The 143405-nt window shown below is 43.9% G+C and overlaps 4 protein-coding genes across 14 annotated transcripts; 2 read left to right on the forward strand and 2 right to left on the reverse strand.

Annotated features, from left to right (window-relative positions):
* Positions 1 to 5933: 5933 nt before the first annotated feature.
* Positions 5934 to 15836, forward strand: TSEN2 (tRNA splicing endonuclease subunit 2; the record flags this gene model as incomplete). The annotated part of the gene is made up of 11 exons (XM_080625747.1): positions 5934 to 6107; positions 6913 to 6994; positions 7754 to 7790; positions 9613 to 10138; positions 10267 to 10344; positions 10916 to 10966; positions 11617 to 11755; positions 13476 to 13512; positions 14139 to 14250; positions 15191 to 15280; positions 15755 to 15836. 11 exons carry the CDS (start codon positions 5934 to 5936, stop codon positions 15812 to 15814), a joined length of 1386 nt encoding a protein of 461 aa, XP_080481873.1. The 3' UTR covers positions 15815 to 15836.
* A 3252-nt stretch (positions 15837 to 19088) lies between these two features.
* Positions 19089 to 23298, reverse strand: MKRN2OS (MKRN2 opposite strand). The gene is made up of 4 exons (XM_080625911.1): positions 22956 to 23298; positions 22377 to 22426; positions 21637 to 21799; positions 19089 to 19770 (listed from the first exon to the last, which is right to left on the reverse strand). The coding sequence occupies exons 1-4, from the start codon at positions 23159 to 23161 to the stop codon at positions 19545 to 19547; spliced, it is 645 nt and encodes a 214-aa protein (XP_080482037.1). The 5' UTR covers positions 23162 to 23298; the 3' UTR covers positions 19089 to 19544.
* Positions 23246 to 54454, forward strand: MKRN2 (makorin ring finger protein 2; the record flags this gene model as incomplete). 4 transcript variants are annotated; one of them, XM_080625906.1, is made up of 8 exons in its annotated part: positions 23246 to 23400; positions 23735 to 23863; positions 47997 to 48172; positions 48960 to 49264; positions 50718 to 50932; positions 52454 to 52564; positions 53644 to 53788; positions 54311 to 54454. In XM_080625906.1, exons 1-8 carry the CDS (start codon positions 23375 to 23377, stop codon positions 54452 to 54454), a joined length of 1251 nt encoding a protein of 416 aa, XP_080482032.1. In that variant the 5' UTR covers positions 23246 to 23374. The 4 variants fall into 4 exon arrangements, with proteins under 4 accessions (XP_080482032.1, XP_080482035.1, XP_080482034.1 ...); XM_080625909.1 differs by lacking the exons at positions 53644 to 53788; positions 54311 to 54454 and adding an exon at positions 53507 to 53624; XM_080625908.1 differs by lacking the exon at positions 23246 to 23400 and having other exon boundaries at positions 23859 to 23991.
* Positions 54455 to 58120: 3666 nt separating this feature from the next.
* RAF1 (Raf-1 proto-oncogene, serine/threonine kinase) lies at positions 58121 to 102454 on the reverse strand. Of its 8 annotated transcripts, none has more exons than XM_080625900.1 (18): positions 101887 to 102030; positions 91390 to 91445; positions 83565 to 83780; positions 82566 to 82678; positions 81415 to 81517; positions 79754 to 79911; positions 78751 to 78849; positions 77151 to 77304; positions 73798 to 73825; positions 73579 to 73706; positions 72138 to 72255; positions 68292 to 68376; positions 67184 to 67360; positions 66176 to 66222; positions 62963 to 63081; positions 61086 to 61217; positions 59439 to 59573; positions 58121 to 58263 (listed from the first exon to the last, which is right to left on the reverse strand). In XM_080625900.1, the coding sequence occupies exons 3-18, from the start codon at positions 83769 to 83771 to the stop codon at positions 58123 to 58125; spliced, it is 1944 nt and encodes a 647-aa protein (XP_080482026.1). In that variant the 5' UTR covers positions 83772 to 83780; positions 91390 to 91445; positions 101887 to 102030; the 3' UTR covers positions 58121 to 58122. The 8 variants fall into 8 exon arrangements, 7 of the variants coding, with proteins under 7 accessions (XP_080482026.1, XP_080482027.1, XP_080482031.1 ...); XM_080625901.1 differs by lacking the exon at positions 91390 to 91445 and adding an exon at positions 101519 to 101783; XM_080625905.1 differs by lacking the exon at positions 101887 to 102030 and adding an exon at positions 101519 to 101696.
* Between the last annotated feature and the right edge of the window lie 40951 nt (positions 102455 to 143405).

Here is a 143405-nt window from a genome sequence, read left to right on the forward strand (position 1 = left end):
AAAAGTGTCAGAGAAAGATTCAGTTTTAGAAGTTATACTCGCATCTATGGGAATTATAAATCACTAGTGCCTAGTTTGCATCTGGTGCTGGAAGCTGTCTGGTACATAGCATTCTCTAAAATCTATTCCATCCTTACATTTAATGAAACTGAAAATGCCTGGGAAACCAGAAGAAAAACAGTGAAAAAAAGACTCTCTTCTGGGTTATTCCTAGAATGGAATTCAGTAATCTTAAATAAGGCCTTCATTTCAAGCCCTTGGAATTGCCTAGCATTTGACCTCATCCCTGGTCTCTGACCTCTTGTTAATGAACTGGTACGCCAATCACAAAAACATCACAGGGATATTAAGCATAAAGTAGCATCTCAGTTTGCAGTGTTACAGGTCATCAAGGAAAGCAGTAAGAATGGCACCAATTTGGCATGATAATGATGATGCTCCAGATTTGCTGAGCAGCATCTTCAGTAAATGAACAGCAGGGCCAAAAAGCTGTCTGCATCCAGTTTGTTTAAAACTGTGTGCTCAGTTACTCTACCTACATGCATGAGTGTAACTGTGCTCTCCAACACCCATTAGATACCCAGAAAAAGCAGGTAAATATCAGACATCAATATTTGGAGAGAAATATAATAAGCAAAGAAATTATTTAACGATTATGCAGGTGTATCTAAAAATCTGAGCCAGCGGTTTAGGATTCTGCACACAACTGAACGCAAAAAGGAACTATGCAGTGAAAAACAGGAAGCCAAACAGAAAACAAAACTAAAAATCTTGAAAGCTTTTTCCAACTATTTATTCCTACAAGTTAATACAAAGCACATAATAATTTGAAAAGAATAAGAAAAGCAAGGTTGTAAACAACCAGGGAGACTGTATCTGAAAAGTCTGCCAGCCGCCTTCTGAGAGTAGGAGATGTACCACGTGAAAGGCTGGGTTTGAGTGTCTGGCACTAGGTTCAGTGCCTTTCTGGACAAAGAACCAGGTGCACAGCTTCTCTAACATGCAAATCTATCGTATAGTCACATCTTCCAATGGAGCACAGCAGTTTGCAGTCAGTTTGCACAGAGCTGCTGTGTTCACTGAAGTTGTAATTGAAAATTGATGAAATATGGACATCTAGTGGAGATCTCTCATTATTACAGTTTTCCACTGAAATAAAAGAAAAAAAAAAAAAAAAAGAAATGGCCTTTTGCTGATTATCTTGCTGGAGTTTTGTCCTTGCTTTTCACTGCCTGGCCCATTGCTTAAGTTGCACAAGGTGAAGGTGACAGTGTCAGAATTTTGCAAAACAGAAGCTGTGCGTCATTTAACAATTTACCCAGGTGATTAATGAAGCATAAAAAACTAATGACCCATGAAGGAACAAATGTTTCTTCAACAAAAGGTAAATAAATCTGATACTGGAGCTCAAGTGATGGGCAAAACCCAGAGGTTGTAAGTGCCCTTAATTTCCCCTGAAATTGCAAGCTCAGATCTTTCGCCTTCGTTTCCAAGGGTAGAACTGTGGGGATGCTGAAAGGCTAGATGCAGAGAAAATTTATGTTCACGTAATTTGCAAGTGCATATAGTTTGTAACACACACTGAGTGCCAGTGATGAGGGCAGAAAAGGGACACTGTGCACTGCGACACCTGCAGAGTCCTTGCTCACCTAGTGCGGAGAAGTGGTGAGATGTCACCTGGATCAGATGGTTCCCTAAGAATTCCTCACCAAAGTGTATTTAATCTCCAAAAACACAAAGTCACTTTCCATATCTGAAGTAAGTCTGCTCACTAGATACTCATTTTCAATGTTCTCTTTTCTCATGCTATTCAATTTATTGCCATCCACCTCGGGATTTCAGCTCTTATGGGATTTCTTACTGAGTTGATACTTGGCCAATATTTGTCTGACTTCTCTTTTTTTGTCTCCTGTGGAAACCATCTGAAACTAAGCAGAAACTAACTTTGATTTATTTCTTTAATAAACAAAATTAAGATACATCATATTAATAAAAATGAAAAGTATTCCCTAGTTGTTTTTTTAAAAAAAGTTTCCCCAAACAGTCCCATATCTCTGTCAAAGTTAATGGAACCAGAATTTCCATGGGAATTTCTGTCAGTCTGTGGAAGCTGGAACTGGCTAATGTAAATAACTATAGCCCATCCTCCAGCAGCTGTGTGTCACATCACCTTGCGAGAAGGGAACGGGCTTCAAGTAAAAGGAAGTGTCACAATGCTCCTTTCTGTGGACTACCACCAGTTTCGGACAAGAACACTTTACAGGAAAATTCCATGGAAAACGAGACAGAAATGAATCTCGTGAAGAGCCAGGACTTTCTTTTTTTTTTTTTTTTTTTTTTTTTTGGCATGCAATCCGAAATTACCTAAAGACATTACAAGAATAGGTCATTCTTTCATGATTTTATGACTAACTTCCTTGAGAGTGCTACATAGGCAAATAGTTTTACAGGCTGACATTTCTGTTTCTTTTAATAAGCTTAAGAATGTAAAATATGTACTTAAGGAGTACCTGGCCTGTATGTTTTGGCTGGGATAGGACTGGGAATTAACTTCCCAACTCCCTATAAAAGTCCCCAAACATCCAAAAAACAACCACCCTGGATAACCAAACTCCCTAGCACTTTCCTGCACATGGCAACTTCATTTTACTGGCAGCAGAATCTTCATAGCATGAAAATTAGTTATTATTAGATTTTAAATATTCATTAATATAATATTAAATGAGCTCTTTATAAACAGAATGTTTCATTGAAATGATTCCAGATGTACTCTGTAATGTAATAGTCATTGTGGAAGGACACCGTAAACCACAGAAAGACTGAGACTACATGGCTGCAAATGCTTATGCAAATTTTAAAGGATATTACCAGTTATGTGGGCACAGAAAGAGTTTAATAAGCCTGACAGTTTCCACTGTTACTATTTTTCAATTCTACTCCTTCACCACCAACGGAGAAATGCCGTAACAACACAGAGCAGAAGCTACTTCCCCCTGGCAAGGCATATTGCTGGTACATGCACTACTGGGCATGCAGCAGTGTCCCCAAGCAGAAGCGTGCTATAGGGAATTCTGGGGATGGCAGTGAAAACAACACGGCATGGAGGGTCAGGATACAGACAGCTGGAAACTGGGCAGCAAAGGCAACTGTGTCAAAGTTTGAGACAATGCATTTCTAGAACTGAGGGGTTGCAACCAAGTTGTTCTCATCATGGTTTAGAAAATAGGGTCTTTTCAGAAAGCTGACATTTGTCTGACATTGGTGTATAAAAGAGAGTGGAATAACCCCGCTGAGTATCAAGAAATAGTGTGCAATCAAGTACTCTGAGCTAGAAGCAATGAATCAGCCAGAGAAAACATGAAGCACTTTATTCTCAAAGTGACATTCCTGAGCCGAAAGGCTGTAACACAGAAATGGAAAGCTGAGAAATGACTTAACAAAAGCCTTTCACGGGCAGTACTACATTTTCTGCTGTGCTGCAGAGACCTGAAAACTTCCATGAAAGGGATCATCAGGGCTTGCAATGCAGTCCTCACCTCACAGGCACAACATTACTCTTCAATACAGTGTATGCCTCCCTCTTCACAATGGTCTGTTTCACCCATTTTACCTTTTCTAGACTGAGCTACTGCCGCCTTTCCTCACAGGTCACTCTTGTCACATCTCTTCTCAACTCTGGACAGCAGTATGACATTTCTGACTCATTCCCAGTTTGTGATTTACTAAAACCTGGAGGGTTTGCTTTTCAGAGCTGTGGTTTAGTCATTTAGCTGCTGCCTTGCCGTTTGCTGTCTCATCACAAAAAGGGAAATGCAGGTATCTGTGAAAGTGTCAGTACAATGACTGGTAGTCTGAGAAACACCTCATCACAGAGCAAGCTTGTCCTTCAGACAGCAGCATTTCTGGCTGAAGCACAGACTGGGTTTACAGTCAGCAATGAGAGCAGATACGTGGTTGAAGAAATCTCAGTGCGACTCAGGGCAGTGGCTGAGTGGCGTATGCTGTGGTTTCCCCCTCATGGCTGTATGAAGATAATGAGATGTGAAGGAAAGCAACTGACCTATAGGTTTTGTGTGTTGTGTCTACTTCTTGCTGTAACATTAAGCCTAATGGTAATGTGTCTGCACAATAACAAAACATAGATATATCTAGCATAAATAAATGCCATTTAAATTCCATTTAAATGGGACTTGGTTTGACAAATTTAGAAGAAATTTTGAAACACGGTGACATCTTTGATGCTGGTTTGCTTTCACGGTGTGACCTGGAGCACTTTAAGTATTTTAGCAGCAAAGCTCCAAGAATGAACCATATCAGAGCATTGCTGTGTGCTTTGGTGACAGGAGCACAGCAGGGTCCTCTGTGGTTTAACTTTCAGCACTTTGTGTGTGAGTTATGTCCAAACTCAATTAATACTCATTAGACGGAATATGAAGTGACCTCTATAGGAAAGAACTGCAGGAACACCAGCTCAGCATTCTTATGTGTTGTGCTACATTTCCTGTGTGGCCTTGTAACACTTACTGATCCCCATGACTCATGAGCCTGTCTGTAAAATGGGAATGACATAAAATACCTCATAAAAATGATATGGTTTTACAGGTTTTCATCAGTGAATTCACTGACCTCTGGACTAGACATGAGGTGAGGGTGCTGAGGCGCTGGCACAGGGTGCCCAGAGAAGCTGTGGCTGCCCCATCCCTGGCAGTGTTCAAGGCCAGGTTGGACACAGGGGCTTGGAGCAAGCTGCTCCAGTGGAAGGTGTCCCTGCCCGTGGTAGGGGGTTGGAACTGGATGAGCTTTAAGGTCCCTGCAACACAAACCAGGCCGGGGTTCCGTGAATTCTCTACGGAGTCAGCCTCCCTGAAGCCAAAACATCTCGATACCTCAATAGTATTACCTCAAAACAAGAGTAAAAGAGTAGTTGCATCATATCTGCACGTATGATTATGACTCAGATGAGCAATGCTCAAACCGGTAACAAGTTCACAGTGTATCAAACCAGAAGTGATGTTTGCTCCTCACTAACTCGTGAGAAGTCTTCTCATTTATCACGTTATTTGCGTACCTTTCCCTCAGTGCCCGCTCGGGTCGCGGTGAGGAGCCCGCGGTTACCCGGCGCTGTGACCGAAGCCGGCCGGCAGGGCCCATGCCGCCACGCCGCTGAGGCACCGACCGCCCACTCCCGCCACGGCCGCCAGCGGGGCGGGGCCCGCGCTGCGCACGCGCGGGGAGGGCTCTCGCGGCTGTGCCCGCCGGCGCGTGGCTTTGTCGCGCGGCGCGGACGGGTGCGTGAGGTGGTGGGGAGGTGTCGTGCGGTCACTATGGCGACGGGCGCGCGGCGGGTGCGCGGCCTGCGGGGCCCAGCTCCCGGTCTCCCTGCACCTCGCCGCGGGCTGGGCTCTGTGTGGCCGTGAGGCGCCGCGCTGCCGGCCCCGGGGTCCGGCCTTCTGGGGCGGGTGCTGCTCATCCGGGCGCTGTTCCCCTCCATGGCGGCCGCGGTGGTGATGGTGGCGCTCGGATCCGCGGCGTGCGGTGATCCCGGGCCTGATCTGGCTTCCCCGGCGAAACGGGTTCCCTGTGGAAAGAAAAGAAACTGGCAAGCCACGGCTCCTTCCTTGGGATTCGTTGCCGTAATTACTCAAAGCAGATTATTTTGGCGCACGCGTGTGCTGTGGTTTTTACATTTCTGCGCATTCGTCTGCTTTTCTGAAGCGTTTCTGGCAGTTTCAGTGCTCGCCTTTCATCTTCAGTGTGCTCTTGGCTGAGAACTGGGATACTGCAGGGGATACTGCAGTGCCCAGGAGGAAAAACACAACATATATATATTTTTATCAGGGAATATTGCTGAAACATAAAAATGGGTGAATTTTAACTCCTGGACATTAACTGTTTTGTTTCCTCTTCTTAGGAGGAAGCATTCATATTAGGCAATGGCAGCAGCAGCTTTTCATCCCCCAAGAAGGAAAAGAAGGGTTTTTGAGTCCTATGAATCTCCGTTTCCTGTGGAAGTAGGTGGGAAGGATTTCAGAATGTGTCAGGCTGAAATCCTTCATAACAATGTTATTGTGAGGAACCCTGAAGATATCAGACAGCTTTATAACAAGGTCCGTACCCTGCTTGCACAGTATTCGTAGTGTTTTAAACATAGGTAAAGCATAATGCTTGTTAAAATCTGCCTGCCTTTATGCCTTCAATCCCCTTCAGCCTCCAATAACTCTCCCTATCTCCCTCCTCTCCTGAAATCACTATAAAATACACATTCTGTATCAAATGTGAAGAGTATTCGTTCTGATCCCAGCAAATACATTTGGGAATGAAGTGACATTGTGAGCTAAAAATCACCTGCAGGACTTTGTGCTTGTTATGTTTAATTCTCTTTTCCAACATTTTATTCAACCTTGGAAAAGCATTTTCTTGTTTTTAAAGCCCAGGAGGTTGGAATATTAATGTTTTATAAATGCTTGTAGAATTCTTTTAACTTCAGAGTGATTTCTTCCTGAGTAAATCACTTTTTGTGATCACTACGTTGTGAGTACCCTTTTACCAGTGTTCTTAGGCAGTAGCTTTGTCCAGTTCTTTGTTTTCTATCATGCATTGTCAGCATGTTGATACATGGCTGTTTTCTTCTGTATGTGCTTTCAGAAGTCTACTTGGAGGTGTTGATTGACAAATATTTAGGATGGAGAAAAAAGTCTCACCACTGTCCACTGGTTAAGTCTTTGAGTGCAGGTGTTTAATACTGAACTAGGTACCAGAGGCTAAGCAACAAGTATTAAGCAAATCTTAAATGCTGCAGAATTTCAGGGTTGGTTTTTTTTTCAGCTGATCTTGGCATGCAATGTCTTATAATTTGGAAGGAAGTTAGGTTTTGTGTCATGACATAATCAGGATTTTTCCTTTTCTTTCAAGGGCTATTTTGGAAAAGGCATTCTTTCAAGAAGTCGGCCAATGTACAGCATTTCTGATCCTTCACTGGTTACCAAGTGGAAAGGTAAATTGTGCCCATTTGTACTTCCATCACTGTTCCAATAGTACTTTCCATTTTTCTCCACTCATTGAAGATATATGTTTAAGTTACACGTAGAAAAGTAATACCTCTACTGGGTCAGATTAAGGATCTCTCTCCTCATACCTGATAGCCAGTACAAGATGCCTAGGAACAATACAGGAGCAGGAAACCTATGTCACTAGCCCCTTAGTGCATTCTCCTAGTGTTCACTGATTTGTTGCTTAGGAAGTAATGTAAGTGAACTTACCATCCTTTGACTTTTCTTCCTGTAGCTGTCCATTTTTTCTTAGTTTTACTGTAGATTTTAGTGTCATGGAGTCATGAGGCAAGGGTATGTGAAATTTTAATCTGCTTATAGCCAATTGCATCTAGTCTGCTTTTGGATTTTTACAAACTTTATTCTGTAGTCGTTTACTTTATTACATTACTCTGTAATCAATGTCTTCATTCATCTTTTCCATGACGGTTATGCCTCAGTAGACATATCTGGATGTTATAATATCCCTCCATAATTGTCTTTTATGGGCAGGACAAAGATAGTGCATTTAATTGTTCCTCTTGTGCAAGCTGCTGCCTCTCTGCTTTTTCTATTTCTGCTGTGTCCTTCAGTACAAGTGGGACCAAAATGGCATCAAGAATTGAGAATGGAAGTAGTTATTAGGCTACAGATTACCTCGGTGATCAAAATCACATGGAAACCTTCTATATTGATGAAATAATGTATGATTTTTCTTTATACAGGTGCTAACATAAACATGCCTATAATTACAGCTAAAAAGTAAGTTAATTTATATTAATTCTAGGTGGTTTGAGGTTGGTTGTTTTAGAAAAGATTATTCTGGTTTATATTTCATCTTACTGGTTTTCAGATTATGGGATGTATAAATGATGATGACTTCTATTTATTTTTATTTCATTTATAATCACATTATTAAAACTAGAAATAGAGTAGGTGATACTCAGCATGGCTTTTCATGTAAGCTTGCAGGTATTAATTGCTGAATAGAAGCCAAGACTGAGTGCACACATAGTAGTATGGGTAATTAATTCATAATAATATCAAGCATAATAAACTTGTTTCTCAGCTGAGGAGGTGAAAGTTTCTGGGGCACGTTATTTAAAGTAACTCTCATTTCCTTACTGAATTACTATAGTGTGAGCCGAAGTAGTTCTTGAACATTTATGATATGCAAATGTTTTACCTTGTTTTAAAAAGAAGTCTCTATTAACACTTATCAAAGCACTGTTTGAGCACATATTTATTTTATTCCATTTAAGTAGCATATGAACTGTTAAAGAGTGTGCAGGTCAGTTACTCTGCTTTAATCTTACGAGAACTCTAGAAATCTTGCTTTATTTAAATGTAAAAGTTATTCTCCTTCAGTCTTCAACTTTATGTAAGACAAAGAGTAGCAATATTACTGCTACTGCAGTTACTGCTGCTTGCAGAAACACTTGTCATTAGTCTACTCTGTGACTGTTTTATGTGCCTGCAAATGCAGCTGAGCATCAATGGCAGTGTAATTAAATCAGTGCAGAAAATGCAACATGATCCGTCTTGGTAAAGATCTGTAAGCGCAAATTATACAGTAATTAAATCACATGAGAAAGAGGAGTCTAATTACTTTTTGTAACGCAGAGTACAGCACTGAATCATATAGCTTTGTTATGAGACTTCAGAGGGACTTACATTTTATATTGACACATGAAATTTGCATTTAATTGTCATTTGTAGTTCTTCATTACATGGTCTGTCATTGCTGTGTTAGGGTTTTGTTTTGGGAAGTAAAGAATATCATACTAAAGTTCTCCAGGTTTGGATAAGGACAGCTTCATTCATCTGCCTGCAGCTTTCACAGGATGAAGATTAATGCCTTCAGCTGGATATTGATGTTGACTTCCAAGGGAGAAATAAAACTAAAAGCTGTATCATAACTGAAAAATATTAGAAATATTTACAGCTTTCAGTCACTATCTCACCAATAGGATTTTTGTTGTTTCTCAGGGATGAGGGGGGTTTGGTTAAAACTGAAGGTAGTTTGTGTTGAAGATTTTTTACACTGGTGCTTTTGCTATGCCATTGCTGTTGCAAAGGTAGCTAAAACAGAGCTTTGAAGATACTGTTCTTAGTAGTTAACTGTATGATAGATGAAGTGTGCAAGAGCTCTATATGCGAAGTCTTGTCTGTTTTAGTCACGCAAGCTCTGATAACAAGATGCTTTTGCAGGGAATTAAGGCTTAATGCTTCCATGGGAGAAAGGAGTTTTTTGCCTGGTGAAAGTATTGCTTTATGAAACTCAGTGTGTGGTTCTTGTGCAGCGGTGGGCTCAGTAACTGTGTGTGTTACTGCAGGAACTTAAAAGGCAAAATAAAGCCAAAGAAGGTAGCAGAGTCCTGATGTTCAGTAATGCTGTCTGCAGCTTCCTGAAGACTGGATTCCTTTTCCATTGTGCATGCCTGTGTTTTGCATAGCAGTTACTGGGGTGTGTGTTTAGATTTGGTTTGTGAACAGTGCTGAATCTTGGGTTTTTTTTAAGATGCTTGGTTTTAAGATGTTAATTAAAGGATGCAATTCCTCAGTTATGTTACTTGTTTGCTAGGTACCAGTATCATGTTCAGTGGGCTAAAAGCGTTTTGCGAGAGCAAGGACTTGATGGCTGCTCAGTTACCAGAATTCTTGAAAATTACACTAAGCCTCTTGAGCTGCCACTGTTGGAAGAGGATGGAGCTAAACAAACCGGTGCTAGTTCCAGCAGAACGGGCCCAGGTACAGAAAATACAGAACTCTCCAGGCAGCCTTCTGCAGATACTGGAAATGTAGGAGACCCAAGTCCTGAGGATGAGAACAAAGGCTGCAAGAAAGCATGTTTGGAAGGAGATCCAGCATTTGATCCTGTATGTGGCTCTAAAGAACAGGAACAAAGTGACTTGAAAGAGAAAGCTCAAGTGTCTTGCCAGGAGCATGGTTTTCTTGCACACTGTGGCTGCAAGGCAGAGGAGAGCACTGAGCAAAGGTCTTGTGAAATGATGAAGTCAAAAGAATGTGCTCCAGAATATGTATTGGTGCAAGAAGAAGAAGAATGCAGCGTATGTCCTGAAGATGAGACTGCTCATGGGCAAGAAAGCGTAAGGATAAAGAGTATCCTAATCTTTTAGAAGAGTAATATCAGCACCACTTTCAGAATTCAGTATTTTTTCCAGGTTAAAGTAATACTGATTGATTTTTTGGGTTTTTCTGTTTTGTTTTCTTGTAGCTTGTCAAGAAGGAAAAACTAGTGTGCCGAAGAAATCCATTTAGGATTTTTGAATACTTACAACTCAGCTTGGAAGAGGTATGTTTCAATGATTCAAGTACAGTACAACTTGTTTCCCTTTTAATCTGAAAATGAAACATTAATCTATGTTACAATGTAATTTAATACCTGTTTCTAAGGTACAGGGTTCTTCTGTGTCTCCTAAGTATTTGGATTGTCTTAGTCATTAAACTTATTTTAAATAACGTGATAATTACATGATCTGGTTAAAAAAAAGTCGGGTGCAATCCCATTTGCTTTACATGAATAATCCCATGTGTCAGACACCAGGGGTAGGACTTAAATAGAGAAACACCAGGAATATACCATTTTATGAATCACGTTTCAGTTGTGCTGTCTCTATAAATATACCCACGTGTGCTAGTTTATACACTGTGCCTTCAGGAGTCTGCAGCCTATGCATCTGTTGAAATGGTCATGAAATAAAGGTCATGGAGACAAATCTCAAAGTAAACTTTTAGGCAATTTGTTTGTCTTGATGTCATTAGGATTCTTGTATAAAATTAATTTGAGACTTTGTTCTTGCATGGAATATAAGTTACAGGAAGAGTCCAGCTGTCAGTTAAACTTACTATGTTTATTTTTTCAGGCTTTTTTCTTGGTGTATGCTCTGGGATGTTTAAGTATTTATTATGGTGAGGTAAGAGATTGGGTTAATTTTGGGTTACCAGTGATACCATTAGTTTAAGTGTGTTTTAGTCTGAAATTTTTACCCACTATGACAGTATTTTATGCTGTTAATTCTGAAGGAGGAAATACCCAACAGAGTAATTAGGAACTTCCTATAATGATATTTCTGTGTATGAATTACTGGTCTGAAAGCTTTATGTTTACCAGAACAAACTTAAGCACAGCTTTTATAGAGAAGGGGTTTGATTGTACCTTAGGCAGAGAATAAGGGAAAAGCAAGTTTGGGAGGAGTAATGTGGTGAATAGTCTCAGTTTCCTGAAACAGAAAGATTCTTTGGCATTTTAAGTATTAATCTATATCAAGCTACTGTAAATGTAATGACAAATAATTGAAACCTATGCTTCTAGTTTAAGATTTATCAGATTTTCATTTAAACAAAGGCATTATGGGACTGATAGTGAAATGCTAAAGAAACCCTAAACCACTTACTAAATGCAGCAACAGGTTTCTGTCTTGTATCTGAGGATTTCATGTTTTATTGCTTGAAGCTCATGCTCTTTGCAGTTGACTGTGATATTTGATATTTGGCTATTTGCCTCTACTACACACAGTATTCTCTATCTGTTTAATATTAATACAATCATATTAATGCCTTTTAGGAGCCCCTCACTATTTTGAAGCTATGGGAAGTTTTCAGTGAGGTGAAGCCTGATTTTAAAACAACCTACATGGCCTATCACTACTTCCGCAGCAAGGGCTGGGTCCCCAAAGTCGGCCTGAAGTATGGAACTGATCTCTGTGAGTAGCTTCCTTAGAAAACATGGAATCATTTGCAGGTGTCTTCTCTTCAGGCAGTGCAAGACTCCAGTGCCAAAGCTGAATTCAACAGTAAGGAGCTGTCTTTGCTACTTGCAGTTGGCAAAATGCATTTTTGGCTGGACTGTGTTTCAGCAGGAGTTGGGATGTAAGTGGAAAATAACATCATGTATCCAGTAGCTGACAAGGTAGCTTGAAAGGTTGTTTTGCCTCATGAAGTTAATAATTAATACAGGGTTATACTGAAATTCTCAAGTTCTTCTGTCCTCTTCTGAACACATCTGCATTGTTAACATACAGTCTGTGGAAGAGCAGGTTTGCATCTAGATCCCAATTCGTATCAAAGTCCATGCATCTCAGTACTGATCGTGTTTAATGGAAGCTGGACTTCTGCGGAACTTGGTGTTAAGGCTGTTTCTCTATGGTATGGTTGGTTTTTGGGGGAGAGGATTTGGAAGTTACTTGCTTGTTTGTTAATGGTAGAGTTTTTAATCTTACATAAATAATTAGTGATGTCCTTAATCCCTTGCTAAGTAATTCAAGAGCTGCATTAAGCTCACATCAAAAAAAAACCCTGGTACAGTAATGCCTGTTGTTACAGGAAAATGTGCATAAAGGGGGATAGTTTTTATGTATGCATGCAAACCAGTGGGTGTTTTAATACTGCTGACACAGTTCTGTCATTCGGGGGTTTGTGTATTTGAGAATGTCTTCATTGTGCTGAGTTGGTCCTTCAGATCAATGTGTAGATTTGCCTGAATTCATCACAACTGTACTTAGTACCATGGGTTGTAGATGGGATTTTGCTGTTGAATGATGAAATGATACTAGTTTGCTCGCCATTCATTTGTGTTCTGGCATGAATTTGTTGTTTAGTGTATCACTGCCTTTCAGATTTGTGCCAGGCAAAGGAAGTGGATTAGTTTAAGGCAAACAGAAGTTCTGCCTTACCTCAAGCTCCTCTAGCTTCTCGTGCTTTGGTAGTACCTTCTTAGAGTCGATGTTACCGCAGTTGTTTATAATGGATACTTCACAAATCATGGTTGTCACTGGAACAAAAAGCTGCTTGTTCTCTTCCTGACAGGTCTGTGCTAGCCAGCTGTGTAAGAAAAGCCGTGATAGTTAAAGAAAATCCCCTCTTACAAGCTCATGACAAAGGGAAGATGGCAAAAGTAACCATTTAGCTCAGTTACAGCAGTCCAGCTGCAATGACTCTTGTGTATCCATGTATAAGAAGGAACTTCTAGTGGTTCTGGGGTGCACTATATGAGAACTTTTGCCCTGTGCCTCTCCTAAAACTTGTGGAAAATGCTCGCTTGGAACAGAAATTCAGTGGCTTGTTGTGATATTTTACTTGTACTCCAGTGGCTCAACTTCTGTTGCAAATACAGTATTAAAAGTATGAATCTCTTGAAGAAAAAATCCATCCTAAACTTCTTCCTGTGGCAGTTGCTGACTGTCCTTTGGCTCTTCTACTTTATCTTTTGCCTGCTACTCCCCTGTGCTGAGCCACCCTGCTTCTCCCAGGGGTTTTTTGTCATCTCCATGCACTCCCTCCCCACCTTGCTGGTGGGGGCAGAATTCAAATGTTGAAGTTTGTGTGCAGTTAAAACTTGCAAAACGTTTGAAACTATTTATGGAGCATTAAACTCAGATGGGAACTCTCTAATTATCTAACTAAGGTGTTTCTCTTTCATTTCAGTGCTGTATCGAAAGGGCCCCCCCTTCTATCATGCAAGGTTTGAAGCTTATGTTTCTGTATAATTTCTTAATTTCAAATTAATAAATGGCTTTCACACAAACTTAGTATCTTGCCTGGCTAAACACATATTCTTCACTGACAATACTTTGCCAGATGCATTCATACTGGAAATGCAAAAGTCCTTTTAGCAGAGGTACTAAATAATGCAATTTTGTTGAATTCACATAACAGTAGTAAGACGTTAAAAATGAAAAGTTGCAATGAATATATTTAGCACTGATATGATGAATGCACTCAGGAAAGTGCTTTAGTAATACCTTTGAAAATATATGGCAGGGATAATTTAAAAAAAAAACCTTTTAAGGGATGACATTTGTCTTTGTTAGCTAGTCAAGTTGAACTAGATAATGAACTGGATATAAACCTCAGAATGGCCTTTGTAAGAGAATGCTACGAACATCAGCAGAAGGGTGGGAAGGGAAAGTTCCAGTGAGCGTATTCACAGCTTTATCTCTTCTCTTTTCCTAGTAGAAAGATACTTAAGTTTCATGCATGCTGCATATTGTTTAACATCAGGTTTTAGGCTTTAATTCTTAAGTTTTGTGATCTTCCTAAAATGGTAATTTTAATTCAATGAATTTTCCTATCTGCTTTGTTTTCCAGTTATTCTGTCATTGCTGAATTAGTTGATGATAATTTTGAAGGCTCTCTTCGCAGACCGCTCAGCTGGAAGACCTTGTCTGGGTTGAACAGAACAACTGCTAATGCTTCTAAGGTCAGTGTAAGATGCTAGTTTTAAAATAGCTTTAGAATGATAAAAGTTCAGTTTAGTTCTGAAGAGCAGGGAGTTGGAGTGGGGCTGAATAGCCCCTAGTCTTCTGTTTCTGGTCTGCTGAAGAACATGTGGAGTTACCAGTAGGCAAACAAGCTTCCTTTTGACAATATCCAGATGAATTCTGGAGGAAGCTTATTAAAGTTCTGTCATGTCCAGGAAAGTTAAAAGCTGTGTCAGGAACAGGAGAAGGATTAAGGGGCATTTGTTTCTTGTTTGCCACTGAAGTTTTTAAAGCCTTCTCCATCCATAACGACTTTCTTTTGAACAGTGAAGCTGAAAGCCTCCAAAAGAGTTTCTTTATGATAGAACCTCACATATAGTGCTTCCATACTTTTAGCCATGGTGCTCAGGTGTTGTAATTCTAGTTTATGCTTTGCTAAGGAAAAGTAGATACAATTATTATACAGGTCTTGCAGAAGACATCTTATAGGAAATTTGGAATCTGCATTTCTATTTAACCTAAAACTGCATAGAATCCCAGACTGGTTTGGGTTGCAAGGGCCCTTAAAGCTCACCCAGCTCCAACCCCCTGCCACGGGCAGGGACACCTTCCACTAGAGCCATTTGCTCCAAGCCCCTGTGTCCAACCTGGCCTTGAACACTGCCAGGGATGGGGCAGCCACAGCTTCTCTGGGCACCCTGTGCCAGCTCCTCAGCACCCTCACAGGGGAAAAACTGCCTAAGAGCTCATCTCAGTCTCCCCTCTGGCAGGTTAAAGCCATTCCCCCTTGTCCAAAGCCCCTCTCCAGGTTTCTTGTAGACCCTTTAGGCACTGGAGCTGCTCTAATGTCTCCCCCAAGCCCAGCTCTCATCCTGTGGAAACTTGTATAGAAAGAAATCAGTTGAAATTCATGTATTCATGTTTTCTGTTTACCAACAGGAACTGATGTTGTGCTATTTGATTAAACCTTCTGACATGACTGAAAAAGACATGTCAACACCAGAATGTATGAAAAGAATTAAGGTTCAGGTGAGCAATTACTTCTTTCCTTTGGCTGTGTAGCTTTGCTTGGGGGCAGCTGGACAGTCAACTATATGAGCCCCCTGGAACTGTTCCTTGCTTTTTAGCATGCTTTGATTTTTGCATACAGCTGCAGTGAAATAACTAAGTTGCTTTGTGCCCCAAGGCATGAGAAGTGCCTTGCAGGCTTTTAAGAGATTGAAGATGATCTCATTTAAGTTAGAATGTTGCTGCTTCTGTGAACGTAAGCGTTTGCATGGGGATACAGGGATATTTATGGAGACTGTAAAGTTAATGTATGTTTAAAAATGGAGAAAAATGTGTGAGAGACCAGCTCACTTAGAAACAAGTTAGTCATCTACTGAAGTGTCTCAGTGCTCACATAATACACATCAGTTTGCTGAAGGCTTCATCGCCATCCCTCACTGAATAGCTGTAGCTTTTTCTTTTTACCCCCATAATAATTGCTGGGTTTTATTTTAGGAACTGATTGTAACTCGTTGGGTTTCTTCCCGTGAGCGCTGTGAGAAAGAGGAACTTTAACTGCCAGGATAGGAAAAACTTCTTCTCTTAAAGCCACTTCTTATTTTTTTACCTGATCTTCTCATGATGAACCATTGCCTCAGAAGAGTTTCTGTAAATAGGCAGTTGGTATGTATAAATACTATTTAAAATGGGGTATATTCTGTTTACTGGAGAGGATGTTGTATTGAATACCTGAACATGTGAAGGGGAAAATATTAAAGCTGTGTCCCAACTCAAACAACTTGTTTGTTTCCTTAAAAGTTCCTGAGTGTGTGTTTGAGTGCTGGCTACGCTGCACTGATTAGTAGTGGTATTCGAAATACTCTGATTAATGCTGAACAGGCACTACAGCCTGCAGAGCCACTGAAGTCCAAAATCCAAATGTCTGCCTCAAAGCCTAAGCAATGAGGGGTCAAACAGTTTTCTGGGAATACCTCAGATTCTTCAACTTGGGAATTGTAAGGCTAACTTCATTCTGCAGCATTCAGCACGGGGTCCGGCATGTCTTCAGAAATGAGAGCTTCAACTTGAGTCTTCAAGTTTAATGCTGGTTTTTAATTCATAATTACAGTGAGCCACATAACCTTTTGGGATACCTCTGGTTCTCAAACCAGAATGTGACTTCACAGCCTTGATGAAGTTACAAACTTAGATGTGGGGAGAGGCATGGTTGTCACAGTACTGAACATTGTCACATGTTGTTCTTACATGCCTAGGTGCTGGGATTTAGTGGCTTCTTTTCACAAACACTGCTCAGAATTAAGGAACTCTTCCCAGAATGTGCAAGGATTTAAACTAATTCTGGGGCAAAAGTTAGGTGTGAGGCACCTTTCCCCATGTGGTAAGATATTTGTCTCCCCTTGGGATTTGCAGGGTAAGATTCCTCCATGAAAGTAAGGGCCTAACCTTGCCCATGGCAGGAAGATGCCCCAACCACAAGTTCATGCTCTTTTCTTTTGAGGCTATGCAGAAAACAATGCAGGTTTGCAGAGTGAGTGAGAGGAAGTCAGTCTCTCTAGCTTGGCAGTTTCATCACTGCTTTTTTCTCTTTCATCCAGCAACTGCAGCAGTCTGTACATTTATTCTCATAGTACACTTGTAGCAATTTGTGCCCTGGCCTGTCATTTGTTGTAGCACATACTAGGAGGCACAGCTGTGTTTTGTACCAAGAGAGGAATGGAACAGCATTGAGATCTTTCCTACCTTTTTTGTAAGACTTAAATCATCTGGAGTGCAGGTTCTTAAATATGGTATTTACTATTGCTAAGCTACCTCTGTCAAACCAACCAACCAACCCACCCAGCAGGTATTCGGCTGTCTTTCAAGAAAAGCCAGGAAGTAAGCATCAACTACACTGCATTGTAAGTATTGCTGCTTTAGATTCAGGCATTTGAATTCCCTCTTGGCTTCCTTGCTTCACCATGCTGTTAGGATTTTTATTGCACACACCGTGTTTTGAAAGAACACATTTGCTACAGCAGTAAGGATAAATGATAGCTGCTGAGAGTGACACAGTTCTGGATTCTGTGCTCTTTTCATTCACTGTAAAAGGGGGGTTGCCTCCTGGGTACAGGAAACTTTCCAGAGATGGTGAAAGTTCTGTCAACTCAGGCTGTTTCTACCAAACCACAATCTCATTTACTTGGGCAGTTTAAATTGTAAAGCCACATCATGAATTCGGGTAATGATGTACAACTCAAAGTGGAGGATCTTCTAGTCTTTGCTTTCATTTAATGCTTTGACTGGAAGTATCTGAGGGGGGCCTACAAGGATGCTGGGGATGGAGTATTCATCAGGGACTGTAGTGACAGGACAAGGGGAAAGGGGTTAAAACTTAAACAGGGGAAGTTTAGATTGGATATAAGTTTAGATTGGATATAAGGAAGAAATGCTTTACTTTTAGGGTGGTGAGGCACTGGAATGGGTTGCCCAGGGAGGTTGTGAATGCTCCATCCCTGGTGGTGTTTAAGGCCAGGCTGCATGAGGCCTTGGGTGGCATGGTTTAGTGTGAGGTGTCCCTGCCCATGGCAGGGGGCTTGGAACTGTAAGATCTTAAGGTCCTTTCCAACCCTAACTATTCTATGATTCTATGATGTGGAGTGAAAATGTTAATTGCATAATAACTTTTTCAAGCTGAACAGGTATGTATGTGTTGACTGTATATGGCAAGGTGTTTTATTTCTAGCTGCAGATGATGGTACTTCATATTTCAGTTCTGTTTTACCAAGTACCTTACATTAATAGTTGCACCATAGTACTTACCATTGTATTTGTATTCTGCCAGTTCAAATGCAGTACTTCGATGAAGTGGGGATTATGAGTCACTCAAATAGTACACCATCATTTCTTTCTGTAAGCCAAATCCTAGCTGAAGAATTCTGATTTGTTCATGGAGTAAGTGAATGGGAGGTCTCCAACAGCAGAATTGCACATCTCAGGCTGATTGTCCTGGCTGATAGTGTTGTGCTTTTTAAATATCCTTTTAAAGGAACTACCACTTAGAATTTAGCAAGAAGTGGAAGAACACGGAGGGGGAAAGTGTGTTAAATGTGTATGCAGCTAGGGAGTACTGGAGGGGCAAGGCTAATGCAGTTTGGGTATAAAAAAGTACAAACTGCATGTGGAGAAAACCCGCATCATTTATGATTACTCCTCCGTCTTTGAGAAACTAGGACTTGCACCTAGACTAACACCAGCTTGCTTTGCAGAAACTAGTAGAAGGGGAAGAAAAGATGGAATTATTTTCTTAAACTAGAATATAAGGAAATAAAGTAAAATTGTACAACCTGCCATATGAAGACAGGCTAAGAAACTTGGGGCTGCCTGGAGAAGAGAAGGCTGCATGGTAAATGCCCCATTCCTGGCAGTGTTCAAGGTCAGGTTAGGCAGAGCCTTGGGTGACCTGCTCTAGTGGAAGGTGTCCCTGACCATGGCAGGGGGTTGGAACTGGATGATCTTAGGGTCCTTTCCAACCCAAACCATTCCATGGTTCTGAACTGCACAATTTTGACCTCATCATACATTTGTGTGTGATGTACAATAGGTGAAAGTGCTGCTGGAGCATCTTTAATTTGTTATGTTTCTTTTTGTTACGTCACAGAGTTTTAACTCTGAGCTAAATCCTGAGCAGTCTGTTGCTTGTTACAGACACAGATACAGGCACTAAATTATCTTTTATACTAAGCATCTGCCTTGGTTTGAGCAATAAATGTGCAAAATGTAAAGAATTGGAAAAGAAATTTATCTGGCAAAGAGGGTGGATTTATTTGTTATATTTATTAGTGATTAAGGGAAAATAACTTTGCAGGTAGTGAATCTGCATTAAATCATGGACTTTGATTCCAGCAGCAGTGTTTTCACTCACCAGTAATCAACTGTGACAGGAAAAAACCAACATTTTGGTTTGCTACATCTTAAATTACTACAGTTCATTTGTCAAACCCCTTGATTACACACACAGCAGTTGTGATCTCTGGTATTAAGTGTCTTGGCAGAAGACAGCATATAGTGACTGCAGACAGGAAAATGTTTTTCTATATGGATAGTTCCTATAGGAATGTTCTATAGCATTTATATTGTGTGAGTGTGTGTATTTCATTCAAATGCACCAGTTGTTTCCCAGTCCTTCCATGATGTGCAGCTTACCATGTAAACACATTCAATCCACCATCCATCTGAAACCCTGAGTTTTGGAGTTTTAAGACATCTTTTCCTATTGCATGTTGCAAAGTTTGAATAGAGCAGCATGTCATTCTGAGCACTGTTTTTCTTGCTCAGGAAGGGGTACAATGTAGAACTCCTTAGCTGTCAGCTCCTGATGCAGAGTGATGTATTTGGAAGCTCTCTTTGTGTGGGGAATCACAAATTTCTCTGTGAATTCACTCTTGCTCATTTGCTGTTTCCCAAGGGTGGTCAGGATGCTGTTAATGAATGCCAGTGCATATGTGTAGCAGTTGTGGGCTTCTTCATCATACCTAGGGAAAAAACCTCATTAGTAACTTAGCACTATCCATTAATTGCTGCACATGGAGGGATGTTTTACTGAGTGAAATAAGGAAGCACATGCTCTTCCAAGAACTGCTGCCACTTCCTTTTAATGCTGGTGCTTATATTCTCTTTGTTGCAAGTTGTAGGTTGTACTTCCCAGCTAGGGATACTAGAAACTGTAAGCATAAAAAAACCCTCTAACAGAGAGAGCTGCAGACTGTGCAGTAATGAGTTGTTATTTTTTATACTTACTTGGCTTTTACCTTGTTAACCTTTGCTCTCCCATCTATTGTTACTGTTATCTTGAACACATCTTCCTGCAGTAGTCATGTTGATTGTGTGCCACCATGTGCGCTTCCGTTAGCATGGCATTAACTTGGAAGCTTACTGAAAATCAAGTGAATTCTATCACTAATACGCCGATACAGTGTGCCAGTTACACAGGGACAGAAATATTAACTGAATAGGAGGAGTAGCCAGTTAAAATGTTCTTGCCTTGTTTTCCCTCCTGCTACCCTAACCTTGGAGCATATGTCATCCAGTAAATGAAAAGCAATCCGGAACATCAGAATTAGGCTTGGCCTGAACCTAAAGGAATTACAGGATTAGTTTAGTGTAGTTCCTGTGCCTTGAAAACAGAGAGGAGAGAATTTAACATCAGTTTAGCGGTGGCTGGTCTGCTTGTGGGAAAAGTAGGTCACTTTGTCAGGAGGTGGCAGGCAGAGGGAAACCAGAGAAAAGCTTTTTAGAAGAGATGCACACATCCATCCACCTTCTACCAGTGCTTTTTGGACAGCAAGGTAATTGTAGTAGTAATGTCCCAGTGCTGAGATTGCACAGGGATCAGAGACACAAATCCTGTTGGGCTTTTCAAGGTCTGTAAGCCTTTAAAAAGTCTATGTCAAATTCTTTCATCTGGTACTAAGGAGATAATACGTTAACTCTGAAATGTGATAGTCAAGCACACACTAAATTGCTAAAAAATGCTTTTAATTTGATGGGGGCTTTTTTTGTATGAGATGACATCTATGTTCATCCACTTGAACCCCTCACAGAGCTGTGCTCGGGTGGGCTGTGTGTTACGTGTGCTGTTCCTGATGAAAGGGTCAAGGGCTGGTGTTCTCCTGGGGAGCCCTTGGTGATGTGGCAGTGTGTGTGTGTGTGAGCAGAGCCATGTAGCTGGTAACACTGTCACCAGGCATTAGCTTCAAGGAGAGCTGCAGAGTGACCATTCTCATTGGAACTCTTGGTTCAATTCAAAAGATGGGGAAGTTCTTCTGTATTTAACTCTCTCCAAGGCAATGTCAGGAACCAGCTGGAAGAGCTGGCAATGAGCCTGAGCGCGGTTCCCAGTGCTGATCATCACTGACAACCATGAAGTCATCTGGACTTAAGAGCTGGGCAAGAATCCCATCAGTGTGGTCAGAAATGCAAATACACCCAATACTGTTGAAATCTAGAATACATTGAGAGTTTTGCCTGGACTTCTCTGCTTCTCTCCTCAGCAGCACACTCCTAAAGGTAATGCCTCACTGAACTCCTCTTCTTTTGGTCTGGTGGGGAGAGGGGTGTTCATGAAAAATTCCTTTGTTGCTGAAGAAAACTTCCCTGAAAAGATCTCTGATTTTAGAGCTTTGGAATTCCAGCAAATGCGTTGTTACTTACAGCTTAAAAATACTCCCTTTCTGCTGGGCAGGGCCAGTGAATGTCAAGGCAGCATCATTCAGGCTGTTTTGTTAGCAAAGTGTGTCCTAAAGGAGCCAGGAACTACAAGCATCACAGGCCCCAAAACAACAGTCCAATTTCTCATCCCAGACTGAAAACCCCATTGCATTGTCTTTACCACTGCACACCTGTGAGGAAGCCAGGCCTCTCGCACTGAAAATCCCTCTAGGAGCTTATCCCACTGCTCAAGAAGCTCAAACATGTCTGGCTGTACCAGTGGGATACTGATGCACTGTTCCCATCCAGTTTCATCTCTGTGGATGCCCTCTTCATCATAATTGTACACCACACCTGAAAATACAGAGCAGCACTGTCAGGAGCTGCTGCAGAATTGGAGCCATCATCCCACCTGTTGTATTAAGTTATGGAACCTACTACTGCTTTTCCATCTCGCCATTCTTTCCCAGAGTATTCCACAGCTTCCTATCAGTGGCCTTCTGAGGCTAGAGAACAGAAAATGCAGTCCTTGCCTTTATCAAAACCTGTTCTCAATCTTACAATGTCTTTTTGGATGTCTTCTGCTACAGAAGAGAACTTCAGGCCAACCAAGCTTCTTTCCTAAGCCCCCAAGTCAGACCATGTTTATATGAAATAACCATCTGAAGTGAGGTTTTGCAGGGTAGGCCTGCGCTGGGAGAACCTGATCTGATTTCTAATGTGGCTTGTTAAAGTTTGGGAGGTTTTCATTAGGGGGTGTTTAGAAAATAGCAAAACCTGTGTTTCCTGTAACAAGAGCGCTGGCTCTGACATAACTGTCACACCGCGTGGATCACTTGGGTGGAAGAGTTAAGGCTGAGCTGGGCATGTGGACTAAACACAAGGTATGGCAGAGGCAGCAGTTTGTAAGGCAACCACAGAGCCCTTTTACCGTTGCTATTGGTTATTCCAACGTGAAGATCAGAGTTCCCATCGTAGCCTCTGAAAGAAAGACACAGGGATGTTAGTGAGGGGTGTGAGCGATGCCCGGCCCCGGGACAGTCTCTTTGCCAGAGCAGGTACCACTGTGTATGCTGCCAGGGCCCAAGAATCAGAACCATTGGATCCCAGACTTGTTTGGGTTGAAGGGACCTTAAAGCTCATCCAGTTCCAATCCCTGCCACGGGCAGGGACACCTTCCACTACAGCAGGTTGCTCCAAGCCCCTGTGTCCAACCTGGCCTTGAACACTGCCAGGGATGGGGCAGCCACAGCTTCTCTGGGCACCCTGTGCCAGCGCCTCAGCACCCTCACAGGGAAGAGCTTCTGCCTCAGAGCTCATCTCAGTCTCCCCTCTGGCAGGTTAAAGCCATTCCCCTTGTTCTGTCCCTACAGGCCCTTGTCCCAAGCCCTTCTCCAGGTTTCCTGTAGCCCCTTTAGGCACTGGAGCTGCTCTCAGGTCTCCCCTTAAGGAGCCTTCTCTTCTCCAGGCTGCCCCAGCCCAGCTCCCGCCGCCTGACCCCGCCCGGTACCGGAAGCCGTCGCTGTGCGCCGCGGGCCGCAGCAGGAAGCTCCGCGGCTGGCGGTGTCCGTGCCGGAAGGGGGTGGGCACGCGGAGGGGCGCGCCCCGCAGCCCGCTCGGCAGGGGGCGGCCGCACGCGGGGCAGCGGGGCGGCGCGCGCCGGCAGAAGATGGCGGAGCCGCAGTGCACCACCCGCAGAATGGCGCCCTCCGCCATGGCGCCGCTCCGCCCCGCCCGCCGCCCCTCTATGGTGCGGCCGAGCGGCGCTCTAGCCTGCCCTGGCGCGCCTCGGTGGTGTGGTGCGCCGCTGAGTAGTGTCCGGGCGGGGGGCGGTGCCGCGGCCTCTTGGCTCCGCCCTTCCTTCGCCCTTCCGCCCCGGCGGAGCGGAACGCGGCGGGCGGCGCAGGCAGCGGGGCGGAGCGGGGCAGGATGAGCACGAAGCAGGTGACGTGCAGGTGAGCGCTGCCGCTCGGCCCGCGGCCCGCCCGCCCCGCCTGAGGCCTGCGCCCAGCGGCGCACAGGCCGCGGAGGCCTCCTCGGGCCCGTTCCCCCGTGCGGGACCCGGCGTGGGCCTGGCAGCGCCGCGGAGCGCGCTCCCCTCCAGGCGGGTGGGAGAGCGGGGCCCGGGTGCAGGCCGGGACGTGCCGCCGCCGCCCGGCGCGGGAGTGTCACCGCGCCCTGGGGCCGCCCTCGAGGGCCGGGGCGGGTCCGGAAGCGCTTCCCCCCGGTTCCTCCGGGAAGCGAACCCGCGGCTCCCTGGTCCCCGCGCTGACGCCGCGCTCCCCGCAGGTATTACGTGCAGGGAGTGTGCCGCGAGGGGAGCAAGTGCCTGTTCTCGCACGATCTCTCCAGCAGCAAGTCCTCCACCATCTGCAAGTACTACCAGAAGGGGCAGTGCGCATATGGAGCCCGCTGCAGGTAGGACCCGAGGCCTTCCCAGCACCGGCGGGGAGAGAACCGGTTGTAACAGCAGTGGGCAGTGAGTTTGGAACCCCGTGAACCAGAGACCGAGGCAGGATGGCGAAGGGAATGAAGCAGTGTGTTCAGTACGGGCTTTTCCTCACAGTACCAAACCCAGCTTACGGATCCAGTGGTGCAGCGCAGGTTCCAGTGCACAGTTCTGAGAACTGCCCGGTCTGCCTTAGAGCAAAGTGGGTTTTGTGCACTCCTTTTAGAAAGCTGAAACTTCTGCTGAGGTCTGGTGGTTGAAACTCAAGAAACGCTTTAGCAAATACCCCTCGTTAGTTCCTGTTGTTATAGCCTATCCTGGGGAGAAATGCGGGTCGCGGATGGGGTTCTGGTGCTGATGAGGCAGTGCTGTCACTGCAGCAGCCCCATTACAGCCCTGCGCCGGTGATGTGTGATCCTGCCGCGGGCTGCTCCTCATGGGGATGAGTCTGATGCAGCCTGGACCCTAGCGATGGTGCTGTTGTACTTGAGCTGCTTTGCTGGAGGCTGGGGCACTGGGGCACAGAGGTGATTCACGTGCATAGCACACAGGTTCCCATTGGTGTTCGGGTATGTCCCTGGCTTTGCTGAACCTGCCCCTTCCTTGCCCCCTCGGCTCTGCTCTGCTGCAGGAGAGTATTTCCTGAGCTGCTTTGAGCCCTTTCCTAGCAGCATCTCCTACTCTGTGTGCTCTGCTGTCAGAGCAAGAAGTCCCAGTGCTGCTGCCTGCAGGGAGAAACCCAGATCATGAAATGCCACTGATCCCACATGGAGTTTTGATGTTAGAGATGCCAGAAACCTCTGTGTGAGAGGGGTGACAAGACTGAATTGAATGTGCACATAAATAATGTTCTTCCAGCTGCACTGGGTGTCTCTGGAGGGGGAAATAAAGGTGTGCTTTTGGAGGCATCTGCTTTTGGAGGCTGAGGAACCTTTCAGTCTGGCTTCCAAAGAGGCTGAGTGGTTCAGGTGACTTGTCAGAACAGCCCTTTAAAAACAGAAGCAGCTTTTCAGGTCGATTCTGTTTGTCCTGACACCAGCTCCAGGTTCACACCAGTCACACCAGGTTCGGCTCTGTCAGTGCTCTGTCTCTGTTAGGCAGGTACAGTCACACCAGGTTCGGCTCTCTCACTGCTCTGTCTCTGTTAGGCAGGTACAGTCACACCAGGTTTGGCTCTGTCACTGCTCTGTCTCTGTTAGGCAGGTACAGTCACACCAGGTTCGGCTCTCTCACTGCTCTGTCTCTGTTAGGCAGGTACAGTCACACCAGGTTCGGCTCTCTCACTGCTCTGTCTCTGTTAGGCAGGTACAGTCACACCAGGTTCGGCTCTCTCACTGCTCTGTCTCTCCCTGGCAGGTACAGTCACACCAGGTTCGGCTCTGTCACTGCTCTGTCTCTGTTAGGCAGGTACAGTCACACCAGGTTCGGCTCTCTCACTGCTCTGTCTCTCCCTGGCAGGTACAGTCACACCAGGTTCGGCTCTCTCACTGCTCTGTCTCTGTTAGGCAGGTACAGTCACACCAGGTTTGGCTCTGTCACTGCTCTGTCTCTGTTAGGCAGGTACAGTCACACCAGGTTCGGCTCTCTCACTGCTCTGTCTCTGTTAGGCAGGTACAGTCACACCAGGTTTGGCTCTCTCACTGCTCTGTCTCTGTTAGGCAGGTACAGTCACACCAGGTTCAGCTCTGTCACTGCTCTGTCTCTGTTAGGCAGGTACAGTCACACCAGGTTCGGCTCTGTCACTGCTCTGTCTCTGTTAGGCAGGTACAGTCACACCAGGTTCGGCTCTGTCACTGCTCTGTCTCTGTTAGGCAGGTACAGTCACACCAGGTTTGGCTCTGTCACTGCTCTGTCTCTGTTAGGCAGGTACAGTCACACCAGGTTTGGCTCTCTCACTGCTCTGTCTCTGTTAGGCAGGTACAGTCACACCAGGTTCAGCTCTGTCACTGCTCTGTCTCTGTTAGGCAGGTATGATCACACCAGGTTCGGCTCTGTCACTGCTCTGTCTCTGTTAGGCAGGTACAGTCACACCAGGTTCAGCTCTCTCACTGCTCTGTCTCTGTTAGGCAGGTACAGTCACACCAGGTTCGGCTCTGTCACTGCTCTGTCTCTGTTAGGCAGGTACAGTCACACCAGGTTCAGCTCTGTCACTGCTCTGTCTCTGTTAGGCAGGTACAGTCACACCAGGTTCGGCTCTCTCACTGCTCTGTCTCTGTTAGGCAGGTACAGTCACACCAGGTTCATCTCTCTCACTGCTCTGTCTCTGTTAGGCAGGTACAGTCACACCAGGTTCGTCTCTCTCACTGCTCTGTCTCTGTTAGGCAGGTACAGTCACACCAGGTTCGGCTCTCTCACTGCTCTGTCTCTGTTAGGCAGGTACGATCACACCAGGTTCGGCTCTGTCACTGCTCTGTCTCTGTTAGGCAGGTACAGTCACACCAGGTTCGGCTCTCTCACTGCTCTGTCTCTGTTAGGCAGGTACAGTCACACCAGGTTTGGCTCTGTCACTGCTCTGTCTCTGTTAGGCAGGTACAGTCACACCAGGTTCGGCTCTCTCACTGCTCTGTCTCTGTTAGGCAGGTACAGTCACACCAGGTTCGGCTCTCTCACTGCTCTGTCTCTGTTAGGCAGGTACAGTCACACCAGGTTCGGCTCTCTCACTGCTCTGTCTCTCCCTGGCAGGTACAGTCACACCAGGTTCGGCTCTGTCACTGCTCTGTCTCTGTTAGGCAGGTACAGTCACACCAGGTTTGGCTCTCTCACTGCTCTGTCTCTGTTAGGCAGGTACAGTCACACCAGGTTCAGCTCTGTCACTGCTCTGTCTCTGTTAGGCAGGTACAGTCACACCAGGTTCGGCTCTCTCACTGCTCTGTCTCTGTTAGGCAGGTACAGTCACACCAGGTTCGGCTCTGTCACTGCTCTGTCTCTGTTAGGCAGGTACAGTCACACCAGGTTCGGCTCTGTCACTGCTCTGTCTCTGTTAGGCAGGTACAGTCACACCAGGTTCGGCTCTCTCACTGCTCTGTCTCTGTTAGGCAGGTACAGTCACACCAGGTTCGGCTCTGTCACTGCTCTATCTCTGTTAGGCAGGTACAGTCACACCAGGTTCGGCTCTCTCACTGCTCTGTCTCTGTTAGGCAGGTACAGTCACACCAGGTTCAGCTCTGTCACTGCTCTGTCTCTGTTAGGCAGGTACAGTCACACCAGGTTCGGCTCTCTCACTGCTCTGTCTCTGTTAGGCAGGTACAGTCACACCAGGTTCGGCTCTGTCACTGCTCTGTCTCTGTTAGGCAGGTACAGTCACACCAGGTTCGGCTCTGTCACTGCTCTGTCTCTGTTAGGCAGGTACAGTCACACCAGGTTTGGCTCTCTCACTGCTCTGTCTCTGTTAGGCAGGTACAGTCACACCAGGTTCAGCTCTGTCACTGCTCTGTCTCTGTTAGGCAGGTATGATCACACCAGGTTCGGCTCTGTCACTGCTCTGTCTCTGTTAGGCAGGTACAGTCACACCAGGTTCGGCTCTCTCACTGCTCTGTCTCTGTTAGGCAGGTACAGTCACACCAGGTTCGGCTCTGTCACTGCTCTGTCTCTGTTAGGCAGGTACAGTCACACCAGGTTCAGCTCTGTCACTGCTCTGTCTCTGTTAGGCAGGTACAGTCACACCAGGTTCAGCTCTCTCACTGCTCTGTCTCTGTTAGGCAGGTACAGTCACACCAGGTTCGGCTCTCTCACTGCTCTGTCTCTGTTAGGCAGGTACAGTCACATCAGGTTCGTCTCTCTCACTGCTCTGTCTCTGTTAGGCAGGTACAGTCACACCAGGTTCGGCTCTCTCACTGCTCTGTCTCTGTTAGGCAGGTACGATCACACCAGGTTCAGCTCTGTCACTGCTCTGTCTCTGTTAGGCAGGTACAGTCACACCAGGTTCGGCTCTCTCACTGCTCTGTCTCTGTTAGGCAGGTACAGTCACACCAGGTTTGGCTCTGTCACTGCTCTGTCTCTGTTAGGCAGGTACAGTCACACCAGGTTCGGCTCTCTCACTGCTCTGTCTCTGTTAGGCAGGTACAGTCACACCAGGTTCGGCTCTGTCACTGCTCTGTCTCTGTTAGGCAGGTACAGTCACACCAGGTTCGGCTCTCTCACTGCTCTGTCTCTGTTAGGCAGGTACAGTCACACCAGGTTCAGCTCTCTCACTGCTCTGTCTCTGTTAGGCAGGTACAGTCACACCAGGTTCGGCTCTCTCACTGCTCTGTCTCTCCCTGGCAGGTACAGTCACACCAGGTTCGTCTCTCTCACTGCTCTGTCTCTGTTAGGCAGGTACAGTCACACCAGGTTTGGCTCTCTCACTGCTCTGTCTCTGTTAGGCAGGTACAGTCACACCAGGTTCGTCTCTCTCACTGCTCTGTCTCTGTTAGGCAGGTACAGTCACACCAGGTTCAGCTCTGTCACTGCTCTGTCTCTGTTAGGCAGGTACAGTCACACCAGGTTCAGCTCTCTCACTGCTCTGTCTCTGTTACGCAGGTACAGTCACACCAGGTTCAGCTCTGTCACTGCTCTGTCTCTGTTAGGCAGGTACAGTCACACCAGGTTCGGCTCTGTCACTGCTCTGTCTCTGTTAGGCAGGTACGATCACACCAGGTTCAGCTCTCTCACTGCTCTGTCTCTGTTAGGCAGGTACGATCACACCAGGTTCGGCTCTCTCACTGCTCTGTCTCTGTTAGGCAGGTACAGTCACACCAGGTTCGGCTCTGTCACTGCTCTGTCTCTGTTAGGCAGGTACAGTCACACCAGGTTCGGCTCTGTCACTGCTCTGTCTCTGTTAGGCAGGTACAGTCACACCAGGTTCGTCTCTCTCACTGCTCTGTCTCTGTTAGGCAGGTACAGTCACACCAGGTTCGGCTCTCTCACTGCTCTGTCTCTGTTAGGCAGGTACAGTCACACCAGGTTCAGCTCTCTCACTGCTCTGTCTCTGTTAGGCAGGTACAGTCACACCAGGTTCGGCTCTCTCACTGCTCTGTCTCTGTTAGGCAGGTACAGTCACACCAGGTTCGGCTCTGTCACTGCTCTGTCTCTGTTAGGCAGCTACAGTCATACCAGGTTCAGCTCTCTCACTGCTCTGTCTCTGTTAGGCAGGTACGATCACACCAGGTTCAGCTCTGTCACTGCTCTGTCTCTGTTAGGCAGGTACAGTCACACCAGGTTTGGCTCTCTCACTGCTCTGTCTCTGTTAGGCAGGTACAGTCACACCAGGTTTGGCTCTGTCACTGCTCTGTCTCTGTTAGGCAGGTACAGTCACACCAGGTTCGGCTCTCTCACTGCTCTGTCTCTGTTAGGCAGGTACAGTCACACCAGGTTCGGCTCTCTCACTGCTCTGTCTCTGTTAGGCAGGTACAGTCACACCAGGTTCGGCTCTCTCACTGCTCTGTCTCTGTTAGGCAGGTACAGTCACACCAGGTTCAGCTCTCTCACTGCTCTGTCTCTGTTAGGCAGGTACAGTCACACCAGGTTCGGCTCTCTCACTGCTCTGTCTCTCCCTGGCAGGTACAGTCACACCAGGTTCGGCTCTGTCACTGCTCTGTCTCTGTTAGGCAGGTACAGTCACACCAGGTTTGGCTCTCTCACTGCTCTGTCTCTGTTAGGCAGGTACAGTCACACCAGGTTCGTCTCTCTCACTGCTCTGTCTCTGTTAGGCAGGTACAGTCACACCAGGTTCAGCTCTGTCACTGCTCTGTCTCTGTTAGGCAGGTACAGTCACACCAGGTTCAGCTCTCTCACTGCTCTGTCTCTGTTAGGCAGGTACAGTCACACCAGGTTCGGCTCTCTCACTGCTCTGTCTCTCCCTGGCAGGTACAGTCACACCAGGTTCGTCTCTCTCACTGCTCTGTCTCTGTTAGGCAGGTACAGTCACACCAGGTTTGGCTCTCTCACTGCTCTGTCTCTGTTAGGCAGGTACAGTCACACCAGGTTCGTCTCTCTCACTGCTCTGTCTCTGTTAGGCAGGTACAGTCACACCAGGTTCAGCTCTGTCACTGCTCTGTCTCTGTTAGGCAGGTACAGTCACACCAGGTTCAGCTCTCTCACTGCTCTGTCTCTGTTACGCAGGTACAGTCACACCAGGTTCAGCTCTCTCACTGCTCTGTCTCTGTTAGGCAGGTACAGTCACACCAGGTTCGGCTCTGTCACTGCTCTGTCTCTGTTAGGCAGGTACGATCACACCAGGTTCAGCTCTCTCACTGCTCTGTCTCTGTTAGGCAGGTACGATCACACCAGGTTCGGCTCTCTCACTGCTCTGTCTCTGTTAGGCAGGTACAGTCACACCAGGTTCGGCTCTGTCACTGCTCTGTCTCTGTTAGGCAGGTACAGTCACACCAGGTTCGGCTCTGTCACTGCTCTGTCTCTGTTAGGCAGGTACAGTCACACCAGGTTCGGCTCTCTCACTGCTCTGTCTCTGTTAGGCAGGTACAGTCACACCAGGTTCGGCTCTCTCACTGCTCTGTCTCTGTTAGGCAGGTACAGTCACACCAGGTTCAGCTCTCTCACTGCTCTGTCTCTGTTAGGCAGGTACAGTCACACCAGGTTCGGCTCTCTCACTGCTCTGTCTCTGTTAGGCAGGTACAGTCACACCAGGTTCGGCTCTGTCACTGCTCTGTCTCTGTTAGGCAGCTACAGTCATACCAGGTTCAGCTCTCTCACTGCTCTGTCTCTGTTAGGCAGGTACAGTCACACCAGGTTCGGCTCTCTCACTGCTCTGTCTCTGTTAGGCAGGTACAGTCACACCAGGTTCGGCTCTGTCACTGCTCTGTCTCTGTTAGGCAGGTACAGTCACACCAGGTTCAGCTCTGTCACTGCTCTGTCTCTGTTAGGCAGGTACAGTCACACCAGGTTCGTCTCTCTCACTGCTCTGTCTCTGTTAGGCAGGTACAGTCACACCAGGTTCGGCTCTGTCACTGCTCTGTCTCTGTTAGGCAGGTACAGTCACACCAGGTTCGGCTCTCTCACTGCTCTGTCTCTCCCTGGCAGGTACAGTCACACCAGGTTCGGCTCTGTCACTGCTCTGTCTCTGTTAGGCAGGTACAGTCACACCAGGTTCGGCTCTCTCACTGCTCTGTCTCTGTTAGGCAGGTACAGTCACACCAGGTTCGGCTCTCTCACTGCTCTGTCTCTCCCTGGCAGGTACAGTCACACCAGGTTCGGCTCTCTCACTGCTCTGTCTCTCCCTGGCAGGTACAGTCACACCAGGTTCAGCTCTGTCACTGCTCTGTCTCTGTTAGGCAGGTACAGTCACACCAGGTTCGGCTCTCTCACTGCTCTGTCTCTGTTAGGCAGGTACAGTCACACCAGGTTCGGCTCTGTCACTGCTCTGTCTCTGTTAGGCAGGTGCAGTCACACCAGGTTCGGCTCTGTCACTGCTCTGTCTCTGTTAGGCAGGTACAGTCACACCAGGTTCGGCTCTCTCACTGCTCTGTCTCTGTTAGGCAGGTACAGTCACACCAGGTTCGGCTCTCTCACTGCTCTGTCTCTCCCTGGCAGGTACAGTCACACCAGGTTCGGCTCTCTCACTGCTCTGTCTCTCCCTGGCAGGTACAGTCACACCAGGTTCAGCTCTGTCACTGCTCTGTCTCTGTTAGGCAGGTACAGTCACACCAGGTTCGGCTCTCTCACTGCTCTGTCTCTGTTAGGCAGGTACAGTCACACCAGGTTCAGCTCTGTCACTGCTCTGTCTCTGTTAGGCAGGTGCAGTCACACCAGGTTCGGCTCTCTCACTGCTCTGTCTCTGTTAGGCAGGTACAGTCACACCAGGTTTGGCTCTCTCACTGCTCTGTCTCTGTTAGGCAGGTACAGTCACACCAGGTTCAGCTCTGTCACTGCTCTGTCTCTGTTAGGCAGGTATGATCACACCAGGTTCGGCTCTGTCACTGCTCTGTCTCTGTTAGGCAGGTACAGTCACACCAGGTTCAGCTCTCTCACTGCTCTGTCTCTGTTAGGGAGGTACAGTCACACCAGGTTCGGCTCTCTCACTGCTCTGTCTCTGTTAGGCAGGTACAGTCACACCAGGTTCAGCTCTGTCACTGCTCTGTCTCTGTTAGGCAGGTACAGTCACACCAGGTTCAGCTCTCTCACTGCTCTGTCTCTGTTAGGCAGGTACAGTCACACCAGGTTCGGCTCTCTCACTGCTCTGTCTCTGTTAGGCAGGTACAGTCACACCAGGTTCAGCTCTCTCACTGCTCTGTCTCTGTTAGGCAGGTACAGTCACACCAGGTTCGGCTCTCTCACTGCTCTGTCTCTGTTAGGCAGGTACAGTCACACCAGGTTCGGCTCTCTCACTGCTCTGTCTCTGTTAGGCAGGTACAGTCACACCAGGTTCAGCTCTCTCACTGCTCTATCTCTGTTAGGCAGGTACAGTCACACCAGGTTCGGCTCTGTCACTGCTCTGTCTCTGTTAGGCAGGTACAGTCACACCAGGTTCGGCTCTGTCACTGCTCTGTCTCTGTTAGGCAGGTACAGTCACACCAGGTTCGTCTCTCTCACTGCTCTGTCTCTGTTAGGCAGGTACAGTCACACCAGGTTCGTCTCTCTCACTGCTCTGTCTCTGTTAGGCAGGTACAGTCACACCAGGTTCGGCTCTGTCACTGCTCTGTCTCTGTTAGGCAGGTACGATCACACCAGGTTCAGCTCTGTCACTGCTCTGTCTCTGTTAGGCAGGTACAGTCACACCAGGTTCGGCTCTCTCACTGCTCTGTCTCTGTTAGGCAGGTACAGTCACACCAGGTTCGGCTCTCTCACTGCTCTGTCTCTGTTAGGCAGGTACAGTCACACCAGGTTCGGCTCTGTCACTGCTCTGTCTCTGTTAGGCAGGTACAGTCACACCAGGTTCGGCTCTGTTACTGCTCTGTCTCTGTTAGGCAGGTACAGTCACACCAGGTTCAGCTCTCTCACTGCTCTGTCTCTGTTAGGCAGGTACAGTCACACCAGGTTCAGCTCTCTCACTGCTCTGTCTCTGTTAGGCAGGTACAGTCACACCAGGTTCGGCTCTCTCACTGCTCTGTCTCTGTTAGGCAGGTACAGTCACACCAGGTTCGGCTCTGTCACTGCTCTGTCTCTGTTAGGCAGGTACAGTCACACCAGGTTCAGCTCTCTCACTGCTCTGTCTCTGTTAGGCAGGTACAGTCACACCAGGTTCGGCTCTGTCACTGCTCTATCTCTGTTAGGCAGGTACAGTCACACCAGGTTCAGCTCTCTCACTGCTCTGTCTCTGTTAGGCAGGTACAGTCACACCAGGTTCGGCTCTGTCACTGCTCTGTCTCTGTTAGGCAGGTACAGTCACACCAGGTTCAGCTCTCTCACTGCTCTGTCTCTGTTAGGCAGGTACAGTCACACCAGGTTCGGCTCTGTCACTGCTCTGTCTCTGTTAGGCAGGTACAGTCACACCAGGTTCAGCTCTCTCACTGCTCTGTCTCTGTTAGGCAGGTACAGTCACACCAGGTTCGGCTCTCTCACTGCTCTGTCTCTGTTAGGCAGGTACAGTCACATCAGGTTCGTCTCTCTCACTGCTCTGTCTCTGTTAGGCAGGTACAGTCACACCAGGTTCGGCTCTCTCACTGCTCTGTCTCTGTTAGGCAGGTACGATCACACCAGGTTCAGCTCTGTCACTGCTCTGTCTCTGTTAGGCAGGTACAGTCACACCAGGTTTGGCTCTGTCACTGCTCTGTCTCTGTTAGGCAGGTACAGTCACACCAGGTTTGGCTCTGTCACTGCTCTGTCTCTGTTAGGCAGGTACAGTCACACCAGGTTCGGCTCTGTCACTGCTCTGTCTCTGTTAGGCAGGTACAGTCACACCAGGTTCGGCTCTCTCACTGCTCTGTCTCTGTTAGGCAGGTACAGTCACACCAGGTTCGGCTCTCTCACTGCTCTGTCTCTGTTAGGCAGGTACAGTCACACCAGGTTCAGCTCTCTCACTGCTCTGTCTCTGTTAGGCAGGTACAGTCACACCAGGTTCGGCTCTCTCACTGCTCTGTCTCTCCCTGGCAGGTACAGTCACACCAGGTTCGGCTCTGTCACTGCTCTGTCTCTGTTAGGCAGGTACAGTCACACCAGGTTTGGCTCTCTCACTGCTCTGTCTCTGTTAGGCAGGTACAGTCACACCAGGTTCGTCTCTCTCACTGCTCTGTCTCTGTTAGGCAGGTACAGTCACACCAGGTTCAGCTCTGTCACTGCTCTGTCTCTGTTAGGCAGGTACAGTCACACCAGGTTCAGCTCTGTCACTGCTCTGTCTCTGTTAGGCAGGTACAGTCACACCAGGTTCAGCTCTCTCACTGCTCTGTCTCTGTTAGGCAGGTACAGTCACACCAGGTTCGGCTCTGTCACTGCTCTGTCTCTGTTAGGCAGGTACGATCACACCAGGTTCAGCTCTCTCACTGCTCTGTCTCTGTTAGGCAGGTACGATCACACCAGGTTCGGCTCTCTCACTGCTCTGTCTCTGTTAGGCAGGTACAGTCACACCAGGTTCGGCTCTGTCACTGCTCTGTCTCTATTAGGCAGGTACAGTCACACCAGGTTCGGCTCTGTCACTGCTCTGTCTCTGTTAGGCAGGTACAGTCACACCAGGTTCGGCTCTCTCACTGCTCTGTCTCTGTTAGGCAGGTACAGTCACACCAGGTTCGGCTCTGTCACTGCTCTGTCTCTGTTAGGCAGGTACAGTCACACCAGGTTCAGCTCTCTCACTGCTCTGTCTCTGTTAGGCAGGTACAGTCACACCAGGTTCGGCTCTCTCACTGCTCTGTCTCTGTTAGGCAGGTACAGTCACACCAGGTTCGGCTCTGTCACTGCTCTGTCTCTGTTAGGCAGCTACAGTCATACCAGGTTCAGCTCTCTCACTGCTCTGTCTCTGTTAGGCAGGTACAGTCACACCAGGTTCGGCTCTCTCACTGCTCTGTCTCTGTTAGGCAGGTACAGTCACACCAGGTTCGGCTCTCTCACTGCTCTGTCTCTGTTAGGCAGGTACAGTCACACCAGGTTCAGCTCTGTCACTGCTCTGTCTCTGTTAGGCAGGTACAGTCACACCAGGTTCGGCTCTCTCACTGCTCTGTCTCTGTTAGGCAGGTACAGTCACACCAGGTTCGGCTCTGTCACTGCTCTGTCTCTGTTAGGCAGGTACAGTCACACCAGGTTCGGCTCTGTCACTGCTCTGTCTCTGTTAGGCAGGTACAGTCACACCAGGTTCGGCTCTCTCACTGCTCTGTCTCTCCCTAGCAGGTACAGTCACACCAGGTTCGGCTCTGTCACTGCTCTGTCTCTGTTAGGCAGGTACAGTCACACCAGGTTCAGCTCTGTCACTGCTCTGTCTCTGTTAGGCAGGTACAGTCACACCAGGTTCGGCTCTCTCACTGCTCTGTCTCTCCCTGGCAGGTACAGTCACACCAGGTTCGGCTCTCTCACTGCTCTGTCTCTCCCTGGCAGGTACAGTCACACCAGGTTCAGCTCTGTCACTGCTCTGTCTCTGTTAGGCAGGTACAGTCACACCAGGTTCGGCTCTGTCACTGCTCTGTCTCTGTTAGGCAGGTACAGTCACACCAGGTTCGGCTCTGTCACTGCTCTGTCTCTGTTAGGCAGGTGCAGTCACACCAGGTTCGGCTCTCTCACTGCTCTGTCTCTGTTAGGCAGGTACAGTCACACCAGGTTTGGCTCTCTCACTGCTCTGTCTCTGTTAGGCAGGTACAGTCACACCAGGTTCGGCTCTGTCACTGCTCTGTCTCTGTTAGGCAGGTACAGTCACACCAGGTTCAGCTCTGTCACTGCTCTGTCTCTGTTAGGCAGGTACAGTCACACCAGGTTCAGCTCTCTCACTGCTCTGTCTCTGTTAGGCAGGTACAGTCACACCAGGTTCGGCTCTGTCACTGCTCTGTCTCTGTTAGGCAGGTGCAGTCACACCAGGTTCGGCTCTCTCACTGCTCTGTCTCTGTTAGGCAGGTACAGTCACACCAGGTTTGGCTCTCTCACTGCTCTGTCTCTGTTAGGCAGGTACAGTCACACCAGGTTCGGCTCTGTCACTGCTCTGTCTCTGTTAGGCAGGTACAGTCACACCAGGTTCAGCTCTGTCACTGCTCTGTCTCTGTTAGGCAGGTACAGTCACACCAGGTTCAGCTCTCTCACTGCTCTGTCTCTGTTAGGCAGGTACAGTCACACCAGGTTCAGCTCTCTCACTGCTCTGTCTCTGTTAGGCAGGTACAGTCACACCAGGTTCGGCTCTCTCACTGCTCTGTCTCTGTTAGGCAGGTACAGTCACACCAGGTTCAGCTCTGTCACTGCTCTGTCTCTGTTAGGCAGGTATGATCACACCAGGTTCGGCTCTGTCACTGCTCTGTCTCTGTTAGGCAGGTACAGTCACACCAGGTTCGGCTCTCTCACTGCTCTGTCTCTGTTAGGCAGGTACAGTCACACCAGGTTCGGCTCTGTCACTGCTCTGTCTCTGTTAGGCAGGTACAGTCACACCAGGTTCAGCTCTGTCACTGCTCTGTCTCTGTTAGGCAGGTACAGTCACACCAGGTTCAGCTCTCTCACTGCTCTGTCTCTGTTAGGCAGGTACAGTCACACCAGGTTCGGCTCTCTCACTGCTCTGTCTCTGTTAGGCAGGTACAGTCACATCAGGTTCGTCTCTCTCACTGCTCTGTCTCTGTTAGGCAGGTACAGTCACACCAGGTTCGGCTCTCTCACTGCTCTGTCTCTGTTAGGCAGGTACGATCACACCAGGTTCAGCTCTGTCACTGCTCTGTCTCTGTTAGGCAGGTACAGTCACACCAGGTTCGGCTCTCTCACTGCTCTGTCTCTGTTAGGCAGGTACAGTCACACCAGGTTTGGCTCTGTCACTGCTCTGTCTCTGTTAGGCAGGTACAGTCACACCAGGTTCGGCTCTCTCACTGCTCTGTCTCTGTTAGGCAGGTACAGTCACACCAGGTTCAGCTCTCTCACTGCTCTGTCTCTGTTAGGCAGGTACAGTCACACCAGGTTCGGCTCTCTCACTGCTCTGTCTCTCCCTGGCAGGTACAGTCACACCAGGTTCGTCTCTCTCACTGCTCTGTCTCTGTTAGGCAGGTACAGTCACACCAGGTTTGGCTCTCTCACTGCTCTGTCTCTGTTAGGCAGGTACAGTCACACCAGGTTCGTCTCTCTCACTGCTCTGTCTCTGTTAGGCAGGTACAGTCACACCAGGTTCAGCTCTGTCACTGCTCTGTCTCTGTTAGGCAGGTACAGTCACACCAGGTTCAGCTCTCTCACTGCTCTGTCTCTGTTACGCAGGTACAGTCACACCAGGTTCAGCTCTGTCACTGCTCTGTCTCTGTTAGGCAGGTACAGTCACACCAGGTTCGGCTCTGTCACTGCTCTGTCTCTGTTAGGCAGGTACGATCACACCAGGTTCAGCTCTCTCACTGCTCTGTCTCTGTTAGGCAGGTACAGTCACACCAGGTTCGGCTCTGTCACTGCTCTGTCTCTGTTAGGCAGGTACGATCACACCAGGTTCGGCTCTCTCACTGCTCTGTCTCTGTTAGGCAGGTACAGTCACACCAGGTTCGGCTCTGTCACTGCTCTGTCTCTGTTAGGCAGGTACAGTCACACCAGGTTCGGCTCTGTCACTGCTCTGTCTCTGTTAGGCAGGTACAGTCACACCAGGTTCGGCTCTCTCACTGCTCTGTCTCTGTTAGGCAGGTACAGTCACACCAGGTTCGGCTCTCTCACTGCTCTGTCTCTGTTAGGCAGGTACAGTCACACCAGGTTCAGCTCTCTCACTGCTCTGTCTCTGTTAGGCAGGTACAGTCACACCAGGTTCGGCTCTCTCACTGCTCTGTCTCTGTTAGGCAGGTACAGTCACACCAGGTTCGGCTCTGTCACTGCTCTGTCTCTGTTAGGCAGCTACAGTCATACCAGGTTCAGCTCTCTCACTGCTCTGTCTCTGTTAGGCAGGTACAGTCACACCAGGTTCGGCTCTCTCACTGCTCTGTCTCTGTTAGGCAGGTACAGTCACACCAGGTTCGGCTCTGTCACTGCTCTGTCTCTGTTAGGCAGGTACAGTCACACCAGGTTCAGCTCTGTCACTGCTCTGTCTCTGTTAGGCAGGTACAGTCACACCAGGTTCGGCTCTCTCACTGCTCTGTCTCTGTTAGGCAGGTACAGTCACACCAGGTTCGGCTCTGTCACTGCTCTGTCTCTGTTAGGCAGGTACAGTCACACCAGGTTCGGCTCTCTCACTGCTCTGTCTCTCCCTGGCAGGTACAGTCACACCAGGTTCGGCTCTGTCACTGCTCTGTCTCTGTTAGGCAGGTACAGTCACACCAGGTTCGGCTCTCTCACTGCTCTGTCTCTGTTAGGCAGGTACAGTCACACCAGGTTCGGCTCTCTCACTGCTCTGTCTCTCCCTGGCAGGTACAGTCACACCAGGTTCGGCTCTCTCACTGCTCTGTCTCTCCCTGGCAGGTACAGTCACACCAGGTTCAGCTCTGTCACTGCTCTGTCTCTGTTAGGCAGGTACAGTCACACCAGGTTCGGCTCTCTCACTGCTCTGTCTCTGTTAGGCAGGTACAGTCACACCAGGTTCGGCTCTGTCACTGCTCTGTCTCTGTTAGGCAGGTGCAGTCACACCAGGTTCGGCTCTGTCACTGCTCTGTCTCTGTTAGGCAGGTACAGTCACACCAGGTTCGGCTCTCTCACTGCTCTGTCTCTGTTAGGCAGGTACAGTCACACCAGGTTCGGCTCTCTCACTGCTCTGTCTCTCCCTGGCAGGTACAGTCACACCAGGTTCGGCTCTCTCACTGCTCTGTCTCTCCCTGGCAGGTACAGTCACACCAGGTTCAGCTCTGTCACTGCTCTGTCTCTGTTAGGCAGGTACAGTCACACCAGGTTCGGCTCTCTCACTGCTCTGTCTCTGTTAGGCAGGTACAGTCACACCAGGTTCGGCTCTGTCACTGCTCTGTCTCTGTTAGGCAGGTGCAGTCACACCAGGTTCGGCTCTCTCACTGCTCTGTCTCTGTTAGGCAGGTACAGTCACACCAGGTTTGGCTCTCTCACTGCTCTGTCTCTGTTAGGCAGGTACAGTCACACCAGGTTCAGCTCTGTCACTGCTCTGTCTCTGTTAGGCAGGTATGATCACACCAGGTTCGGCTCTGTCACTGCTCTGTCTCTGTTAGGCAGGTACAGTCACACCAGGTTCAGCTCTCTCACTGCTCTGTCTCTGTTAGGGAGGTACAGTCACACCAGGTTCGGCTCTGTCACTGCTCTGTCTCTGTTAGGCAGGTACAGTCACACCAGGTTCAGCTCTGTCACTGCTCTGTCTCTGTTAGGCAGGTACAGTCACACCAGGTTCAGCTCTCTCACTGCTCTGTCTCTGTTAGGCAGGTACAGTCACACCAGGTTCGGCTCTCTCACTGCTCTGTCTCTGTTAGGCAGGTACAGTCACACCAGGTTCGTCTCTCTCACTGCTCTGTCTCTGTTAGGCAGGTACAGTCACACCAGGTTCGGCTCTCTCACTGCTCTGTCTCTGTTAGGCAGGTACGATCACACCAGGTTCAGCTCTGTCACTGCTCTGTCTCTGTTAGGCAGGTACAGTCACACCAGGTTCGGCTCTCTCACTGCTCTGTCTCTGTTAGGCAGGTACAGTCACACCAGGTTCAGCTCTCTCACTGCTCTGTCTCTGTTAGGCAGGTACAGTCACACCAGGTTCGGCTCTCTCACTGCTCTGTCTCTGTTAGGCAGGTACAGTCACACCAGGTTCGGCTCTCTCACTGCTCTGTCTCTGTTAGGCAGGTACAGTCACACCAGGTTCAGCTCTCTCACTGCTCTATCTCTGTTAGGCAGGTACAGTCACACCAGGTTCGGCTCTGTCACTGCTCTGTCTCTGTTAGGCAGGTACAGTCACACCAGGTTCGGCTCTGTCACTGCTCTGTCTCTGTTAGGCAGGTACAGTCACACCAGGTTCGTCTCTCTCACTGCTCTGTCTCTGTTAGGCAGGTACAGTCACACCAGGTTCGTCTCTCTCACTGCTCTGTCTCTGTTAGGCAGGTACAGTCACACCAGGTTCGGCTCTGTCACTGCTCTGTCTCTGTTAGGCAGGTACGATCACACCAGGTTCAGCTCTGTCACTGCTCTGTCTCTGTTAGGCAGGTACAGTCACACCAGGTTCGGCTCTCTCACTGCTCTGTCTCTGTTAGGCAGGTACAGTCACACCAGGTTCGGCTCTCTCACTGCTCTGTCTCTGTTAGGCAGGTACAGTCACACCAGGTTCGGCTCTGTCACTGCTCTGTCTCTGTTAGGCAGGTACAGTCACACCAGGTTCGGCTCTGTTACTGCTCTGTCTCTGTTAGGCAGGTACAGTCACACCAGGTTCAGCTCTCTCACTGCTCTGTCTCTGTTAGGCAGGTACAGTCACACCAGGTTCAGCTCTCTCACTGCTCTGTCTCTGTTAGGCAGGTACAGTCACACCAGGTTCGGCTCTCTCACTGCTCTGTCTCTGTTAGGCAGGTACAGTCACACCAGGTTCGGCTCTGTCACTGCTCTGTCTCTGTTAGGCAGGTACAGTCACACCAGGTTCAGCTCTCTCACTGCTCTGTCTCTGTTAGGCAGGTACAGTCACACCAGGTTCGGCTCTGTCACTGCTCTATCTCTGTTAGGCAGGTACAGTCACACCAGGTTCAGCTCTCTCACTGCTCTGTCTCTGTTAGGCAGGTACAGTCACACCAGGTTCGGCTCTGTCACTGCTCTGTCTCTGTTAGGCAGGTACAGTCACACCAGGTTCAGCTCTCTCACTGCTCTGTCTCTGTTAGGCAGGTACAGTCACACCAGGTTCGGCTCTGTCACTGCTCTGTCTCTGTTAGGCAGGTACAGTCACACCAGGTTCGGCTCTCTCACTGCTCTGTCTCTGTTAGGCAGGTACAGTCACACCAGGTTCAGCTCTCTCACTGCTCTGTCTCTGTTAGGCAGGTACAGTCACATCAGGTTCGTCTCTCTCACTGCTCTGTCTCTGTTAGGCAGGTACAGTCACACCAGGTTCGGCTCTCTCACTGCTCTGTCTCTGTTAGGCAGGTACGATCACACCAGGTTCAGCTCTGTCACTGCTCTGTCTCTGTTAGGCAGGTACAGTCACACCAGGTTTGGCTCTCTCACTGCTCTGTCTCTGTTAGGCAGGTACAGTCACACCAGGTTTGGCTCTGTCACTGCTCTGTCTCTGTTAGGCAGGTACAGTCACACCAGGTTCGGCTCTGTCACTGCTCTGTCTCTGTTAGGCAGGTACAGTCACACCAGGTTCGGCTCTCTCACTGCTCTGTCTCTGTTAGGCAGGTACAGTCACACCAGGTTCGTCTCTCTCACTGCTCTGTCTCTGTTAGGCAGGTACAGTCACACCAGGTTCAGCTCTCTCACTGCTCTGTCTCTGTTAGGCAGGTACAGTCACACCAGGTTCGGCTCTCTCACTGCTCTGTCTCTCCCTGGCAGGTACAGTCACACCAGGTTCGGCTCTGTCACTGCTCTGTCTCTGTTAGGCAGGTACAGTCACACCAGGTTTGGCTCTCTCACTGCTCTGTCTCTGTTAGGCAGGTACAGTCACACCAGGTTCGTCTCTCTCACTGCTCTGTCTCTGTTAGGCAGGTACAGTCACACCAGGTTCAGCTCTCTCACTGCTCTGTCTCTGTTAGGCAGGTACAGTCACACCAGGTTCAGCTCTCTCACTGCTCTGTCTCTGTTAGGCAGGTACAGTCACACCAGGTTCGGCTCTCTCACTGCTCTGTCTCTCCCTGGCAGGTACAGTCACACCAGGTTCGTCTCTCTCACTGCTCTGTCTCTGTTAGGCAGGTACAGTCACACCAGGTTTGGCTCTCTCACTGCTCTGTCTCTGTTAGGCAGGTACAGTCACACCAGGTTCGTCTCTCTCACTGCTCTGTCTCTGTTAGGCAGGTACAGTCACACCAGGTTCAGCTCTGTCACTGCTCTGTCTCTGTTAGGCAGGTACAGTCACACCAGGTTCAGCTCTCTCACTGCTCTGTCTCTGTTACGCAGGTACAGTCACACCAGGTTCAGCTCTGTCACTGCTCTGTCTCTGTTAGGCAGGTACAGTCACACCAGGTTCGGCTCTGTCACTGCTCTGTCTCTGTTAGGCAGGTACAGTCACACCAGGTTCAGCTCTCTCACTGCTCTGTCTCTGTTACGCAGGTACAGTCACACCAGGTTCAGCTCTGTCACTGCTCTGTCTCTGTTAGGCAGGTACAGTCACACCAGGTTCGGCTCTGTCACTGCTCTGTCTCTGTTAGGCAGGTACGATCACACCAGGTTCAGCTCTCTCACTGCTCTGTCTCTGTTAGGCAGGTACGATCACACCAGGTTCGGCTCTCTCACTGCTCTGTCTCTGTTAGGCAGGTACAGTCACACCAGGTTCGGCTCTCTCACTGCTCTGTCTCTGTTAGGCAGGTACAGTCACACCAGGTTCGGCTCTGTCACTGCTCTGTCTCTGTTAGGCAGGTACAGTCACACCAGGTTCGGCTCTCTCACTGCTCTGTCTCTGTTAGGCAGGTACAGTCACACCAGGTTCGGCTCTCTCACTGCTCTGTCTCTGTTAGGCAGGTACAGTCACACCAGGTTCAGCTCTCTCACTGCTCTGTCTCTGTTAGGCAGGTACAGTCACACCAGGTTCGGCTCTCTCACTGCTCTGTCTCTGTTAGGCAGGTACAGTCACACCAGGTTCGGCTCTGTCACTGCTCTGTCTCTGTTAGGCAGCTACAGTCATACCAGGTTCAGCTCTCTCACTGCTCTGTCTCTGTTAGGCAGGTACAGTCACACCAGGTTCGGCTCTCTCACTGCTCTGTCTCTGTTAGGCAGGTACAGTCACACCAGGTTCGGCTCTGTCACTGCTCTGTCTCTGTTAGGCAGGTACAGTCACACCAGGTTCAGCTCTGTCACTGCTCTGTCTCTGTTAGGCAGGTACAGTCACACCAGGTTCGGCTCTCTCACTGCTCTGTCTCTGTTAGGCAGGTACAGTCACACCAGGTTCGGCTCTGTCACTGCTCTGTCTCTGTTAGGCAGGTACAGTCACACCAGGTTCGGCTCTCTCACTGCTCTGTCTCTCCCTGGCAGGTACAGTCACACCAGGTTCGGCTCTGTCACTGCTCTGTCTCTGTTAGGCAGGTACAGTCACACCAGGTTCGGCTCTCTCACTGCTCTGTCTCTGTTAGGCAGGTACAGTCACACCAGGTTCGGCTCTCTCACTGCTCTGTCTCTCCCTGGCAGGTACAGTCACACCAGGTTCGGCTCTCTCACTGCTCTGTCTCTCCCTGGCAGGTACAGTCACACCAGGTTCAGCTCTGTCACTGCTCTGTCTCTGTTAGGCAGGTACAGTCACACCAGGTTCGGCTCTCTCACTGCTCTGTCTCTGTTAGGCAGGTACAGTCACACCAGGTTCGGCTCTGTCACTGCTCTGTCTCTGTTAGGCAGGTGCAGTCACACCAGGTTCGGCTCTGTCACTGCTCTGTCTCTGTTAGGCAGGTACAGTCACACCAGGTTCGGCTCTCTCACTGCTCTGTCTCTGTTAGGCAGGTACAGTCACACCAGGTTCGGCTCTCTCACTGCTCTGTCTCTCCCTGGCAGGTACAGTCACACCAGGTTCGGCTCTCTCACTGCTCTGTCTCTCCCTGGCAGGTACAGTCACACCAGGTTCAGCTCTGTCACTGCTCTGTCTCTGTTAGGCAGGTACAGTCACACCAGGTTCGGCTCTCTCACTGCTCTGTCTCTGTTAGGCAGGTACAGTCACACCAGGTTCGGCTCTCTCACTGCTCTGTCTCTGTTAGGCAGGTGCAGTCACACCAGGTTCGGCTCTCTCACTGCTCTGTCTCTGTTAGGCAGGTACAGTCACACCAGGTTTGGCTCTCTCACTGCTCTGTCTCTGTTAGGCAGGTACAGTCACACCAGGTTCAGCTCTGTCACTGCTCTGTCTCTGTTAGGCAGGTATGATCACACCAGGTTCGGCTCTGTCACTGCTCTGTCTCTGTTAGGCAGGTACAGTCACACCAGGTTCAGCTCTCTCACTGCTCTGTCTCTGTTAGGGAGGTACAGTCACACCAGGTTCGGCTCTGTCACTGCTCTGTCTCTGTTAGGCAGGTACAGTCACACCAGGTTCAGCTCTGTCACTGCTCTGTCTCTGTTAGGCAGGTACAGTCACACCAGGTTCAGCTCTCTCACTGATCTGTCTCTGTTAGGCAGGTACAGTCACACCAGGTTCGGCTCTCTCACTGCTCTGTCTCTGTTAGGCAGGTACAGTCACACCAGGTTCGTCTCTCTCACTGCTCTGTCTCTGTTAGGCAGGTACAGTCACACCAGGTTCGGCTCTGTCACTGCTCTGTCTCTGTTAGGCAGGTACGATCACACCAGGTTCAGCTCTGTCACTGCTCTGTCTCTGTTAGGCAGGTACAGTCACACCAGGTTCGGCTCTCTCACTGCTCTGTCTCTGTTAGGCAGGTACAGTCACACCAGGTTCAGCTCTCTCACTGCTCTGTCTCTGTTAGGCAGGTACAGTCACACCAGGTTCGGCTCTCTCACTGCTCTGTCTCTGTTAGGCAGGTACAGTCACACCAGGTTCGGCTCTCTCACTGCTCTGTCTCTGTTAGGCAGGTACAGTCACACCAGGTTCAGCTCTCTCACTGCTCTATCTCTGTTAGGCAGGTACAGTCACACCAGGTTCGGCTCTGTCACTGCTCTGTCTCTGTTAGGCAGGTACAGTCACACCAGGTTCGGCTCTGTCACTGCTCTGTCTCTGTTAGGCAGGTACAGTCACACCAGGTTCGTCTCTCTCACTGCTCTGTCTCTGTTAGGCAGGTACAGTCACACCAGGTTCGTCTCTCTCACTGCTCTGTCTCTGTTAGGCAGGTACAGTCACACCAGGTTCGGCTCTGTCACTGCTCTGTCTCTGTTAGGCAGGTACGATCACACCAGGTTCAGCTCTGTCACTGCTCTGTCTCTGTTAGGCAGGTACAGTCACACCAGGTTCGGCTCTCTCACTGCTCTGTCTCTGTTAGGCAGGTACAGTCACACCAGGTTCGGCTCTCTCACTGCTCTGTCTCTGTTAGGCAGGTACAGTCACACCAGGTTCGGCTCTGTCACTGCTCTGTCTCTGTTAGGCAGGTACAGTCACACCAGGTTCGGCTCTGTTACTGCTCTGTCTCTGTTAGGCAGGTACAGTCACACCAGGTTCAGCTCTCTCACTGCTCTGTCTCTGTTAGGCAGGTACAGTCACACCAGGTTCAGCTCTCTCACTGCTCTGTCTCTGTTAGGCAGGTACAGTCACACCAGGTTCGGCTCTCTCACTGCTCTGTCTCTGTTAGGCAGGTACAGTCACACCAGGTTCGGCTCTGTCACTGCTCTGTCTCTGTTAGGCAGGTACAGTCACACCAGGTTCAGCTCTCTCACTGCTCTGTCTCTGTTAGGCAGGTACAGTCACACCAGGTTCGGCTCTGTCACTGCTCTATCTCTGTTAGGCAGGTACAGTCACACCAGGTTCAGCTCTCTCACTGCTCTGTCTCTGTTAGGCAGGTACAGTCACACCAGGTTCGGCTCTGTCACTGCTCTGTCTCTGTTAGGCAGGTACAGTCACACCAGGTTCAGCTCTCTCACTGCTCTGTCTCTGTTAGGCAGGTACAGTCACACCAGGTTCGGCTCTGTCACTGCTCTGTCTCTGTTAGGCAGGTACAGTCACACCAGGTTCAGCTCTCTCACTGCTCTGTCTCTGTTAGGCAGGTACAGTCACACCAGGTTCGGCTCTCTCACTGCTCTGTCTCTGTTAGGCAGGTACAGTCACATCAGGTTCGTCTCTCTCACTGCTCTGTCTCTGTTAGGCAGGTACAGTCACACCAGGTTCGGCTCTCTCACTGCTCTGTCTCTGTTAGGCAGGTACGATCACACCAGGTTCAGCTCTGTCACTGCTCTGTCTCTGTTAGGCAGGTACAGTCACACCAGGTTTGGCTCTCTCACTGCTCTGTCTCTGTTAGGCAGGTACAGTCACACCAGGTTTGGCTCTGTCACTGCTCTGTCTCTGTTAGGCAGGTACAGTCACACCAGGTTCGGCTCTGTCACTGCTCTGTCTCTGTTAGGCAGGTACAGTCACACCAGGTTCGGCTCTCTCACTGCTCTGTCTCTGTTAGGCAGGTACAGTCACACCAGGTTCGGCTCTCTCACTGCTCTGTCTCTGTTAGGCAGGTACAGTCACACCAGGTTCAGCTCTCTCACTGCTCTGTCTCTGTTAGGCAGGTACAGTCACACCAGGTTCGGCTCTCTCACTGCTCTGTCTCTCCCTGGCAGGTACAGTCACACCAGGTTCGGCTCTGTCACTGCTCTGTCTCTGTTAGGCAGGTACAGTCACACCAGGTTTGGCTCTCTCACTGCTCTGTCTCTGTTAGGCAGGTACAGTCACACCAGGTTCGGCTCTCTCACTGCTCTGTCTCTGTTAGGCAGGTACAGTCACACCAGGTTCAGCTCTGTCACTGCTCTGTCTCTGTTAGGCAGGTACAGTCACACCAGGTTCAGCTCTCTCACTGCTCTGTCTCTGTTAGGCAGGTACAGTCACACCAGGTTCAGCTCTCTCACTGCTCTGTCTCTGTTAGGCAGGTACAGTCACACCAGGTTCGGCTCTGTCACTGCTCTGTCTCTGTTAGGCAGGTACGATCACACCAGGTTCAGCTCTCTCACTGCTCTGTCTCTGTTAGGCAGGTACGATCACACCAGGTTCGGCTCTCTCACTGCTCTGTCTCTGTTAGGCAGGTACAGTCACACCAGGTTCGGCTCTGTCACTGCTCTGTCTCTATTAGGCAGGTACAGTCACACCAGGTTCGGCTCTGTCACTGCTCTGTCTCTGTTAGGCAGGTACAGTCACACCAGGTTCGGCTCTCTCACTGCTCTGTCTCTGTTAGGCAGGTACAGTCACACCAGGTTCGGCTCTGTCACTGCTCTGTCTCTGTTAGGCAGGTACAGTCACACCAGGTTCAGCTCTCTCACTGCTCTGTCTCTGTTAGGCAGGTACAGTCACACCAGGTTCGGCTCTCTCACTGCTCTGTCTCTGTTAGGCAGGTACAGTCACACCAGGTTCGGCTCTGTCACTGCTCTGTCTCTGTTAGGCAGCTACAGTCATACCAGGTTCAGCTCTCTCACTGCTCTGTCTCTGTTAGGCAGGTACAGTCACACCAGGTTCGGCTCTCTCACTGCTCTGTCTCTGTTAGGCAGGTACAGTCACACCAGGTTCGGCTCTGTCACTGCTCTGTCTCTGTTAGGCAGGTACAGTCACACCAGGTTCGGCTCTGTCACTGCTCTGTCTCTGTTAGGCAGGTGCAGTCACACCAGGTTCGGCTCTCTCACTGCTCTGTCTCTGTTAGGCAGGTACAGTCACACCAGGTTTGGCTCTCTCACTGCTCTGTCTCTGTTAGGCAGGTACAGTCACACCAGGTTCGGCTCTGTCACTGCTCTGTCTCTGTTAGGCAGGTACAGTCACACCAGGTTCAGCTCTGTCACTGCTCTGTCTCTGTTAGGCAGGTACAGTCACACCAGGTTCAGCTCTCTCACTGCTCTGTCTCTGTTAGGCAGGTACAGTCACACCAGGTTCAGCTCTCTCACTGCTCTGTCTCTGTTAGGCAGGTACAGTCACACCAGGTTCGGCTCTCTCACTGCTCTGTCTCTGTTAGGCAGGTACAGTCACACCAGGTTCGGCTCTGTCACTGCTCTGTCTCTGTTAGGCAGGTACAGTCACACCAGGTTCGGCTCTGTCACTGCTCTATCTCTGTTAGGCAGGTACAGTCACACCAGGTTCAGCTCTGTCACTGCTCTGTCTCTGTTAGGCAGGTACAGTCACACCAGGTTCGGCTCTCTCACTGCTCTGTCTCTGTTAGGCAGGTACAGTCACACCAGGTTCAGCTCTCTCACTGCTCTGTCTCTGTTAGGCAGGTACAGTCACACCAGGTTCAGCTCTCTCACTGCTCTGTCTCTGTTAGGCAGGTACAGTCACACCAGGTTCGGCTCTGTCACTGCTCTGTCTCTGTTAGGCAGGTACAGTCACACCAGGTTCGGCTCTGTCACTGCTCTGTCTCTCCCTGGCAGGTACGATCACACCCGGCTCCCTCCGCCGGGGGGAGCAGCAGCCCCTGCCCCCCCTGCCCCGCTGGCAACACCGCAGGGCCCCCGGCACCTGCCCGAGCCCAGCGCCCCGGTCACCAGGAGCAAGCGGCACGAGGCTGGCAAGAGGGAGAAGAAGACACTGGTGCTGAGGGACAGAAGTGAGTGAGGAGCGGTGCTGGGCTCGTCCTCGTGCTTTGAGGGGTGCTGGGTTGTGCTTCGCCTTTTATTGTTTGAGGTTTGCTGAGAGGAGCAGCCGGATGTAATTCCAGATGAGGCCTCGTTCCTGGGAATGTTTCTGCCTGTCAGTACTTTAACAGCTTTCTCCAGCTGGCTGGCTTTTGACCTGGTGTTCCTGAAGGGTTGCTTTTGTTTGGGGGGATGTTTTGTCTGGGGCCTGTGGCTGCCCATCCCTGGCAGTGTTCAAGGCCAGGTTGGACACAGGGGCTTGGAGCAAGCTGCTCTAGTGGAAGGTGTCCCTGCCCGTGGCAGGGATTGGAGCTGGGTGAGCTTTAAGGTGCCTTCAACCCAGACCAGACTGGGGTTTTGTTCACAACAAAACACATTTTGCTCTCAATGTGAGAGCATTTGAAATGCTGAGAAGCAGGACTATGGTGCCTGGCTTGTGCACGGTGGAGGTTGTGCCAGCCCTCAGAAACACAAGCACAGAGGCACCCATCCTGCTTCCATCACCCATCATGGTGGCAGGGAGCCCCCGCCGCCTGCACACTGCTTCTGCCTCTTCTCACTGATGGGATCTTGAAATCGACCTTTTTGGGAGGTAGCTTGTGACAACTCTTGTGGTTTGTGAGTCAGAGATGCTCAGAGATGAGGCTTCCTTGAGAAGAAAAGGGCTTTTTTCTTAAAAAGAAAGGTTATCATTGGAAAGGAAGTCCATGGAGCCTCCTGTGGAGTGTCCATATGGCTCATACGTTTCTCTTCCCTAAGATCTGTGTGGCTTGACTGAAGAGAAGCACAAACCCAGTGCCACGGGAGATGTGGTGTGCTGCAGTGACCAAAATGATAATGTGGAAGTGAAGCCCCATTCCTACCTGGAAGCCATTTGCAGCGGCCTGGAGGACCCAGTGGCTGGAGGCTCCTGTGCCGATGCAGAGCAGTTGTGTCCCTACGCTGCAGCAGGTGCCTGCCACTTTGGAGAGCGGTGCCTCTACATCCATGGGGACGTGTGTGAGATATGTGGGCTGCAAGTCCTCCACCCCTTCAACCAGGAGCAGAGGAAGGCTCACGAGATGGTAAGAGCGACATGAGATCCGTGTGGGATTTGCTTTGCTCAGTGCAAGGTTTGGTTGGTTTGCTCTAAGACCCTAAGGTGTGTTTTGGAGGAGCCTGTTGGTCCAAAGAGCTTTTGTTTTATTGTTTATCTTGCTATAAAGTGATGCTAAGAGTGTTCTGTTCAAGCATCTGGGGCTTAGTTGGTGATGCTGATGCAGACAGCCTCTTACAGCAACTTCTTTTCCGGTTGCATCCTTATTGGACACTTGCCTGCAGCCTTCTCCCACAGCACGGAAAAGCTCTCTCAGGACAATGTCTTGTGCAGCTTACATGACATCTCCATGGTGCTATGTACGGTGGGGGAGAGGAATTGTGGGCTGCTGGTGTGTTCTGAGATCACCTTCTGAGTCAGCTCCTCGGGTGTCTCCTCCTTGCTGTGGCTGGTGTCAGGGCAGGGTCAAGTACAAACAGACTGAACTGAGTGCAGAGGGTTTGGAGCTGAGCTGGAGGGGCCACATGAGGAATTGGTCAGGTAAAGGTGGGCTGAAGGAGCTGCTCTTTTCCCTGTCTGGCTTCCAGATTCAGGTCAGGAACAGGTCTCAAGGCTGAGGAGGGGCAAGACCGGCAGCGTCAGTGGTTACTGAATCATGAGTCTGTCCTGAGTCTGGAGTAGGACCTGAGGGGTTGAAGCTCTCTGGTGCTGGGTGGTTGGATGTCCCTGATGCTGTTGTGGAGAGCTCGCTTCTCCCCAGAGCTTGTTGGAACGTGGCAGTGTCCTGTCACCGTGGCTCAGCTCTGGCAGCAGCGAGGTGTGTGGGACTGAGAAGGTGCAGCAGCCACAATGCTGATACCAGTGTAGTCTGTGTCCTTGTTTAGCAGTATTGTAATTTAAAGTCCTTTAGATTTACTTTACTTGTCAAGTTCTGGGTCTCTTATAAAGGAAGAGTTAAACCTATGGAGGTGTAAGCACCAGCTCACCTTGTAGTGCTGTGCGAATGGGCTGGCAGTGACTGTCCCTACTGGACACTGTGATGAGAGGGGCTGTAGGAAAGCCTGTAATAAGAGACGAATTCCTAGCTGGTGTAGAGCTTACTGTGGTGAATGAGTGTGGCCTTAAGGATCAGCAGAGTAATACCTTGAGTGTGGCACCTGTGCTGGACCCTGGATGCGATGGGTTTAAGGGATGTGAAGTGTCTCCTGGTACCTGTGCCATGACGGAGATACAGAAACGGGTAAATGACAAGCACTAGGGCCCATTCCTTTTGATACTGCTGAAGCTGCAGAGGACGTAGAAGGGCTGAGATGTGGGATTGAATGTCATGTTCTTCAAACTAAATTCTGCTGCTTAAGGGTAGGAATGACGCTGTTAGCGAGCGTGCCTTGCTCTCCCTGCAGCAGGTCCCTTCCATAGACACTGTTGAGGAACAGGCAATGTGTGGCCTGTGGTAACCAGTGATGTCTCTCCCGTGACAGATGTGCATGGCGACATTTGAGCACGACATGGAGAAGGCCTTTGCCTTTCAGGCAAGTCAGGACAAAGTGTGCAGTATCTGCATGGAAGTGGTGTATGAGAAGCCGTCGGCCTCCGAGAGGAGGTTTGGGATCCTTTCCAACTGCAACCACACGTACTGCTTGTCCTGCATCCGGCAGTGGAGGTGTGCCAAGCAGTTTGAGAATCCCATCATAAAGTAAGTGGATGTTAACCAGAGTCTCCTGTCTGTGGCTGGGTCAGTGAGATGGGCTCTCTGGTGTGCTCTGACTTGTACGGAAATACAACTGGTGACTAGGGAGTGTGTTGCTGTAAATGCGAACATAGCCATTGATAAGTTCTGAGCTCAGAAAATCCTGGTCCAAGTGCTGGCAAATTCCAGGACACGGGAGTGGGGCTGGGAGAACAGTGTTCAAGAGCAGCAGGACACACTCCTTGGTAACAGTTTCCTTTCTCACTGTGATCCTGTATGGAAGAGCTTGCCCTTGGTGACAGCCCTGTCTTGTGTTGATGGTGGGCAAAGTGCAGACACGTGGACTGTGAGCAGCTGAGACCTGTGAACCTGTGCCCTTCACAGTAACCCATGTGCAGGAGCAGTGCCTCCTTTTTGCTGTGCATCTGCTGAATTGCTGGGGTTTGTTCCCTACTGTAACTTACTCAAGGTAAATGTCTCACTAACCACGCATTTATCTGTATCTGAGCAAATGCTTCATCCTCCAGCTCTATAAAAGCTGTATTCCAAACACGCTCCTCCTCAGAGGGGAGAATTTAAAACATTGAATTGGGGCTGTTCCGTTTCTTGAGCATCTCTTGGAAAACTCTCCCAAGTCCCAGTCATGCTGAGGGAAAGGTGGGAACTCTCTTCAGTCTCCTGCCAGAACAGAGTTTCTGCACAACTTTATCCATTTCATGGAAGCGAACGCTGGCTCCTTAGGACATGACATAACCTGTGCGGAGCTGAGCTGTTCCCAGCCAGGTACCAGGGTGTTCTGGGGGGGTTTCACTGAAGAAACAGGGGTTTTCAGTGCCCTGCAGTCCATTTGGAGCATAGATTAAATCCTGACACAGATTCTTCTAACATGATTGAAATCCTGACACAGATGCTTCTAACATGGTTTTTCACCCTTCTCCATAATGGTGAATGTACCCATGGTTGCAGAATTAAGCTAAAGGAGGGACTTGGCTCAGTTCTGAGAGCGCTGCCTGCGGGGAGCCGCGGTGGTTGTGGGACAGGCAGGGTCATCACGCCTTTCCTAGGCTTGTTGAGGGACCCGAAGTTGTGTGTTTGGTTCTTGATCTTACTGATTCCTCATGTAGAAATCCATCCTGTAAAGCCACTGAAGGGACAGTTCATTGCTGCTGGTGGATGTCAGGTGCCATTCCCAGCTGTTTTGGCTTTCTGCTGCATGGGGGCTGCAGCGTTCAGGTAACAGTGATGGTGCATTGCTGTGTGTTGGGATTAGTGTGTGCTGATATACTGAGGAAATACCTGGGATGTTTGTCTGAGCCTAGAAACAAGCAGAAGGAAGCACAAGCTCTGCACCGAATCAGGTTATTTCAGTTGATGCTCGTGACAGTGCTGCACGTGTGCTGGTAGTGAGGAGGTGCCTGCATCAGCTCCCTGCCCCTCGGGCGGTGGCTGTTCCTGGTGGCTGTTCCTGACACGGTCATTGAGGAGCGTCCCTTGGGAAATAACAGAGCGCTGGTGCTTTGCCTTCAGGTCTTGCCCTGAGTGCCGTGTGATCTCCGAGTTCGTCATTCCCAGCGCGTACTGGGTAGAAGACCAGGAGAAGAAAAACGAGCTGATTGAAGCATTTAAGCAGGGAGTGGGGTAAGTCCAGGAGCAGCCACACACTGTTCGCACTGTCCTTAAGTCAGCTGGAGTGCCTGTGCTTTTAACTTTCTGTAGGTCCAAACCTGCCCACAGCAAGCTCTTCATCCCTACTAACACTTTGATTTCTCTCGGTGCCTGCCACAGAGGCGTTTGTCATGCAATTATAGCTCAGAAATCCTTCAAACTTGGGGTGCTTTGAAGCGCTGAAGTGATCTCAGTTCACTTGCCAAAATCAGCTTCATGCTTTTCAGTTGGTCCCTTAGAATTGCCTGGAAGGAAACGGCTTTGATACAGTCTATGGACAGATCTCCTGGCAGTCAGTTTAACTTGAGGGTTAATATCACACGGAATGAAAAAATGCTAAGAAGGCACTAATAAAGCTGAGCCTAATCTAAGAGCAGGATCAGGCCAGCACAAATCCAGTCCATGTGCCACAAGGGGGAAGAAGTCAGCCCTAGAAACCTGAAAGTCAAAGACAAACCCCTTCTGCTCCTAATGCGCTGCCTTGGCTGGGGCTTGGCTTTTGTTACTGTTGGGCTTGTATATCCTGGGGATGTCCAGGACCTGTCTGCCTGCTTTCATCACTGCAGATCACGTTTACAGGGTCACTTGCATTTGCTTTGTAGTTTCTACTGCAGACGAGTGACAACACTGGTGGAGGTGTAAACTACGCCAGTGTTGCAGACCCTCCAGAGGAGGTGGTGAGGAGCTGGTTCCATAAAGCCATAGTGGTAGAAAGCACAGGAGAGGAATGTTGCTAGAAAATAATAGTGGGTTTGTTGGGTGTGGTGAAAACACGTGTGCAGGATCAGTGACAGGCTTGGAACATCCTTCACTTCCCGTGTCTTAAGATGGTTTAATTCCTCTGAGTTCTGATGCTGTTCATTTGCCTCTTGGTTTGCTTTTAATAATCCTTCCCCTCTATTTGACTGCTGTCAGCTGGAGAAGGAGCACCCAAACCTCTCGGTGTGTTCTCACTTTGCACCACTGAGGATGAGAGAATGAGCCCTGAGGACTGAACGGTCCCTGCTCCCTTCCTACCTGCAGACAATAACTCTCTCTTCCAATTGCACCAGGAAAAAGCCCTGCAAGTACTTTGAACAAGGGAAGGGAACGTGTCCATTTGGAGGGAAGTGTCTTTACCTTCATGCTTACCCGGATGGGACGCGAGCCGAGCCTGAAAAGCCAAGGAAGCAGCTCAGCTCCGAGGGCACGGTGCGGGTAAGAGAGGGCTCCCCAGGAGTGGTTAAACCCATGCTTTGTGTGTGAAGGGTACTGCATAAATGTGTGTCGGATGCCACAGGGCCGTGGGGAAGCGAGGACAGCACCCCTGGGTTTTCCCTGAGGCAAAGGCCTGTTAGTAGGGGAAGGAGAAGGCACCTCTGATTAAGCATTTATGAATGCAGTCCTTCTTATGGCAAACCTTTCTCCAAAGGAGTCCTGCCCTTTAAAGCTTTCACCTGCAGTGTTAAAGGTCTTGCCTGCCTGCCTCACGTGGAAGCCACCTGAGGAGCTCATGGTGCAGGTGACAGCAGGGCCATGCTCCAGCAGGTTGATACAGCTGGTTTGCCCCAGCTGTTGTGCTAGAGGTGTTATCACTCTGAATTTCACTGCCAGCATTGCTAGGAGCATTAGTGCAGACTCAGCTCTTGAGGGTCAACTTTGGGCTTGTTTTAATGAAGAAATAAGCCTGAGAAGGGACAATATTTGGTGGAACTGTGACAAGAGCTTCTTCTGTTGCAGTTCTTCAATTCTGTTCGCCTGTGGGACTTCATTGAAGACAGAGAGAGCAGGAGTGTGCCCAGCACGGACGCCGATGTCACTGAACTGGGAGAACTGTTCATGCACCTCTCGGGGGCTGATGAGGACCCCGCTACTTCTCAATAAAGAGGACGGGAGGTGCTTCTGCCTATAGCAGTCCAGCTATTTATTTAGTGATGCTTTGACTTTATACAGCACAGTTAGGAGAAGTGTGCCCTGTGGTGGATTTATGCAGTCCTGGTGAGGTTTTCAGATCGGTTTTGTGTGGCAACCAAAATACCAAAATACATTTAAAAAAGATGAATTGATTGCATGGAAAACAGAATCCCTTAAACCCAAGAGGGTTTTCTCCCTCTTAGGCCTAAGAGATGCTGTCCTGGGAGCTGAGTGGCAGTGTAAATACAGCTCCTCCCTTGCCTTTTAAAGCTTAAGCTGTTAAAAACTGTTGCTAAATCAATTTAGGGAGGGTTTAGCTTTCACACTAAATCAACTGTGTCTGTACAAAACCCCACTGGGAATAATGGTCAGCAAAGCTTTTTCTTCCTTAAAAAAGGAGATTTAAGAACTAATACATTATACCTCAAAGTAGTACCCAGAGTAAACTCAGAGCAGTGCCAGAGTCACAACAGACAGCGAAATTGAGCCTGCAGCAGAACCTGGATTCTGGAAACTCTGATGAGAGGAAGGAGTTAGGTGCACTAACAGTGACAACAGCAATAGTGACCCTGTTGTTCAGTTTAACTACTTCAAATGTCTTTTAACTAGGAACTTGATTCCCTTCAGTGAAGTAGCCCGAGTTAAGCAACTACATTTTCAGTGATCCTATAGATAGAAGTATACACTGTAAGCTGTTTCAGTTATGAGCAGATAGTTTTAACTCCTGCCTTTCCTAACTGTGTGGCTGACACACAGTTGGGATTCCTCATCCCCACCTGCCTCTAGCACAGGACAGTGGCACCGTGTTGAAGCTCCAGGACAGTCCCAAACAGCCCCACTTCCACACAGCTCCTGTCCCAGCCCACAGCCACTGTCAGTAAAGCCCTGGCAGAAGTTCAGGCATTGCCTTCATAAGGGATGTGCCAAGGCTGGGTAAGGGCAGCGGTGTGAGGGAGTAAAGCACATCTCTTCTGAGTTACAGAGCTGCTGCTGAATCCCGTTTTTGTTCAGGATTAAATTGTGTTGCAAAGGCTTAGAGCAAAAGCAGTTTGGTGGTGAAATTTGAGATAAGAAGTTAACGCTGTGAAGCCATTTGTATTAACTTGGCAGTTCAGCTAAGAACTCAGGGTGAAATGGTGCCTGAGCAATACAGCAGGAAACCAGAGGAGTGCAAGCAGCAACCTCTTACACACATGTAGCAGATGGTCTTAAAATCAGTAGAGGGCCAGTGTGGACCAAACCTCATACCTTGAAGGGCTGCTGTTGGCTTAAAGACTCAAGCATTTCTGAAAAGCCAATTGCTGAGACAACAGAAGTTATTTGTATTGTGAGGCAAAGGGTGTGCAGAGACACTTGGGCAAAAGCCTCACGTCAGCACGGCCAATGGGCCACTGCTCAGATGGCTGAAAATGGGGATCTCTGTCCCTGTCCCAAAGCAATAGCAGAACCTTCAGCTGGAGTTCAGACATTTTAAATGGCATCAAATTAGTGACTCCAGCATTACCAGTTTCCACCATGGGTTGGCATTTCTGGGTCAGAACTGAAGCTGAGGAGCCTCCTGGGTGGAAATCGCTGCATTTCCCTGAGGGTTCCAACAGAAGAGGGAGAACTCTTCCCATCTCTGCCGCCAACAGCTCCCTCCCCTTGAACACACACACACGTTGCTCTGGTTCTGACCCACGAAATGGAACTTTTCCACAGTTATTTCCCCCCTAAGGTTAATTTTTCACAGTGCTTACTGCAGAGTCAGGCCTCAGCTTGGCAGAGTCTGTGACTGCTTACTGGTCAGTGGCACACGAAGGCACAGAGAGGCACATGAGTGGTGTTCCTCACCAGTCACAAAGGTGAGGAAAAGAAAGTAATAAAATACACCCCAAAGAAGTCAATGGAGGGGATGTGCTTTACCTTAAACAAGACATTCCTGGTTTCCCTTGCCCCATGAAGACATGAACCAGGTAGCAGTAGTCTGAGAGTAAAAAGACAACTTGTTTATCAAAGCTACACAGGAACAACATAAAAGTTTTAATTTAACATAACTTGTTTTAAAAATGAGGGATTAATCGTTTCTTTTAGACCTAAAGTAGCAGCAGCTTCATATGATTTGTTCTTTTTCTTCAACTATTCTATATTATACTGAAGGTAATATGAGAGATAAATAACATTTAGAGAGGTGTGCACAGAGAAACCCACAAATTCTCAAGCTTCCATGTCAGGAATGGACGCTTGGCTTCCATTCTTTCCGCAGTAAACGTATTTAAACAGAATGCTATTTAAAAAAGAGTTTCTTAGATTAACCCACCTATTTTTTGTCACCTGTGGAGTTCAGCCAAGACAAAACACTCACTTGGACCTAAGCAAACAACAGGGCCACAGAAGATAAAACACAGTGGAACTGGTGCGGTGCAACAGCTTCATCATCCCGCAGTGTAGCACCTGAATCAGTTGATGCTGCTGAGAGGCTGTTGCTGTAAAAACCATCCTGCAATGGAAGTGACTGCAAACCTGGAGGTGGTCATCTCAAACGTGTTTTTACTTACACTGCTTTTAAAACAATCCTTCTGAATGTCATTTTCTGAGTTGTTCCAATCTAGCTGTACGTGTCAGAGCGATGGATTACTGCATTAAAGGATGACATTGAATCTTCAACCTAAAATTTAATTTATTTTATTAAAATAAGATAATCAGAGGAACCTTGGCTTACAATAAATGCATTTTCTCAGGAGCAATAAAAACAAAATTAAAACCCAAATCAGCAAGAAAAACTGTATATGCTCAGTTTCCTCTTGATAGTGCATCTCTTGGACGACAGCTTCAGATGGGATGAAGACTACGCTCATTTTGCAGAAGTATAAGGAGAGTGTTAATGAGCCTGTTCTCAGCCACAAAAGCCTGGCTTTCTGCACTTCCCACCTCGCTGGGCTGCAGGAAACAAGTCCATAGTACCAAAGTAAGCTGCTTAAGTTACTGAGGATGACCATAGCAAGACTGGCTAGCTTCCTTCTCTGAGCAGAACAATTCAGAATATATTCCATTCTTTTGCAAGAGTTTCTCTTCTATGTGCAAAACTATTGCAAAACTATTTAGTGTTGAATTAGCATTTTAACTTATTTCATTGGCTTGATGAAAGCTCTTAGGCAGGAGCTGATTTCCAGAAAGTTTTTTCCTCTTCCCTCAGTCTTGTTTGCAGATACCCATGTCAGGAGGACTCCCCCAGCCTGCAGTGGCACATCAAAGAGCACCAAAACACATCATCTCTCTGAGGTGAGCCATCCTTGCTGTAAAGAATACCCATTTACCAACAGATTCAAATCAATCCAGAAACACTGCCAAAGAAACAGCCATCACTTCTGGGTATGGGAAAAATAAGGCTCAAGTGCATCTATTAAAAAAATAGTAATAGATCTCTTGATTTATTGTCTGTTAACTATCCCAGTAAAAGAAACTGTAGAAAAAGGCAAGGTGGAGCTGTGTCCCTGCAGGGTAAGAACTGCAGAAATCCTTAGCAGCTTGTTCTCAAAACTGGGAGGCAGATAATCCTGCTGGCACTGATCCTGTACACTGAGGCATTAAAAGCACAACTTCTGTTACTTCTGTTCCTTTCCCAGCACTGGAGAGGATGAGGGAAGGGGAGCATGATCCTAAAACACGGGCAGTCTCGTGGATGTTAATGTGCATGAATTTATGTCCTCTGTGTGGGCAGCACGGTGCAGAGATGGTTCGGAAGCGCTCCGGTTGATTTTGGGTAAAGAATGTTGCAACAATTCAATGGACGACAGTATCTGAAGGAAATACATAACATTAAAACAAAGCTTGTTAGACAAGCAGCTCTTTATACTTAAGTCTTAATCAGAGAATCCCAGAGTGGTTTGTGTAGGAAGGGACCTTGAAGCTCCTCCAGCTCCAACCCCTGCCACGGGCAGGGACACCTTCCACTGGAGCAGCTTGCTCCAAGCCCCTGTGTCCAACCTGGCCTTGAACACTGCCAGGGATGGGGCAGCCACAGCTTCTCTGGGCACCCTGTGCCAGCGCCTGAGCACCCTCACAGGGAAGAGCTTCTGCCTAAGAGCTCATCTCAATCTCCCCTCTGGTAGGTTAAAGCCATTCCCCTTTCTTACAGCTTTTAGTATATCTTCTAAGAGCAACGGCATACTGTGTGGAGGCTCTGGAAACAACACTCTAGGAACACTCCAGTGTGAATGACCAAACTGTCACACAGTTTCATTGCCATGTGGGGTTTCAGAGGATGGGAGGATACTTTCTGTTAGTTCACAAACATTATGAACAATTAACTTGTATCTGTGCAGTCCTCCATGAGTGACAGGGACAGAATTGCATCCTCTGCCTAACAGTCTGTTTACAAAACAGCATTTAGAAAGAACTCTTTAAACAACAAAAGTTGTACTTGCTTGTAACAGCAAGTTATTTCTCCAAAATCTGCTGATATTTAATTCCAGCTACTTAAAGGTACCTTCATCATCTTCATAGCGACATGAAAAAGTAAAGTATGCTTGGTAAAAACACCTAAAATTGCTACATGAATTTACATCCCTCAGTGGATTTTGTCTGCTGCTTCCCAGTTGTGGGGAAGGAAAGGGAATGGTCTCATTTCCCTCAAACCTACACTAAAATAAGATGTAAATACAGAGATTATGTTAGGGCTTTTTTTTTTTTTTTTTGCTTATCTTTAAAACAGGTCAGCTGTTGAAAGCAAACTGCTCCAGTGTAAGCCTGCTTCAGTCTGCATGCGTAGTATTGTTTTAGTGACCCTTATGTACAGTCAGAATTACAAACTGCCTAAGGGAGCTGGGCTATGGGAAATACCCATATGAATAAAGACAAAAATAGGAAGCAGGTACACTTTATATAAACCAAAACCTCTACCTGTGTAGAACGCTTTGTGTGCTAATGGCTATTCACAAAATACTCTGAAACTCAGATGCAGGAAATCACTTACTTGTGGAAACAGAGGTCGTTCTTCCCTAACTTTCTTCAAACAATCTGCTACAAGCCTCTTCATTGCTTTGGGGCAGTTCTTGTACAATTTACTGAGGTCTGGAGAAGCATACCCTCGGCCAACCATGAAAATAATCTGAAAGAGAAGCAGCAAGTGGCAGAAAACCAAAGCTGTAGGAGTTGTTTCACTGGATAGTGTTAGTGTCCCAAAGCATTAAACACAAGTCCCAAAGGCACACACACCAGCAGAGCCTTATCAGCTTGTCCCAGTTAACTGAAACAATGGTCCTGGGTTTGTGTAACGCAGGACATGATTAAATCAGAGCAACACTGCTCTGTAATGCTCACCAAGGGAAGGAGCTATTGCACTCAGAACAGAACAGGGGATGCTAACATGACATGGATGTGTCCTTGTCATAGCAATGTCCTTCAACTGAAGGCTACAGTGACAAGCAACTCTCAGTCTGAGTAGTCAGGAGCAGCCAGCCAATTTGGCACAACAGCACAATCCCTCAGAAGAGCTGTATGTTCAGGTATCTCTATACAACATGTTACAAAAGGAGGTGTACAGCTAGCAAGTGAAAAGAGATCACCGTAACTAATACAGCAAAAAAAGGGGGTGGTTTGGTTTCAAGACAAACAGTAAAAGATCATATTAGTGTTGGAAAATACATTTTCAGTTCAAGTTAATGTGGTAATTGTTTAGGATTTTCATCAGACTTCCAGGAAACTTAAGAGTTGACTGTACGGTATTGATAAGACTATTACCTGGTAAAATGGTGGTAGGTTTGGTTGTTGGGGGGACTTTGACTGTTGAGTGTTTCACTGGGGAGAGGTAAAACAGAACTAACCCTGCTATTGGGTCTTTTTCAATTGCTGTTGTCTCAGGAAAAAAAAAAGGCCAATATAATGTTGCTAAAACAAGGTCTCAGCATTGCTCTCCAGGAAACATCATATTCCTCCACAGAAAACTTACCTGAGGGTCAAGAGTCCCATCTTTTGCAGCAGCTGTGATTACTTAAGCTTGCACATAGTTTTACTATTATGAATTAAAACACATTCCGATATCCCAATCTTAAAACTAAGAAAAAACTTCCTTAACAAAACCGACCTCTTCACAAACTGGAGAACGAGTAAGCTCTACACTTGCTAAGCCAGAAAAAGCATTTGTGTAAAGAGAACAGATGAGGTCTCTGTCCTTCATGTGCTTTTTTTGTAATTCTTGGTTAGTTGATTGGTAAGAACAGAACTTAGCAATGACCGAATCATGCAATACTAACAGGGATGACAACAGTCAGTATTGATTCTTCGCTTAGTAAAAAGCACAGAATCCAATCTTGATAAAATAACAGCATATTTAACATCAAAAGGGAAACTTCACATCTTTATTGATGTAGCAAAAGCTTTAACTGTGAATAAATTCAACAGGACGCTTAAAATGCTTATAAAAAAGAAATCTTTTTTCCTTTCAGGAGCTGTCACTGTCAATATTTAAACATTCTCCCACCCAGATTTATTGCTGAAACAAATCATGTTGTCAACACCACTTCAGTTCTTGTTTTGTATTTGCCTTTATCTTACATTTCTTGAGGACAACAAAATGTACCTTTCCAGAAATAAAACACAGCATCCAAAGAGGCTTTCTCACCTGGTCTCTGTTGTTTATGTGAGAGTACGGCAACTCTCCTGTCATTAGCTCATATAATACTATTCCATAGGAGTAGACATCTGACTGAAAACTAAATGGGTTACTGTCCTGCATCCGTATCACTTCTGGTGCCTGTGGAAGGAGGAAATCAGAAATCACTATTAAGAGAACTTAGAAATGGAAAGGATAAGCGAAGGGGAAAATATGTGGAAAGCAGAGAGTGAGCTCAACTGAAAATGAGTGAACAAACAGGGGATACCTCAGAACCTCTGATGTTTTACCTAAGGCTCTGGAGAAGTTCAGGCAGTGCTACTCTGTATCTTTTTTAAAAAACATCAGTGCACTTGAGAGTAAACAAAGCAATGCTTTAATTCAGTGAGCATTTTACCATTAGAAAAACTATTATTATTCCAATTTGCAGTATTTACTGACTTTTGCTACATCTTCTATACAAGGGAGTCTGTCTCTCACCATCAGCTCTTAAACAGGTATCAATGTTAAAGAGGAAAAATACAAAATTCTAATATAGATTCATTCCCTTGTAAAACTGATCCTGAAATATTTACATGAATATGAAAGCAAAATATAAAATAGCACATATTGAGGATCAGGAAAGAAATCTATCTTTGCAAAACAAAGCAAAATGGTAAAGCTAAAGAACTTCAAATAAACAACACTGGATGACTGAATAAAACAAGATCTAAACCATCAAAACACCCTTCCTGTGGATTAAGACTTTTTTCTCTGTGAAGTCCTTCAGCATTGCTGAGAAAAGTACTGGTTAAAATTCAACAGGTCCACAACTCAACGCAGTAAGAGATTATATTGAGGAAACAGAATCAACCTCTCCTGCTACCTAATGATGACTCAGCAAAGATGAATGGTCTATAAATGATTAAAATAAAACCCCAAACCTGTAAAGAGCAACACTGCAGGGTTTTTTTCCAGAAGATCTGTTTCATGTACATAGGCATACCTACAGGGCAGTAAGTTTTAAATCCTAAGACATTCTTGCATAATTTTAAGGATGCTTTTTAACCTGGTGACAGGCACTGTTCCACGAGGTTAAACGTACTTTAAGGTTTCCTCCAACCCTAACGACTCTATGATTCCATGGTAAGGGCAATTGTTAGGAATGTTCTCTCAGACAAGGACTTCGCAGTACCACTTCCAAAAGAAACTCCATAAACTTTCCACTAGAACTTGAGAATTCTGTACCTAAATGGACATTTACCTGCTGCGGTTCTGAACTGCCTCAAAGCCTACTCAACTGTCTGGTGCAGGGTGAGGGACAGTCCTGGGCCTAACAGCAGCAGCTTGATGTATATGAAACATCATCACCACAGATGACTGTGCTCATTCCCATACTTGAAGTAGCACTTCCCCAATCCCCAGCCAAAGCTGACAAATGCACGATCAGCAAGTGTGTTGCCAAGTCCCACGTAAGGAGGAGGGGAAGAAGAGGCCACAATGAAGAAGGTAGAGAAAGGACCCCACAAAGCCACTGTTACACAGATGAAAGCCTGTTCTCCTGTGAGACAAGCCCATTTGGGGAAAGGTAGGATTATGGCAGGAAAAAGGCCCCCCTCTCCCTCCGAACAGCTCCTTGCAGTTCCACTGGCCGCCCTGTCTCTGCCCTGAATACTTAAAACAAAGAAGAACCTTTGGGTGAATGATGTCTACTTTGGACAATTAAGCACCCCAACACTTCATTCTTCAATTTTAACTTGTCCGATAACTGGAATAAAAGCCTACACAGCACTACCAGCATACGTTGATTCATTTAGATTTATAGGTGTAAAATAGAGTTCAGTTGACTAAACATACCTTACCAGAAGGAAAACAACTATTTAACATGAGTGAAATGTTTTGCTCACCATCCACAAGATTGACCCAGTGGGCTGCTCCACCTGTTGAGATCCACTCCACCTGGATTTTACAGTTGCCAGACCAAAATCTCCTATTTTCACTGTGAGGCCTTCATGAAGAAATATATCTAAACACTTGTTAAAGAAATCCTGTAGGAGACCTGAGCAAACACCTCTGAGTTTTCTGACACGATTATGAAGTACCTGCTCAGGTTATTACAAATGCAAGCCAACTACCCACAAAAACTGCTGGTTATTTATTTAAACCTGCTACAAGTTATATGTTAAACAGAAAAAAAGCCATTTTCTGGCATCCATATTACAGAGTTAACATTTAAGACTAAACAAGACCAGATGTTTCAGCATTGGTTGTACTTTTATCTTTATGGTGAGCTAGAATGGAAACCTCCTGTGTTAGTTAACACCAGTGACTGCAGGTACTTAAATAACTGGTGTCAAGAGACACACAGGGGAACAACATAGAAGTCATCACAGCTCAAAAAAGAAACTAAATAAAAACAAGTGGAATCAAATATAAAATCCCTTTACACAAACCCCTCTGGCTGATCTCCTGAGATTTAGTCATGATTTAACTATGTCAACTGGAAATACCCACATCTGTACTATGTGCAGTAGTATCCACTGAATAGTCTGTTAAGACTGACAGGTAGCACTTTCTTTGTTGGGGTTATTCCAAGGAGATTCCATTTTACAACTTCATTTAAGAATGTTTTATGTTCAAAAAAGAGGATTCAGAATATAAACATGACTGACTCCTTGCTCTCACTCCTATGTCAGGAAAAGAGTTAATATATTACACACACAGTATCACAGTATCACAGTATGTTAGAGATTGGAAGGGACCTCAAAAGATCATCTAGTCCAATCCCCCTGCCAGAGCAGGAACACCTAGATAAGGTTACACAGGAATGTGTCCAGGCGGGTTTTGAATGTCTCCAGAGAAGGAGACTCCACAACCCCCCTGGGCAGCCTGTTCCAGTGTTCCGTCACCCTCACTGAGAAGAAGTTTCTTCTCAAGTTTAAGTGGAACCTCTTGTGTTCCAGTTTATACCCATTACCCCTTGTCCTATCATTGTTTGCCACTGAGAAGAGCCTGGCTCCATCCTCGTGACACTCCCCCTTTATATATTTATATACACTAATAAGGTCCCTCCGCAGTCTCCTCTTCTCCAAACTATAGAGACCCAGCTCCCTCAGCCTTTCCTCATAAGGGAGATGCTCCACTCCCTTAATCATCTTAGTTGCCCTGCGCTGGACTCTCTCCAGCAGGTCCCTGTCCTTCTTGAACTGAGGGGCCCAGAACTGGACACAATATTCCAGATGCGGTCTCACCAGGGCAGAGTAGAGGGGAAGGAGGACCTCTCTCGACCTACTGACCACCCCCCTTCTAATACACCCCAGGATGCCATTGGCCTTCTTGGCCACAAGGGCACAGTGTCGGCTCATGGTCATCCTGCCGTCCACTAGGACCCCCAGGTCCCTCTCCCCTACACTACTCTCTAACAGGTCGTTCCCCAACCTATATTGGAACCTGGGGTTGTTCCTGCCCAGATGCAGGACTCTACACTTTCCCTTGTTATATTTCATCAAGTTTCTCCCTGCCCAACTCTCCAGCCTGTCCAGGTCTCACTGGATGGCAGCACAGCCTTCTGGCGTGTCAGCCACTCCTCCCAGCTTAGTGTCATCAGCAAACTTGCTGACAGTACACTCAATTCCCTCATCTAAATCACTGATGAATATATTAAATAATACTGGTCCCAGTACTGACCCTTGAGGCACTCCACTAGATACAGGCCTCCAACTAGACTCCGCCCCATAGACTACAACTCTCTGGCTTCTCTCCTTCAGCCAGTTCGCAGTCCATCTCACTACCTGATCATCCAGGCCACACTTCCTCAGTTTAGCTATGAGGATGCTGTGGGAGACTGTGTCAAATGCTTTGCTGAAGTCAAGGTAGACCACATCCACCGCTCTGCCATCATCCATCCACCGTGTTATTTCCTCATAAAAGGCTATGAGGTTGGTCAAGCATGACTTCCCCTTGGTAAAGCCATGTTGACTGCCCCTCATAACCCTCTTATCCTTGATATGCCTTAAGATGGCACCAAGGATAAGGTGTTCCATCACTTTCCCAGGGATGGAGGTGAGGCTGATGTGAGCACAAAAATGGTCATCATTATCAGGAATCACAAACTCCTGACCTCCATATCCCAAAATGATTATTTTTCTAAATGAAGTGAAAATGGGGCTCTCCTTACATTATGGAATCACTTAGCATATTCTTTTATGCTAACATTTGCAAAACATTCTGTTTGCATTTTATGAAAGGAAGCTGCATTTTATGCTGTTAGCTCAGGGGACATTCTCGGCAATTTCCAAAGCTGGCATTTTGAAAGGCAAAAGACATTGGTTCACAACATTTTTACTCCATATGCATTACTGAAAGTATGTATTTGCAAGAAATACAGTGGTCACAGTTTGCCTTTTCTTGAGTTTAAAGTAAAGAGTTTAGGCTTCATTTCTGTCAGACACGTGAAGGTGTTTTAAATGTATTAAAAATACCTGGGGAACAGTGACAAACCCCGCATCTGCACACATACACCAGCACACACAAACACCTCCCACCAAGTAAAGGGTGCAGCTTCTCTCCAGTACAGCATTTGGGTAACAGAGAATTGCATAAGCACCATTCAAGTAAAATAAGACACTTTTGGAGCACAACTGTTGCACATCTTTCCCCATCTCTGTCACAACAGTTCAGTAAATAAGCACACATGTTCTATGAAAGCCCTAGCTAGAAAGTAACTTCTTATTCATCAATAGGAATTCATACAATCCCAGACTGGTTTGGGTTTAAGGGACCTTGAAGCTCACACAGTTTCAACCCTGGCCACGGGCAGGGACACCTTCCACTAGAGCAGCTTGCTCCAAGCCCCTGTGTCCAACCTGGCCTTGAACACTGCCAGGGATGGGGCAGCCACAGCTTCTCTGGGCACCCTGTGCCAGCACCTCAGCACCCTCACAGGGAAGAGCTTCTGCCTAAGAGCTCATCTCAGTCCCTCCTCTGGCAGGTTAAAGCCATTGAATTACTCATTAGTAGTTACATACATCTGAAACAGCTATTTCAACCCCCCCAAAAGCCCCATATTAAAAACAAATCACCTACATTAAAGGAAATACAATTAAGGCAGAAAAGGATACTATTGGACTTCATGTCTCTGTGGATGATATTCTTTGCATGTAAATAGCTGTGAAAGAAAAACCAAAAGTACCATTATGAAGGCTGTTCCCATAAGCTTTGCCTTTCAGTTTATTGACAGACATTATGACAATTTATTACACACTCAACCATTTCACACACTCTTGATTTAGTTAAAGGATGTGTCTACTTTGGGAAAAGAGAAAGTCAGCAAGTAGTAGCTGATGACTACTGCTTTATGCATTACAGAAAGCAGAAGCGGTGTAGTAAATAAACTTCAGAAAGCAAGAAGAGTGGCATCACTGTTATGTAGCTGTGTAATGCCCTAGAACTGGGGGCTGTCCTCATATACTTGAAATTTGGATGCTATCTCAGGTTTACTTTTTACAAACTGCTTTAATCTGCAGTCACAATATATGGCCCTAGTTTTCTAGGTGTCTGACTGGAAACCTGGGTCCTGAGCTGCAAAATGGATGAGCACTGACAGCGTCAGCCATTGTCAGCATCTTCTCTGCTTTGAACACTGCAACATGTTCCAAGAGTATGGGGAAGGCTTCCAAAATGTATCCGTGTGTTTGTGTCTGTAGCTGCAGAACAGAAACAGGCAGCCCCTCATCTCACACAAGTACCATGAGTATAAATTAGTATTTGCCAAACACTGTGATGTTACAGGAAGTAACACAAGGAGGGGAAAAAAAAAGGTTCTGTGTTTAGAACAGGATCTCATCTAGTTGCATGACAGTAAGGCCTCAAGCTACGAAAGAAGACAAAATACAGAAAAGCTAACGGTTAAGTGATTAGTGGTCTAACATTAACTGAGGCAAATCCAAGGGGGGAAAAAATACTAAAAGTATTGCTGAAATTAAGGCTGCACAAACTCTCTACTGGGTGTACCGCTCTGACCCATTACTATCTTAGCAGGGTAACTCCACATATTAGGGTTCGGGAATAAGAAGGGAACCACCATTCCAAGAACAAAAATAGCCAGCATTGCCATTGATCCTACTTACTCCATTCCCTGTGCTGTCTGCCGAGCAATATCAATGAGCTGGAACATTTGGAACTTGGTCTCTTGAACATGCAGGTGTTTATACAGGCTGCTTCCTTCACACCACTGTGTTACAATGGCCAGATTATCTTTAGTCATGTAGCCCATGAACAGCAAAATATTAACATGCCGAGTCTTCCTAACAGAAAGTAGCAAAGACAAATCAGTACCTTCAGGAAAAAAAGGCTTCAAATGCTTTTAAAAATTCCTGGCTCAAGGAACACGTTTCAGTTTTGAGTCCAAACATGAGTTTCCAGCAACATTTTTGCCAGGTGAATGTTTGTGTAAAGTTTGGTTTTAACATATATAAAAATATGCTGATTTTCTGCTTTTCAGTTAGGATACTAAAACTCCTTTTAGTTCCAAGGAAGGTTTTAAAATCAACCTTCAAGAAGAAGTTGCCATGAGAATTCAAGGGTTTAGACATTAGTAACCGACATTCATGCTTGCAAGTGGTATTAGAAAGTTACTGGAATACTAGAAATTACCCTGAAAGCTGGGAAAAAGTGACAGATTTAGATAAAAGACTGAATCCCAACAGGAAACTGAAGGGTTACTATAAACTGTGAAGGAATTAAAAGATAGTTCTTATGTACTCTAAGTGGTTCTGTTTCAGGATTAACATTATGGCTACTTAACTGGACATTACAAAAGCAGCATTTGCAAGCAGAAAAGAGTTCTGTAGATCAGAGTATACATCAAAGTAAGTAGTTATGCTGCAATTGTGAAAGGTACAAAGTTCATGTATTCTGCCCAGTAATAAGAATTATGGCAGAATTTACCCATCCTCATCTTTTCCTGCATTCCAAAAAGGACCTGAACAACTATGGGTGTTACTATTATTCATCTGAAAATACAACCTTCAGGAATAGTGAAGAACTACTGAAATACTCTGAATTGAGATTGCTGTCTCACAGCAAGTATCACTATACTGTCTCGTTTACTCTTCTCTGCAGATCTGCTTTTGGTATCTCTCAAACAGAATATTGGGCAAGACAGCTTAAAGGAGGGGTAATAGTCAAGTGAGTGCCTTGGAATAACAGAATTTAGCAGCAAAACTAGCAACTTACCTTAACACAGCCACTTCATTTCTGAAAGCCTGGAACTGTTCTGGGGTTGGATCTACAACCTTTAGTATCTTCACTGCTACATCCCCTGAAAATACAGTTACCAAAGAAGTTACTAAAAATGCAGCTTTCTTTTGCCCTCCCAAAGTAACATTAATATACAATATTCTTAACACTCCCCATTTGGGCACAGTACAACTCTAGTAACTTGTAACAGGTCAAGAGTTTTCCTGCAGACATATAAACTTCCACCATATCAAGCAATTCATTTACTTGAACTTCAGTCTAATGGAAAAAGTCACTAATTGTTCACATGCTTCCCTTCTAGTTTCTAACTGTGGCTAGCATTACACAAATGCTTTCTGCCGGATATAAAGCTACTAACATCTGAAATAGCTGTTGAAAAGGCAGGTATTCTAGTGCAGCTGCATTCTCAGCATCTTATTTCAAACACAGTCACGTCAGAGTGTCTTGGCTTCCAAACAGTATCCAAAGTTTCATCACTTTCCGTTTTTCTATCCAGCTTTAGTGCACATATATATATACATCTTTGTATTCTTATGACAGGGGAGTTGGAACTATATGATCTTAAGGTCCTTTCTAACCCTAACTGTTCTATAATTCTGTATATTAAAGTTCATATATATAAACTATATATACATATAATGTATATACCCTAACCTTGCTAGATTTAAATACTGCTAAATTCCAGCAACGGGGGGGTAAATCTTCTACCAAGGAAGAGCAGAAAAATCACTGATCTTAGTATTTCAACAGCAAATCTGGGGACTCCAGAAAGCAGAACCTCTTTACTGTTCTTTTAAGATGATAGATTAGAAAGTTTTAGTTAAAAACTACATTTGAATTGCTTTCACTGTCAGTGTTTGCTTTAAATTTCAGTGTCTGTTAAATGGTAATACAAAGGGAATAGATGATGATCCAGTGCTATCTGTTTAGAGGCTGTTTCTAGAGAATGAAGTTGTAAAAACCTTTACAGTGTACATCCAGAAAACAGTAGAAGTGAAGAGATTCAAAAAAGGTGCAATAGTGGAGGCAACTAACAAAAGTAAAAGCACCACCAGCAAAACCCACTAACTCCTCTGGGAAAGAAGCAAGCATCACATTTAACTGTGGATGGACAGCATTTTAGAATTCAAGATAAACTTGCCCTAACACTGTCACAAGAAGATATAAGTAGTTCAGGCAAACTGAAACTTCAACCTTAGTCCGCATGCAGTAAAAAGATTTGAGAGGTTCTATACTCCAATATAGACTTATCCCACAGTTTAAAGGGTGCTGCCTCTTAGCATTACTGAATCATCACCTACATTTAAAAAAATCACTAGAGTGACAGACTTCACCACAATCACCGGTTTTCTTCTTCTTAATATGGCCTCTTTTCAAAGATACATGTGAAAATGTTAGCATGTCTCTAGAATATAATGATCAACTGAAAACATTAGGAATACTTAACCACTAAATACTGAAGTATCTTCCACTGTAGTTGCCAGCTGCTTAATTTGCTGTAAAACTTGAAGTCACAAAAGATGCATAACTACTGAATATGTTATTGTACTTTCTATCTTCTTGCTTTCACTTCAGTAAATGCAATATACTTCCTATTTCAGCCTCATAAAGAGAACCATCACATATTTGTGGTATGCATAATGTTTGATAACTTACAGGTCTCTCTGCTTAGAGAGTATAACTGGTAGAAAGACAACACGTTCATATGAGCACCAACATCAGAGGCTTTGAAGCAGCCAGTTCCTACTGTGACTCCTACTGATGTACAATGCAAGATCAATAGATGGTCTACCAACACTTGAAGTACACTGCTGAGAGCTATGCCCAGACAACGCAAGGATTCAGCACCCACTGATTACAGGCCATATGTTTTCAGATGATTTTTCAGTTTATTCTCCATTATGATCCTTGCTCCACAGATGAAGAGATGTTTTTAACCGTATAGTGGTCTCACTGAATGAGGTGCCACACTTTCTTTTAAGCTTGATGGAATTTCCCAAGCAGTTTCCTCTACAGAAGCAAATACACAATAGCACTTGTTTTGTTTAGCAGCAATCTGAAGATAAATCAGCTTCCACCAACCCCCCCAACCACCAAAACCCTAGAGCTGATTACCAGGGTCAAAGGGGAAATGTGAGTGTTTATGATAGGTAGTCTTCCAACCCATTTAAACTGCCTTGGTTCTCTTTCCGCCTTTTAAATTTAGAAGCATGCTACAGGACACTACAGGATCCAAATGCGGTCTGTAACAGAAGTGGTGCAAATATGAGAATTAGTACTTAACCATCAGAACAAGCTGGAAAAATATGGAAGTTATTCCATATTGAGACACGCACTCCTCAGCGCAAGACTGCCCTTGACACTTCAGTTTCAGTGTGGAAGACTAAATCAGGAAAGCTCATTGGAAACCTAACACGGTTTGCATCCAGTTGTACACAACCTCCCAAAGGTTCACTGCAAACAGTCCTTTGTAGCTGGGTGTTTCAGGAAACCCAACACCTCTAACTTCACCTGGCTCTTCTACTGAAGTTTGCAGCAATCTGCCCAGTTAATTTTATTTAGCTTCACCATGTTTATTGCTGCATTTGTAGTATTAGGTTACTACAGAAAAACCTCTGCAGTTTCACTAATAAGCACAGTGAACACCCTGTTTCTTCAGTTCTAAACGGAAAAGACTTGTAAGAAATAGAACCCTGGAAGTTTCTTAAGACCAGACCAAAAATGAGTTAAAAAAAACCCAAAAAAACAAACAACCAAAAATAGTAATTTAATTTTGACTTCCCTGAGAAATCAGGAGAATATAAAAAGTTACAACAAATATTAAATGTTATCAATACTGAGTCAGGAGACAGCCATCCTGTGCACACAACTGAGAGTTCTAACTATGTAGCTCCATACGTTTCCTGTTTAGCACACCAAAGCTCTTGATATGAAGAGTTGCGAATGTTTTATTACAATAAATATTAATGAGAAATTCTCATTTTTTGCCTTGCATCCTGTGTAAACTCTTATTTAACCTATTTTTCCTCTTGTTTTGTGTTCCATTTCACTTATATAATGAAAATCAGTTTATCTATTCATTAATATTACTTGTAGCATAAGGATAGTCCTGTTAAGCCAAGATACTGTCAGCTCAAGACATGCAAGTATTTATTCTTTAAAAATAGAGGGTGGAAGGTAAATTTCCAGCTTATTTTATGACAATAATGCTATTTAAATAAGGGCCTACAGATGTTTGTGTGTGTTTGTTTTTACATCACAAGCCCTGAATTTAGAAACTGGTTCTGTAGTTCTCAGTGTGCCTCTTTTCAAAGTATTCCAGCTAATTTTATATCATAAACTCTCACATCAACCATTTTCTCCTTAGAAAGACTCCACAGCAAAAGCAATTTATGCTCATTTCCTTTCCCTGCCACCTTGAATATATTATGCTAACTAAACCACAGAGGTATTGAAAAACAGGTAACTATAATTCCACATCAGGATGTGAAATTTCCCAGGTAATTCTGCCAATTCAATCCTGACAACAGAAAAAAAAAAAATCTCCACAGAGAACAAGCTGTTGGAGAACGTGGTGATAAAGAAAACAATGTTGGCTCCAATACAGTACACATGTAGATGGCAGTTGTGAGATTCAGAGTTTGATGTCTGTTGTTTGCCTTAAATTCTGCACAGCTAGTATTAGGAAATGAGTATTTCTCACCTAGTGCCTTTGGTGGCAGATAAGCACACAGCACCATTAAAACAATTTTACCTGTTTCTGGATTTACCTTTTACCTTATCAAAGTTTTGAGAAAACTGTAACACTTGTTAAGAACTTACCATGCCATTTGCCTTTGTAAACTGTTCCAAAAGAACCTGACCCTATTCTGGTAGAAAGCATGACTTCACTTGCTTCTATTTCCCAGTAATAACTGGAATCTCTCTGTCCACGAGGCCTCTGGAACAAAAATTGACATGGTTTTTACTTTTAGTATTCAATCGAATATATTCTATATACACACCAAGAATGAAAGAACTCCCTTTATACATGTTTAAGATGCACTGAAACCCCAAGAGTTTTGCCAGGCAGTTTGGACTTTGTTTTTCTCTCCTCAATTTGTGAGGGGTGGCGAGTTTGTTTACAAAAAAACCAAAGAAATCCCAAAACCAAACAACTGAACAAAAACCCAAAGCCAAAACCACACTGCTCCACACCAGCAACATTTTCTTGAATGGCTTGACCTGCTTAGGAAGCTATGGCTAAGTTCTGCACTAGAAACATAAACTCCTATCTTAGATCTTAAGAGGAACAAATATTCCATAATCAACTATTAAAAGACATCTGAAATACTGACTTTTTCAAAACAGCAATACTAAAATTCAGGAACTCCTTTACATATTTAAAAAGAATAAACCAAAAAGATGAGAGCAGAATTCTCCAATGCCGCAGCGATTGACAACTGGGAGTCCCACTAAACAACTGTATTTTCATTTTTAATACTATAAGCCTCAAAGAAATTTGAGATATTATTCATTATTGTTGTAACTATTCCCACCCAAAGTTTAAATCAAGCCTTTGAGGGAAAACTTGTATTTTGTTAAATCCCTGAGACACTGTGATTAACTTCCCTATCAAAATGACAGCGCTATCAAATAGCCAATTTCTATGGAAGCTATGGCAACACAGTTCAAACAGTGATAACTAAGGCTAATTTTAAACATATTAAAAAAGAATTTAAGAAAAGATGCAGACCCTGAAGATTTAGAAAAGTAATCCTCAAATCTGTACTGAAAAATAACTTCACAATGCTGTCTGAGATAAAGTGTTCTGTATTGACAATTAGTTCTGGGTATTTACAATGCAATAGTGCTATCCTTCCCAAGCTAGTTACTATTATATTGCTATTACATACACACAGTGCATGGTTCAAACTTGAACAGGGGCAGTTCATGTCGGATATAATGAAGAAGTTCTTTACTCTGAGGCTGGTGAGCACTGGCACAGGTTGCCCAAAGAAGTGGTAAATGCTCCGGCCCTGGCAGTGTTCAAGGCCAGGTTGGACAGAGCCTTGAGTGACATGGTCTAGTGTGAGGCGTCCCTGCTCACTGGCAGGGGGCTGGAACTGGATGATCTTAAGGTCCTTTCAAACCCAAACCATTCTACGATTGCCATCAGCTTGTATTGCCTTTTAATTACAGGAATGTATCCCAACGCACCACCACTACTCCCAGCCCACTTCACATAATTAAAAATCTATAAATCAGACATTGCCATACTTACAATTTTGTTCTTTTCTTGTGTATTAGATCCAGGGGCTCGTTCTCTTTGAGCTGGGACTGGGGTTTTAGGCTGAGACCAGCCAGTTGGGCTCATATTGTTAGGACTTCCAGACAGAGCAGAGGGTGAGGCTGAAATATTAAAATAGAAGAAAAACAATTTATGACCTAGAAAATAAACACAAAATAACATTCCAAATTATTTTAGGTTTTGAAAACATACCTGATTCACTATGGCTTCGAATTGCATCCTGGAACAGAGAAGATAGGTAATAAAGTTAATAAACATTTGACAGCATACAAAAGAAGATGCAGGAATAGTGCTGAAATTGTTCCTGAGAGTTTTGGTCAAGTGCAAATGGTCTTGACCAACATCCTCCAAAAGATGGCAGCTTGGTTTCTATGCTAAAACCCATGCAATTTGTGAATTCTTCCAAAACACTTAAAATATTCACAGCATATTCAGAGGTGTTACTGCCAAAAAAAGAAAGGAAAAAAGAAAAAAAGGAAAAGAAAAAGACACAGAACAAGAAAAACCACTGCAAATCCTGTCTGCATTCCCACCATGGGATTTTTGCACATGCGTGTATTTCAGGTCTGAGCATAGCTCCTGAGATGGTCCTATACCTCTGGGGGTTCTCCAAAAGCTTTGGCATTACAAGGAGGAAAGCTTTTAAAAGCTCCTCCAATATTCCAAGTCAACATACATGTTTCAGTATCTCTGCCATACTCTTTCAACCCAAAAAAGGCTACATCTGGTGCCCTAATATAAAAAGCATCTTATTTTCAAGACATTTTCCCATAGATCAATGTGTGATGGTATTTGAAAAGCATGTTCTTACACAGTTCACTAGCTGGCACAGTGCGACAACTCTCACCTCATGCCACAGGCACTTTACAACACAATTCTACAGCCATGCACAAGATAACTAAGCTCTGACAAACAAGACTTTACAACTTTTCTCACCTGCTATGTATTATCCCAAAGTACATACAGGAAAGGTAAAATATCCAGGTACTGTATTAAGTACAAAGCAAGAACATGCACTACAGAAATGTTAAATAGTGTCAAAGTTAATAGAAGTCAAGTCAAACTTTCGCACTCATTAGTAGAATAATAAATGTAAGACGTCATAGGAGGACAGAACAAGCCTACATTCCACCATACAGTTTTCAAGTTAACTCAGTTTCTCTTAGTAAAGATTCATTTATGAAATACATCATTTTAGCTTGCTAGTTGCATTCTCCCAAGCTTGACTCTACACCCAGTATTCTTGCATAGTAATTCTAACTCTACTTTTGTCCATTTTGAAGACAATAAAACTCTTTAAGACCCTGAATCAACACCAGGTGATGGGTTTTGTACATCAGCCTGGGAATGGAACTGCTTTCAAGTGAGCTGGAAAAGGACAGCTAAATAAATTATTCTCAAACTGATGCACATGTAATCCTTATTTAAGAAAAAAGTAATTTTGAACTTCAATCCTGATGTGAATATTTTCTTTTCTGCTTATGAATCCAACAGCAAATGAACCAAACCCAGCATTCTTTAGAGCTGTTCTTACAACACAAATCATACCATACACAGTGCTGCAGTCTGGCAGCTTTACTTGGATATGAATAAAATAAATCATGCTCTTAATCTAAGGGCTTTTTACATTTATATGCAACAAAAGTTTTGAGAGGGAAAAAAAAAAAGCTACACAATATATCTGCTTAAGGGCCTTGCTTTAAAAACTGTGTGAACGAAGGCATCTTTAATTCAAGCCTATTCAAACTCACACCAAATCTCATTGCAGTGTAGATTCATCCAGCTAAACTAAAAGTAAAGCACTTCCACCAATTTGCATCTTCCTATTAGTGTCCTCAATATTTAAGTATAAACATGCTATAAACATGTGCACCAAATCAAGGCCAGATTAAACACTGAATGTGGACACTGCCATGGCTTACAAGTTACAACAATCCTGTTAATCACAAGAAAACAAAAGGCACCAAGAAAATACCTACTCTTCCCCTCAAACAAAACCGTCTGCACCAGGAACTGGGAGAAGCATTCAGGCTGTTATTCTAGGCCAACACGGTAAGAGATGAGAGAAAAGAACAGAGGAAGTACAAAAGAAAATTTAAAAATGAAAGAATTAAATGTTAGGATAAATGAAAGAAAGAGTAATTTGATGAGAGATGATCATTAAGCACAGTAAAACTTTGCAGTATTCTCATTGAAACCCAAAAGTTCACTAGTATCTATCCTTTGGTAAACCACTTTATTAAGGTGGTCTTTCTCATGTCATATGAGAAGGTCTCCATATCTTCTGTGGTGTTTAGGGGTTTTTTAACTTTTTCGGGTTTTGGAGCCTTTTGGAAAAGCAGCTATTGCCTTTAAGACATGGCAGCGATTTTTATTCAGTCCCTGTGATATGATGAAGAGCCAGAATTGAAAGCAGTTCTGTCTTTACTGCTATGCATAAAGGATAACGCAAGCAAAGTTTACTTAAAGGCTCATCAGACTACAAAGTTCAATAACTCATATTCTCTTTCCTGACTTTTTCATTATTTTTCATACCATAAAAGCTGGTCAGCCAGGCTTCTGAAGGTGTATAAAAGACTGTAAGCCTAAGAAAACCAAACAGAAAGGAGAATACCTTTCCCCATAAAGCTCAGCTGACACAAAGCTTCTCACCAAAACAACTTCACTGGGCTGCAGTAAACTTTTCTTCAGGTGAAACGTCCAGAGGAGTTCTCCAGCACATTTCAGAGAAGCCTATAAACTACCAGCTGAAGATGCAAGTAAACTTGGCAGTCAAAGGCTTTTGCTTGGCCTAAACAGTTTTTAAACTATTCCAGAGCAAAAAAGCCAACAAACCTCTCTGAAGTCTTGCAGTTCAGCACTTCTTTCTGCAAACCTTTCCTGCACACCACTCCTTTATTTTATCATCACGAAACAAACCCCAACCACTTTAGGCCTGACTTCAAAGAGCTGTCTCTCACTACTGCCAGGTTAAGGTAGAGAAGAAAAAGAAAAAAGGTGCTTGAAAGCAAGTAACAGCAGAAAAATGTTCTGAGATACAGATGGCTTTAGCACACAAGCCCAGAATCACTGTTAATTCCATTCAGATATAACACAAAACATCCTGCAAGAAAGTTTTGACTTGAGTATTCCAACTCCGAGAACTACATCCAGACTTACAGTACTTGTAGTCTGACTGAAAATAAACACCAGCTCCCAACAAATCCAGATTTGTAAGTTTGGAAGAACGTTTTTATGCATGCCTAATAAGCATTTCTTCAGCAAAACTGAGTTTATGTTCTTTTTGGCTCTGTGAAACTTGATTGTTAAGCTCCCCCACATCTTCACAGGCCCCAAAAAATCTACCTAGAACTTCAGAAAAAATATATAAAGACTAAGAATGAACTATCAGCTTTCTATGCAAATGTGCCACGTATCTTCTTCAGCACTCAACCAAGGCAAACAGTAATGACCAAAAGCAAAGAAGAAAACCCAACCAGTGACTATCAAATGGCCAGTCACAATTCTAGTTTAACTTTCAGCTATTCCCTCCCCATCAGCATTACCTCTATTATCCGGCTGTCTACAGGCATTGTAGTGCTAACCATATGGACATTTGGTGTGGACGTAGATCGCTGTCTTTGGGAAAGAGAACCCTCAGAGGAAGGATTTGTTGTGTTGAAGGTGAAGGCATGAGGTGTAGAATACCTGTGCTGGGAACTGAGAAGGAAAGAGGAAAAAAAGGGAAAGTTGTGGTTATTTTTTTCCCTTCTAACATCTGACTCATACTGTTCAATGTAACCTGTCCAAAAGCAATATACACAGAATTCCAAGCACAGAAAAAGCTGGGACTTGCACACCAACTGAACTATTTGGTCAGCTGACTCATTCCAAGTTTAAGTTAGAAAATAAATGAGGAAACTTGAAGATCTTGTCAGCTCACACGCTTATCTAGCGTGTTTAACATAAGTCTATTTCTGCTGTTATGAATTTTGCCACAGCTCATCTCAATCCCCATCAAATCACATTCAGCGTACTGATAAAATACTGGCTCTGTTAGATTAATTCAGGCTTGTGAAATCTAGACAAACTGCTCATTTCAAACCTGTTCAGTGCATAGCTTAAGAGCTCTTTTTACTGCTAAGCCCTGAATTTGCAAAGCTTTGCAGGACTGTTCAATGGTTCGCAGAGAACAGCCAGCAAGGAAGTCATGAAACCCAATACCAGTTAAAAGGAGGCCAACATTAAACTCCAGTTCAACAAAGAGTTATAAATCACAGCTAAGGTCATTCATACTTTATTTATCCCAAATCACACAAGTATCCTAACTGAAATCAGCCAGGCTTCACAAAAAGCTTAAAAACCTATCAAGTTAACAGTCATTGTTCAGCAACGCTGGAAAGAGAGTAGGATGGCAAAGAGAACATAAGATCAATTCCTGATGTATTTGCTACTAAAAAAAAAATAAATGAATATATAGAACCATTTGTAAGTCAGCTACGTGCTCTGTGCCTCATTCCTGAACAGGCCAAGACTTTCAAACGGATGTAGGGAAAACAAGAGATGGCCTGCCCTCTGCAGCCTCTAGAATTTCAAGGAAAAGAATACAGGCACAAATTAGGCTCAGAAGTCAGCCAGAAAGCAGGTTTTAGTCTAGCATTTAAAACTACAGACACTCTTTTTAGGTTTCAGATTTTCTTTTAGTGGAGCATATTTTGAGTTTCCACTGTTCTCTCTTTAAACTCTTATCTGCCACCATAACATTGGAACCTTATTTTAGTTGATGTATGCCAGCTGTGCAAAACGAGTCACATGCCTTTACATATGTACTACCTACTCAGATAAAATAAAATCAATGAAAATACCAGAGGGAGCCTTGAATTGCTTAGGAAGGAAAACAAAGGTCTCCAGAAAACCTTTAATACCCTCCCTTAGTCTTAAGATTTAAAATTAAAAAGATAAAATTCCAAATCAGTGTTTTGCTTGAATGTAAGAACAAGAAAGGACACTACATGTTATCTGTGATGAAGTGGTGTTGCCTTCTTGCACATTTATCCCAATTTTCTAGGAGATGGTCCTAGTTTTGAGGAGTTGGGGGCATTTTGGTTTTTTGCTTTTAAAAAACTGTATTTCCCAAACCAGAAATGACAGGAAATACTAGCTTACCTAACAGGTATCCGGGAGACAGACTCCCGCATCCGTCTCATTGTCAAGGGAGGTAGTGCAGGGACACCACTGTCACTGATATTTGAATTTGGGAACAATCTGAAATATCAACAGAAACAATTATAATTTCAACTGCTACACTACCTCCTGTACAATGCTCTTTAAAGCTGACAATGTATAGGGCTGTTTCTTTCCAGCACAATGAACCTGATGAACACATTCCTATCTTTACACAGTGTTTTTCCTCTGTGTATGGTATGATTAAAAACTAGGTCTTCAGACTCCCCAAGAAAATTTCCATGTGTTCTTTCTAAACTTAAGATACAAAATTTGTTACGTTCTATTAAACCTAGGTAGCACCAAGTGGCACAAGTCATCCTACAGTCTAACCCGTCAGCATCAGAAAATGCGTAACTGTATGACCAAGTTTAGTTATAGTACAATGACTAAGACACATAAGGTCAATTATAGGTTTTAACACTTCTGCATCATAGGACTTCTTCTAACATAATGATCTTCAACTTTTTCTAGTCAACATTAGGAAAGTATTACCCTTCATGAGTTTTCTCACCATTCATGCATTTTCAACAGGGTGTCAAAAGTTGTGGTAGGTCTGAACACTCATGCTTCCAACAGCTAAAGTCCAACCGAATTGTGCTTTTTTTCTTCTAACAAGGTGTTACGTAGGAGGAATCACTATTATTTGCTTGAAACAGAGGGAATCATAGCAACTGCCTGCTCATTCATGATCTTGTTTGCTTCTCCCAGAATATTAAAGATTACAGCAAGAGCAAAATGCATTTAACCTAAATGGCCTTCTTCACCTGGGAACAGACAATCATTGCTGGCTGTTTTATGAAATCAATACACAAGTTCTGTAGATTCACAAAAGTGACTCCACTTCCCAACAATTCCGATTTAACTTTATAATGGGAGATTAAAAAACCCAATGCTTGTCTGTCACAGAGAACTGCTGTTGCTATGAAAAAGGAACAGTCCTTACAAGAGTTGCCTGATATTGCTCCAGTCGACACACATGGTTGGGACTTTAGTGCTGCAGTGTTCATGGAATTTGTAGCCGCATGTCTGACACCGAAACCCATTTAGCAGGAACTTCTGGCAGATGTCACAGAAAGCAAGCTTTAGAAAGGTCTTCCGAGCCTAGAAAACACATTAAATGATTAATCCAAGCTACCAACTTCTCTTCTTTAGCGGAGATGAACATATTCAGAGCTTGACATAAACAAACACCATGAGTAAAATGTTATCAGTACCCCCACAGTGCTACTGAAGTCAAACCCATGCTTGAGAACTCATGCCTATATTTCCAGTTTGACTGGAAACCTGGAAAGCTTACAAACACTTCGGCTTTCTTTACATGATTATTTAAAGTGGAAAAAAGTTCTGTCTAGATCAAAAAGCACTGGTTTGTGCTGGGTAAGGCAACAAAGCTGGGTAGGCCAGGAATTGGGTCTTTTATTGGTTTTCAGTATCTCCAAGGAGGTGAAGGAGGATCAGACTGTAAAAAGCACCTCATTTGTTTCTTTATTAGTCAAAATGCTTGTTGCGTGTCTATGACTAACTAACACCCCTTGCATAAGAAACAAATTCCTTCATAAATAAAATAGTTTAAGGAAATTCTACTTCTTTAAATGGCATTTAACATTTTGCTAAAGCTTCTGAAATGTGACAGAAAGATTAAAAAGAACCAAAGGGTTTCATCCTCCAGAGCATACAGTGGAGGAAGGCTCGAAGTTTGAGCTTATTCCAGCTCTGGAGAAAAATACCAGTTTTCTGATAATCAACTGCAGACAGTTTTATTTGTAGTTTTCTGAAGATGTAAAATAGAAGCAAAGCTACTTTCAGGTTTTGTAAATCAATCCTGACCTTTCGGATGGATGTAAATTATAATCCTTAAGTTTTTCCACTTGGGACAATACATTTCTGGGATTAAACAACAAAAAGGCTAGAAAAAGGCTAGAAAGAGGAATATGGTTGTTTCTCAGGGAGAACAACATAATGCAAAACTGTTAAGAGTTAGGCATTATCTCTTTGTGAAAAATAACCAAACCCACCACCACCTCTATTCATTCAATCTATACTGAGCAAATAATCACTTTTGGAGAAGGAATTACAAATCTGAAGTCTTTCTTTCACAAAAAAACACTGCCAAATTACAAGGCAGCTTTAGCTCACAAAACAATGTCATGACCTTGCAGAACCAACAGCACCCCCATATATTCAGTACCACTACAACAGCCAAACTCATCCAGCCTTCTTTGACTGATGAGCAACAGACTGAAAATGCAAGTTATCTCCCTGACTATAAAGACAAGAGATCTTAATATGACAGTTACAAAAATACACATATCTAAAATTAAAATGGTAATGGTTAGACTTTTGAAGAACATGCATAATGTGAGATTTTAAGGTCTCTGACACCTGGGAATCACTAAATATGAACAGAATTCTGACATTTCATTACAAACTCATATTTAGCCAATCTAATCCGTGCAAGTAGGGGTGAATGAATCAAGCCATTGCTTTCAAAATCCCTCCTGTGTTTAGAGAGCTAAAAGGTACCTAAGGCCTAGAACGATCTTGACTGCATATGTGGTTCAGTTGATACAAATTACATTAACATACAGAAAAGCAGAAGCTTACAAAATTGTGTGTAGTGAGTGGAACATGATCAAGAAAGTCCACTTGCAGTTCCTCTCCAATCAAGGAGGCAGCATCTGTATTCCAATCCAAGCGCACTTTTTTTCTGAAAGAGAGAGAAAAGAGAGGCAACAAAATTACTGAGGAGTTAAGAAGTGTGGCCTAAACCATGATCTGTGTTTGTGAGTTTTCCTGAGTAAAGTGAAAACAAATACAGAAAAGCATGGCTAACTTCTTATAGTGAGCTCTGTTTCAGTGTCTTTCACTTACAGATTAGAAGCAACTTCGAAAACATAGCAATTCACTTCTTTCTCTGTGTCTTTTTTAACATGTAAGTCATTTAGCTATATAGATTATTTGAAGTAAGACACCTAGAAGCTGTAATAGTCACAGAAATACCCTTACAAACAAAACAAGAAATTATGAATGACAGACTTAGTGACATGAAAGCCATATCATATGCTTCAGCACTAAAGTTACTGGTGACCCCAGAATGGACTCTGTTACATTGAGATGTAATCCCACAAATGACTGCCTCATGACTGAGACTTAAAAGAGCATTAAGCCCAAGCCTTACGAGGTGTGAAGTTAAATGTATTAACTCCATGAGATACCTTCACTCCCTCAGCTTGTAAAAGAATCATTTGGTATTTAATAGCAGCATCCCCGGTCCTACAAAAAATAAGGAATACCGGAAGTGAAATTTAAATCCAAACATTGAAAAGTTGTAGAGGAATGTAGAGCCTTAAAACTGAGCACACAGAGGAGATGTTCATTTAAGTTGGCTAAGAATCACTAGCACTGAAATTGGCCAACTACAAATGCAGGGGAGAAATATCCAAATATTTCAAAATATGAAGGGATATCACAGTCATTTCATATAGAGTATGCCAAAAGCCTGAGTGCACCCCTCAATTTTAAACATTTCTAATATTTAGCTTTAAGGCAAAGGTAAGATTTTTAATACCCAGGAAGCTGAAGGAGCTGCCTTCGAGGAGGGCAAAGAAAGCAACATGATAGTGTTCACAACCAAATTGTGCTTTTAAAAGAAACTAGCAGGAGGGAAGGAAGAAACCATTATTGCTGCTATTCTAATCTCAAGGTTTTTACATTTTCTAGCTGGAAGTTTCCCATATAACATTCCAGACTCTTACCCTTTTGGTTCAGTAAGAAGACGAAAAACTGCGCAGCATTCTGGCTGCAAACCTCTGACTTTAAGTGCCTTCATAAGACAGTCGTGTAAGGTCATCCCATTCCGCACATTCACCTGTCATCAACGGAAAGAGAATGGAGTCAGTGATTGCAGAACTTGGTTAAAATTTGGGTTTTTTTGGGGGAGGGGGCACAAAAGATAATCTTTTTCTTCTCCTTTGTGTAGAAGTTGCAGTAAAACTGCAGAACTGTTCACTTCTGAAGTTAACAGAGAAAGAAAAACTACTTGTAACCATGATGTAACAACAGACTGCTGTGCCTTCCAATTGAACTCGCTGCACATTGAGCCAACCAGCCAGGCAGGCATATTTCCTGCCATGTACCCAGCTACCGCAAGGGAAGTTCTGAAGCCATTTTATAACTTTTCAATTTCTTACAATATTAAGTTTCTGGGATTTTATACAGTTCTCATACAAGCAGGTAGCCTATAAAAGCAATAGAAATCAAGGCAAATAGTTACCAAAAGTGCAGAAAAAGGCTTAATTTATGTTTCAGGGAACTTTGGTGAGACCATTAATAGTACACTCAGCTCCAAGAAATCAAATAGAAGTGTGCCCTCAAGAAGTTTCACTTCAGCTTTAACTACCATACTTCACTGTAGTCATCCAAGGGAAGAAAACAGTGACAGAAATGACTACATGTTTTACTTCATACAGGCTTAGATCAGCCAACTACTGTCTTTTAATGTTAAATATGTAAGCAAATTATCTTACTAATGTATATAGGAAAAATATAGCACTAAGGTAGAGAAATACAGGTTCTCAAAATACATATACACTGCTTTCAAAGTATGTCCTCTAGAATTAACAAACTGATGCCAACACACTAAATCACAATAAAGGCCTTTAGTGAAGCTTGGCATTTCCCTTGCCAGATACGCACCACAGTGTTAGCAATGGGAACAGTACGATATTTCTTATGTTAAGGTAATGCAGACTTACCACTGTGCGCTGCTTGTTGGGCAAGAAAACACGAATAGTATTACTCGTTTTGGAAGTATCTGATATTTTGCCATCATCAGATGCCCGGCGTTGATAACCAAACTGCTGGACGATAGTAGGTGAAATACAGTTTGGGCCATCAAAGACAGAATCCTTGAGTCCAAAACCATTACTGATAGTCTTCCAAGCTCCCTGAATGTGCTCCATCGATGCGGTCTAAGAAACAAAAATTGAGAGAGTCAGGGAAAAGGACAATATTCTTCACTATAAAATAGCACTGTCTCCTCCTGAGACAACAGACCTCACAGCCTCTTTTGAAAGCATCTGAAAACTGCACTGCCTTCTGCCTTGTGACATGATCAACCTACACATACACGGTACAGCTCACCCACAGCTGCATAGCCTGAGTCTTGAAAGCAATTGACTTTCTGAACACGAACAGATCACCAGTGATCCATGTGCAATTCCTCTCACTGCACCTCTGGTGTCACAGAGCAGTTTATCGTCATGTTAATTTAGGTAACCAGTGCCTGAGGGGCTTTCAGCCTGGTGGCTAGATGCTAGCTGCAGGCCAAAAGAACAGTCCTGTAAGCCAGATATGGCATACAAGCATTAGCAGAGACTGTACTGTTAAGAAAGAGAGGCCAAACAGGAATTGGAATAAAAAGCATGCTTCCAGATCAGCACACAGTACTATTTTTGCACAGTCAGGGATGAAAAAAAAAAGGTATCAGTGCATTTTTTATCCCAGCTATCACAACTTCAATGCAGCAAGAACTCCAAATTATACTCCAAATGCATCTTGCTCTAAACTAACCAAAAACAGTCTGAAACAGTTTTGAACAGTGAAATGTACTTCTTGCTAAATTTCCAAGTAGCCAGATTCATTGCCAAGCTTTTACAAAGGAAAAGAAAGAATAAGGAACAGTGAAAATAAGATGATGGTTTATTTCCTCCATAAAACTGCATCCTTCTATGAACATCTGAGAAACTGATACTCAAAACTACACAGTGCAAGTGCACGTTTTTTCCAGGTTAGTAGACAGTTCCCAAATTAATCCTCAGTGGTTGTGCACATCACCTTTACGAAAGGTAAAGAAAGTCATATTAAAGCTGCAAAGTCAGGAAATGCCAAAACAAAAGCCTTCCAAGGAATCCTAATTCTGTCCCCTTATGGTTCAGAAAAGGCTTACGCTGAAAGCCCTACACTGCTCCCTTGAAATCACTAACAACTTCATCCAGTACATAACACCAAACACTCCTCCACTGAACACCTATCAGTATCTATTAAACTCATTTCATGTGTGGTCCAGTACCTCCTTTGTTGTAAATTATTTGAATCCTCCACTTCCGCATGCCCTTCTGTGTGATACTCATGCCAAGGAAAAAAAAGGAGCTCCTCTGCTTATGTCAGCAAAAAGATGGTGTTTATTACAGCTGAAGAGCTAAAGTAATGGAATTCAGGGGGGAAAAAAAACTCCACTAGTGTGAAGTGCCCAGTTTGGGATGCCCAGAAGGATAAACTTTGAATTTCAACATTTTTCACTCACAGCACAACTCCAAAAGCCTTAGCTAGACTTTAAGGCCTTAACACTGCTACAGACCTAAACCCTGATCTGAGTAGTTGCTATAAAGGAAACATGTACCAATAAGCTTCAAGAGAAAGGTCTGGGTTACATGAAGCACCTACCATTGCATGCAAACTGCAGCAGCAGGAATCTGGGCCTCTGACACTCTGCTACACTGGGATCTTTGGGTCCCTTCATTAACATTTCTTTCACTGACAACATATACAATATGAACATGCCTATCCTTTCCCTCCCCTCCTGCCAGTTGTTGTCGTATCCACATCAATGCCATCATTTGTGCAGGTCCAGTTGTCCAAAGGGTCAAAACCCAATCAAAATCCAATAGGATTTAGATAATTGGAAATGATGGGTTTAAATTGATGACACATGAAAGACAAGGGTCTTACATTTGATATAAAAAGGGAGCAAAGAATGGGAAGACCCAGAGACATTCTGAAAAAAGGATGGAGGAGGGGAGAACAGATTTTGGGGTACAACTGAGCTCAGCACACACAGGCAACTACAACCATCTCACAATTCATATGAATTGCCTTCCTGTCAGCAGTCAGGAAGGTGAAAAAGTTATATACAGCTGCAACAACCATATTCTGCACATGGACAGGTAAGTGTGTAACTACTTAGATGACAATAAGAAAAGCAGAGTGGAGATAAACTGTTCGATAAGAGGGTAAGATAAAACCCAGACAGCTTGTTCTCTTTCCCCCTCTTAATGTACCCTCTATGGGGAACCCTACTTCATTTCACCCTTTGAGGTAATACATGAGAGAAACCAAGAGGAGCTCAACTGGATTTCTCTACTGAGCTATTTGAGATAGGGAGTAGCAGGGCAACCACCAAACCCCTCCTTGCAGTCACTGCCGACCTAAGTTAACAAAATGCTAATGTTACAGCCATGCTGCCAACATCTCCATAAAAATTCAAGAGAAAACAGGAAACGACCAAAAAATGCAAAACTGCACCCTGACAAAAGCAAAGTTTCATACCAAAAAAGGTACTTCCCTGATCTAAGGGTGTTTCCTCATCCAAGTATGAAAAGCCTGCTGCATAACGTAGAACAGCATGCTCCAGATCACAGAAACACAGTGAGGTGGTTGTATGCACAGTCAGAAAATAAGACTCTTGTCAGCCTTCTGTACAATACAAATGTCAGTTGTATCTGTGATTATGCATTTGCATCCTTCTCCTTCTTACGATCTTTGCCTCAAGGAGGTGCTGGATATTCTCAGGACTGTGTACATGTGGCATTATCCTCTCTCCCAGCAACGCCCTGCTCTCTCTTGCCACCACACTTCATCAATGCATTTTTGCCCTCTTTTTGGCTGGAGCTATTGATAGTGTCCCTGGCAGCTTGGGTTCACTCTCAGATGTTGAAAGCTCCCTTTCTAGAAAATGAAAGCACCCCCTCAACTCAGCAAGCAAATGTAGCATATGCCACCCTTAGCTTTCCTTCCTGCCTAAACTGAAGGCTAATGGGTTCTGTTCACATACCTCAAGAAGGAGCTACTAGAAGATGAACCAGATCTTGCCTGGAGTGGACAAAACCTGCAAGCAGCCTGAGGTTGGAGGGGTAGGGGAGAAGAAAGGGAAGGCTAAAAGACACTTGCAGTCCCCTGGCGAGAGACAGGGAATCCATGATTAAAAGCTGCTAAACCTGCTCTTGGCATCCACGGTACAAGGACACGCAGTTGGGAAGGTGGAGCTTGTTGAAGAAACATCAGCAACCAACTGTCCTGCTGCTGACTTTTGCAGTTATTCAGAGGCAACCCTCATCTGGGATGACAGGAGGCTCCAGGCCCTTAGAAATACCTCTTCACTCAGGCCAAGAGTCTACCCAAGAGCACTTCAAGTCTGATACTGCATGGGCAGCTACTAGCCATGCTCACTTCCCAACCCTAGTCACTGTTCTTACTCCAAGTTATTATCATGGAAAAACAGAGACAGTCATAACAACTTCGTCTTAAGAAGTAATTTGTGACTGAATGACATCTTTCCCCTGCCTGCAAGTGTAAGGAAATCAAGCTTAAAAATTGTATTAATATATACAAAACCATCCCCCTTTGGATTCACAGCTCATTGAAGACACAGATATGAGGTAAGAGAATCAGCATGGCAATTACCAGACCAGCTTCAAACTGACAAAAAATCCCTACCAAAACCCCACACAATGTAATATTGCGCACACACAGGCGATTTCTAGTTGGTACATTGAACAGGGAGCCAAGCACAACAGCAGAAGGCAACAGACATCCTAGTTCCCAGCACACAGGTTAGCATGGCCACCTTCATGCCCCTCTGAACAGGTAAAACACATGCACAGCACAGCTTACCTCTCAGTGTGCTTTAACCTGTGCCCTAGGATTAATTCTTTTATTCATTTGGGGTCTTTTGCTCTAGTCAGAAATTGATGAAAGCCATTTTTACTGAAATTAATTTCGTTTTCTCCAGTTCTCCCAAGATCCACACCAATTCACTCCAGTAAAAACGTCTGATTATGCTTTAAGGAGAAATTTCGTTTAAAATAAAGATTTTACAATTATGCCTTCATAAAGACATAATTCTTCATTTGTCTCTTTCAGAAAAACTAGCTTTTCTTCCCTTAAATAAGTTACAAGCACATTTTGGAAACATTACCAGATATTAGACTTAAGTTAAGCCATGCTCAAATAATGCATTGCCAGCTGAACGTTTTCAGGCATCTTCCTAAGTTTTTTCTCTAAGATACATCTTCCAGCAACTCTCCACTTTCATGAAAATGCCTCCAAACAGCCTGTTACAACTGAAAAACAGCACAGCAGCGTTCAAAGATTTCTTTAAGATATTAAAAGTATGAGTGTATCAGTCCTCTTGTGGATCCAGTAGGAAACTGATTTTGATTTATTCATGTTAAACACTCAATGTGAGCAGAAAAGATACCTGATACTATTCCTCCACCTCGCACAAGTACTCTGCCCATGGTGACCAAGACTGCACTTTTCATTAGAGCTTTTTGCACAGATTACAAATTTTGATCATTAGTCATTTGAACAAGCACTAAAACCAAAAGCAAAAATGGCTATACAATGTGTCCATCTCACAGTAACACATCCCTATAGAGGTCATTCACTCACATCATCCACTCACAGCATTCATTCACAGCCCACAGATACTTTAACTTGTTCCATGACTAGCAAAAAGTGTTCAGGCTGACCTGGTAAAGACTTCAATCTGTCTCCCAAAGGAATGCTGAAACTGGGAATGAAGCAACCTGAAAGTTCACAGGATACAAACCTAAACTCTCCATACAGAGTTTATATGCCTTGCCCTTTATTTCTGAAATAAACACCAAAAGCTTTTAAGGAAAATGTATATTCAGCTCCCCTCCCAACACACACAAAACCATTTTTATCCATGCAAACAATTAATAGTCACACACATGTTTAATGAAATACACACACAAAGGCAAAACACCACAGAACAAAACCCAGGGCGCATTTCAAAATGAACACTTCTGGCAGAAAATACGAGCTTTAAACGTGGCTTATAAGAAAGTTTCATCTCTGGCACAAAAAGATGTAAAACTTTGTAAACAGAGTGAAACTTTGGTTAGTAAGCATAAACCAAGTCATACTCCTTGGCTGGAGTAGACTGTACTTTGGGCTCTGGTTAGTAGGTATTTATTCGTCACCAAGCTATCTGCACCTTTGGCCGCTTCATGCCTGCCCTCCTCCCTTGATTAGGACAGTGCCAAGCTACATTTCTGAACTAGTTTTTGGGAAGATCTGTTTGGTTTGTCCTTTCCACACAGCCTGCTGCCATGTCACCCACCTCCCTTCACGTGAAGTTCGAATGCTCAGACTCTGTAAGTGTTGCTACAAAACCCAAATTCCTTCATTAGAGAAATGGGAGCACTGAACACCCTGCTTGTATCTAAAAGTGTTCAGGGATATAGAAGCCAAATCCTCCCCTTTCCCAATCTCAGGGAAAAAGGAAAAAGCAGCAGGTTTTTCCAAGCTTTTGTAGATTTTAGTTCGGCATAGCTGCTAAGTTTATACAGACTCACAGCAAAGTTTAGAAACTTGTTACTAAAATACCTATGAAAGGCCAAGGCAAGCAAGGAAAGCACACACATTCTGCACATCCATTTTGTCCAAGTTTTGCTAACAAAGCACCAGAACTCTATGTCATGGAGTAAAACCTCCACTTTTTTTTTTAGTATAACTACTTATAATTTTTACCTTATAATCAAAATCGATAACTATTGAGAGGTGGCCACTCAATGCTTTCTCTCAAAGTGTGTTCTCTTCTATATTAAATATTAAAATTAAAGCTGAAGTTCTATTTAAGACATTCTCATTTTTTAATTGGGCAAATTCAAAGGCATTACTAGAAATAAAAACTGAACATTGCTTTCTTACATCTGACTGGATCAGAATCCCATTATATGACATTCTTGTCACACTCAGACTTATTGTTTCTTCACTATAATATTAAACTCTTCAGAGCAGAATCCTCCAATTTAGAACGATCTTTAAAGCAGACCTTGCACTGTGGAAGTGGGGCTGTGAGATTACATGTGCACTGACATTACACAGATAGGACACTCTGGAGAAGCATTTTTTTATCCCCAGTCTTTCAATCAAGTGCACAGGCATTCTCAGACACGTGCCTATTTGCATTCTGAACTTGCTCATGCTTAAATTGTTTCAAGCAGGGATGAAAGCCCCAAACTGTGTTTACAGTTGCCTGGAACTAATCCACTTTACAGCAAGGATGGAAAAGTTACTCAAATGTCAGCAATTCACCAAATGCCCTTCCCACACAACTTCTCAAGGATTAAACAAAAGTGACTGGGAATTTCAGCACAAAGAATTACTGGTTCTGTCCTCCCTCAGTTGCATGTAGTAAATTAAGTAACAGTGAGGACACTACCACTGAGAACATACCAGTCTTTAAACCCACCTCAGGTTTGCTGAAAAGGAGCTCAGCCTAAGATAAGGTTATTCAAGTAGCTGCTAGGAGCTGCTAGTTATGCTAACTCTCCGGTTCAACCATACCACACTTGCTGTTAGAACTGCGAAACAGCAGGCAGTGCCAGATGATCTGTACAGTTAGACACAAGAGGATGCAGTAATCCAGCTAATTCCAGAGTTGGGTGTTCTCTGCATTCACCCAGGGCAGCTTTAAACCAATAAATTCACTTTATTAACCATGGGCTCTGCGCCAGAACCAGCAGTGCCATGGGGAGGTCAATACTGCAAGTCAAAGAGCCTGGGCATGGAAACAATGTATAGATGGGGGAAGCAGGGACAAGAGCACCAAGAAAGGTTTGGAAGGAACACTGAGATACTCTTCTGTAAGAAGACAGACCAAATGATTCTCCCTTGTATTTGCTAATAAAGCACCTAGGAATAAATAAAAACCTGGGAATAGCTGAGCATATGAACTAAATCTAATGCGACACTACTCAAGTAGTTTAGTTACAGGCTGCCTGAACAGCTTTAACAACTTTATCTGATGGTGTCCTATGCACTAGTATTTGCAAAAAAACCTGCATAAAATGCCAAATAAAACCAGAATGTAATTAGCAATTACAGATTGTACATAAGCAAAATTACTTTATGTCAAATATTTACTGTCCTGAGTGCCTCCAAAAAGAAATGATGCTTCATTTTAATGCCAGCTTATATTATTTTACTAAATAATCCACGAAATTACACTTCTGGTTTGGGTGGGGTTTTCTTTATTTAATAAAGTGCCATAGTAGACTTTTTATTTCAGAGATACAATCTCAGAAAAAGGAGGGGATGGGGAGGGGGACACAAACACCAGTTGTAAGATAACGTCACAGATATGGGTTACATTAAGTCTGGATTATTCTCAACAGGCCTGTAGTTGTGTGGCAAGGCAAATACTATTTGTAGAAGATAGGCAGACATCAAGCCCTAAAGTTCTAAACTGAAGAAGATCTTTCCACTGCAAAGTAAATACCCATTTCAGGGGAGACTGACTAAAGTAAGAGCTTCAGTTAAACACATACTTTGGATAAAGCAAGCACTGAACCAAGTGGAGAGATCGTACCAATTTTGTGCAATTCTTTCAGAAACAGAAAGGACATTCCAGCAGCAGTGAATGAAAACAGGCACCAAGCTCAGCTACAGAAAGTTTCCTGTCCCCTAGGAAAGATCCAGGGACCTCAGAAGAAAGAGTGGGGCAGGGTAAGGAGGAAGGGAAAGATAACCATGGAAAGTTATTTATACCTTTAGTTCTGCTTTCAGCAACTGAACTCCTATGACAAAAGGATGAAGTACATCATCTGTGGAAGGTAACACAGGAAAACAGAAGATATTTACTATTTTAAGACAAATTTGTACAGGTGTACAACATACAACATTCATAACCAAGAAATTACTTTGTGAATTACATCAATAGTAGAGTTCATCACCCTTCTACTCCTAGAGTTTTCAGGCCCTTCCAGACTTTCACTATTTTATGCAACTTTTCAGTGCAATGCAACACACTATGTAAGGCCAGACTGCACGACAACCAAATGCCAGCCCAGCCCAACATCATCGCATTCTTATTCAAGAACATCAAAATCTTTCACAGCTAAAAACTCAATGAAGTAAAATCAAGTATAAGTTGAATATTTTCTTCTCACACTGGAAAATATAGAAACACCATGGTAACTCACAAACATAATGACAAAACCTGGATCCAAAACAAGGAGGTAATCAGAAGCTCAGCCCTTGAAGGCTATCTGTATCTTCCATAATGCACTAACTGTAAGAGGAAGAATTCCTAGGGAAGCTGAAGAGAACTTGATTAAAAGACTGGAAGCTCAGATTAGTTCAAGAAAGAGGTGTAGGTTAAATATACAAAAACATTCACTAGATAGTAAATGGTAAAACGCTTTCTTACCCAAAATTCTCATCCTACTTAGCTATTCCTAAAACAGTCCCATACAGAGATGATTAGAGAAGGAAAAGATGCAACACAGCCAGAGCCATTGTAGCTAGAAGGGACCTCTTAAGATACTTTAGTTCCACCTCCCTGCTCAAGAAGGCTCAGCTATGCTGGGCTGCCCAGGACCACATCAGCTGGGTTTTGAGCACACACCCCCAAATACACATTCTACAGCCTCTCTGTGCAACTTGAGTGCTTGATCACCCTCACAGCAAAACCAACTATTTTCTCATTTTCAGATGGAGATTCATGTGTTTTAATTTGTCCTCACTGCCCCTTGCACTGTCACTGGGCACTAGTAAGAAGAGTTTGGTGTCCTCTTCATTCCCATCAGTGTATTTTTACACATTGGCAGGATCATAGAATCATGGAATGGTTTAGGTTGGAAGGGCCCTTAAAGCTCATCCAGTTCCAAGCCCCTGTCACAGGCAGGGACACCTTCCACTAGAGCAGCTTGCTCCAAGCCCCGCCAGTCTGGCCTGTAACACTGCCAGGGATGGCTCAGCCACAGCTTCTCTGGGCACCCTGTGCCAGCGCCTCACCACCCTCATTGAAAAGCTTTCTCTCCTTCAGGCTGAACAGTCCCAGCTTCCTGATGTCTTTCTTTACATTAAATACAAGGAAGTACACATAAAAAAATAAGAGATCTTACATTGCTCGCTCACTTTTGGTTAGAAGCATCCTCTTTCCTCAATAGTGTGTGGGGAACTGCAATGTTTTTACCCAAGACAGCAAATCCCCAAAGACTAACAAACCAGAAGAATGCTTTGGGATTCCCACCTTGAGCCACCTAGTAACTGTAAAATCAAACCTACTTACAGTCTGTACTGTACATTTACCCCACTTACTAACTTGAGTACCTCTCAGTGACAAACATTTGGGAACATGACATATAAATAATGTGAATATTGTTTCCATCTTGGAAAAAGATAAGCAGGGAGGCTTGGAGAAAGGAGGATTCTGTGTTTTGTACCCCAGGGAAAAGCTGGTTCTAACAGCAGACAAGCAGTCAGCAACAATGGCATATTTAGGAAATAATCCCCACTGAATCAAGGGGGAGGAGGTGTTTGCTTATTTTTGACATATTCCATAACCAAGGAATAAGATGTGAAAAGTGACATGATCAGAAAGCATGTGGGGGCCAGAAGCAGAGTAAAACAGGGAAGAATAAAAACACCATAGAACCATGAGAATAAGCAGAAGACCAGAGAACCACATCCTCCTAGGAACTAAGAAAGGCATGGGAGGGTGAGGGGGAAGAGTTGGGATTTTGTCTTTTAAAAGTAGCCAGATTGACAATTAGCAGCCTGATAAAAACAGGGATGCAGTTATGGTCCTCACATTCAGCTACAAGGTCAAGAGATTTGTAAAGACCAGTTCCAAAGAAAACAAGAGCTAAAAACTGAGCTGAAAAGACTCTAGGACAAACTTTGGGAGAAGTCAGTATGATGGATAATGTTAGATGAGAAAAAGGAGAGAAAACTGATGGGGAGGGGTAGAGGTTTTACAGGCTGAAATCTAAAGCATTTTAATTGTAAACTCGGTCAGGAGAAAAAAATAATCTCATCTAAAACCAAAAAGAGAAGGCACAGCATAAAACTAACGTGATGGGTTAATGCAGTAGGTACGATATTTCTACCTCCAGCAGAAGTAAAAGCTGTAAGGGTGTAAAAATCATGTATTTTTCTTGACAGATAAGAGATGCATGAAATGCAACAATTAGCAAGAACATTTGATAACAGAACTGGCAACAAGGAGGGTTTAAGAAGTGGAACAGTTGACAAAAATAACCAGCTGTTACTGCAGATGTGAGATTCAATTAAAGCTGAGAAGAATTGTTCATCTAAGACAATGGCAAAGCCAAGAGAGAAGAAAATGACTCTGGCCTGGAGGAAGTTTGCCTACTTGCAGGATTTCCACCTGAGATACTCCAGAGTGCAGGAGAAGTAGCAAGGGAAGCAGGCGTTCTGCAAGGTGAATTCACAGAAGTGCATCAGTGACCACACTTCAGTGTCAAACCACTGCTTTTGAAAACTGAAATATTCTGCTACAAATACACACCTGATGGCACAAACCAACAGAGCAAGAGTTTGAAACACACAGGGCTCCAAACTGCTACATTTGCATTTCAGTGGTGACAAGTCACTCCCATACTAAGCACTGATGGTTTCAGAAGATCCACCTGGACAATACTGTGTTTAAGATTAGGTCATCCCAAACGTGAGACATTTCAGACAGTCAAACATCTGCATGGGTTATATCCCAGATGTGCTGTTTCTACAACTGAAGCCCAGTGCTACACTGTTACGACATTCTTGTTTCCTCCAGTTTTCACTGCAATCAGTTTGGTAGATACAGCACTTTGTTCCTGGCAGTGCTGGAAATCTATTCCCAGCAAGAAATATTAATTTTCTATTGTGTGAAGGAGCCATCAACTTAAAATGTAATCAAAATCAGCTAGACTTTTTAGAAGTTATGACAAAACCCTCCTACTACACTTATTCCTGGGTTACACGGTTAATTCCCTGTCTCTAAAAATCACATTGTCTATTTAGTCTCCATGTGAGAAACTGAGAAAGACAAAACACTCAATATACAAAGGAAACCAAAATTAAAAGATCCCCCCTACCAGCCAGATACTACGCAAACAGAAGTGAAAGAACCTCTTGCAGTTACAGCAGCAGTATTATTTGTGGTGACAGGGTGACAGAAGAAAAAGTATTTTCAAATCTAAGACAATTTTTTGTGTCAATCTGCCTGACAATTTTATTGAAAGATTTCTTCAGAGCATAGAGCACTTCTATAAAACAAAATGATTCCAGGTACTGTCCTGTAATTCAACATCACAAGGGCAGATCTTACTGGAATAGGTAAAAATAGCACTAGTGGACATGCCAAAGGAGAGTCTTTCCACTATATGGCCGGTGCTTAGATTGCAACATCAGCTGGCTCTCTTTTTATAACCTCCTGATTGCCAGTGAACAAGTTACACAGTCAACTTAAAAGGTTTGAGAAATCTAAGAGTAAGCTCTGGAACTCACTTTCAGCTGAAATCAATCCACTGTATCACTCCGACACAAACACTTTGTTTCAGCATGCCATTATTGCCTGGGTAAGCTTTATACTTGCTTCTAAAGCATTTAACACAGATGAATGATGTAATTCAGAATAAGGTTTATTTTTTGTTAAATGTCAGCATAAAATTAGAGGCTTGCACACTTTGTTGTTTCTTTTGGCTACCACATACTCTGGCAGCTACTTAACTTACTACAGCCTCTTGCAGCTGCACATGTGCCATCCTCCACTGAACCTGGTTTAGCCCATTTCTGCAAATGCTCCCCCTCAACTCCAACAACTCCCTAGCAGCAGAACTCTAGATGGGTTTTTATCCATGTTTCCACATAACGACAACAACTGTCACAATATGAACCTTTCAAACTGCCAGAGCACTGATCAAACTGAGACAGAAATGTTCTGATAGAAGAAATTCATGCTCCTTAGCCATCAGCTTGACTTACAGATGACTGGAACTGCTCAGCTTTCTAATTAGGTACAAGGGAAACCAGTATCCTCCCATCTTCAACACCACAAACAGGTTTGTGCCTGCTCATGCTTACAGATTGGTATTGATTTGACACAGCTTTCAAAAGGTATTGGAGAGAGCAATAGGGAGGGAAAAGCAGGTTGTAAAAAAGAAGGACATCACTCACCTTGCACAGGTACTTTAATCCCCTCTGAAAAAAACTGAATTACCATCAGCGTATTTAACTCTCTTGAAGTTTGAAAGTGCTCGTATAATCAAAATATGTTTTTTATTTGCACAAGGTGCCCCAGCACAGTGCCTACATGAAGGTCTCATGCAAATTCAACAGTAGTGAGAGTTCAGACACATTTGCCATACTTAGTACATGACTTTTACAATACAGGTTCTAAAAAAACCACACATAAAATTACAAGTGCAGAAATAAAGAATTGATTAAAGTTATTTTAATGGGCTTATGAAATACGTGAGATCTGAAGGAATTAAAGAAATATATAACAGAAATTGTCAAAGGGAAATATTACCCTGATGGTAACCTTGGAATTAACAATTGATATTGTTAAAAATATTGTACTTTCTATGATACTAATTTGAGAACAACGTAACTAACAGGTTTGGGGGAGCAATAAAGCACAAATTTTCTTAAAATCACTGAAATATGATTAACAACTATATTTCCTTCCCAGCAACACTGCCACCACTGAAGCTTCCAGTCTAATGGTCCTCCCTACATTTGCTGTATTACTATGCAGGACTCTTGGCCTGTGTTCCTAGGTAAATTCCATGCAAACACAAGGGAGAATGTGTATCTTCATCTGTTCCGCTACGCTGCCTTCAGTCTCACCAAGAAACTTTCACATAAAATCTCACATGTAGTTTCTTCTACACAGGGGAAATTATAGGACAAAGAACAAAGACTGATAACTTACTTGTTTGTTCAACAAGCGGTCACAGTGGGAGACACACATTTCATCTCTTCCACAGGTAGTAAAAGGGTAAAGAGAGAGCAGTGCCTTTTGTGGTACATGAACAGGCTGAAAAGACCAGTCTATTCTACTAGAAAACATTGAAACCATGACCAGATGCTGAGCAAACACAGTTGAATGAGAACAGAATAAGAAAGTGGAACATGCAAAAACTAGAACACATTACTGATAGAGTTGACAGGGACACATGTTGGAAGCTAATGACCAGCAAAAGAAATGACATTACAGAAAAAGAAACTAAACTTCAATTAGTCATATATTGAAGTTTCTCAATATGTAGCCAAATGTTAGCCCTATAAAGGTACATTAAAGACATCTTTTCTCCTAGATCCATGCTACCTTGTCCCTCCCTCTTGCTAGTCTCTCCAGCCTGGTGTTCCTAAAACACTCATTGTCAAAACTCTAGCTTGTTCTGCAGTGAAAAGATGTCTGTAACAATACTATAATGGGGGCTGTGAGCCATTTTTTCAAGTCTAAACCTCTGAGCCAGCTTTAATGAATATGGTTAACCCCACACCACACCCAGCTGCAAGTTAGTGAAGCAACCTCCCTTCAGCTTGTGAACTAAAAATATACAAGATGTCTCAACTGCTCTTAACCGATACTACGTGTTTCGATTGGAATGCAATATTAACAGCCCTTTTGTCAGCTGTTTGTCAGAAATGAGATATTTTAGGGTCAAACCAATAGCAAGTGTGCAAGGTAAGCTCAAATCTGAAACAAAGCAACATAACATAGTAATAAGAGAAAACAGTCAGCACTACCGTAATCAACTCAACATCTGCAAAGCCACAACACAGCAAGTGAAATGATTCCACAGAGCAATGAAACCGAGAACAACAACATAAAAAGGAGCTTATATCAGAAAAGCTGGAGATACAGGTCCCATGTGCAGATTTTTAGATAGTGCAAAGAAAACAAGGCAGAGTTGCTTCCACACTCACCACACACAGAGATAATTTGCAAGGCAATTCTAAAACTCTTTTGCCTGAAGTTAAAACCAATCAGCTTTAACTGTGCTATTGCTCTGCTTCATTTATGTGAGTGTGCAGGATATGTCTGGAACATGCATGGGAGAAACAGCAGAACCCAGACATACCTGCCACTGCAAACAAATCCAGTGCCCTGTGTTTGCCACCATGTTGTTCTACACAAATACAGAGTTTAAATATGTTAAAATCTAGCTCTAAAAAGCTTGTCACACCCTATACATACGCAAAACCCTCTGGAAAACACACGTATCCATCACACTGGTTATGCCACTTAAAACCCCAATAAAAGAATCCTCATGTAAGTAAACATTCTATTTATTGTCAGTTATAATTCTTAGCTCTGAAGTCTCCCATGGAAACGCTTTCCTCATTTACAAATGACTCAAGAAGAGTGCCTTGTCTATCCTCACCTTCTATATGCACTGCAGCATTTCAGTACACAAGATGACCATATTCTATTAAACTCTAAAAGGTCACTACACACTGCTGCCATAAAATCAACTTTGTGTGAAACAAATGACATTTCTAGTACAAACACAATATTCAAGTCACTACAGGGATAAATGTGTGCCAGCTGCTTTTCAAAGCAAAACCCTTGTTTACAAAAAACCAGCGGACACAGCAAGAGCCAACACAGCACTGAAAATTAGTCACAGAACCTCGTCCAAAACAGACTTTCTTTTCAGAAGAACTAGGAATGTCACTAAATACGTATCTGGATTACCCATAGAGAGTAAGTTCTATCATGCTGTTTCAAAACTCATGAGCTAATGCATGCTTGTTGCTAAAATACCTTCTTCATTTGTCATAAAGCCGGCATTTTTTACTTGATTTCCTAGTGTTGCATCAACTCATCTTTCCATTAATTTCTAGAGCTGGCAAAATGTTTCCACAACCTTACTCAATACACAATAGATATAGTTTGTACCAGAAAATACTGAAGAGTTTTGCACAAGCAATTACACAAAACCAGTCAAAACTGGTACAAGGCAGATGTAAACACACCTGCTCCACTACAAATGACACTTACATGAAGCTTACTGAAATCCTGCTGAAATTATTACTATGCTTGACATTTTTGTTAAATCACAAGTTTTAATCTGCTTTAACTGTCTTGGCTACTTCCCCAAATAAGGATAATTTTGACTCGCACAAGTTGATGTTTTTACAAGAAATAGAACGCTGACTTCTGTTTCTCTTCACACGGTTACACACTCTTCAGATTTCTGCATTCTGAAGTTAGAAGATGGTCCAGGAACTTACTCCATACAAAACAATCATCCTTTTCAATTATTCATTTGTTTCAAGCTGAATCTGCATAAAAGTTTTGGAAATACAACTGCACCAAGCCATGCTTCCTTTGTTTGAGAGGCAACTGGCCTTAGATGATCGTGCCACCCAGCTGTCCTGCTGCCTCTCCTCCTGCAGCTCTTGGATGTATGAGCTTTTTTCAACTCAACAGCCAGGTACAGGCATCAAAACTCCCACAGGCTATGGAAGGCTTTGTCCTCCCATCATCAGCTGGGTGCCACAGAACAAACCTTTGGTGTACCAGCTGCAGCAGCACATCATCACGTGAGGAAACCAAGCCGAGATAAAACACCCCCTCTTGCCTAGCTGGCAGGCCAGGAAGGTAAGCAGGCAACACAGGAATAGGGGGAAAGGAGGAGGAAGAGGAGGAGACAAAACCTGGAGGGTGTTAGTAAGGCAATAGCAAAGATCGGGAAGCAAGCGGTGCCACAAAGGTGTGGCAAGGGGAATGACCAAAGGGGTCATAGAAGACGAAGTATGTTTGCAGCAGACATGATCAGAGCCCCAAATACACATTGAACTAGACTTTGTTAGTTCATCTGCTCTCATAACTTTATTAGGAACATAAGAGTAATTTAAACATTCTGTATTCATAACACAAATGTGAATTTATGAACACAACTTGTGCATTTGAAACCAACAGATTGAAGACTTACATATAGTAATTTGAACAAGCAGCTTCCAGTCCCCATCTCTTGCAGAAATTTTAGAACCAAGAGGTCTCATCATCCCAATTTAATTTGTTTTCAGAAAACAAGGAAAACTTGTTTTTTCCCCTCAACTCCTGTTTTCCCAGCAATGAATTAGCCAAATAAATAAGCTGGAGGGAAGAGGGGAGTATATGTCCCTGAAGAAACTAGTGCTGATTTAGCATACCAAGAAATGCTGACCAATGATTTCCATGGGTCATGTTTGTGGTTTATAAAATGTGAGTTATTTTAATAAGTTGTAGTAAGTTCAGGCCCTGAGACAGCAGTAACTTCAAATGTAATTTGAACAGACTTTGTTGTTGTAACAGAATAAAATATGGAAAACTATAGGTAAACACAAATGGCATTCAACTGAAAAAAAAAACCAAAGTTTTATCTCTTCTTCGGAAATGTTTTCTCTGCTACTTCCAGATTCTCTTTCAAAGCAGGTTAGTCAGCAGTGTTGCACAATAAGTTGTCCAGTGCTGATGATATTAAGTATGGCAACAAACCATATGAAAAACACATTCCAGATTTCTGAAAGCACCACTGCTCCAACCCAAGTCAGCTAGTCCACTTCTCATTTAATAACCCCAGATTAAACTGCTTACACCATATTAACCAGTCAGCCATTTCATGAACACAGACACAGATCTATAGCTTTTTAACAATTAATTGTAGTCTTAGGGTTTACCAATAGAAAATTTTCATTAAGACAAACCAAATTAATGCCACTTCCATTCGGAATGAGCGTCCATGGAATGGATTTAACCAAACTGCTTGAAATTAACTCTCACACTCACCAACTCAATCTTTTCTTCTGCACCGCCACTGTAGGCATGTCCATTCAAATTATATCCTAGAGGGATTTTTTTTTACACAATGCACTGATTCTTTAGGCAATATTTGGAGCTGGGTTTTTCAGAAGCATTAAAATAAAACACATTTCAAAAGTCTGTTGTACAAATCTATTTTCAGATATTTTAAGCTGGCTTCAGTTTTGGAAGAATCATAGTTTTACTCCATTAAAGACCCTTCTTGTCTTGCATACCTACAATAACCTACAATTGCGTCTGAAACGCACACTGTGCTGTTTAGCTATTCCACTACAACTGCTTTTGAGCTCTCATTGTCCCAGGTAAGGTCCCTGTATTTACGGATGTCACTTGAAGGCTAAGGAAAAGAAATTCTACACAAGTTATTTAGCCTGACGTAGGTGAGACGAACAATGGACAAGAGCCGTGCTGCTGTTAGCACAGCCAGGTTATTTGTGTGTACGCTTAGACTTAGATAAAATGTGTCAAGAAACAGCACAATCCTGGCTCTGCAGTAACACCATTTCTACATGGCAAAGTTGTAACAGCTTAGAAGAAATTAGGTAACGAAAGATTCTTACTCCAGTTTTCAAACGTCTTCTTTTAAAATGAACCGAAGTCGAAAAGACAGACCCGAGCGAGCCGTTCAAACCCAAGAACGCCCCAGCAGAACGCGTTCAGTTACGCTAATACACCGTACACGCATTTTCCGCTCTCGGCTCTGAAGATCAAAGTAACAGAGAGGTTCGGGAGGCCCCGCTAGAAGCACGGCAGGGACAGCACTGCCAGCAGCAACGCGGAGCCCCCTACGAAGGCCGGGCCAGCGGAGACACCGCCGGGAACCCCCCGCCGCGACCAGGGCTCCGCGCCAGTGCCGCTGGATGCCCGTTGCTCATCTCGCCCGCCGGCTGCCACGGCGCCGGGCCCCAGCCGCGCATCCCCCCCGCCAGCCCCCAGGTACGGCCCCTGCCGCAGGGCTCGGCGCTGGGGCTGACAGGCGGCGGCCACGACACACCTCCCCTCGCACCTGGCCCGCCGTGGCGAGCTGCAGACACCCTCCACCCACCTCCGGCCCGCTCCGCCACGCACCCCGCTCCCTGCTTCTCCTCTCGCGTCGCGGCGGCAGTCCCCGCCCGGGCCCCGCGGCGCGCACAGGCGGTCCAACCGCGCAGGGCTCCTCAGTGAGCTGCAGCCCGCAGGTACGGAGGTGGCCGATTCCTTCCCCCTTCCTCCTGGGCCCTGTCAGGGGGCGAGCGGCCGCCCTCCCGCGCGCTGCTTTCCCTCATGGCCGGGTCAGCGCGCCCGGAGCGGAGCCGCCGCCGTGAGCAGCCGGCGAGGATCCAGGCGCCCTGCACTGAGGGAGGGAGAGCCAAAAGGGAAAGGGGAGAAGGGAGAGGGGCTCTCTCCCGCGTTCCCAGCCACGTCCCTGCCGCTCGCCAGCCCAGGGCCGCTCGTACCTGTGTCAGTCCCTCCCGCCGGTTCACCCCAAGCTCTCGCCCCGCTCGGTGCCGTTCGTTTCGTTCTTCATCTAAAATGGCGGCCTCACACTCAGCGAGACATTTATCCTCCGCCCATCGACCTCTCGGCGCTCAGCTCCTTCCCTTTCGCTTGTCTCTCCTTCTCTTCCCGTCCTCCTCCTCCTCCTCCCCGCCTCCCGGCCTGACCGCAGAGCGCCGAGCTGCCGATTGAGCCCGCTCCTCACCGTCCCGCCGCGGGCCGCCATTTGAGAGCCGCTGAGGCGCTGCGGCTGCCCCCGCCCGGCCGCGGAGGGAGGCGAGGGCAAGCAGTCCCTTCGCCTCTCCTTCTCCATCCCCTCAGGGGGCGAGGGATGAGCTCTACGCTGAGCCGGGGAAGCTGGAGCGGGCCTCGCCGGGGCTGCCGCGCCGCCTCCCCTGAGTCCCGCGCCCCCCGCTCAGCTCTGCCCTGCGCAGGATGAGCCCCGAGGTTGTGTGAGGAATAATTAAGCGGGGCTTCGGCCGCTTCCAGAGCAGCGCTCGTAGGTCCTACCTGTGCCAAAGCAAAGCCTGTTTGTGCAGGGAACAGGCAGAAATTCCCAAGGGGCGGTACGTGCCGAGAGAGGAGGGGTGTGCGCTGCTGGGGAGACATAAAACACATAGCGTGGAACCTCTGTGCCTGCAGGAGACCGCGAGCAGCTGTGAGGCGGCGATCCTTTGTGTGCGGCCCGGCCAGCCTCCACCTGGGAGTAAGGTACGGAAGAGCTCTGCTGTCTGCAGTTACTGCGGCTGTACCACAGACCGAGCTCTGTGAGCTCAGGCTTGAAAACGCATATTCACTGCTAAACAGGTAATTTATCACCCCAAAACAAAACTTCCAAGCATAGCCATTGCAGAGTAAAACATCTCTCCTAGAACTGTTTTTTAAAGCGCGTACATGCTTGCATTTACGGTCATATAAGTTATATTAATTGTTAATTAAATAAGCACTCTCTAAAAAGAGCCTCCAAAATTCTCTCAGCCTTATTTGGGATTTCTCTACAGAAGAAAGTTTATTCTGCTATAAACCGAGGCCAGAGTTCAGCTAAAGTCACATTCACCTCACAGAGGCAAGAAAAAAGAGCAGCACTGTCTCTCCTAAGCACCAAATAAGAAAAAAACCCACAACCCATGCAAAGTCTGTAGCTCCTGGTGCCCTCCAGGAAGAGGTGTGGTTGCCAAGTAATAGGAGATTGAATTGGGGATGGCAACCAGGAGCTCCAGAAGGCTGAAACGCATTTCCATGTCTCTATAGGGTACTACGATTGAGTACACCATTCCCATGCGTTCTGGAAGTTATTCCGATGTAATAAAGCCCTCAATTTAGAGGATAATTGCTAAAAGATAAATTTAACTATTACTTTTGTAGCACTTTTTTTACAAGACAAAGCACATGGAGCTGTCAACCTTTCTAGTAGGAAAATCACTTACTCCTTTCTTTTTCTCATCCCCGTTGCCATGGGCTCATATCTAGCAGAAAAGCAAATCCAAACCAAGGACAACATTTTAAAGTGTGAATCGTTCTTTTCACATTCTTCTAGAGCAGCTTTTCTCTTAAATGGTCACATTTAAACTGAAGGAGTCCTCTGATGCGCAGGCACAGTTTACATGACTTTAACAGGAGTCATGTCTATGCATCCAACTGCAAGATTTGGCCTTGGAGAAACAAATAAACTCAAAGCACTGTGAACAATAAATATTCACACAGCTTAAGATTAATCATATCCATGTAGCACAGTAGACAAATAGAGATTTGCAAAATATGCAAAAAGAGTTTAAAATATTTTAATATAAAATACAAATAAGAACATGCCATGAGATGCTTAAAAGGGAAAGACCAGAGGGATAACCATCTCAAGAAGAGGTGATTTTGACACAAGACCTTTCATAAAGTTTTAAACTTCTTCTTTTAAAGAGTAGAAGGATGAAGGATTGTAGTCATGGAGCAAATGAATGGGGATTCGGAGGAAAGCAAGCCAGGTTTCAGATAGTTAAACAATGTAACACATGCAAAAGAAATATAATCATTACAAGAAAGAAAAAGAAAAGAAAACCAAGCAAAGAAACTGGAGCATTACATCACTAAAGCAGAAGGGAAACAAAACTGAATAAACTTTCCAAAATAAACTGAAAATTGTTAGCATTCTTCCCAAGGTTTATCTGTTTGTGTTTAGTGGTTAGGTTTACAACATGTTTAACATGTGAGTGTCCAGGTATGAAGACTTTCATTGACGTAGGCTTATAATAACGTCTTACATTTTCATCATCTGAAGTGGTTTCTACCTCTATAAAAAGCAGCCAGACAAGTGATTTGAAGGAGAATGAGAGCTAGAGTTCAGGGTGGGCTGAGTTAGTGACAGTAGCTATTAACTTGAGATACTAGGCAAATCTGTGGAGTGGTAATAGACTCAGGAAGTCCCTTTCATGCAGTGGGTATGTCAGAGGCAAAGCTATCTCAGCTTCACAGACTTGAGTTTCCTCACAGTTAAGAGTGGGATGGATGATTCTGAGTGACTACCTTTGAGAACAGTTTTAATACTGACTGCTGGAAAACAGCATTTAGACTGCAACCTGTTACTAATTTGTTGTGGTTCAGTTTGCTATGTGCAGTATTCACGTACTCCCAGTCTACTTCACTGTGGTTACTTGGGGAGTCTCAAAAAATATAAAATGTTTTAAGTGACATTGTATAACCTTCATTGTAGCTTTAGCACATGAAATACCTATAAGCCTCGGAAGAAGGAGTAGCAAGCATTAGTGTAATGCTGACTGGGAAAAGGAAGAACTGTATATATACACACTTTACAACAGAATTTTGGGTATCAAATCTTACTCCTTTACTCTTCAAGCCAAGGACTTCTATAAGACAAACTTTGCCATTTCATCCAGGGTTATTCAATCCGAGCCACATTGTACTGCTGCAAGGTTGTTGTTTTTTTTTGATATATACTATAAATTATTCTCTTATTACCCCTAAAATATTACTTTTATTACTTATTAGAGTTTTTTGTTTTATGGTTTTCAATAAAACTTTGCTTAGGAAAAGCTGAAGTCACGTTAGACACAAAAGAATTGCAGCATGCAGAGACCATGAAGAAAGTGGCCTTGAACAAATAAAGCAGTAGCAACCTGAAAAAGAAGCACTCCAAATAAGGAGCATCTTATTTGTGTGATGATGCATAAATTATTTATATTATAGTTCAGCTGAAAGACGTTAGTATTTCCCCATGTCACTGAAGTGATCAAAGAAGAGGGGTGGGAATGTAATTTATAGTTTGTTTGGATTTTTTCATGCATTCTCAAATTCATATTGCATACATTACTTTACAACAATAGGGCATCTTATATATGAAGCTCTTAGAGCAGCAAACTTGTTTTGGTGGAATGGAAACCATAGCACAATCTGTTCACATTAATTACTTTTGTTGTTTTATCCTGAACAAACTCTTAACTCTTTATTTTATCCATATCCAACTAAATGTGGGTGGTATTGGGCTGGCTACAGTGTGTACCTTTCTCCACTCTCTTCAGGCAAATAGTGAAGCTAAATCTTGGAAGTCTCTCTCTTCCTTATGAAAATAACACTCGATTTCCCATAGGTACAATGCAAAAGACACCTCCTTCCAACAGCTTCAGTCGTTATCATCAGTGCTAGATTAAGCATGTAGTGCCTTCATTACTTCCCTGGAAAGGCTGGCATCTGGAAGCAGATCCATTTAAGCAATTCCTGCGCTCAGAAAACTCGGGGGAAGGCAGTCAGGCTGGGACAGGGCTGCATGGGCTTGCATATCTGCAGGTTCCGACCCCCAAGGATTTCCTTCTTTGTCTCAGTACGATACAGAATAGACTGTCTGGTACAAACCTCAGAGATGCTGAAGCATGATGGAATAACAGCATATATTTTTAAATACACTTTGGATTATTTACTGCCAGGGTCAAGCTAACTTAAGTGCTTTAATACAAGAGCTGTTATGCAAAGTGTTTTTTGTCATGTTTTACGCATGCACACACCTCGTGAGACACACTGCCTGAGGTAAATACATTTTGCCATAGGTGCCTCCACAGTACTGCAAACAAGTTTTGCCTTATTTGTTCACCATTTAATTCTGTATATAAATCTAAGTTAGTATCTTTCATTTTTCCTTTCTTTCCTCTTTTTTACCACTTTAACACTTTCATTTAAAACACGTTTATGTAAAAAAAATATACAATTCCTTGTAACATCAAGGACATTATCCTCTGCAGGTTTGTGTATCCTTCCAAAATCAATCCCATCTCTAATACTATAATCCATCTATTAGGCAGTCATATTTACATGGTTCTTGGATTGTCCTTATATAAACTTAACAATAAAAATATTTAATAAAAACATCAATTGCAATAAATTTTGAAGACAAGTTTGTGTGGGAACACTTCAGAGTAAAATTGAAACAGATTTTCATTAAGCCTTGCAGTAATAAATAAACTATTCTGAGAGCAGTACACGATAATCTTTTACTGAAAAAATTGAAGTTATGTTTGCCTTAATTCACTGAGACTCACATATGAAACATTGTCAACAAACTCTACCAGTTTTCAGCCCTCCATATGCTCCTACTGTAATTTGTGGTATTATAGATATCCAGTGTCTCTGGGCTTGTTATATGAAGTGCAGCAGAGAATTTCTGGTTCTCCAATTTCGCTGCAATGCAGTTTGCTTCTAGGAAAATTCAGAGGCACTGCACTCCCCCATCCAGTTCTCTCAGACTCTTCTCCAGCCAGGGGGAGTTCAGTAGCTTTCCTGAATTTTAGATCTTCACTTGCAGTACTTATTACCAAGATTTCATTTTCTTCTCATGTAAAGAGAAGTTGTGACACATAAGAATGCTGGTCCTAACTTTGAAACCCAAAATGAAAGCAGAGGTCCTGCTAACAGACAGTTGTCCCTGCTCCATGACTCAGCTCATGTCCACTGACTCATTTGCTTCTATACACCTTGGCTGCCTCTTTGTTTGCAAATGCAGTACCAGCTGGCTGGAAAAAATACAATTAAACAATTAAAATATCACCAAAGCCACGTAGTTTCAAAGGGATCTCAGTTAAATGTTTTAAAGGGATCACCAATTAATGGTGACACATATAGTTGTATTTTATTAGGTGACCATAGCTGTGCTTTTACTCTGTAGGTGGAAATACATTTTAGGGATAGCAGTTAGATTCCCCATGCAAGGGTCAAGAATCAGAGTAATATTCCTTTCATCACAGACACAACTTGGGAAGCCTCAAAGAGAAGCATAAGACAAATATAGTAAGTTAGTGTACTGCCATATACCGTGAATATCAAAGCATTAAAATCATTTTAGAATAACGATTTATAGATTTAAAGTGAACTGATAGGTGCTACCTGCACAGTGACTAAATTCACAGTCTGAATAAACATTATTTGAGCTCAAACAAGGCAAAAAATTAACAAAATCTAGGCTTTCATTTGTGGCTATTTGAACAGTCATTCCTCCTTCATAGACAATAAATACAGCACTTTGATTTACACATGTATGCTATTTTTTGAAACCCAACCAAACTGGTTTATTGGGTTTATTTTGACTTTCTGAAAAAGTCTAACCACAATAAAATCTATTCAGAGCTAGGTACTAGAGTTTAAAAATAACAACGCATAAATAGCTCTTTCCTGACAAACATTCTTAGAAGCAGCCTGAATGTATAATTGCTCAGCTGCAAAAGGGTTTTTATGACACCTGATACAGAGCTACATAAAGAGACTGATCTGGCATGAGATCTGGCATGATCTCAAGTTGTACATCGGTTTTCCTGAGCATGGACAATTTCTAGTGTGTAGAACTGAACTGCATTCAATGCTGGGTTTCTCTAGAAGTTACTAATTGTAATAATGCACATTAGGATGACAGCAAAATTCCATTTTTCTATGAAGAATCACAAGTGTTGGATCAGTATTGATAGGGTGAAATAGAAAGAGGGGTGGATGTGCACGTATGTATCTGATTATATCAGAGTGTGTGTGTATGTTCAAAACACATAGAGGGATGATAGGCAACAAAAGGTAAAATTATGAACTTGCCTTTATCTTTTTATAAATCCTATTTGTTGTGATTCCTCATAAAAAAGCCAAACTTTCTGAGGAGAACCTATTCTTTTCATATGTATCATGTACAGAGACACTCCCATGTGCTCTTTTTGACTCCACGCTTGGCTTTTATCAAAGGTAGATTCTAAGAGACAAGAGAATCAAAAGCAGTCTAGCCAGCATATCTATCCAAGCTGCTCTCCAGCACTGCCATTCCCAGGTAAAGCCAGACTAATCAGAATATAGGTACAAGGTGATAAATACCTGGCATCATTCTAAATATCTGGCATCGTTCAAAGGTTCAGTGTATCTAGCAAGAAGACAAAAGTCCATTTTAACCACGTGCATACATTTGTGTACTAAGAGAAACAGAACTCTTATTTACTGGATTCTGCTATAAAAAGCTCTGCAAAGTAAAAAAGAAAAAAGGATTTGGCTTTCAGCACAAGCCTATTTATCCATTGTCTTTCAAGTTCATCTCAAACAGTCAGATAAACAAAGATAGGTGATCAAAGGCATACATTACCTTTGGCAATAGACCCCTGGTTTAGCTAGCCTTTGATACTTTGTACCTCGGTGTCACATACAGCAAGCTGTGCTTAGAAGGGTATGACAAGGGTATTGCAACATTATGTTGTAAGCAAGTAAGTTCAGAAACAAGTCATAAAAATAGGACAACAGTGACAGAGTTTTGTTATTAAGCTGATGAAGCTCAGTAGCTGTACAAGTATAAGTTCGTATCAGAACTGTCTAAAGTGTGCAGGGTTTCAGAGCTAGACTAAGGTCACTGGCCAAAATGTCAGTGTATGCTAATGGACCCCATCTCTGTTCCAGGTACCAGCATTATTGTTGTCAGCAGCAGAACACAGCAGTAGGTTTCTCCATGTGGAGCTCTGTAAGATGATGCACCAGTGGAGGTTTGCTATTAAAAAAAATGAATTGCATATGTATGTGGCTAATTTAGTCTGCAATTATAAAAGGGGGGGGGTGTTTTTGTCAGATGTTTCATGTCGTTTGCTGAGGCTTTTGTTGTTGTTACAAATTCATTTCTCTTAGATTAGACAGTGGTGAGATTGATTCTATCCATCAGGATATCATTTTTCTCCAATGGAAATGTCAGTTTTATTCTGTCTAAAACTTCAAATACAAAATGATGTTCATTTTGGTCTTATTTTTGTAAGCGCTTTTTTATTTTCTTTTTTTAATTTCTTTCTGCAAGATAATAAAACCCCAAAACAATGCTATGAGCAAAACAACTCAATTATTTCAACAGTAATTAGCAAAGACATCAGGTCAAAGGAATGCAAACATACAAGTCTCTTGCTATGCCTCACTGCAAAACTGTGGTGTGCTGCGTTAGGAGATTTGTTAAATCTTTCAGCAATTGCAGGGAAATAAGTATCAACATGTCTGCTTGTACCCGAGTATTTTTAATAGTTTCAAGATGTATATCTAATACTCAGATGTATTCAGATTAATTTATTCAGACATTCCTTAAGTTCAGCCTTATTTCTGGTGGAGACAGAAGCTTTCTATTAGCAACGAATTATGTAAGCCTTCCTTTTGCATTTCACCTACATGGAACAGTGACATAAGGAATTAGGTAACTGCTAAAACATTATTGCTGAGACATCACTTTTTGTTGATAGTCAGGCCAAATTTAAAAAAAGGGGGGCATTAAAGGCCTGTTTTTCATGAAGTAAGTGTTGCTAACATCTTTGTGAGTTACAGAAACCTGATTCTATGTTCACACACTAACGTTCAGACAGGAAAAGAAAAAGGAAAAAAAAGGGGGTTTTCCCCCTAACACGCATAAAGTTGAATGGAGGGCAAGGAATAGCAAATGCTTGTTACTGGTATATAATATACATTGACTTAGAATTCCAACTTGGGGGTTGATGACTTCAGCATACGACTATTTTAATTCTTTCATATATGCCATGCTATTACCTTAATTCTAAGTGAAGTATTACTTGCAGTATTATAGCGTCAGTGGTGCTTTTTAATGGTTCTATAACTGAAGTAAAGTTAAATCCTTCCTGAGGCAGATAGGGTGAAAGTCCAAAGCATTATTGCTAACTGAGGAGGATCAATTGCTGAGACATTTCCCCAGGACATACCTGACAGATAAACCTCTTTTAAGACTGTCTCTTGAAAATAAGTTTAGGTGGATTCTTTTCCTCCTCTTGTATAGGCCATATGGTGAGTAAGAAAGAGTATGACCTTATGTTGGTGCATGCAGTCTTCAGATACTTTGATCAAGCACTCTGGGTTAATTATCTGACTTTTTGTAGTTTTCAGGATCACAGGCTTCAGAATTAGCTATTTCAACTAAATATTTGGGTGAAACATTCAGCGGAAAGCAATCAAGTTATTTCCCCAAGAAATGGATTTTGATTTATTGAGTTTTCAAGTAGGGTCATGCTCTTAGCTGACAAGATGCTTTGCAGGCAAGATGCTTTGCCTTTCCCCCACCGCAGCCTTCAGCTAGCATTTGATAACATACAGTCAACTATGCTTATTCTTAAAAATGTATTGGTGCTTATAGACAGGAGGTTTTTTGCAGGTTTTTATAAGCAACTTGCCAGAATACTTGAAATACAGGATATCCAATATATTATTATCAATTAAATCTATTCTAGATTAATATTTCACACCTGCTTTGTTTATATCTAGGAGAGTTCAGGATAGTGCCATTGAAATCAAAGGTCTAACCTCAGGTTTTAGTGCTATCATAGCAAAGCATATGACTGAGGGTGGTTACTCTTACAACTTTGTGTATGATGACTACACTTTGCCCTTTAACTTCTACAATCGTGCTTTTCTGCCCATCTTCATATACCTCAGAGAGATGTCAGAAGGCAGGGTTTAGCATTGAATTTTGAGATGGTGGAGGTTAAAAACCAAAACCACACAACAAAACACCAGAAGCAAGCTAAACACAACCAGGAACACGAGGGTTAAAATAGTAACAAGAAAATCATTAGCTTTCAGTATCAGAGGACAGGATTTACTAAATTTAATAAACTCCTTATTAGTAAGTTGACTATAAGAAAGAAAAAATCACCTCTTCCAGATGCACCTGGCATTCCACTTTACTTCCAGGTTCTCTCCAAGGTGGGCCATTACTTTTAAATGCACAAATATGTAAAACCATGTGCCAAGCCTCAGTGCAATTAAGTTTTCATTTGAACACACCCTAGAGCAATCTACAGTATTTAAGCATTATCAATGCAAAGCTTTAGCATCATGCACTACCATCAGTGTAACAGTTTGTCCTGCAGTATTCAAAGTAGTGAAATCTGATATTACAGGATAGCTCAGCTCCTCCGGTACTTGGAGGGGAGTGAGTGTTACCACAGGAAAATCTAAGTTAAAGACTTATTGTACGCATGTGTTAGCCAATATTTTATGTTTAAACCATGAGATTTAAGAATCTTCCATCTATCAAAAGGAGTGATGGCAGCTAGCTCATGTATTTGAAAACCACAATGAAATCTCCCATTTAAGTGACCAAAAGATACAACGGGCCTGTTCAGGAAGAATTTCCATTTCTGTAGCAATCCTAGGAAGTCTTTAAGTATGAGTAAGAACAAGGATCTCTTCTCATATTTGACACAATACAGTTCATATAAAATAATAGTTCATATATTTATTTAATACAGGTTATGTAATTCACTCGAGTATTTAACTTAAACATGTGGAAAATCCTAGTTTCTCTTTGGGATAGGAAATAGACTCAAGTGATTAAAAATCTGCTGGTTACTTTTCCTGGTAGCTTTTTGTTGCTTGTTTTTGTAGGAAGTTAAGAATTCTCTGAGGAAAGCTCCAAGATATTTGTGTGGCTTTGTGAGCAATGGGAAGAATTTACAACAAAATATGCTACTGCTGTACAGTGATATAGAACAAGAAATAGTCAAGTAAGGATCACTGAGACTCCCTTTTTCATCGAATCATAGAATAGTTAGGGTTGGAAAGGACCTTAAGATCATCCAGTTTCAACCCCCCTGCCAGGGGCAGGGACACCTCACACTAAACCATGGCACCCAAGGCCTCATCCAGCCTGGCCTTGAACACCGCCAAGGATGGAGCATTCACAACCTCCCTGGGCAACCCATTCCAGTGCCTCACCACCCTCACAGTAAAGAATTTCTTCCTTATATCCAATCTGAACTTCCCCTGTTTAAGTTTTAACCCATTACCCCTTGTCCTGTCACAACAGTCCCTGATGAATAGTCCATCCCCAGCATCCTTAGCTTTTCCTAGAGGAAAGTGGAACTGCTGTAGAACAACTTCTGTTTGAGGTGACGCTTGCCAACGAAGCCTACCATGGAATTTGGCAAAAAGCCAGATGTTCTAATTGCCTTTACTTTGCCATTTGATTTCTTGGTAAGAAAGTGCTGCTTGGAAGTAGCTAACAGTGTAGAATTCAGTAATCCTGAGTAAACTCAATTGTTCTGCTGGGCCAGAAACTAAGCAGTCTTTCAAAAAACTAAAACATAAATAATGTTCTACAAAAGAAGACTTGCCAAGGATCTAAACTGCTGGTAGCCAAAGTTGAGCAGTATTATAAATAATCTTTCATGTAGGTTATTAAACAATATTTTCCTTGTGAAAATAGGTCATTTTCACATTGAATACGTCATTCCTTATTCAAGGTAAGGAAAAAACAGCAGTTTCAAGAAAACTTTTATCATAGGTGAGAATATAGAATTATTCTTTCACAATAAAAATGCAGTAGAAAACTTTCAAAGGAAGAATGGTATTTATATGGTTATTAACAGGGTTATTTACTACAAGGCATAAAACTTCATTAGCATTTTAGAATAGATGAATGTCATTATGAGTATCAGTATGTCATACTGAAGCAGCTGTTGATACGCCATACAGTTGTTTTCAGTTATATGAGCATCTATCTTCAGTCTAAACTGCTTTATTTTTAAGGTTAACCTGTACTTTTAGTCTGATTTCCCATTGATACTACAAGAGTAAACAACCAGCAAAAAGGCTCTTGTTATCAGGCAGCCTCAATCACTCTCTGCTTTCAGACATTGCTCTCTTCCCCCACCTTCACTGCTGCCAAAGTTGTTGCATCACCTGCACTGCATTAGGTATATGCCACCCAGGATTCTTTCCCACTGAGAATGCCAGCTGTATTTAGCTGTTGATAATGAAGAGGTTGAACAGAGCTTTTCAATTCAGAGAAGCTTTAGAATTAGGCTAAGAAGTTTTTACAGGTTATTCTTACCAGAATTAGATACTATCAGACAGATTGATCTGAGTCAGCCTTTATATTTCATTAGAGAGCTTTTCATTTTTTGGCTCAATTTCCTACCACAAGCTTTCACTTCCAGCAGAAATGGTATGAGTACCAACCTGCGTAACAATCACACATGATGTGCTCAGAGCAAGTCATGAGGCTGGTAACATGGACAAGCAGTTCATGTGTTTTGTCTACAGTTAAAGCTTCACAGTGCATCAGAGCATTTGTCACGTGGAGAAAAACTGTGGATTTGGTTAGGTTCTTATACCTCAGTTTTTTCCTTTGTGAAGAAAAAGTAGGAGCAGTTCTATGCTTCAGGGCTTAGGTGCCATTGTAGAATATGTGTAACAGTCTAATTACATACTGCTGCCAAAGGGACAGTCCCTTTTTCCCCTCTCAGCCCCAGCTGCACTCTTCTTCCCTTCTCTTACACTGGATCTAACAGTTGTGACCCTACATGGTGAGTCAGATTTTGTGTTCTCAGGACTAATTTCCCAATCCCAGCACTTTTTGTTTAACACAAGAGAAGGAGCACGAAGGCCCAACTGGTGGATGAGATGTGCAGAGAATGGAATAACAGCCTATAGATCAGTTACTTGGTTTGTGAACCTGCAGCCTGAGTAGCTACAAACTCTGTGATCCCAGAAAGAGTATTTTTTGCCATATGCAAAGTGTATCTCAAAAGCTATACCTTCTTACTTATCTGCTTATCACACTGACAGAAGCTGCAATATCATTATATACAATCAGAGCTTAAGTTGCTAAATTAGGGTTTTTTGTCTATTATTCATAGATTCCACCTATGTTACAATTAACTCACCTCTTACACTATAGGTATTGTCTGATTTGAAAAAAGCCCATTTGACTTCTTCAAAAGGGGTATTAAAAAGCAATAGGAGTAAACAGGAAGGGTAGACAGTTTGCTGATAAACACAGGTTTACAAGATGCTTGAAACTTAAAACATACACAGTGAAAAAGTGCTGTATTAGATTGTGAAATAGTAGATTAAATATTATGCAAATGAATGTAAAGGAACAGTCTAGGAAAAGACAGCCTCCATCATAGGTAAACAGGGGTTCAGGTTTAGCTCTTGTCAACCAGACAGAGAGATGTGAGATTTACTGTGAATAACTCCTTAAAAATGCCAGCCCAGTGCTCAGCAGTGGTTAAGACAAGAAACAATGTGAGGAATTTAGGATGAGAGCTGAGAACAAAACGGAGGAAAGTAGTTAGTGCATTGTACAAGTTCAGATGTCCCCACATTCTGAATACGGTATGCAGATCTGTTCCTGTGCCAGAACATATGGTTAATAAAATTAAGAGGAACAGAAAAGGGCAGCAGGGATTTTGAGAGATAGAAACCAGATTCTCCATAAGTGACTAACTAGATTAGGACTCTTCAGCTGGGAAAATAAAAGGATGACAGAAAAAAGTTATTTTTAAGACAAGTACCTCTCATAAGCTCCAGCTCTGTGGAGTTCTGTTGTAGATGCTAAACAGATTTGAATGAGAATAAAGCAAGCTCAGAGAGTGGGTACTTGGGTGTGTATTTACAGGCATTTCCTATACCAGGTTCTCACAGCACTTCACAAACCACAGCAAATCCAGTGACAGATGATTAGGAAGAGTGCTGTGAACAAACAAGTGTTTTGCCCTGCTGTGACCTCCCATGCTATAGCAGTCAGTGACTTCCTGAATTAGAGGCCCAGTTACTATTTCTGTAAGTCTGAAAATCTTCTATAGTGTTATGCTTCTGTAAGTTGCCTTTTGTGGTTTGTGCTCACCTTGCTATGATTTTGTATTGAAAATGCCAGAGCCAGGGGCTTTTAAGTTCTCATTTAGCAACAAATTACTCTTTCTAACAAACGACTTCTTGCAGTTCATAGTGCTCTTTGTTCTGCCCTTCAGCCTTCTTAGGCTTAGAGGTAAAGACCCTTTCAGTTTGTTTGGTTTGGTACTTTTTTTGGGGGGGGCATTGTTTGATTCTTTTGAGTGGGGGTTGTTTGTTTTTAAGTCAGTAGATGGTGTTGAGTCTCCAGTAGAGCATCTTTAAACTGTGAAGCACCTGCAAGCATTTTATCCTTTCAGCTGTTATTGGAAATGAAGACAGATTGATTTGCCTAAGGGCACATGGTGAATGAATGAGGGGGATGGGAGACAAAGTTGAGGAGCAAAGGCTGGCAGTATGATGTTTCAGTATCCAGCCATACAACTTCCTCGCCATAATTCTTACTGTATAACAGCAGTTATCCTGCAGGTTCACCATACTGCCAGACACAGCTACGTGAGATATGCTAGAGCTGAACGTAATTGATACATACCTACACATGAAGATTTTGATTTTGTGTGATCTCAATACAGACCACAGTTAAAGCAGAGGATGTACCTATTGACAGGGTACAACTGGAGAGTTTTAGGACTAATGTACAAAGCAGATGCCTTCCATTTGTGTAATGGGACTTCTCACATAATTTGACTACCACATTTAAAGGCATCTGTGAACTGAATTGACAGGCTGAGAGAGCTGGGCTGGTTCAGCCTGGAGAAGGCTGCTTAAGGGGAGACCTGAGAGCAGCTCAAGTGCCTAAAAAGACTACAAGAAACCTGGAGAGGGGCTTTCGACAAGGGCCTGTAGGGACAGGACAGAGGAAATGGCTTTAACCTGCCAGAGGGGAGATTGAGATGAGCTCTTAGGCACAAGCTCTTTGCTGTGAGGGTGCTGAGGCGCTGGCACAGGGTGCCCAGAGAAGCTGTGGCTGCCCCATCCCTGGCAGTGTTCAAGGCCAGGTTGGACACAGGGGCTTGGAGCAAGCTGCTCTAGTGGAAGGTGTCCCTGCCCGTGGCAGGGGGTTGGAACTGGATGAGCATTTAGGCCCCTTCCTGCACAAACCAGGCTGGAATGCAGTACTATGAATTACCAGATTTTGATTTACATGCATCTCTGAAGTATTACAATACAGATCTTAATGTTTTACTGTATGTAGCAAGTACGTGAAGTATGATAGAACTACACAGCAAATTCCCACCAAAAAGGTGTATATACAGTGTTTTGAAATTAATTTCTACTTCTACTAAATGCAGCCAATATTATCAGTTTGTCACTTTCAAGTGACAGCATCTCAGTTCAGTCATTTCAAGACATTTTCATCCCTTTCCTCCTTCTGCTCTGTGCTGATCTGATTTCGCTTGATTCCATCCTGAATGGTTCATCAGTTACTTTCCTCTTAGTTCAATTACTGTAATACCAGATTTTCTGCTTTCAAAATGTGCCTTAAGTCCAAGGTTCTGACTAAGCCCAGTTTGACCAAGAATAATCACTGATCTGTCTATTGATACACATTACTTAGCATTTAAATAATATGCATCTCCTAAATTGAAAAGGATTTAGGACACAAGTTTTAGATCCAGTTCTATTCTCCAAATGCTCCCTAGTTCTCAGGATCTTGAGCTGCTAATCCAGGACTGCCTGGGCTTTTTAGGAAAATCATGGCTGAGATTTAGCAATGCTCATGTTCCTTCACAAAACCCTCACAGAATTCTGAGGAGTGCATGTGTTGCCTTGATTGACCTTTGTTTAAAGTAAGTAGGACAAACACACAGTTTTCTTCTGTACCCAGAAAATGGAGTTAAAAAATAACAATATGACATAAAACTACTTTGACACATTTTACAGTGAAGCAGAAATCCCATCTGCTTTTAACTTTAGAGTTAAAAAGCAGTTCAGTATTTGCAAAAAGGTTTCAAAAAACCCTGAAAACCCTCAACAGGTATATTCTAAAGAAACATCTGGGTGTTAACTTCAGGAACGAAGATACATAGAGTATATAAAAAGATGGTGGTTTCAGAGGTTTTGTTTATACATAGCACTTTCCTTGGCAACCCAAAGTAGCATTAACATGTGTGACCTGCGTTTTAAAACAGCAAGTTTAAAGCACACAGGATTGTCAGCCCAGACTGCTCACAAAAAAAGGGAAGTCAAAAAGCAGGGTGGGCAGAAGAAAGAGAAACAACATTTTCCCATGCAGGTATTCTGGAAAGTATTGCAGACTCCACCCAGCATAGTAAACAGCTTACAGAGAAGCCAGGCTCCAAGGAGAAGTACAATGAGGAACTCTGCAGTCAGAAAACACAGAAGTTTCCTAGCTAAGTGTTCAGTGTTAAAATTTATCATCCTGATTCTAGGAGCAATACGATAATTCTAGGAGTGATATGACCACAGGCTACAGAAATAGCCACAGATGGAGTCACATGGAGTGATGTAATGTGAGCATGGAATAAATCCTTGCTTTTTTCAAATGGAAAAAATTATATTCAGCAAAACTCTAGGAAAAACACAACCCAACAAAAAGGTTAGCCCCAGTGCACCCAATCAGGTCATGGGCAATATTCATCCATATGGATCCTGAGAGAGCTGGGCTGGTTCAACCTGGGGAACAGAAGGCTCCTTAAGGGGAGACCTGAGAGCAGCTCCAGTGCCTAAAGGGGCTACAGGAAACCTGGAGAGGGGCTTTGGACAAGGGCCTGTAAGGACAGGACAAGGGGAATGGCTTTAACCTGCCAGAGGGGAGACTGAGATGAGCTCTTAGGCAGAAGTTCTTCCCTGTGAGGGTGCTGAGGCGCTGGCACAGGGTGCCCAGAGAAGCTGTGGCTGCCCCATCCCTGGCAGTGTTCAAGGCCAGGTTGGACACAGGGGCTTGGAGCAACCTGCTCTAGTGGAAGGTGTCCCTGCCCGTGGCAGGGATTGGAACTGGATGAGCTTTAAGGTCCCTTCTAACACAAACTGGTCTGGGATTCTATGATGCTGACATCAGTATCCCATGGTAGAAAAATCTTACATTAGCATAACCGTGCCAAGTGCACAGAAGTGATGGATAAGACCTTCATTTCTGGAAAAGCTAATCTGCATTTAATGTGTTTCAGTTTTGCACCCCACATAGTTATATGCTCCAGGATAAGGTTTTCCAGAGTCTAAAGTATTTTGAAGAGATCTTACTAAAAACATACTCCTAAAACTTTTTCTAAGGAAGCAAGATAGAAAATAAACCATTGGAATATATTGAAAACACACAGCACAGTGCTGAGCTGTGAATGGTTAAAGAAAATAGCTGTATGCAGTGTGCTAATGCACTAATGCAAGCAGAGAGCATCATTCTGTATGCCCTGGTGCATGAGATCATTGGCCAAGTGTCGTGGTTTAAGCCCAGCCACACAGCCCGCTCGCTCACTCCTCCCCTTGCTCCCCCCCACTCCCGGAGCTATGAGGAGGAGAATCAAAAGAATGTAACTCCCACGGGTTGAGATAAGAACACTCCAGTAACTAAGGTATAACACAAATCACTACTGCTGCCACCAATGATAGTAATGATAAGGGAGATAACAAGGGAAGAGAATACAACCACTCATCACCCACCGACTGATACCCAGCCTGACCGAGCAGTGTTCTTGCTCTTCCAGGTAACTGGTCCCAGTTCTACATCCTGGGCATGACGTGCTGTGGTATGGAATACCTCTTTGGCTAGTTTGGGTCAGGTGTCCTGTCTCTGCTTCCTCCCGGCTTCCCCTCCTCCCTGGCAGAACATGAGACTCAGAAAGTCCTTGGTCAGACTAAACATTACTGAGCAACAACTAAAAACATCAGTGTTATCCACTCTGTTCCCAGACTGAAAGTCAAAAACACAGCACTGCACCAGCTACTAAGAAGGAGAAAAATGACTGCTACTGCTGAACCCAGGACACCAAGTGGCTGAATATTTCAAACCACATGAGAAAGCATCACCCCTTCCAGCATGGAATATGGCCAGAAAAAAGGGTTTGAATCTCCTTTAAGGAACAACAAAACAAAACAAGGGCCCTGCTTGCTATGAGCTGCACATGACTTACCAGGTCCATCTTATAGAACTGATCCTGGATTTAAATTAGCCCATAAATGGATTCGGCATTATATCATCTTTCTATCACATTGTAACACTATTGACAAGTTCAACAACAGGCTCATTTGACTTTGGAGCCTGTCATAGCTCCTGGTTGTTGAAGTTACTCTTTCCAGATTCATGAATTGCAGTTTTATTTTATTCCAGAGTACTTGAATATGCAGGTGTGATGCTTTATGCCACTTAATTCTCTTCATAAAGCCAGGTGTTATTAAGGAAATTATGTGGTTTTAACAAAAAATGCACAAGAAAAATACATACAACAATATTATAGCAAATTTTAAATTATAATGAGCAGCAACTGCAAAGGCATTGGATTTAAAACAGTGCAGGGCTCCAGCTGTGGCTCTACCAGAAACTACTTAGTCAAGTCACTTAGGTGAGTAACTGGAATATACATAAGCAGTGTTAAAGGCTTCACTGGCTCTGAGACTAAGTTAAACACAAGAGAGAGATTTCCAAGAATGCCAGAATTACTGTGTTAGTGGAAGAGCAGCAGTTGGGAAGAATGGTGCAGTAGCAAAGCAGCAACAGAGAATATCCATTGCTAGCCACACCTGTAGCTTCAAAAGCATTGCCTCAAAACCATGAGATTACAGCAAAATAATAATAATAAATAATAATAATAATAATCCTGTTTAAGGATTAGGTCTGTCCCTCGGAGAGGGTTGATTGTTTCTACTCCCTCAGCTATGCCCAAAAGATACGAGGATAACATATGTCATTACCACCACCATTCTCGTCTATATTTGTCCTCAAATTCAAGAGCTCTTTCATCCCTCCACCTTTCACCCTTCTCTCTGACAGCTTCTGCTATCTGCTTCTGCTCCCTGTCCTGGCCTTACTGCTGCTGCTTCTAGTGGTACACAAGAAGGAAAGCAGCCTTTCAGAAGAGTTTTGTCCTGTGGAGGGCTAAAACCCACAGTGGGGCTGGAACTTCTCATATCTTCACAAGACTGATACCAGTTCTCACATGGTCCAAGGAAGTCACAGGACTTGGTGACACTGAACTAGAAAGACTAAGATGAAATCATCAGCTCTGCCATGAGTTTTCCACGTCATGTACATGAGCTACACCTAAAGTATGCTGAAAGAGCCATCTCCAGAGCAGCTATGAGCACATGACACCTGAACACCCATACTTACTGCCCTTCTGCAGGCTGATAACCCACCACATACGTACTACGTACCTGAATATGCTTCAGCTGTGCCCAAAGCAGCACCAAGAGGTTCAAAGCCTCTGCCTTTGCATCATCACCTGTCTTTCAATCTCAAAGGCTGTCTCTGTGAGACATTACAGTGATGTCTCCAATTTTCAGTCTTGCTTTCTGTTCTTTCTTCACACTATCATAGCTCAGTGAGGAAGGATGAAGCAAAGAAAGCTGAACGTCACAAGACTCTGGGTATGACTGTTATGAGGACTCAATTCTCATATTTTGGAAAATGTTTTGTTCAGTAAGGGTCCATAGCCTCCTGATGCCTCTATTTCCTATCCTTGAAGTGGGAACAGGCATGTTTCCTTTGTTGTTACAATACTTTCACCTGTTTAAAGGCACCAACATTGGTTATATGAGGGATATACTAATTTCTAATCCAGGATTCCTGCTAGCATTGGCTATGACTGTAATATTGACAAGAAAAATTTCTCTAATGCTTACTAACACTGGAAAGCTACCAAAAAGATGCCAAAAACCACACCACACACACTGAATCAACAAACTGTATTGGAAACCAGCAAAAAGCCCCCTTACTACTTAGAGCAAGAAGAATTAAAGAGCATACTAGAATAGAAAACAGACCTATTTCCTACATGATTTCCCACTTTAGCCATGAATCAGCTGTAGGCATTATTCCACTTCTGGTGGATGAGAAGCAGAGTGTGCTGTGGAAGTCAGGAGGGAACCTCACTGACATTCCTGAGCCAAGCAGGTGCTTGTGTCCATGCACAGCAAACTTCACACTGAAGGAGAAAGTCCTTCAAATAGCATGGTCCTCCTCCATCCGAGGCATCTGCTTCCTTTCTTTGCTATGGGGCATAGGGAACCAAGAGGCAGAAAGACTCCTGGTAGAGAAATTCATCACAGAAGGGCATGGTCTCCAAAAGCACATGTTTGTATATCCTTTTCCACTATGAAAAACTGGTTCTGATTTAGTGGGGTTTTTTTTCTTTGCATTCTTATCACTCAAAGCATTTGCACATTTGTTCCCAACATCTGTAATAGGTCCTATGTCTACCTAGGAAGGGTTTCACTTGCAGCATAAACAAGCTGGTTTTGCTGTTCAAAGTATAAACAGAATCAAAATTCAGAGTTCTCAGCATGCTGAGATGACACTGTAATGTTACGAACATTGCACTGTTCTGGGTAGAAGCCCTATTTGCCCCGTGGCCTGTGAAAGAACGTCATTAGCACTCAGCTCCTGTTGCAGTAGTTACAGGGATCCTTGATTTTATAGAGGCTATTTGATCCAAAATTGTGTCCGAGGAGTGTCAAATGCCATCATAAATCAGCAAGTTCCCTAAAGAATAAAAGTGATGACTGCTTTGTTTCCAGGCTGGGAAGGACAGTTAAACCCTGTTGAGATATAACATGCCAGGAGTTCTGGAGAGCAGCATTTGTATTGCTTACAAGTCTTTCTGGAAAATGTATAAAGACTTCCAGTGGGAAGTTTAAAATGAAAAGTTGTATGGCAACAGCTTATCTTGAACTTATAAATTCTTGTTTGCATAAAGCTCTGATCTCCCAAAGCCAGTTGTGTAGCAACAACTCAGTGTTTAATCCTGCAAAGGGAAGTTCTTCCATGTGTCATTAGTGGTATGGCTCATCCATGATACGATCTTGGTCTGGCTTGAGGAACAGACTTTAGTCCCTGACCAATTCCTTTGAACTTTGACAGTACATTGTTAATGCTTATGATTCTCCCAAGAGTGGGATGGTCCTGTCCTGTGATCCAGCCAGTCTTTTGGAACTGCAGCAGTTCCAGCTCTCACATCATTTTAGCGCTACCTGTGGAAACCTCCTCTGAGTATCTGCTATTCCCATCCCCTGGAGTAGAACACCTGACTCATTACTTCACAAGGCACATGGACCTTTCTTTCTCTCCTTCATTACCTGCTATGATTTTTGTCAGCAGAGGTTAAATAAGAAACAGAATCGTTAATGCAGCCCTCATAGGAAGAAAAGAAGCAGAAAGTGTCCACAAGTCCAGGCCCTCCCTCATCCCTTCTCCTTGACTGTAGGACTCCAGGCTAGAAACCGTCTCAAGCCTGTGATAAAAGCAGGTGCACAAGGAACAGAAATGTAAATAAGGACCATGACGCAATGAAAGCTGGCTGCCCTGGGTATTGATGAGGGATGTTGTCATCAGGTGGATCACTAACTGATGGAAGCAGATAGGATGGTGGAACAGAATGTGAGGCGTTACTGGAAGCTGTTATCAGGCACCTTCAGAAGCTCTGTACCCCAAGGGCAAATTGTATTCTATACACTTGGGAGAACTGGCAACCTCACCAACTCCAGTGCGGAGTGCTTGGGATAATCAAATAAATAGATATATATACTCCCACATGCTTTCTTGTTCCTGTTGTGCAAGTTTTCTTCCTTGGGATATTTTGGGATCCAGACTGGACTTTTTGAGGTTAATTCTGCAGCACCAGCACCAAATTCAGAATGGAAGATATTCTCCAGCTGTTCAACACTGAGGGCTTATGCACAGCTAGTATCAAGAGTGGTAGCTGAAGATAAAGCAATTGAAGTACAGAAAGTGGCATGAAGTCAGACATGGAACTCAAGTCATTAAGACACAGGAAAAGAATTGAGGAAACAATATACATGTTGGGATGGTTTTATTTCATTCTTTCCCCCTGCAAAAAATATAAAGGTTCAATCTCTCCTTTTTGGTGATGTCTCCAAGACTAGACCACAAGGGGAAAAGAGAAAATGAATTATGATCCAGTTGTTTTCCCATCACAAAGCACACTAAAGAGGGAGGAATCAGGTCTTTTAGATTCTTAGTATGAAAGGGAATGGTGCTAAGGGAGAAAAAGCTGGCTGAAGATCCTTGAAAATTAGGATTGCTGTGGTGCTGTGTACAAAAGGCTCAAGTAGGATGCTTCTGCTTTAAAGAAAGTTTTACTTCTTTTGCTACTTTTATCTGAAGGGAGGAATCCAGGCCTGTTTAAGCTGTGATGATTGCACATCTATTTCCTAACTTGGATGCCATAACAGTTGCAAATGTTTTTGGAATCTGCAGATCAGTTCTTTCTGGATTAGAAGTTACTTCATGGAGTGGAAGAGCGCCCTAAAAAGCTTTAGAGGATAAAGCTAAGACTATTTTTGAAGCTTGTCAATGAAACAAAACAAAACCATTAGGGGTAAAGTCTCCTACCTACACGCTAGGTCCTCATGTTCTGCCATAGCCAAGTTGGCTACAGAAACCCAGCTTTGGTGGCTGGTTTTCAATAGGCTTTCCACTCTCTCCTGATGGAACTGGTTTGTTTGGGGTAAACACACATGAATAGGAGCAAAATCCTGGAACTTATTGTTTCCCAAAGAACTGCTCTACATTATTTGATAATTTGGAATGAAGGGATGTCTCATCTAAACCAGAAGCTTTGTCTTGGAGCTCTGAAACCTTCCCTGACAAAAGCTTCACCCAGATCAATTCATTTCCATGCAAAACCTTTGACTTTGTATCTTATTTTCCAATGAGAAAACTTCTATTTGGAAGATTCCAGATGAGTTCTCTTGCTGAACAGATGAGTTTAAAATAATCACTGCGTAGGACAAGGAACTCTTTGAAAATCATGAGCTTCAGCAGTGTCACCCAGCAGATGCATTTTGCATAAGGAATTAACTTGAAAGAAATATGCATAAGCATTCTCTACGGCTCTGCAGTAATTTTCAGAGTACAGTGAGTAATCTAACACTGCATCTGAAAGCAGCTGCAATTTATAGATCATCATCTTTACATATGAATAATTTTGATTTGTGAATAACTGATTTCTGCTTCTTCTGAAAGAGATTAAACATCTCCTGCTTCCTGTTAGAAAGCAATTACAATTTATGTGGACAGTTCAGTATTGAACACTGCAGTGAGGTTGGAAGTTGTATTTCATTCTTAACTTGTTCAGTTGCTTTTGCTATTACCCAACAAATTCCACTGAAGCAGAAGATTAAGGCTCATGAAGTGATAATTGATGGGACTCTAAGCAGTTAAATTATATGAACACAAGAGAATCTGAATGTTTTGAATTATCTTGCTTACTTCAAACCAGATACACAAATCTTTCTTTATTTGAGTACTTACAATATATTTCAAGGGAAGATGTGATCACAGAATATCCATGCCAGTTTTAGTATAGGTAGAACAAGTACAAATAGCAGTTATCATAGGTTAAGCAGCTTTAATATACACATCCCCTAGGGGCTACTGTAAGTATTTATGCTCAAGAGGACTCCAGTCAGTTTTACTGACAATATTAAAGATGTGTCTACCAGTCCTCTAACACAGCCTTTACTGGGGGTGTTGATACACCCTCTGCAACCTTTGAGGAGGTTTCATATTTATGGTACAGGAACTGTTCAAGAAGTTCCTGCTAACGGAATTTATTGGACATTTCAACCTCTGGGCACAGTTCCTGGCACTGAGATTTCTGAAATACCTCTTTCTTGCATAGTGTCTGGTCACCATTTGCACAAGAGTTACTGTAAACAAGTAGCACTGTAAATGCCCACTTTCTCAATAAGTTTTTCCTCCCCTCACAAAGGACTTGAATATTTTATGTCTTATTACTGGAGTAGAGAAGAGGAACCACCAAAGCTCTGTTAACTTTGCCAGTATGGTTTTGTTTCCCATCTGGCCTCTTTAAAAAGCAGCACAACATGGATACAAAAGCTACCAATATTGCATTCAGATTTCCACAGCTGTGGTGAAAAGAGCTGTGAAATACTGCATTTTGCTTGTTGGAGAAGAAAAATCATTTAAATCTGCTGGTACTTGGAGACACTTAAACAATGAGATCATATCATTTTATGATCTCAGAATTCAATGTGTAATTGAAACCAGGAGAATAAACCACTGCCTTTTGGAAGGCAAAATGTCTCTATTGCGTATGCATTGACCCACATTTGGAGAGGCAGGATACAGAAAGGTGGGGTTTGGTGCAGTTTGCTACAATCAGAGGGGCGAGGTACAATAGCATCAAAGTGATATTTTTCATACAAATTGATAGTCAATAACGTAAAGGTGTGGTGGGTGTGGAAAATAGGAAGAAAAGCAAACACTGGATAAGAAGTATTAGTGTGAAGGCTACACGGGTACTTCAGGCAAAAAATACTCATTTCACCAATTCAGATATCAAAGAACAATGATCCTGCTGACTCCACGGTTCACCTCCTGTATCTTTGTCCTTAAATGAAAGAGATTTCTGACTAATGTTTATTTGCAGTGATTCTGGCCAGAATACGAGTGCTTATTATGGCATCTATTTAATCTGAACAACCAAATTTGAATCTGGACAGTTAAATAAACAATATTGCACAAGTTTCTGATTAAGAACTAAATGTGTAAAACTTGGCTCTGGTTTATGTAACAGTTCCTCTTCATTAGCCTGCACTCAAGAATTTGGGTAATTCCTTGGTGAAATAATACATTTTCCACAAGCCCTTGTTAGCACATAAACTTGGACTGAAGTAGCATATGCTTATGTGAGTTAGAAACTCACAGATTCATCAGCTCTTTAAGCAATATTAATTGCTTCCATGCTGCTGAAGGAAATCAGGCTGTCATGGCACCCCTTCGGCTTTGTGTCTGCCTGTAAGGAGAGTTGGGTCAAAGGAAGAACCAGAAAAAGTCAGGCAAAGCATTTATTCTGGGCTTCAAGACTTTGAGGAAAGCACTGTGAGTGTTAAACAGTGTGTGAAGGAATCGAATGCAAAGCCTGTGAAAGAAACCAGATCCAGAAAAGTGCTGGAAAACACATTGTGGGAGGCACTCTCACAAGGTCAGAGGCAGAGCAATTACATCCAGGAAGCTGGCAGGCAGGTTGAGGTGGGTGGGTTAGGGGGGATTGAATCAGGTTTGGGGCTGTTTCTCACAGCACTACACTAGTTCTTACAGCTTAATCCTGGCAGTGTCATTAATCAGCAAGACAGGATACTGTGAACTGGATTTTGAAATTGAGGGCTGCCTATCTGCAGAAAGGGAGCGATTATCATCCCTCACTTTTGTAGCCAGAGGAAACAGTTCCTAGATGTTGCATCCACTTTCTACAATAGATGCTCAAGTTGTATCTGGTTCAGCTGCACTCTTACATCCCATGGATACTGCTTCCTTCTGTACAGTGGAAAGTAGCACCAATGTGAAAAACAATTACCTTAATGTGATCTTGGAGATCTGTGTGTTAGAGTGTGCTCAGATAGAATAGAGAAGGGATAGGGAAGTGAGAGGGAAGCGATTCCCCTTGCATTCACTCACATACACAAACTATACTGATCTGGGTCCTAAACAGATTTGAACTCCTCTTAAAGAATCGAATCTTGTGTAAATCTAAAAATAGTAATAGTAAAGTAGTGTATCATTAATTTGAGCATTCTTACTAGTCTTTCAGATATAGGTTCCTTCAATTACTTTAGGAGAAAGGAATGATTATCAAATTTCCTATGTTTTTGAATCTCAGTAGATCGGCTCATTGACTTCTGTAATGAAATCCGGTAGTATTTTCTCAGGAATAAAATTGCTACAAGAATCCCCTTTTCCACAAGGCCATAGGCTCCCGAAGCATCACCTACCATTCACAGTACAGGGGTGGAAATGTTGATGGGAAAGTGTAAAGCTGAGCAGAGGAAGGTAAAACAGCCAGTTAGACTGCACACCCACTAGTTAGTAAACTAACTCAAGGGAACGTGTCAATTCCCGAGATCTGGGTGCTGCACCGAGTGTTGCCACGTAGGCTTCAAGATCTGCATTAAAAGGATTTCTAAACAGTACTTATCTAATGTAGGAGTTTAATACATTCAAACAGGACACAGAACTTTCTTAAGGGTCTCTTATGTACCTTGTGGAAACAGAGAAAAAAAGCCATCTCCAGTCCATGAGTAAAATTAGTTATGGTATTTAAATGTTTTTCACAACTAACATAGTATCACTTTATCAGACATTAAATGCTTAGCTCTCTCAGGGGAGTAACCATATACTTTTGTATTTAGTGAGCAATATATAATACACTGTTCAAAGTAAAACCATATCCACAATTTGAAACCCATGCTCATGACAAAACAAGATTTAGAAATGTATAACCAACTTTAATATATAATCTGAAGAAGACCAGAGCTGCTTCTGCACCTTGAAAACATTATCTTTGATTAAATAGTGATTACAATCTTCCCTCAGATAAAAAAACAATATATGTGTATATATATTTATGTATATAATTTCAAAATCAAAGCCTTGCACTTACTGCATCTTCTTCTGCATGTCATCTGATGGCATTGGAACCAATCCCAACATCCCAGAATGCAGCTTGGCAGGTATTAGTCTCCTGCTTATAATGGGCTCTCTAATTGCAATGCATTTTTTTCCTTTTGAACTAGTTAACTAACCTGTAATTTTTCTTGGTATCTGCTCAAAGGTAAATGAAGTATCTGATACACCCAAGGAATTCCTCATCTGCTACAGGTGACTTAAGATTGGGAGTTGCCATCATCAAATAAGAATGAATCTACATGTAACCAGGTTTCAGTAATATCCTCAGGCAAGATGGATCGCTCCTGCTTCCATTTTTATACTGATTATTAGTTCTTACAAGACGAATGGTGAAGCTTGCATGCAAGTCTTCTCCCCTGAGCTCCAGCACAAGACTGAAGCTGAGAGAGATTCTGATCATTGAGCAAGTATTGACTTGATTTAGTAAGGTAGGAAGAACCTCAATGAGCAATTGCAACTGCTGCTACCCACTAACTTCAGGTGCTTGGCAATTCAGCAGATCAGCAGTGAGCACTTATGCCTGACCCACTTTTTCTTCCCCATTTTGCAAAATCAGGGTTGTTATTGTTATTTTGCATTTGGCACTTTGCATTTAGGCAAATGCATGATGATAAAGCATCTTCCACTGTCACAATTTGAAAAGATTCTGCCATTAGCATGTCTAGCTGTTAAAAGTCTATGAATATGTAGAAGTGAGGAGGAGGCTGCAGTATTAAATGCAAAGTAGCATGCAGTGATAATGGGCCTAAAAAGAAAAAAGGGGTTGAGCTTGAACTAAAATACTAACACTTCTTCCCTTTTCCTCCTTTTGAGCAATGCTGAATTTGTGCTGCTTTATGTTCCTCCAGCTGTTCCTATAGCCTCTTCTTCCTGCTGGCATCTCGAGCAGCAGAGCAGAGACTCACTGTCCTCACCAGCTGTCTCCTCTCTCCACATTAAGACCATGGTTGCTGGCCTTGTCTGTCAGGGCACAAAAGTCTGCCCTCTCACATAGAGGGTAAAATTGCAGCTTCTCTAAGAGTGAAACCACTGTGATCAGTATAGTACTTTTTCTTCATCCCTTTCCTCTGATAAAGACCTATGTTCTGCAGTGCAGCAGCTTCATGGACTTCTCCTTTTTGCAAGAGCATAGAGGGGAGGTAAAGAGGTTGCTGTCTTTCTTTTCTTTGTTATCATGCCCGTGCATTATCATTGTGGCCTCTGCCTTGTTCCACATGTGGGAAAGTAGGCAAGGATCTTGAGAATAGTGTAAAACGAAGACAAACCAGCCTTTTCACTCAATATATATGGGCTTTGGGTAGAAAGAAAATCAATTCTCTTGTGGGGAGATGAAATGTTCCCCTGAAATGTTACCCATCTGGGCAAGATAGTATTGCACTAGAAACACACAGCCTTCCATCAGTAAAGCACTTCTTTTCTTGTGCAGTCAGTCATTAGATAGGCCCTGTGTGTGCCATGATATAGCACTGTTCCGCTTCTGGACAACCCTTCTTTTTGTACTACTAGCAAGTCTCCACTAAGGTGTATTGCCATGCAGATTCAAATTAAAACTGACAAAGTGCATGTCAGCCAAAACAGTAAACCCTGCAGTGGAGAAACTGGATTCAGAAATCACACACACAGTGTAGAGAGTGCAGAGTGAATACTGCAACACATGCTAAGGCCATGGCTGCCAGTGCCACTGCCTCTCAGGAAGCACAAAGCCATTGCAACACACAGGTGTGGGACTTAATGAAAGCTTGCTTTGATATTTCTGGTAAAAAATTCACCTTCCTGACTATGATTCTCATCAAGAGATCAATTACTTCTGTCTTTAAGTACAGATTCTTATTGAAAGTCTCATCTAGACATTACCAAATAATCATTCCCAAGCACTTGAAGTTTGGCTTTTGGAAGACACAGAAAATACAGGATTTATACTGCTAATTCTGGAATAGCCTTTACTCTAGATAGCTGCACAGCTTTCTCTGCCTGACATTTCAAGCTTCTGCATCCAAACCTGTTTCATGTCATTTATGTCTCCTAATTACAAAATTAGTTTCAAATCCATTATAGGTTTCCTAACAGGAAAGGTTCCATAATCTTCCGTATGAAAGTTGGGAAAAGAAACTCAGTTTTAGACAGCTTCTTTAAGTACCAGTGAATTGGTAGACAAACAGATTAAATTCTAGTTTCCTAATAAAAATAGTAATATTATTCCTATAATAAGTAATATTAATACACTACAAGAAGTAAAGTAACAAAAGTAAAGGTGAGAAAAAAAGCTAGCGGTTGGGAAGACTTAATTTCAGTTCAGCTTAAGAAAATATTGTCCCAGTATCTATAAATTCATGGGTTTAGTTCAAGCAATTTCTCTCCATTTCAGTTCCCACTGGGATGCTAGAGGATACACCACATGTGAACAGTGGGAAGCAGCCTGTGGTTCAGTAACGGTCTCTGACATAATACACCAGGCTTGGAAGAGCTTTCAACACTAGTTGACATGTTTGGGACTTCTGCTTAGGAACAACTTAAGTCCTGCATTGTCTATCTGCAGGCCCCCTGTTTTCAGAAAGAGAAAAGGACACTGTAAATCTTAGAATTGTAGAATCATAGAATGGTTTGGACCTTAAGATCATCCAGTTCCAACCCCCTGCCATGGGCAGGGACACCTCACACAAGACCATGTCACCCAAGGCTCTGTCCAACCTGGCCTTGAACACTGCCAGGGATGGAGCATTCACAACTTCTCTGGGCACCCTGTGCCAGCACCTCACCACCCTCACAGTAAAGAACTTGTTCCTTATCTCCAACCTGAACTTCCCCTGTTTCAGTTTGAACCCATCACCCCTTGTCCTATTGCTACAGTCCCTGATGAAGAGTCCCTCTCCAGCATCCTTGTAGCCCCCTTGAGATACTGGAAGGCTGCTCCGAGGTCTCCACGCAGCCTTCTCTTCTCCAGGCTGAACAGCCCCAACTTTCTCAGCCTATCTTCATACGGGAGGTGCTCCAGTCCCTTGATCATCCTCTTGGCCTCCTCTGGCGTCGCTCCAACAGCTCTGTGTCCTTCTTATGTTGAGGACACCAGAACTGCACACAGTGCTGCAAGTGGGGCCTCATGAGAGCAGAGGGGCAGGATCACCTCCTTTGACCAACCTAAGGCTAAAGCAGAATCATCTGTTTCAGATAGCTTATTGACAAGGATCTCTTGGATCAGCATGTGGGTTCAGTGGTGTAAAAGATTGCAGGTATGTGTGTAGACATTTTCTAAAAGCAGAACCAACCTACAAGTGCAGTAAAAATACCTCTGCATAAAATTCAGTCAACTATTAAAAATGCTGGTGAAGTCTCAGTGTCAGAAGGTGTGAATGTCACCATTTAACAAACACATTGATTCTGCTTTCTTCCTTTAACACAGTTACTTTAATCATTATTTCAACAATGACATACTGTATAAGATGGAGGTTTGGGGCTTGGCTTCTATAGTGTGGTTCAGCTTTTAGATTTTTGCTCTAGACTGCTGTGCACACCTTTTATTTGTATGCAAACAGTATTTGTGCAGGTGTGTACCTGGTGTCGGGGGCATGCAAAACCACGGCTTGCCAAAACTTGGTTTGGGCACCAGAGGGACATGTTCTTCCATTTCAATAGAAGTCCACATTCTTTATGGAAGAACTTATGCTTTCTTCCTGTACTGCAAATGAATAACAGCACAAGATAGAGTAGAATAAAACCTTGTGACAGAATTCTGGACTCTTTCTCTGACGCCTCCAAACTAAAGTTACTGTCTTAACCCCCTGATACTTACTGATAACGGCTACATTCCAGGATAACAAAAGCTGATTCTCCCCACATTTGAGGCAGGGGAAAAGAGTGATCCCTGGTTGGAAATACTGCAAGAAGGGAACAAGCTAAGGAACCTCAGCCATGAGGTCTTTAAGCAGGGACTTCTGTACACCTTCTGGAATCAAAATCAGCAAGTATTAAATTTGAGTAACAAACTGAATCTGTTTTTATTCAATTGATTGTAAAACTTCATATAATTCTGAGTATCAAAATGAACAGGTTTTCAATTAAACTTCCAGTGCAGTATGACTAGAAGTGAAATAAAACCAACAGCTCTTTTGGAGAACTGCATAGATATATGAGGGTTTTGTGCAAGGATTGGTCCAGTGGAAAGGGAACACAGTCCATTTTCTTGCAAATGCTGGTGCATCCTTTGGCTTGGCATGCAGCTACTGCTCTTGTTTATAGGTATGGCACCACTATCCTCTTTGGCTTTCCCAGTAGGAGTGATACAGTGCTGTTTGCTTAGGAGGAAAAGTACAGTCCATATTCTCATGTTCCTCCGATTACCTAGAGAGAGGTACTGGAAGGAGCATAGAGCATTCCAGCAGACAGCACAAATCCATGCTATAGGAGCATGCAAAAGCCAGATAAAAGATAGCATTCAGGCTTCAGAAATGAAGTAAGTAGCAACCACATCAACTACAACAGAATCCAGACTAGCTAGCAGACGAGGGAGTGCTGACTTACTGAGGTATGCAGAGTAGGTAGCCAACAATATTAGTCTAGTATACTATGAATGCCCATAATACTCATCCCAGTCTTTTTGCTTCAGATTTTGAAGAAGTGTGGGATATCTGCCAATCAGCTGAAACACAGTATAGCTTTGGAGCTTAGAGAGAAAATGTATGGTAAGATGGCATTCTGGGGGAAAAGCTCACTACATTCCCATTTTGTTACTCTGTCTTCCAGGCCAGGTTGGACACAGGGGCTTGGAGCAACCTGCTTTAGTGGAAGGCGTCCCTGCCCATGGCAGGGAGTTGGAGCTGGATGAACTTTAAGGTCCCTTCCAACACAAAGCATTCTCGGACTCTGATTCTCCTACAGCCTGATCAATGGTAATCTACTAATGATCTGGATTCAACTGAAGTTGGGAATATATCTTGACATTACTCTCAACTTGTCGTCTCCTTCTTCAAAGCAGATGACAAAAGATTTGTGCTTTATTGTCAAACACAAGCATGTATCACTGCCAAGAAAAAGGATGCTGAGCAAAGGGGTTCCGATGGCCATTGCTTGGCATGGATCTATGTTTGTAAAAAAAATGCACTTCCAGTCATTTGAGTGTGGGGTTTTTCATGGAACAGTCTTGATTCCTGTGCTTTCCTAAGGAGGGGAAGCCTAGGTAATGGCTCGGCCTATTTCTTGCTCCAAATTTCAAACAGATTTGAGCATCTCCCTTATGAGGAAAGGCTGAGGGAGCTGGGTCTCTATAGTTTGGAGAAGAGGAGACTGAGGGGTGACCTTATTAGTGTATATAAATATAGAAAGGGGGAGTGTCACGAGGATGGAGCCAGGCTCTTCTCAGTGGCAAACAATGATAGGACAAGGGGTAATGGGTACAAACTGGAACACAAGAGGTTCCACTTAAACTTGAGAAGAAACTTCTTCTCAGTGAGGGTGACGGAACACTGGAACAGGCTGCCCAGGGGGGTTGTGGAGTCTCCTTCTCTGGAGACATTCAAAACCCGCCTGGACACATTCCTGTGTAACCTCATCTAGGTGTTTCTGCTCCGGCTGGGGGATTGGACTAGATGATCTTTTGAGGTCCCTTCCAGTCTCTAGCATACTGTGATACGGTGATACATGAGCCAAGATCTCAGAAAAAATTAAATTTCCAACGTTTCTTGGAAGACAGGAACCAAAGGCAGGAAAAAAAAGAGTGGATTTTGAATTTTTTCCTTCAAGGAAACCATTGTCCACTGTTCTGTTGACTATAGCAGGCTGGTCAGTCACCATTTACCTAAAGCTGGATTAGCCACCCTCTGTGAGGATTTTGCCCTGTGGGGGTGACCCTGAAATAAGACACACGGCTAAGATATCCCTATTTATTATAGTGGGGAGCAAAGGTGCTTTATGGATGAGACCATATCAAACTGTAGTGAAACTGCTTTGGTTTTGCTGCTCACAGAGCAATGGTTTGTCTTTCTTGCAATGTACTCAACTAACACTGAGTAAAGAATGAGCAGAGTCTTCTTGTCCTCAAAGAAGCATACACTCAACAAATTGTACCACAGCTGAGGCACCAAATAAAATCTGGGGTGGAACTATATACAGCATTTTGGTCCTTGGCTAGAGGACCATAGTTTACCTCATGTATGAATGGGCAAGGGTGGGTAATAACTTTTAATCTCTCTCTCTAAGGTCATTTTGATATACCCAGGGTGCCAGAGAATGAGAACCTGAATGTAGCTGCTGAGGTGGCAATATGTCGGATCAGGTTTTTCTGAGGACTGAAAGTAACACCGTGATAAAGCTGTGCAGGAAACTTTGTCCAAAATCATAAAATGCTTCACTTTTTTTTCCTTAGAGCACAGCCCTAGCTGTGTCATTCCTTTTTCATTTGTTGTTCTCAGCCTGAATTCCTTAGATAACTTTGCTAGTGACTTGAATTTTATTGTAGATATGGAAAACTGCCTAGAAGTTTTGCTCTTTGGTTTTTCTGGCTGCTTTCCAGCCTCAGGAACACTCAAGACGCAGCACACTCAACTTGCTCCAGCGATTGTTCTTTAAAATAAGGCCAAAACTAAAGCACACCATGCAAAATTACCCCTGCTGCTTCCCTAAGTAATGGCTTCAGAAACCAGGCAAAGGGAGCTGTGACCCAGACCTTCAGAAAGTGAGTTCTAACTCTGCTTTACTCGTTATGTGAGCCTAAAACACAGCAACAAGTAAAGGTGGCAGGGTTAGTATAGAAGTCAGTGAACACTGCTCAGTGCTGCAAATCCTGAATTACTGATGTTTCTATGACCATCCAATAACCAAAGACACACCGTGGGCTGTGCACACATGTAAATTGTTCTCAGTGCTGGTCTGGCTAGCACCTGCTGCTGACAACAGTGAAGACGTATGTGGAGAGACCTGGGTTCTGTTAGACAACTCTGTTAACAAAACCTTAGCTGACTTCTGTGAAACATTTATAGCTACATACAACCAGCAGAAAATGTGCAGAATCATAGATGGAGTTACATGAAGCCTATAAAGACAGTAAGCTAGATTTGAAGCTGTCTGAGAGCATGACACATAATATACAGTATACATCCAGGTGGTACAGATAACCATGCCCACCTGACAATTCCAAACATAAAGTCCTGATTTCTGTTGCTTATTAGTTTGCCAGCAGATTATTTGGACTGTAAATCTGCATGCTGGGCCTGTGCCCTAAGGTGACAGTATGCATGTGTGTGCCCCCAGACGGGTAAGACAGCAACAATCAATTGCTGAAGAAGGACAAAGAGTAAAATTAGTAAGCATTTCCAACTATTTCTTTGAAGCTGTATTGTGCCCAGCCTTTCAAGCAAGTGCTTCAAATATGGTGAGTTGGTTACTTTGATTAAGGATGTGTCCATTGGCATCTTGTGAACTGGTATAGTTCTCCTTGCTGGACATCCACTGGTTTTATTTACAGGCTGAACTGGCTGTTGGTTCACAGTCCATAGCAAGCTGAAAGCATGAACAGCATGGGCTTCTATACAGGCTGCCAGAGGCCAAGACTATGCCTGTCATCCTTCCTCATGGTGGAGAGAGTTTAAATGCCTAAGCCCTGAAACTTAAGACATAGCATCAAACCTCTCAAGAAACTTGTGCGTGTTCCCCAGAACATGTCCCATGATCACTCTGTGCCGTCAGAGACCTTTGATGAAGGCAGAACACAGACCCAGACTTTGCACGAGACTTTCAACATGTTTACTCTTTACTCAGAAGGTACATCAGAAAGAAGATAAGGTGAAGAAAGAAGACAACTGACATTTCTGTCACATGGTTTCCTCACTGCACTGAAGCAGAGCTGGGACTGTGCTAAGCATCCAGGTTTCTACAATTCCTTTAATCTCAGCCTTCCTTCAGAAGTTTCTCTTTCTGCCACTGCTAAACATCAGTTTATTTTGACATCATTCTGTCCTACAGTTACACTGGATCTTTCTGCTACAAAGCCTGCTTGTCTCTTCCCCTGTGGTACCCACAGCTTCCTGTGAGCTTCAGTGAGTCTGTTTGGGTTCCCCCACCACTAGTGGAAACTGTGTGTCCTTGAGCAACTTATTGAGCCTCTGCCTCAGTTCCCCATTCTGGAAACGGGGAATTGGTATTCATGTCCCCCACCTTTGGTCTTGACCTCTGTTTCAGTTATAAGAAAAGGTAGGCTTTCATACAACACGTGTAGTAACTCTTTTTTACTGAGCAGCGAGAGGAAGGATTTCACAAGGACATGGACACACAGAAGGACAGAGCTGGACACACACAGAACTGGGGCAGTTAAGGGAAGTTATGATCCCGAGGCAGCCAAAGAGTTTAAGAGGCGGGCAACAGCTCCAAACCTTCCTGTGTGCTTCCTGGCTGACACAGGCTTTGATAAAGTAGGATATTATTGCTTTTCTTGCAACTTCTGACCTGCTGCCAGATATTGTCCAACTGTGGACAGTCCTCAAAAAGCTTGGTTGTTTTTTTTCTATCAAAGGATGTGAATGACTGATATTTCCTTCAAAAGAATTCCAAATAAATAGATGAAATGTACTAAATCTCAGACTATCTGGCAAAAAAAAAGTAAAACCTAACTCTTTGGGGGTGTGAGTTTGACAGTTTTCTGTTGTAAAGAGAAATCCAACCTATTCACTCACCTTCATTACCCAGAGGCTTCAAAGGATTTGTTCTATAGCTGAACAACAGTTAGATGAGGCCGCAGAAGAGCCCAGCAGGCCTGACAGCAAGCAGGTGAACCTGTGTCATGGATACAGCGCCTGACTTGGCGGATTCAGATCCTGCCCCAGCCTTCTGGCTATTTCATAACAGCTCTGAGTCCTCACACAACTGTGCCTTGAGTTAAGCTCCATCAGTTCACCCACTGTGAGTGGTGTAGGATCACAGAGCGATGCCTTCAGGTCCTTTGTACCTCAGAGGCTCTCACTGTATGGTGCACTTAACCAGCTGGTAAGTGGCAAACCTGACGTGCTGCAAAACTGCCATCTGCCACGTTCATATATTCGTATACATAAGTAACAGGCATTTTGCATATTTATTTTTAGGTGTTTTTTGTTTAGAAGACATGCAGCCTGAGACACAGTGGAACAGCTTCAAACACTCACTTGATGGCTCCATTAGCTTTTTCTCTGCTGTGAATTAAAATATATAGGTCCAAATTTCTTCTACAAAGTTAATGAGGGAAAGGAAGAACTGTAAATTAAGCAGCGTCATTTTTAAAGTATTTGGATTGTGTCTTTCAGATTGTTCCATGTGATTATAACATTTCAGCTATACTGGTACAAAACTGTTCGCTTGCACAAAATGTGGCATGTGGAGTACTTTCAAGGTCACACAGCTGAGGCAAAAGAGGTTTAGTCTTCAAGAATTAGAAGGAATCCAAACAAAGATACCCATGCAGTTTTAAACACCCACCTAATACTCGCAAGAGATGGTTTCTAGGCTTCTTTAGAAAGCACAGTGTGAGCTCCTGAACTTAGGATCAAGGACCAAAGCAAATCTAAAAATTGCATAATGCACAAGGCCAAGGAAGTAAAGTGCTGAGTCCTATTGCTTCATCCTCTGCAAGAGACTCCATTGCAGCAATGCATTAAGAAACTGAAGTAAGAGGTAAGCTGAGACACTGCAATATCTGAGCAACACAGACCAGAGCTGGTTCAGGTACTCAGAGCTGAACTGTCAGGTTAGTTTGAAGGAGCAGAACTTCACTGCTCTCACGAGTGCTAGTGAGTCCCATGACTGAACTGTGGCACACGTGGAAAATGCAATCTATAATACATATAATCTCAGTCATCACTTGGAAACTTCTGACCTATATGCAAACTTCCAAGGAGCTACCACTGCAGATACACTATCACTGCAATTATGGGTAGCCATGGAGCTCCAGTTTTGTGTATATATAATACATTGTTACACAAACACACATCTACTTTTAAACCTCAGTTTCACGGTCATCGTGGGTTTAATTTCAAAGCATCAAAAAGAAGACAGAAATAAAGTCTTCTGCAAATAGGCTTCAGTTACATCTAGAAAGACTTTTTACAAACAGTTCAAACACAGGCAGCCTGAAACCCTGAAATGGAACCGTGCTGGTCAGGAAAGGACAGTCACAACAAATGGTGCACTTAAAAATGCAGCTTGTACTTGGTACAACTTAATTCTTGTTCTGGTTTAATATTTAAATAGAAAAAGACAAAGATTATTAGATTTTTTCATCCAAAAATGAAGAGATTCCCACCAAATTCTGTATATGAGATTCATAAAATGCCCCTTAGAAATAGCACTTCAGCTTTTCTATCTGCTCTCAGACTCGTTAATTTAACCTTGTGAAGCAGGTCCAGCACATGTTTAATCCTGACCCTTTAGCCTGGGTTCACAGATTCACTAATTCTCCACATGTCACTGTACAATTAAAAGCACTGCAAAAGCTGTGAAGATCATATTCCCTCCGTCCATCCATCCATCCATCCATCCATCCATCCATCCATCCATCCATCCATCCCCTGAGACTCACCAGAGCCTGACACCCCTTCCCACACCCGGCTCGCCCGCTGGCACCATCAGGAGCAGTCTTGATCCAAAGGAGAAATCCAAAGGCTTGAACCAGACCTGGCTGGGAGCAGAAACCAAGTGCACTGGGGTTAACAGTTCCTGGGGAGAGCACAGGCAGGAGCTGAGACAGTCCCAGCGATTCTCCTTGCCACAGGCTCCAAATGCATTCTTTGTGTTAGCAGAAATACCTGGACCCACAGGCTGGACTCGAGTGTCACATGGGGGACAGAGCTAAAAAAGGCAAACCCATCGGCTCAGTTTAACCCCCACCAATGTGTCAGTGTTTCCCCCGAGGCTGTTTACGTGCCTCTTCCAAACTTTTATACAGTTTCCCTGGAATTTTAATATCCAGCTCCCTTTGGTTTCGTACTTTTTCACTCTTTTATTTTTAGATGCAGTATTTCACAGTGGTCTGCAGAGCCTGCTTGACGCCAGCAAATGTAACTGGATCCCGAGTCCCTGCGAGCCAGGAATTGCAGCCATGATCAGCATGCTGCCGAGAGCGAGAGCACAAACCTTGGCACTGGTCACAACCACATAGTCTGAATCCTCGATTTATCTCATGGCAGGGCTTGGGAAAGGAGGCAAGAAGAGTTCATCAGAATGTAAGGAATAGCTGGGAAAGGTTAGGGGTAAGCAAATAGAAATCAGCAATGCAAATAAGTCTGTCCTACAACAGATTTGTGTGACCAGACTGCCAAAAGCAAGAGCAGGGATTTACAGAGAAAGAACAGGGATGTTTCGTTCTCCAGTAACCTAGTAACAGGCCAGGCACGCACAAAGCAGATTGCCTTTAGAAAAGGCTTCTGTCAGCAAGGTTGACTTTAGTGGAGTAAATAAGAATAGGCTGCTTGGCAGTAGGTCACTGCTGACAGTGACCTCACAGGTCAGACTTTCCAAGTTATGATGGCTCGCTTGACACACACAGAACTGCAGCAACCAGTTCTGTCCGGGATTCATGTGGGCTAACCCATCTTCCACCCAGCCTTTGGTAGGAAGGTGTCAGGTTGTTACCTTGCTCTTTCACAGCATGCAACTGGAATACATCTGATCTCTAATACCAAGGAGCTGAATTACCAAAAGAAGTTTGAACTTCTTTTTCATTTTCTATCACTTCTGGCCCTTTCTTCCTGGAGCAAAGAACAAAATGAAGGATTGCCAGTGCTTCTGATTGAGAAATTATTCATCCTAACTGTTCCAGGATCTTGTAACTATGGTATCCAGTGTCTACAATGCAGTGGGACCACTTCACAGGAGAAAAAACAGGAGTATGGAGGCAGTTATTTCCCAAAGGTGACACGATGAGTCAGCAGCAGAGCCCAGATGAGAATGGAGTGTTCAAACTGCCCATCCCACATGCAGCTCACTAAACCACAGCTCCTCCTGCAGCCTCCAGGGAATAAAGTTCATCCACCTCGGTGGTAAATGCACGACTCCTGCCCTTGCACTTCACCTGGTTATTGATCGAAGTTTTGGCACGCTTAGCTGTTGCCAAGAAAGAGGGCAACTCATAGAATCCCAGAATCCCAGACTGGTTTGTGTTGGAAGGGACCTTAAAGCTCATCCAGTTCCAGCCCCCTGCCACAGGCAGGGACACCTTCCACTAGAGCAGCTTGCTCCAAGCCCCTGTGTCCAACCTGACCTTGAACACTGCCAGGGATGGGGCAGCCACAGCTTCTCTGGGCACCCTGTGCCAGCGCCTCAGCACCCTCACAGGGAAGAGCTTCTGCCTAAGAGCTCATCTCAGTCTCTCCTCTGGCAGGTTAAAGCCATTCCCCTTGTCCTGTCCCTACAGGTAGGACCTTGTCCTGTAAAAAGTCCCCCTCCAGGTTTCTTGAGCTCATTTAGGTATTGGAAGGCTGAAATCAAGAAAAATCAAGAAAAACATTTCAAGGGAAAAAAACCCCCCAAAAATCAGGGAAAACACTGATCTTACCATGGACACTGCAACAGCAAAGCTCCTCGTGGAAAGAACAAAAACACTGGTCTGCCAATACACTGACTAGATAGATTGTGTGTAACACTGAAATTGCTTGAAAATTAATCTTTTACAAGGCAGCTTTTCTGTTTTTTCATAAGTACCAAACACAGAGTGAAAGAACTGTAAAGCAGAGATCTTGAACAGAGCAATGTTATCTGTCACTTTTCTCCACTGCATAAAGAAGGTTCCATCTCTCCTTTTTTATTCCTGGCGTATTTAGAGCTGGTTTGGGGAAATTCTGCAATGTGAGCACATCTTCTTGGCACAGGTGCTATTCAGTAGTCATATTTGCTCAACTAACTCTAAGTGATGCCACCTCACACAGGCAGGAAATGCTCTGCCTTCACTGCATTGCTGTGGCATGAACTTGGAAGACATTGTAGAAGTGTGCCTGTGTAATCTCCTGCTGTAGTCTTGTCCCCTGATTTTTCAGTTGCTCTTTTTAGCGCATCTGTAGCACAGTTCTTCTTGGCTCTCCTTGAGCCTCCTCGTTCATGGTGGTTCATTCTCGTTGTCCCATTTAGCAAACTCTTACAAGGAAACACAAGAAAACTGATATTATTGACCTCCAACACTGAATATCACAGTTTAGGAGCTGCTGTTACCACTCTGATGCCTCAATGCCTTGTCATGTCAAGCAGAGCTAAAGTGGAAAGCTCACTGGTCTCCCACAGTGATGCAACTTTTCCATAGAGGTCCTCTCCTGATCAAGATTTTTCCTGAAATGACCCAGCTCCTGAACTTTCTCTTCCTGCTGCTGGCCAGCAGCCTTATACACCTACTTGAAAGTGCTTCAGACCATGGCTTGATGGGGAGCCAAGGGTTCTCGCAATATCCCATTGGCAATTTACCTGCTGGCTTCCTCCTCTTAAAGACACTAATGTTGATTTGTGAAGGGAGGTTCTAACCTGCTCTTTGGTTTTTCCTGTTTTCTAGCATTCAGAACACACACAGATTATGTCAGAGAGCGTGAGCTGACGCAGCAGCTGCCAGAGAGCTCAGAAGTATTAAGCCTGTCTCAGAAAGCTCTCTACTTGGTCCACAGGGCTTGGAGAAGGCACTAAAGGCAGAAAGTCCAGGGAATGCTGAGCGTGGGCTCTGCGGAGCTGGAAGCAGCTATGGACTATCTACCACCAAGGAACCTCAGGTTAGCACACCCCAAGGTGTAATGAGCATTGTAAAGCAGGTGTGACCACCAAGACAGAACATGTGTGACACCATCGTGGGCTCTATCAGCAGGGTTCTTCCTGCCTGGGAAGGAGCCTCTGTGGCAAAGCAGGGATGGCCACAATACAAGCCCTTATAGTATTGAGACCCAGAGTATGATTTTGGGATATATGTTACATCCTGTTTAATCAGTTACCTTGCCTAAAAGTGATTTTAAGTGTGGCATGTGTTTATACACAGCTTTGAATTTACATGGCAGTGTATTTTCTATGCTAGGCAGGAAATGTAGCCAGATATTCTAGGAAGCCTACATGGTAGCCTTAGTTATAAGATATAAAAAGAAAATAGAGTGCTGCTCAGATGACTTACCAGTAAAAACTGAGTTACCACGAATGGTCTCGATTCATTGACTTGTGCATTTCTGTCACCAAGAAATATAGAGAAGCGAGTCCATGACAGCAGGACACACAAGAAGCCTTAAGCTCTTAGCATGTAAATATTTGTAAAGCAGACAGTGAGTCCTATGCATTAGGGTAAACATAAATTCTTCTGGTTTATTCTCACATGCAAGTGTATTTTACTCAAACCCTAAGCTGTGTGTTGTGTAGCTGCCACTGATAAACAGTTTCTTTACAAATAATCTCTAAAGAAAGATTGCTTCCTACCTACCCTGGCATGTTGCTTTCAGGCACGTTGCTCTTTACTTCACTGGCTTATTCTTTCTTTCTTTGGACATGGTAAAAACTGTTAATCTGGGGATCTGTATTGTGGAGAAGGCAAGTTTTCAAACCAATGATGTGAAGAGAATCATGGAAGGCATAGATAATTGAAGTTCAAATCCAAAGGCTTTTATTCAGTCCATCAACCTTAATTATGATTTTGAGAGGGGATGAGCATATCCATGCAGTCTAACTTGCAGTACCTAAACTTGGGGTCTCTATGGAAAGAAGTGGACTCTCATTTCTTAGAGTTACTTTCTCAAGACTTCTCTTTCTCTATGAGTACAGTGTGCCAGGATTAGCAGAGCCAAACCATTTGACATTAATTCCTTCAATGTGAGGGTTTTGCTTTAGACTGAGAAGGATGTGATCTGCTCTCGCTCTTGTTTCACTGGGAGTGAGAAATTACACGTCTGTCAACTGTTAACCAGATTCAGATCTCTGAGCTGGGGTGCTCATGGTTTTCATTGACACATCTTTTAGATGCAGTTCCAAATCATATCTGACAATGTGTCCATTGTTCATGCCATGAGCCAAAAAGCCTAGATATCTTCTTCCATAAGTATTTCCTTCATATAGGGAAATAGGTATACCCCTATTTCTTATGTAGCATGATGTGAACCTATCAATAGACTGAACATTCATTTATAACATACACTTTACACTTCTTTTGTCCTCATTATTCATGTGCAAGGAAATTACCTGAGTTAGCTGTAACAGGTTTGGTGTTGATGAAAAGACATTATATTTGTAAAGAATATTTTCAAGGAGCTCAGTTCCCTACAAATACCATTCTGTTATTGACTTGGACTTGGTGCTTGAATGTTCTTACAGTATTTTCACTTGGTTCCTTTCTCAGTGTTTTCAGGGATGATTTATGGTTGCTTATTCAGATCAGAAACCCAAGCCTGAAGGAGGCAAGTGTGGGTATACAGACTTGGGCAGGGCAGGCAAGCAGATGCCTGGATGTCTGTAGCAAATAAGAATCCTTATTATTAATATATCTAATACATCCTAAATATATCACTACTACAATAATCAAATATCTGTTTCCAAATGAATTAATTTTTAGATGTTTTTTTTTATTACAGTGCTTAAAGATTATTTTGTTCCAGAATCAAAGTAGGCTGCCCTATCTGCTCTCTTTTTACATCCCTCTTATCTTCTGATAGACTTAACTGAATTCTACCTATTGACTAAAATATGCCTTATGCCCTCGTTCTTGTGGATTAATACTCAACAAAATCAAAAGCAAAATAACATTAACAGAATCCTGGATTTCTTAGA

The sequence above is a fragment of the Psittacula echo genome (genome assembly GCF_963264785.1).
Source record: "Psittacula echo genome assembly, chromosome: 9".
In the NCBI taxonomy this organism is placed as follows: domain Eukaryota; kingdom Metazoa; phylum Chordata; class Aves; order Psittaciformes; family Psittacidae; genus Psittacula; species Psittacula echo.

Bases quoted from the DNA above. Each gene is read 5' to 3' on its own strand.
- RAF1 (XM_080625902.1), bottom strand. From the start codon at position 83,771: ATGGAGCACATTCAGGGAGCTTGGAAGACTATCAGTAATGGTTTTGGA. The intron at 68,377-72,137 runs GTAAGTTCTTAA...CTGTATTTTCAG, and splicing joins TTACAAAGGCAAATGGCATG to GGGATGTAGCAGTGAAGATA. The intron at 58,264-59,438 runs GTAAGTGATTTC...TATTTCCTTCAG, and splicing joins AACGACCTCTGTTTCCACAA to ATACTGTCGTCCATTGAATT.
- MKRN2OS (XM_080625911.1), bottom strand. From the start codon at position 23,161: ATGGCGGAGGGCGCCATTCTGCGGGTGGTGCACTGCGGCTCCGCCATC. The intron at 22,427-22,955 runs GTACCGGGCGGG...TCTTTCTTTCAG, and splicing joins GCGCACAGCGACGGCTTCCG to AGGCTACGATGGGAACTCTG. The intron at 21,800-22,376 runs GTAAAAGGGCTC...CTGTATTTTCAG, and splicing joins TGGAATAACCAATAGCAACG to GTGTGGTGTACAATTATGAT.